Consider the following 144,179-nt stretch of genomic DNA (forward strand, 5'->3'; position numbering starts at 1 on the left):
GAAGGCCTATCGGAAGCTGGCCTTGAAATGGCACCCGGATAAAAATTTGGATAATGCCGCGGAAGCAGCCGAGCAATTCAAATTAATCCAAGCAGCATACGACGTGTTGAGCGACCCCCAAGAAAGAGCGTGGTATGATAATCACAGAGAGGCTCTGCTGAAAGGTGGGCTTGATGGAGAATACCAGGACGACAGTCTGGATTTGCTGCACTTCTTCACTGTGACCTGCTACTCTGGTTATGGTGATGACGAAAAGGGCTTCTACACTGTATATCGCAATGTGTTTGAAATGATTGCAAAGGAGGAGCTGGAATCTATGTTGGAAGAGGACGTGGAGGACTTCCCCCCTTTCGGAGACTCCCAGAGTGACTATGATACGGTCGTCCATCCTTTCTACGCCTACTGGCAGAGTTTCTGCACGCAAAAGAACTTTGCTTGGAAAGAGGAATATGATACGCGACAAGCCTCTAACCGCTGGGAGAAGCGAGCCATGGAGAAAGAGAACAAAAAGATCCGAGACCGGGCCAGGAAGGAGAAGAACGAGCTCGTGCGTCAGCTGGTGGCTTTCATCCGGAAGCGGGATAAGCGCGTGCAGGCTCACCGCAGACTCGTGGAGGAGCAGAACGCAGAGAAGGCCCGCAAGGCGGAGGAGATGCGGCGGCAGCAGAAGCTGAAGCAGGCCAAACTTGCAGAACAGTACAAAGAACAGAGCTGGATGACGGTGGCTGACTTGGAGAAGGAGCTCAGGGAGATGGAGGCCCGATATGAGAAGGAATTCGGAGATGGATCGGAAGAAGAAAATGTGGAGGAACAGGAGCTCAAAGATGGACAGGATGGCAGAGAGAGCGAGGATGCCGAGGATGCTGAGATATATGATGACCTTTACTGCCCGGCGTGTGACAAATCTTTCAGGACAGAAAAGGCAATGAAGAATCATGAGAAATCAAAGAAGCATCGAGAAATGGTTGCCTTGTTAAAACAACAGTTGGAAGAGGAGGAAGAACAATTTTCAGGACTTCTAACAGATGAAAATACACTGAATGTCCATTCTGAGGAAGAAATAGAAGATGCACCACAACAAAAGCTTTCTAAGAAACAGAAGAAAAAGAAACAGAAACCACTAGCACAGGATCTCGGTGGTAATATTAATGAAAACGGAACTGGAGAAGGAGTAAAGAGTGATCCAGAAGACACCAGCTTAAACCAAGACAGTGCCAAAGAATTGGAAGACCATCCCCAAGAAAACATCAGTGCTAAGGAGACTATAGAACTCTGTGATGACCCAAAGAGTGAAGCTAAAAGTTTGTTATGAAAAACCATTGAAAATGCTACAAAAGAGTTTCCTTAGAGGAAAAGTGTGAAGATTGTTGTATTTCACCCAGAGGCCATTAAGCCCTTCTATAAGAGATCACTAGCATGTTGTTAAAAGCTGAGCCTTGTGTTTATATATATATATACATACATATATGTATATATATTTATATCTGTAAAAATTTTTTTCCTTTCTAAAATTGGTTATCTCCTACTTTAGCCCCGGCAAGCTACCGAGAGTATTCGATATGCCAGACACAGTAACAACAAAGTCTCCAATGGAGACGTTACTGGACCCGCTCGAGCAAATCGATGATCAACGGGAGGGCCTTTACCTTTTTACCTTTACCTACTTTAAACACAATCAAATGTGGTGCAATATTCTTGGAGTATGGGTGGTGTGGGTATGAGCTGTCAGTCCAGGAATAGATTCATTCATGAGTGAGGCTCAGCCCGAGCATATGGAGAGCGGTCATGAGCATGGTGGTGGTTGAATTCTGGAGGTTTTTGGCTGCTGGGGCTGGGTCCCTTGGAGCGAGGAGGGGTCTCATCTGGCCCCCTCCGGGATGTCCCGGATTGGAACAGCCGAGTGCCAGGTCCAGTAGCATGGCTTTGGTTTGTGTTGTGTTATCCTTCCTTTGGGGAGAGAAGAACATGTAACTAAATCGTAGCCAATGATGAGATTATCTGACTGAGTCAAACATTTTCATTAGGGTCAAGGGAAGAAAGAACTTTGCTTCAAGTCCAGGCTGTGATTCAACTTGATGTTTCAAGTTTTAACAATAAGGCCTATCTCATGGCACCTGATGATATAATTCTATGTAGAATATGGCAAGATCTACAAGGAGAATGGCTGCACAAAGCTCTAGTATTCTAGAGTAAGGTCAGCCATGCTTTGTAGTTACGAGTATGATAGTGAGTTGTACTAGACACTGAGAATTTGACTATGAAATTCCCAATGATTAAAAGACCAGAGTTTCCCTTCAGGATCTGAGTTTTGCAAGGATGGATATGTATAGCCATGCTCCGCTGAATGGTAGAAAAGGTATACGTGGGATTACATTTCAGCAGGCTCAGCAGTCACAAGTCACGTGAGTAGGTGACCCATACCTCCTTCATTGCACACCTATAGAGTCTTTCCTTAACCATCTGATGATGTTTTAGGAAAATACTCACAAGTGATTATTGGTTCAAGCCTGGTTTTTTGATAGAGCTAAACACAGACTACATTAAAATCCCACTGGTAGGGCCCTTAAAAGGTAATCACAAGAATAATCCCCTAGTGGGCAGAGTTTTAGGGAAAATGGAGAGGGATGTAGTCTGAGAATTGAAGCAGAGTCTTAAACAATTGTGAGTGGTATGGTTGTGATAGGGTCAAAGGCCTGGAAGATAGAGCATTTTATTGAAGTTATCCAGAAAAGAGATTTGTGGAAAATACATTTAGGGGGAAGGCGAGGAGTAACCTAAGACACGCAAAGTGTGTAGATCTTTGTGGCCTATGGGTATACCCACCAGGGAATTTCCACCACAGATAAGGCACTAAACAAACAGGGAGACACATGGCAAGTTGAATTGACAAAGGCTGTTATTCTGAATAATTTGCTTATAATGTGATCTTGTAGTCATCCTGTTCTCTGTTCTCTCTCCTTGAACCCTGAATCAGGACAAACTTTCATCACCTCAACTAACCGAATATAAGGGAAAGGATGTTCTCTGAATTTGGAGGCTAGATTTTATAACCTATGCATTTAAATATTTATCCCTTGGGATGTCTGTTTAGAACTCAGGTTTCAATATATAGAAATCCCGAGATATGCTACCCAGAGATACGACGTGGGAAAGAGAACATCTGTAGGTATTTCAGCTCACAGCTCACAGCTCAGTTGAAGGTGTACTGACAACTCTGGCCTGGCCTGTTAATGAAGATTCCTCTAGATGATTCTAAGCCTCCGTTGTAGCTTCATTCCCATTCATTCCCATCTGTGGCCCAAACACTTTGAAGTAGAGACTGGTGGTCTTCCACGTGTTGTCTGAATTTCTGATCCACAGAAATCATGCTGGGAGTGGTGGGTGGAGAATCCTTGCTTGAGAAACTGCTATTTCTCCTCTGGCCACGAGAGAGCAATCTCGTTCTTTGAGGACTTGCAAATTGCTGAAACCAGATTCACTTCTCTTCTAAGAGGCAGAGGACCCTGTAAGAGGCAGAGGCAGAGGACCCTCAAAATATTTTGTTTTAGTTTTCAGTAAATCAGAAATTTCCAGGACCAAGTATTACAATTTTAATAGTATTGTTATTTCTAGAAATTTGCTCTATGCAATTTTTATGGGTGGGTTGAGGGATTTGGGAAAGCTATATGTATCCACATAAAATTTTTTATTAATAACTATTTTACTATATGGAAGGTATAAAAGATTTGTTCTTTTGTTTGGGGGAAATTCTGTTGTTTCAGTTTCAGTTTGGTATAAAAATACCAAAAGGAAAAGAATACTGGCATAACAGTTGGAGAATGAAAAGGAAATGTTATAGCACAGGAAGTTGGCTTCCTCATTTGATCTTCTGAATGTATAGATAAAGTCTATGTGTCAGTCAGAATGCGTAGAGAAAAGACTTTCCCATGCTTTGCAGTCTTTCCCCGTCACCAGCCTAGGAAAACTCATGATGACAAAGGGTTCTCCTTCCTGCTGTCAGTAAGTGTCCAAACTGACTAAGCACTGAGACCAAATATTTCATCATTGCAGCGGGGCAATGAATTTTCCCTTTTTTTCCTTTACAGGATTTAATGAGATGGGGTGACTGAGTTAAAATTTATCCCTGTTTATCTTTTACATTTCTTTTTTGTTTGTTTGGACTACCCCCTGGTGCTCAGGGCTTATTCGAGACTATTCCTGGGGGGCTGTAAGGACCATACGGGGAGCAGGGACTTGACCAGCGTTGGCTGCCCTGCCCACTATACTGTATTTCTGAGTACACATGAATTTTGTAAAGATTCTTTCATTTCAAGAAAGAAAATTTGATCTTTAATTTCACCTTGGCTGGAGTGATAGCACAGTGAGTAGGGCGTTTGCCTTGCATGGGGCCAACCTGGGTTCGATTCCTCCGTCCCTCTTGGAGAGCCCGGCAAGCTACCGAGACTATCCTGCCTGCACAGCAGAGCCTGTCAAGCTTCCCGTGGTGTATTTGATATGCCAAAACAGTAAAAACAAGTCTCACAATGGAGATGTTACTGGGCCCGCTCGAGCAAATCAATGAACAACAGGAGGACAGTACTACAGTGCAGTGCTACCTAGGAGATTGCATATTGGACTTGAAGAAGAAAGGGAAGTTATCCTGTTTTTTGTTTGCAATCTGGGGTTGCTGAGTGAAGGTGGATATTCGGCTTCTAGCATCCAGGTCTTAAGTTTCTGAGGAGGTTGAAATCCACAGGAGTAGAGGAGGCGTCAGAGATGGGATTTCTTGCTGTGACGCGGTGGTCGCAAAACAGGTCAGGGAGATACTTGGACTGGTGGTTCTGGATCTACACAGAAGGTGCTTCCACCTCCCTCTCCTCTGTCTCTGTCTCTGTCTGTCTCTGTCTCTGTCTCTCTCTTTCTCACCACCCCCTCCTGATGTCCTGAGCCCTCAATAAGTGCTTTTGTTTGTTTCTTATACTGTTAAACATTTTACTCTCCCACCTCGAGGCAATATGGTGTGACCGGCAGAGTATTACAGTATTGTGTAGTTGGGCTACATCTGGTTAAAATGCAGACATCGTCATTTATTAGATCTTAGAAAAGTTCCTATGCTTCCGTTTCTTTAGACGTGAAGCAGAGCTAATGGCTGAGTTACTATGAGTAACTAAATTAATATGTAAAAGAGCTTAAAGGTATTTTCCTGATACATTGTTGGCACTCAGTGAGCAGCAGTGGCTCTTGCACAAGTTCTTGTACCTCATCCCCCTTCCAGTAACTCTAGAAGACAGTCACTATTTGCATGTCCTATTTCACAGGTGTAAAAACCGAACTGAGAGAGAAGTAACTCACTCCAGTTATCGTAGCTAATAAAAGGGAGCTGAGATCGGCTCTCTGGCAGTTTGACCCCAGAGCCCTTTCCAAACATGTTCAGTGCTGGCAACTCTGGCTTGGCCAAGCGAATGACAAGGACAACTTTGTCTTTGTTGAAGAAAGGCGATTCTTATTAGCAGAAGGTGATTGGAGACTTGCAAACATTCCACCAGTTTCCTCACTGTGTCTCTGATCCTGTGAATGAAGAGCAGATGCAAACCTTGCTGCCAGCCACTCACTTGTCAGACAGAGACAGACTTGGCCAAGCTCATTACAAAATTAATTTTTAGGTTTAGTGGTTTTAACAAGGCATGTGAAATGTAGGTTTCCACAGACTTCATAGACTTTAATTTAGAAGTGCTTTTGATTCTAATAAAAAATCTATTTTTACTTACAGTAAGATAGCAAAGAAAAAGAATTTGTGGAAAGATTCTGGATGCCTCAAAGGAAATTTTGATTAGATGGTCCTGTGTTTCAGTAACACACATGAGAAACTTCTGAAAAACTTGTTAAAATGGGATGATAGGTCCCATTTTTTATTTAAATTCCATTACACTTGTATCCAGGAATTGGCATTTTTAAAATACTAAAATGTATTAATAGCTATTTGCTATAGTAATAAGAAATAACTTGTTTGAGGATAAAATTTATCTGGCACAAATACTGATTTTGAGTATTAAGGAAAGCACCAGAAATTTGGATTTAAAGATGTAAAAACTACCTTTTCTTAAAGGATAATCATAAATCTATTCCATGTATATTTTCCGTCCATCGTGTGGAATGAACATTTGCTTTTTTAAAGTCACAGAGACCATTATTCAAATATAATAAAACATGATTGATTAGCGATAGCACAGTGGTAGGGCATTTGTCTTATACGCAGCCAGCCTGGCCAAGCCGGTTCGATTCTTCCGTCCCTCTCTGAGAGCCAGCAAGCTACCAAGAGTATCTCACCCGCACGGCAAAGCCTGGCAAGCTATCCGTGACATATTCAATATGCCAAACACAGTAACAACAAGTCTCAAAATGGAGACATTACTGGGCCCACTCGAGCAAATCCATGAACAACGGGAGGACAGTATGTTTTGTTTTGATTACACTGTTGGCTTGTGTATTTGAAATTTGTTGACCTTCTATGTGTATTGGGATAACGTTTATTTTGCTGTACTTAAAAGTTATTCTAATTGATTTGCATTTATTTTTCATGGAATCACTTTGAATGACAAAGTCATTCATGGTTGAGTTTCAGGTGTACATTCGAGCACCAGTCCCATCACCAGGTCCCCTTCCCTCCAAAGTCCTCAGTTTCTCTCCCGCTCCCCAGCCTGCCTCTGCTAAGGAGGTACTATTTCCTTTATCTTCTTGCCTTTTAGGCACTGTGGATTGCAATACTGGTACTGAAAGGGGATTGTGTGTATCACTTTATTTCCTTTCACTTTCCTCCTGTATACAGTGAGCAATGACAGAGAAGGGCAGATGTCTTATCTTCCTTGTGCTTTTGAGCCCTCCGGGTATATTTTTGTGAATATATTATCTCTCTCATAAGTGGGATATAAAGAAACTTCATAAGGGGCATTCAAATGCCTAAAGACAATAGAAATGAAGAGCAGGAAAACTGGTCTTCAGTAGGAAGTCTGACTCTGGGGGCAGGGGTGGGGTGGGGATAAGTAAAGGAAGGAAATTCGAGGACTAAATAGGGATGGAGAAAAGTGCCTGACACAGACGCAGGCTGGGGTGGGAGGAACTGCGGACATTGGTGGAGGGTAGTGGGCACTGGTGAAGGGATTGGTGTTGGAAACATGTATGCCTGAAACTCAATCATAAATATCATTGTACTTTGGAATTCCTAGTGATTTAATTAAAAAAAAACCTCCTATAAACAAAGGAGTTTTTGTTGTTATTGTTGTTGTTGCTTTTTGTTTTGGGGCCATAGTGCTTAGGGCTGACTCCTCTCTCTGTACTCAGATTTCACTCCTGGAGGACATGGGGTACTACTATATGGGAGATTTTAAAGCAATATAAGGATGTTTTTCTGCAAAAGGTATTAGTAATCAAATCAGTTATTAGCACACTGGTAGGGCGTTTGCCTTGCACGCGGCTGGCCCGGCCGAGCCAGGTTCAATTCCTCCACCTCTTTCGCAGAGCCCAACAAGCTACTGAGAGTATCTCGCCCACATGGCAAAGCCTGGCAAGCTCCCCATGATATATTCGTTATGCCAAACACAGTAACAACAAGTCTCACGATGGAGACGTTACAGGGCCCGCTCGAGCAAATCGATGAACAATGGGAGGACAGTTCAGTGCTAATTATAATAAGCTGTAGGATGACATTGCTTTGTCCTTTCTCCCTTTCTCCACAAGGAGCTTAGGTTTATCAGGTTACACCCATTACAGTGCTCCTGAGGAACTTTCATTCCATAGTGTTTATCTGTAAATTCTTCCCTATGCTCTCCTCCCCAACCAGTTAATCAGCTTTCTCCCTAATCAGACTCTGTTAACTTGTAAGGTTAGATTCCTCAGAAATCTATGATTTTATATGTATGAGTGAAATATTGCCTTTCTCCTCTCCTTATGCCTATGAACAGTTTACTTTAAAGCAATGCCGTTTTTATATAGATACAGGAACACCGTTAACATTATGCTTTGTAACTTAGGATTTAATTGGCTTTGAATATTATTCACTCCCGGGCATCTGCTTTCTCGACTTAAGCCTCAGTGCCCTTGGTTCCTAACACCCCAAAAGCAGGGTCCCGACGAGGGACTGAATGGACCCAGGGCAAGTGGTGAGCTACCCTGGCATTGAAATGGGCCAGGCCAAAGTGCCACGATTCTTATCTATAAGAGTTTGATCATAGACAAATGCTGTCATGATCCAAAAGTAATGACGAGACAAGGACCCTGACAAGACAAGGTAGGAAAGACTATTTGGCCTGAGCACTGTAGTCTGAGATCAAGATGGCCCTAGGAGGGCAATTCTATAAGTTTAAGCTATTTCTTACTGTATCCATACAAAATGATTTATATTATAACTGCTTATATGTTTGTTAGACAAGGAGAGGAGAAACACACCCAGGGGAATCCGATCTAGGGTGGATTGATCTGATAATGAGGATCTGTCCTAGGAGCGGATGTCCCTGAGGGAAAGAATTCTACCCCTATTGATTGTGATCGCACCTATGTGTAATTGTTATCCAGCCCCTCATGCTTTGGGATTTAACTAGACTGTAAGAGTGGGCTGGGAGATCAGAAGTGAGTATCCAGATTCCAGAGCAAGAGGAGAAAGGGAATCAGAATCAGAATCCAGACTCCAGAGAAGGAGGATGAAGGGGGATCAAGAAGGAGAATGAAGTAGCATGTGGGAGGAAGAAGCAGGAGGAGAATCAGAGGAGAGTGGAGATGGGAATGGAATAAACTACAACTAAGACCAACCAGCCTGGCCCTCGTTCTTTCCCTTGCCTGCCCATCGCCATCGACCTCCCCAGGGTGGGGAAAGCGGCATGAGACCACCGAACGCTAGTGGTGGGACAGATAGACCACTGCCATTGCTGTGCTGTCCTTTTTTGAGGTTACACAATAAAACCACCACTCTCTCTTCAGATTCATGGTTCTTTTTATTTTCCTACCAAAGGAAACATCTGGATCACAGGCATCTCCCACCAGAAGGTTAAAGCCCACATGTCTATGAAATACCTGAGTGTCTTCTCTTATGCCTGCCTGGATCACACACAGCAAGTGGACCATCATTTCCATCAGAGAGACCATCTCTGTTTTCCAAATGTCCAATGACAGGAGGCCATGTTGGTATCAAGCTTCCTTCTCCCTCATTCTCTGGGATTGCTCCCAAGCTCAGTTCAATTTTTCTAGATGTCCATTTAGTTTTCTATTGGTCTTTATTCTATTTCCTAGCTCTTGAAATGATCCATTTTATGCAGTCTTTGACTTCTGACACCGGACACCTTCTGATCTTTAGTCCTGAGATTTTCTTAGGATCTACACCATCACCCTCTCTTCCCATTGCTGCAGCAAAGTTGTTCTGAAACGCTCCTCATTGGTTTTACTATTTGTATCTTATTTCTTCCATAGAAACATCAAAATAGCCTCCTTAAATACTTGTTTTTATACTACTTCCTGACTTAAGGGTCTACAATTTAACTAAAACATAAATATCTCACCTGCATCCTTTGATCCTCCTTTGATTATTAGTCCTTGCATAATGTCCTCTGACTCGGTGAGGACATACCCTTATCTTAATCTCAATATCCCCCTTTTCCCAGGGGGAAAACACAGCACACACATGTGCTCACACGCTCACGCACTATACACATGCACATACAACTAGTTTCTTCCTCTTTTAGGAGAGGCAATTCCTCATAGAATATCCATATGCTCCTTCCATCCAGATACTATCAAAATAAAGTTGATTTATTTGAAAATCATAATTTCCAAATCACTCTCTGAAACTTGATTTCATTCTATAGCAGGCTTCTAAATAAATAGCCTTGGGACATGCAATCTTCTGTCTGGTCTTAAAATTCTAGAACTGGATTCTACCAAACTTCACATCAAGTTCAGCACTGGCTCCCATGGCAGTTTTGAGACAATGATTCTGACTCCCCTCCTCCCTCAGCCCACCATGCCCAAACCTGCTATTGGATCATCCCTTAGTGATGCAGACAGAGAAGACATAGCTCACAAGAACCTAATGCTCTCTTTAATAAGGGAGGTAGTCCAGCAGCTAGGTTACAGAGCAGAAAAAGAACAAAGATTATGCTCAGCAGGGTGTGTAGATAGGAGAAAGTGAAGAGACTAAATCTGATCAGCAGGGATAGAGAAGTGATCCTCAGGTTCTGGAGTGATAGTATAGTGGGTAGGATGCTTGCCTTGCACATGTCTGACCAGGATTTGATCTTCACACCATATATGATCCCTGAGCAAAGAACCAGGAGTAACCCCTTAGCAGAGCTGAGTGTGTTCCCCCAACAAAACAAAACAAAAGAAGTGATCCTTGCATAATGCTCTCAGAGATGAAGAGGAATTATGCAACAGATGTGCCAGAGAACACATTCCCAGGGACAGCGAAGAATCAAATGGTCTAATTAAATATATATATAAATATATATTCATGTATATACATAGTCAATGAGAATACTGTACCCAGGTGGCATAATAGTACACTGCACTCAGTGTTCTTTCACCTGAAAATTAATTTTTTGCTTAACAAAAATCTCAATATCCTCCTAACAAGAAGGTACCATTCTGGTTTTTGGTTTTGGTCCTCATAGGGTGTGGGATGATATCTGATCAAACGGGTGATCTGTGCAGTGCTGGGGGCTAAGGATTTGATACTGGTTAGGTCCTGTGATTCTGGAATCCACCAGGGGGAACTTGGAAGGTCATTTGGTGTTGGGGACTGAATTTGTTTGATTACATGCTCTGCATGCACCCTAACTTCTATACTCTATCATTGGTCCTAGCGCTTTGTTCGCTTGTTTGTTTGTATTTTGAGCCACACCTGGTGGTGCTCACGGGTTACTCCTGACAACTACATTCAGAAATTACTCCTAGCGGTACTTGGGAGACAACATGGGATTCTGGGAATCAAACTATGATCTGTCTTGTGCTGTGCCCTGGGAGTCACTCCCGGTGTTTCTCATTGGGACCATATGAGGTGCCAGGGATCAAATCCAGGTCAGCCTTGGGTAAAGAAAAAAGTCTATCCAGGGGCTGGAGCGACAGCACAGTGGGTAGGGCATTTGCCTTGCATGCAGCCAACATGGCCGACACAGGTTCAATTCCCAGCATCCCATATGGTCCCCCAAGCACCACCAGGAGCAATTCCTGAGTGCATGAGCCAGGAGTAACCCCTGAGCATCGCCAGGTGTGACCCAAAAAGCAAAAAAAAAAACAAAACAAAAAGTCTATCCACTGTACAATTGCTCCTCCCCCTTCCCCACCACTGTACTATTTTTTTTTAAGGAGAAAAGCCATATTATCTTTAGCTTTTGTATCTCTTATATTATTTAGTAATATAAGTAGTATAATAATTACTTAGTAGTATCAGATGCAAAGTAAGTACTACTCAGTATTTTGTTTTAACATAAGGGCCACTATTAGACCCATGGTATCACTGTATGACTATCACTGTCATCCCGTTGTTCATCAATTTACAACGGGATGACAGTTGTAACATCTTTATTTTTCCCAACCCTGAGATTTTAGAAGCCTCTCCTTACCCATCTTTTCCAACAATTGGGAGCTCTTTCAGGGTCAGAGGAATGAGACCTGTTATAGTTACTGTTTTTGGCATATTGAATATGCCACATGGAGCTTGCCAGGCTCTGCCCATGCGGGAGACTCATGGTAAGATACATATTTTTAGATTTACTCTGTTCAGCCACAGTAGTTAATGATGGATTTACCCTACTTGTCCACACATTCCTCTCTGCCTTGGTCTTCTGTATCCATCCTTTCATTTTTCTCTCAGTCTCTGTCTCTGTCTCTGTCTCTGTTTCTGTCTCTGTGTGTGTGTGTGTGTGTGTGTGTGTGTGTGTGTGTGTGTGTGTGCGCGCGCACGCGCGCGCATGGCATGCGTATCCAAATAAGAATGCCAGTACCTATTACAGAAGATTTTTTTAGTTGTGGAAAGAAATAGAACTTATTGGGCTACATGAGAAAAAAAATTATGGTCTTTCATTCCAGAGTATCTCACCCACACTGCAAAGCCTGGCAAGCTACCTGTGACATATTTGATATGCCAAAGATAGTAACAAGTGTCACAATGGAGATGTTACTGGGCCCACTCAAGTAAATCGATGAACAATGGGAGGACAGTGACAGTGACAGTGACTTTCCAGATTGAGGATTTAAACAAATGAGCTAACCAGCAACAGTAATTTTTTGAATAGTTTGAATCTCCCTTTGCAATATTCTTGACATGATAAATTAGAATCTTTCTGAGCTTGATAAGTCATCACAATAGAAGTCTTTCCTTATCTGTGATGCTTACTAAGTCCCTGTAATTCTTAAAACAGGTGTGCACATTCTCTGTAACTCTGCTCACTACTTTCCACAAACTCTGTGGCTTTTGTGTGAAAAACAAAATGAAAAAAAAAATCTTTTTTGATCAGAGAGAGAAAAAGCTGTGGAAGTTTTTTTTTTTTATGCTGTTTGTAATTATGCCACATCTAATTGTCCCCTAATATCTGTGCTTTTTTCATAGTAAGAGAAAGCACAATCTCTAGCTGGGAATGTTGTCGCCCCAAATAATATTTATTTCCTCACACTCCCACAGGTTGGCCTATTGTGCAGTGTGACTACAATAAGAACCATTGGCTATGTGGAGAGTGAGCTAAGTAACCTCTGGTTAAATGCTGTAAGAAGTGAACCCACCTCCTCTTCTTGGTTATTTCCTTCTCCTCCACAGCTGAAATGTTGTTGAGATGGTTACCTAGCAGAATCTTGGAGCTGAAGGAAACACTTTTTTGGAGAAAGAGCAGGAAGGTAGAAGAACCTGGTTTCCTGACTGAAGCTTTCATGTTGACCTTAGGCAGCTTATGCTCAGAGTGGTTTTATGTCGAAGAGAAATCAGCAGTTATGTTGAAGTTATGATTCAGCAGTTAGTCAACACCTTGGGATTTAAGAAAGTTATGATTATCTGTGTCAACTGAGAAATAAGAACAAGAGGAGAAACATTCTTTTAAAGATTTTTAATAAGACTTTTTTTCAAATTAGTACAAACATTTAAATACAAAATTGATTTCTTATTGATAAGTCTCAAATCTATCTTGGAAACACAAAAAAGTCTGTTGATCGTTGATGGAATTTTGTAAAATATTTGAGAACAGTCATTTATTACAGACATTCTTTTCCCTTGTGGGATGTCATACTTCATTAAAACTCTGTAATAAATAATAATAATAATAATGCCAGTTTGGTCCATTTTGTATGGAAAAGTTCTAGATGATTTTGAATTACATAGAAATTATAGCACTATTCCTAGATTTTAGGACGTGCGGGTGTCTCATCTGCTTTTAAACTAATGTGTTAACATGATATGCAATACTCCAGAGAGAACCAGACACATAGATAATTATTTAAAACTCTTTTTTAAATTAAATGGGGTAATTCATTTAGCTCTGAGATTAGCACCATTGTAGAATATACAGTATCCGGCATAGAATCTGCTTCTTCTAAAAGTTTGAAGCATATGCCTCATTAATACACACATACACACATACTTATATATATATAGATAATTGATTAACAACCAATAAATAAGTTGGAAGATATTTTGAAATTTGCTCTTAACTGAACAGGAACAAATAAGAACAAACTTTCTTATTTGGTGTAAGGTAATAGGTCCATACATGTACAGATAAATACAGCTACAGTTACTCAGCAGAAAGAACCCAGTGATTCTTGTTGCTCCGTAGTCATCAACCCAAAACCAGCATCTTCAAGAGCAACCTCAAAGGGTATTTGGCCACATAAATGTTGTATGCTTTGAAAATGAAGGTAGAGATAAACATACTTTTGATGGGATCAGTTTTTTGTATAGTTAACTATGAATAAGAGCCCATATGATAATGAACACACTTCTCTTTTTCAGAAATCGAGGAAAAAATTGATGCTCATACACTGTGTAAGAAAAACGCATATTAGGTTGCGTAGAATATACTGAATGGCTGAAATAATTCAGATTTCACATAGACACAGTCACATGTATGGTTAGTTGGACCGTATTTATTTGTTCATTCCTGTCTGTACCAATCCCCTTGATACTCACTCTTAATTTTCAGGATAAAAAACATGAAACTTACAACCATAACCTTGTACTACTTCCCCAGCGGCTTCGAGTGGCAACCACAACTCAACTGAATTGTCCTGTCTGTGTTGGAGACCCAACTTGAATATCTAAGATAGTTGGTATGACACTAGGTGGAAATCTGGAAAAACATTATTTTTTTCTTTTAAGTTTGTTTTGTGCTGAATTGGAGGTGACATATAAAGCATCGAATAACAATTCCTTTAATGTTCCAATTAGATCTTTTACAAATTGCTTCTAAGGAAACAGCTCTTCCTATATAATTTTATTCCTCCCCTAAAAAGTAGAACAGCTATATTAAATTTACTATTTCAAGAGTTAGTTTTTCATCAAAAAGAATTTTCCTATAAAATTCTCATTCTTCTCCTTACAAAAGGAAATATGCAGCTGGAACAATAGTACAGCAGGTAGGGCACTTGCCTTACACGCCACTGACTCGGGTTCCATCCCCAGCACTCTATGTGGTCCCCAAGCCCTTCAGGAGTAAGTCCTGACCTGAGTGCAAAGTCAGGAGTAATTTGAGCACTGCCAGGTGTGACCCCAAAACCGATAAAAGGAAGAAGAAAAATTGAAGGATGATTTGGATTTTAAAAATTGGCCTTGAAAGCTCAGAAATCACTAATTTGCATATGTTCTATGCAAGGACAGTTCTTTGACATTTAATGGCTGACAGAAATATTGCTATTCCTCTCATGGGTAAAAATCTTATTATAGTCATTTGGGTTTAGAGATAAAAGTGGGAAATTTATAGGGAAAGCGTTATTATGACTTTTTCCTAATGATTCCTAAATATACTAGCTGGACATGGTGAGAATTAATTGGAAGAAAAAATATAAGAAGTCACAAACAGGAATGGAGAGATGGCTTAGAGGCCCAAGGACAAGCCAACTCCACTTATAACAACCTCCAGAACTGAGCCAAGTAAAACTCCAGTTCTAGAGTGTGGCCCCCAAAACAAACACATAAACAAGCCACAAAACAAAAGAACCCATGAGGAAAAAAATGATCTAATTATTGTCCATCTCCTAGGTATTCGTTAGGATTGGAGAGACATGTCCTAATTCCCAAACAAGCGGCTCACCCAGGGCTAGGCCCAGATAAGGCACACTTGGCTGATTGATGAGTTTGCTTGTTCAGAGACACTAGGGCAGATTTTGAGTAGAATTTATTTATTTATTTTTTCCCTAAAAGATCCAGCTGCTGACAAGAGAGAAAAATCCCTTTGCCCCAAGCCCTGTCATGGGTCCCTCCCCACTAGGGCAGTAAGAGTTCCTCTCCCATATGCCCATCAACTATCTCCCAGTTGCTACACAAAGAGAGGCAACGATGCAAGGCAATACGGTCTGTACTGGCCATCACTGACATTGTGTGAGGCCATATTCCTAGATACTTTAAAGTAAACAACAGAGTGAGTTATGTTCCTTAACTTACTATCTTTCATGTGGAAGTGGTATGATGGCTCTGAATGAACAGGTTAAGGTGGAAGCTGATCTGATGAGCTGAATGGTACCCACACCGTGGTGAGTAACTTGATGCCTAAACCCCTCCCATCACTTTCAATCACCAGTGGCTGTGCAGAGCCTAACGACTGCATCTCAGTTTTTATTTTTTATTTGTACACGAGGGTTCAAATTTTCAGTTAAATAGAACTTTTCGACTAAATACAAGTTTTAAAGCAGTTAATTACATTTATCCACCCGATTGTGGTGGCGTGTTCTTTTCTTCTATTAAATCTCTGTGTATTTATTTATTTATGGTGTGTGTGTTTTTACATGGGATACAATAAATATCCTGAAAAGGAGGAGTGGACGTACTGGCCGGCGTAGAGGCCGGCAGCCTGTTCCGAGGGCATCTGGAGGAACACGCGGTCCCCGGGCCTGAGCAGCAGCACGGCGCTCCCAGACGCCTGGTCCAGAAAGCCCTTCTTGTACTCGTCGTACGTGTACATCATGGGCTCGTTGTTCTTGAACAGGGCCACCCACACGTTGCCCCCCTTGCAGTGAACGTGGTAGGCGAAGTAGTAGACCCCGGGCACCTCGCACGTGAAGATGCCCGTCTGCGGGTTGTAGTTCTGCCTGCCGTTGTAGAGCAGCTTGTCGAACTTCACGGGCGCCCCGACGGGTGGGAAGGGCGCGGTCAGCTCAGCGGTGAACGCGGGCATCTCATAGGCGGGACCCCCGGCCTTCCCTTTCTTCGCCCCGTAGGCATGCGGGGGCTTCAGCCCGTCGATCCCAGGCCCCACATCTGGCAGATACTCTCCGTGGGCCGGTGGTGTCGGGGGCATCGCGGCTGGGGGGCCTGGAGGCCCCGGAGGGCCCGGGGGTCCCGGGAGGCCAGGCTGACCTTGAGGGCCCAGGGCCCCTGGCTTCCCTGGGGGGCCGTGCAGCCCGGCCACTCCTGGCTTCCCCACCCCCGGGAACCCGGGGGGCCCGGGGAGGCCTGGCTCCCCTTTGGGGCCTGGAATTCCCGGAGGCCCAATAGGACCACTGGGGCCTGTGATCCCTGGGATGCCCGGGGGCCCCTGTAACCCCTGATCTCCCGGGATGCCGGGTTCTCCCTTTGGTCCGAGAAGCCCTGGGGCCCCCGGGAGACCAGGCAAACCTTTGTGGCCCGCTTCTCCCTTGGGCCCCAACGGGCCTGGCAAGCCCCGCATGCCCGGGGCCCCCACTTCTCCTAGGAATCCAGGCTTCCCCGGGAAGCCTTGAAGCCCTGGCTCCCCCTTGGCCCCCGGGGGGCCCTGGGGCCCCGCAATCCCACCCTCTCCTTTGGGGCCCGGAAAGCCAATAGCGCCGGGAGGGCCCATGGGACCTGGGAGTCCCGGCAGTCCTGGTTCTCCAGGGGGACCCCCCGATCCCAGGGGGGCCTGCGGGTCCTTTTTCCCCTCGGGGCCCCAGAGGCCCTGGCAGACCCCCGATGCCCTTGTCACCTTTGGCTCCGGGGAAGCCTGGTTTCCCAATCCCTGGAATGCCTGGGGGGCCCGGCAGCCCGGGCAGCCCTTGCTCCCCTTTGCCCCCCGGGAATCCTGGCTGACCAGGGAGTCCATCCTGGCCTGGTTTTCCGACTCCGGGCATCCCGGGAGGTCCTTGAACCCCTGGCACCCCAATGGGGCCTTGTGGCCCTGGCTGACCCGGAGGACCAGGCTTTCCCAGGGGTCCCTGGGGGCCGGGGAAGCCTATCACCCCGGGTTTGCCCACGCCGGGCAGGCCTACGGGGCCAGGGGGACCGTGCATCCCGGGAGGCCCCTTCAGGCCCGGCAAACCTGGCATCCCAAAGCCCTTTTCTCCTTTAGGCCCCTGGAGGCCGGGAGGGCCTGGGGGTCCTTTGGGTCCTCGCTCGCCCTTTACACCTGGCTGCCCTGGTAACCCTGGGCCTCCTGGCTTCCCAATGCCTGGAAGTCCATGCGGACCCGGAGGGCCCTGTGGCCCCGGGATGCCCATGGGCCCAATCTCCCCTTTGGGTCCGATTTCACCTTTCGCTCCCGGCATTCCCATGGCGCCAGGCTTTCCCGGCATCCCAGGCATTCCCGGCTTCCCGATTCCTGGGTATCCCTGTGGCCCCGGCTTTCCTTTGGTTCCAGGAATCCCGTGGCCTGGTAAACCGGGGGGCCCAGGTGGTCCTCGGGGGCCAGGCTCTCCTCGGGGACCTTGCTCCCCTCGTAAACTGGCAACTGGTACTTCAGCTGGAAAAGAGAAAAGAGGATGGGAGGGAGGAAGGCGATGGAAAGGAGAGGGAGAGATGGATATTGGTCATTGCTCATGTCAAGAAAGTCATGCCGGTTATTATTTTCTTCCCACAAAGTATTGCTTATTAAGAGGAAAGCCCAGGAAGAATGTGCCCGTCTGCCTCTAATATGTTCTCGGTACATAAAAGACAATCTAGGTAAAAATTTCTTTGCCATGTTTGAGAACTGATCCCTACTGTTGATTATTGGCATTGTTTAATATTTTAAAAAAGAACTGAAAAAAAAAAAAAGAAAGTACCAGATAAACAGTTTCTAAAAGTAGCAGAGAAACAGAATTTAAAGATAATATGATATGTTCGGCATAATCAATTTAGAAAATTCAAAGAAGGATAAAGAAAATCCCAAGTTCCTTATAAGGCCACAACACAGAGTAATAGTGATTTGAAAAGCATTTATATCTCCGAGTTGTAGGGACAAAAGGAACAGGTAGGGTGAGATTAGGAATATGACCCTAAGAAAAGGAATTAGTAGTATTAGGCCAAGATGGTGCCTGATAACCTGGATGGCTGAATATTCTAGATACCAGACACCAGAGGATAATCATTTTAATGTCCCCCCCCCCCCCCCACATTTAATGACTTACATGTTTGGAACACAATAAAGAAATGCTCCTACCCTTCTTTGCTAAATAGGTATGAAAGGTGAAAGATTTTTGCTTTTCTCTGGAATTCTTTTTCATGTGACCCCACCTATATAATCTGCATCTGCTATCTTCCTTTCCCTTCCCTTAAATAAAGCTTCCCTGACTTCTACTACCTTCCTTTCCCTTCAAGTTTTTTCTGGATTCAGTCACTCGATCTCTTGCCCTTATTCTCAATCTTGACCGCTTGAGGACAAGAACCTGAGTGCCTGCTTATACTACAATACTGTGTTCTAGGAATGTGTGTGTGTGTGTGTGTGTGTGTGTGTGTGTGTGTGTGTGTTTGCATATACATGTTTTAAATGTTGGTTTTTATTTTTTCAACTTAATGTTATATTGTATTTTTCTATACTTAGATTTTAATATAAGTTTATAGCAATTATTATTTCCTCTTGTGCTAAAATACATGACATAGGTGAGGTGGACTTAGGGGGTAATTGAAGCACTATTTGTTTTGTGTGTGTCTTAATAACACTCTCCAAATCCATCCTCTAGAGTTTTGAATCGCTTACTGTCAAATAAGCAAATAATGTGCTGTAAGATTTCCTCAAATTCAGATACTAATTCTTTAATAATTTATTTCCCAGTCATAAATTTTATTTTTAAACAGGAGTGAATACAAAATTTTTAGGATACCAAACAGTATGGATTAGGAATTAAGTTGGGATTAAAAGCAGAAAGCTCCTAATTTGGTATTAAAAGAAGAAAGCATTTATACTAAGTCACTTAGGTTATTTGCTTCTGTTTGCTGATAAGTATAATGAAGAAATACACCCCACTATAACATTAGTAATGGATAAGATAGGTATTATGTTTTCTGAAAATGTTAAAATATGAAACACATGTTATTATAATGATTATACTATATTTTGCTGTGGAACACAGCTCTGACTCTCCCATGTTTCTAGCAATAATGGCTAATATTGAGAAACGAAGTTCATGACCCCAAAGCCTTATCATCATGTTCATTCACTGAGCAACTAAAGGAACAAAAAAAGAGAACCATGACCATCACTCATTTCAAATTCCTGAATAGATCTCTGGTACCCATCTGACAAGAAGTACCAAAAGCCAGAACGACCATTCAAGAAAGGGGGGGGGGGGGGAAGAAATGGCCAAGATTAAGTGAAGTATCAATTTCTAAAGAGAAGAAAATTGCATGCTAATAGTTGTGATGGTAACACATCAAAGGCATGCTGTTTTTTGACAGTGCCTTGTGTTGTATCGATACTAAGCAAACATTTTGGACTTGGCTCTGTCCTGTCCTATTCATCAGAGAGCCCTGGTGCTGGCCCCAGGCTTAGGGCCTGGAACATATGAAACATATACTGTTCTTTCCTACTTGGTTGGAAAACTGACTATAAGTAACTCAAAACGTCTTGTGGTGCTTTAGCCCTTAGTACTTAACACTTATGCCATTGATACCATCAACAGTTGTACTTTAGAAATGAAGAGAAGTAAGTCCAAAGAGGTTAGCTAACTAAATCTCTCTCCTTTCTGGCATGCAGACTCCCAAGTCCCCATCTAGTAATTCTGCTGTGACCAGTGGGAGAGGTTCTACTTCTTAAAGAGACTAACCACTTTGGTGAAGTTCCTTTCATGCAAATGCTAGCTTTCCAGATAAGCCAGGTGAATTTATAAGCAATCTCTCACATGACAAGCGTTTGCTAGATGTTAAATAACTAATGAACATTCCTAAAAAGACATGGGGGGGAGTTTCAACTCTCATTTCTAGGCAGTCTATACTTTAGTTACTTGTTGGTTTATTGATGGAATATGGGTAGTAACTTAATATCCCCCAGCATCTGGCCTATAGCCTAATACAAAAATAGAGACCCATTAAGGAGTTGCCAAATATTTGAATAAAGAATGAATAAGCGAATAAACCATTTGTGATTAATATGGTTTGTGTCATTTGATGCTATTATAATAACAAGGCATAGCACAAAATGGTCATTTTCCTTGTATCTTTTTATGGGACTGGAACTTTTCAAGCACAGAGTTTTGAGTATTGTAGGCATGTAATGAAAGCTGGTAATGTATTCTAAATAAAAAAATACCCAAAATTTTAACTTTCCCTCCTGCTGTCAGTTTAGGATTTTGGAAAGCTGCTGTTTTATGACGCAAAACAAAAACACATATGTTACCTTTGCCTTTCTTGGGTGCCACTTCCTTGCCCATTCTTGGCAACGGCTGCATTTCCTTCCTGTACGGGGGTAGATGAGGATACTCTTTGCCATACTGCATGTGAGGCAGCTCCTTGCCCATGCTAAGGCCATCTGCACCCAGAGGCAGATGAGGTACTTGCTGGCCCAGGGGCTGGTATTGTGGAATTTGTGGTGGGATCTGAGGTGGTAGTGGCTTGATCCCATAGTAGGCGCCGGCCTGCACAAGCCTGATGGAGCCCAGGGAAAAGGTAAGGAGCACTCCCAGCAGCTTCGGAGGGGCCGGCAGCACAGCCATCACCTGCAGAGGGAAGAAATGCACCAACATGATGGAATTCAGCAGGAGAGTGAAGTCATCTTTTTTTTTTCTCTTTAATTTTTTTTTAAATTGAATCACTGTGTCACTGTGACATAGTTACAAAGCTTTAATGATTGAGTTTTAACCATACAGTGTTCCAACACCCATCCCTACCCCAGTGTACATTTCCCACCACCAATGTCCCCATATCCCTCCTATCCGTCCTACCACTCCCCCCAGGCAGACACTTTCTCTCTCTCTCTCTCTCTCTCTCTCTCTCTCTCTCTCTCCCTCCTCTCTCTCTCTCTGCATTATTATTTGCAATAAAGATACTGAGAGGCCATCATGTTTAGTCATTTGCACACTTTCAGCATACATCTCCAATCTGGAGCAATCCTTCCAATCATTATTGTCATAAGGTCGCTTCTCTGTCCCAACTATCCTCTTCCCCAGCCCTTGAGGCAGGCTTTCAACTGCGGGAACCAATCTTTTTTAGCAACAGAATGTCACAATGGGAGATGTGAGTGGAACGATCTCTTCACTTGTTCATAAGAAAAAGAAAGTCACTTTTTATTGAAAATAACATGACAAATCGAACACAGAGCAGAGAAAGAGTAGAATTTTTTTTAAGTAAAGTCACTGAGTGCCATAAGAGCTTTAGAGGAGAGATTGCTTGCTGTCCCCAAGTTTTGATTCTTTCTTCACTCACAGTGTTGAATGGAACCCCTGCTTTTTACATGGAATCAAGCTGCACAGGATAAAAGGTTGGATTATAGTTCTAAACATTTCAGGTTTAACAACGGTTCATTCTTTCTCCTCTGCCCCTCCCCAAGGAGTTTAGGTTTACTGAGTTACACCCATCACAGTGCTCCTGAGGCATTCCCATTCCTCTGTGTTTAACTTTAACTTCTCTGTGTTCTGCTTCCCCTCTCTGTTAATCAACTATATCCCCAAATCAGATCCTGTGACTTGGAAGGTCAGATCTCTCTAAGGACTCTGGATTTTGTTTTTGTGAGCGAAATATTGTTTTTCTCTTTCCCTTATGTTCTTTGCATAGTTTACTTTAGAGCAGTGTCCTTTTAATATAGATACAGGAAGACTATGCTATGTTTTTGTAACATGGGAGTTAACTGATTCTGAATAATCTTTACTCCTGGGCATCTTCATATTTACTCAACTTCAGCCTCAGTTGCCCTTGGTTTCTAGCACTCCAAAAGTAGGGTCCCAATGAAGGGACTGGATGGACCTAGGGCAATCTGTAAGCTACCCTGATATCAAAATGGGACAGGTCAAGCGTCATAATACTTAACTATAAGTTAAGGGCATGGTCATGGACAAATTCTGTCATGACCCAAAGAGAAGTGACTTGTCAAGGACCATATTGGAGTTAGGAGTCTGTTGTCTGGGATCTATAACGAGATGTCCCCAGGAGAGCCATCCTATAAGCTTAATATATCTCTTATTGTGTCCATACAAATGACTAGAAATTTATTAAGAAGTAAACCTAAGATGATTGTTTATGGACTAAAGAAAGAAGAAATATGTCCTTGGATGAAATTCCACCCTTGAGCAGATCTCCTAGCAGGAGGAGATCTTTGTCTTAGAAGAGCTTCCCCAGAAGGAAGGGCTTTCATATGTTGATTGTGCTTTCTCACCTGGGTGTAGTTGGACTCTTGACAAGGCTATGAGACTTGCTAGGGAGACCAGAATGGAGGAAGGTAGGAGACAGGAATGAGGAGGCTTATGGGAGTGGGTAAGACTGGAAGGTGGCAGAGGGAGACTTTATTGGAATAAACTGCAACTGATCACCAACCAGCCTGGCCCTTGTTTCCCTTCATCCACCCTTTGCCGTTGGCCATCTGGGGTGAGAAAAGTAACTTCATATCACCAAATGCATTTCTAGAGTGCCGCATTCTTTACTTTGTGAACATACAATAAAGAACCTCTCAGCTAGGCTGACCATGTGACAAATTTCTCAACCACTGTATGTAATTTCAAAGGGTGCACTTTCCAGGACGGATCCTACAGGAGAATGTACAAGTTCTTCTTTCTTCCTGCTGGGTTACTGCCCAAAAAGGACCAGATACCTTGAACCACAAGATGTAAAGTAGACCTGAAGATGGCAGAGCAAGACATACAAGAAACCTCATTCTTGATTGAGTTCTGAAGGGTCATAGTAATTCTTGAGTTTGGAATTTCTTTATGTAAAAGAGAACTAAAGATCAAGTTTTCTTTAAATCACTCTATGTGGGTGTCTCACAGTTACACCAAAACCAATGAATAGGTAAGATTCTCCGAAAGGTGGCGTATTTAGTGCTGTGTCAGGCTTCAGCAGTCAGAACTGAAATTCTGTCCTAAGTGAAAGTTAGTAATTTATAAGGCTTATATCAGGAGCTGGATTTGTTTTAAGAGGGGTCAAACTCAGTGGTGCTGGAGGAAGGGGCTGGGAGGATTGGGCTCACTCCTGACAGATGTTCAGTTATGGTGCTGGATGCATACCAGTCCAGAAGTGCTTAGAGGCACTGTTGGGCCAGGGGCTGAGCATGTAGCACTGTAGCACTGTCCTCCCACTGTTTATCGATTTGCTCGAGCGGGCACCAGTAACGTCTCCATTGTGAGATTTGTTGTTACTGTTTTTGGCATGTTGAATACTCCATGGGGAGCTTGCCAGGCTCTGCCATGTGGGCGTGATACTCTCGGTAGCTTGCCGGGTTCTCCGAGAGGGACAGAGGAATTGAACCTGGGTCGGCTGTGTGCAAGGCAAATGTCCTACCTGCTGTGCTACTGCTCAAGCCCGAGCATATAGGGCAAAGGTTTAAATTAAGAGGCCTTACACTTGAGAGATACCCCTGACCCCAGATGCTGGAATTTTGTCTGCCAGATGTTCTTTGACTCCTTTGGTGTGGTTATAAGTAGATAAGAGGCAAACAATAATGAAAATAAAAACTGCGGAAGGTGACTGAGTTTGAAAGAAGGTACTTCACGTGGAATTCCAAAAATGCCTTTTAAAAATCACTATCTGGGAGGTATGGTGCCACCAACAGGTCAACCTATACCTGTGGAGCGAGTGATTCAGCAGCCTGATTGTGCCTTCAGGCTTCCTGACACCTTAAAATTGCTGCTGTGCCTTTGGCCGGACCCTAACAACTTGGGACCAAGTTTACCAAGAAATTCACTGTCACTGTCACAGTCCTCCCGTTGTTCATCGATTTGCTCGAGTGGGCCCAGGAACATCTCCAATGTGAGACTTGTTGTTACTGTGTTTGGCATATCTAATACGTCATGGGTAGCTTGCCAGGCTTTGCTATACGGGCAAGATACTCTCGGTAGCTTGCCGGGCTCTCTGAGAGGGGCAGAAGAATCGAACTTGGGTTGGCCAGGTTGGCCACTTGCAAGGCAAACCCTCTACCCGCTGTGCTATTGTTCCAGCCCAAGAAATTAAAGGGCCAAAAGTTAGGTATGTGGGAGCCATGCCCACAAACCACCTCGGGCTCAGCTATATTAGCTCATTTATTGGCCTTATCTCAAAGATCCATAGAAAAATCTCAAAAGAGACCAAAAGCTACAGTTAACCTCGGACCCATGCATGGCTGAACAGACTAGAGTAAATCAGAGAGGGGCAAGTTGGCGGTGCCTGCCCAAGCAGAGCCCCCAGCAGCTGCTTGCTACCACAGTCCAAAATCACTGCCATACCCCCAGCCTGACCGTCTCAGGACAGACCTCACCAAGATATAATCTGCTGAAAATTTGGTAATGCGGGTTTTGTGACTGAAATCTCCAGGCTTTCACAGAATTGGGGTGGGCTACCTCCACCCACTTCCCCATACACATGGAAGCACTGACAGTTTCCCCCATGAACCAACACCAGCACCACCCTGTAAACTCTATTACTGGCCTTGTTTCAGAGACCCATAAATAAATCTCAAAAAAGATCAAAAGTCAGAGACACAGAAGTGAGTCCCGGAAGACACCACAGAACCAGAGATCTCTCGAGAACCCATACTAAACCAATTTCACTGGGGTAACCCAGATGGAGCAGGTGCAGTCTTCCTGTCTACTCCATATGGAATCCTGGCGACCAAGAGCTTCCACATGCAAGGCCTAGGTATGTGGGTTCCAGTATTAAATCTCCATGCCTTGTGGAGCAGAAGTGCCAGACTCCCTGTCAGTTCATCAGCCTGGTTGTCATGTCCACAATGTGCCTTGGCATGTCATCTTGCCACACAAACAGACCTGGTCTAGAGACACCCAGTTGAATCCCAAAATGAATTAATGCCCTATAGAAATGTCTCTGGAACTCTACCATTTACAATCTAGAATTCCAGAAGCGCGTGGCTGCAGCAAACCAAGATATTAAAAATGAGTGATGGGCAATAAATGATCTAGCATCTGACCCTGGCAGGCAGGCTTGAATGGTGGTAGGAAAATGCAAGCAAAGCATAATGCCCCAAAGTAGAGAGAATATTGGGGAAATAACCTGCCATGGAGGCAGCAGGATGAAGGCTGGGGTGGGGTGTGTGTGTAGATATACTGAGGACACTGGTGGTGGAAAGTGTGCATTGGTGGAGGTATGGGTTTTCTATCATTGTACAACTGAATCTCAAACATGAAAGCTTTGTAACTGCATCTCATGGTCATTCAATTAAAAAAAAAAGTAATGTAGTGTTCATGCCCAATTCAATCAGCTTAATCAATGGCTGAATAAATAGCAGTACTCCGACATTGAAAAAAAAAAGAAAATCACTATCATATTATGCACAGTCGTGGATACAGTTTATTTCTTTTATTTATATAGGCTAATGTGATACATTTGTAATTTGGTTAATTGGACCTGAAATTCATTAAAATTTATGAATTTATACTCATATAAATTCTTTGTACTCTTATAAAGCAAATTAACTGTATAATAAAGATTCTCATAAGAATAAAATGTTTCTAAGAACTTTAGGGGACCTTTTCAAACTAGAAGAAAGAAAAATAGAAATGGTTTTGATTTGTTTAGAAGACTGGTTTGAAACCATGTCTGTTTGGAAATGCCCAGGATTAAAGATGCAGGACTTTCTAGTGCCCACTAGGGGGCAAGTGTGGGACACAGTGAAGTCTGCTCAGTGACTCCACCCTGCAGTACTCAAACATTACAAGGCATTTTTCACAGCTTCATGAAAAACTGAATCCTAGGTGGAGTGTCATCACAGTTGTGGAGAGAAAGAGAGTGAGTGGGAAAGACAGACTGACAGATACAGAGACACAAAGACAGAAAGAGTCTCAAAAACTTATTGCAAATGTCTTTTGGAAACTATAGTAAACTTGTCTATAAATAATTTTATTTCCTCTCTGCTGCATCTCTTTTACTCTGCCTTACTTAATTCTGGATCATAGTTTTCCACTTCCTAGAAAATGTGCTTTGACTTTGCAACATCCTATTTAAAAGTAATGCCAAGAGTGTGAACAGGCTACTGAGGAATTAGCTAATAAAAAGCACCTAAGAAAATATTTAACAAGACTCTCTACCACAAAATTTACCACCATACTTGTTTTCCAAATATCCCAAACAATCATTTTTCTTCCCAAAGGGAAAGATAAAGAAACATCTGTCAGCAAAATGATTTATAAAGTTTCCTCTATTTCATAAAGCAGAATAGTCTCAAGAACTGTTTACTTCAAGTACTTGTAAATGGAAGAAGATAGAAAGCTATTTTTTCCGGCCATCTGAAAATAAGAAAATTTTACACACCATTTGGAAAGAGTCAAAAATTACTATTGACTTATATGTAATACTAGTTTTATTTTAGGCGGAGAAAATCTGCTATATGAAACTCAGTGATTTTTTTTCTTTTTGCTCTTGTTTGTTTTTTTGACCACATGCATGGTGCTTATGGCTTAATCTTAGCTGTGAGCTCAGGGATCATTCCTTGAGAGCTTGAGGACCATCTGAGGTGTCAGGGATCAAACCCAGGTTGGCTCCTTGTAAGGCAAAGTCCCCCTACCTGATATACTATCTTTCCAGCCTGTTGCTGAACTCAGTGGTAGTTTGAATACTTACCAGAAACAGTGATTGACACAGACATTTACTGAAAACAATGTAGTACAGTCAATGGAAGTCTAATTGTTTTTGGTTTTGTTTTTGCATCACACATGGTTATGCTCAGAACTTCTGGTTTTGTGCTCAGGGAGCATTTGTAGTGGATTCTGAGGGACCATATATGATGCCAGGGATCTTACATAGGTTAGCCGTATGCAAGGCAAATTCCCTACCCACAATACTATCTCTCTCACCCAGGTTAATTATTTTAGTAAGAGTGGCAAATTACTAATGAGGCAAAAAAACTTAAAAAGTATATTTACCTCTCATTTTGATTTTCCAATATCTAAAATTTCTTTTCAGTGCAGCAACATTTCCCATTTATTTCTTCTTACATTTTCTGTAGGTATTCTATGACTTTGTACATGCAATAAACATCCATTTAAGACAAAAATAAATAGTATAAACACTACTGTCCCTTTTTTCACTCAAAGGTCAAGATCTGCAGTCCTTATTTCTCATCTTACTTTTGTGGATCTGAACAGATTTCAGCGTTTTCATTTGTCAAGAGTAAGATTTTATTATTCTGCAAAATCCTATCCCCAGGGCAGCCATTAGAGAGAAAAAGTGTTCTCTCATACCAGATATAAAACTGTGATCCCTGATATAGTATAAACTGGAACTGAATTCCCATCCACTTTAGGGAATGAATGAATTCAGTGATTAAACCCTAAACCTGTGGTGATGCCTGTAATATTAGGCTCCCATGCCTGGTCCAACACACCTCCATCAGTTCAGTGGATGTGTTGGATTAAATTTAATAATCTTTAAACCAGGACGATCTAATGAAACACTGGAAAACTGGAAGGAGACAAAATGCCTGGAAGAAGACCAATTGAATACCGAAGGCCCAGTGGGACTCTACTTACTACAATTATTTCCTCTCGTAGGCTTGGCTTTTCTTTCCCCAAAATCACCTCCCTTGTTCTGCCATCTGCCATTTCGCTGACTCTTTATTTAAATAAACTTTGTTCCCTTTTAACTTGAATATTTATTTAGGGGCCCTGGTTAGAATTTACCGCTTGACTTATCCTTCCTAATTTCCCTCTTGTGCCTGAGGATATTTTTGGTGGTCAAAGTGGTATGGTGGTTCTCCCCAAATCACTCAAAAGTACATCAGATTTGTGTAACACTACCCAACCACCTGGCTAGACGAAGGAACCATGGAATCCCCGCTGAAAAGAAATGGTAGCAGGGGGCATTCCTGTTTCTGTGTGTGTGTGTGTGTGTGTGTGTGTGTGTGTGTGTTATTTTTCCTGAACATCCAGAACACAATCATGCTGGAAATTCTATTTTATTTGTTCTGGGATTTCTATTTGAAACTCTGCATAAGTATATGTGAACCTAAACATATTTATTGTTTGTGGACACTGACCTTTGCCAATCAAGTCAGCTTAGTGATGGGTGTTTGTCATAGAGTAAAAACATTGAAGAAGCAGCCAAATGACCTATACTGAAGTTGAACCTCCTGTGATTCTTCATGTCTCTGACGTGGGGTAAGTCCTTTTCCTTACCTGAGTTTTAGTTTCCTTACCTATAAAATAGAAAATTATAATCTCTATCTCTCCCATGAGTTGTTATAGGGCACAAACAGTAATATGAATTCTTTATAACTTGAAAAGGACTATTCAAATTTATGTGATCATGAATGGAGTATGACAAAAATCTCCAAATGAAGTCAGACAAATCAAAACCCACTGAAATGTCAAACACTTTCAAAGAACATGATTCAAAGTGAAGGTGAGGTTAACTGCAATAATGATACACTTATTATTGCTTTATTTGTATTATTACTAACATAAATACAACAATAATATCCATGGAAATGTGCTTGCTAAAAAATGGCCAAAAAAATGTACAGCTGAACTAAGACAATACATTCTGGTTTGAGAGTTGCCAGTCCTAATCATGTTAGACAGCTCCCCATGGTTCTTTATTTGAGCAGAACTGCTGAGAATTTCCATTTCCTTGGTGACCTGTAATGCATGTAGCATAAAAATGTAATATTGATTATTTTAGATGGTCCTCAACACTATTTGTACATTTTCCTCATGAAATTTTGGTTTGTGACCCAAAGGAATGCTTAAATATTTGAAACCTTAACCTTGTCCTTAATTCAAATACCCCAATTTGCCTGGACTAACAGTATGCCTGTGTTAGAATGCATATATGTGTGCAAGAGTGTCCTTACTGTAAGATCTCGTCTCTCCTCTGCTTCTGAGAGGTTTTCCTCTGTGCTTTCTACTTACTCCCTTGCATAAACTTTCTCCTTTCTCAGGGTTTCAGATTTTCACACCTGGAATAAGGGAAAACCTTGCAGAATTATCCTTTCCAACATTCAGCAGAATTGTCTTCTTAGATGTCCAAGATTTTCCAAGAAAATACTCTCTTGATAATATTCCTCAGGGCAATCAATTATTTTGGTAAGGGTATTTCTTCATCAACCTACTGTTTGTCTGCAAAATTACTCTGGCTGCTGGAGATATGGTTGGAAATTTGAGAGATGAGATCCCTAATCTTCTTGAACTTTCTTGTGGTGTGCTGGACAGGTAGCAACCAAGTTTAAAAAGGTTTTAAAAATTTCACTGTTGATTATTAGGAAAAACAGCAAAGTAGGGCAACTGGTGAGAGAGAAAGACAAGGTGGAAGGCAGTGTTTGCCAAGGGAATAGGGTAAAAACTCTTTGAGGCAGTAAATTCTGCAGAGATGTGAAGTACTGGGGTCACACCCACCAACTGGCCCCCTGGCGCAGTGTAATCCCATCAACGGCCAAGACCCAGAGACTATAAAACCCAGCTCCCGGAAACGTGCGGCCGCATTTCATCCTATTATCTCATTCTTACTTTGGACAAACTGGCCGGCTACCTATTGTAACCTGCCCACACGGCAGAGTCTAGCAAACTCCCCGTGGTGTACCCAATATGCCAAATACCAGTAACAATGATGGGTCTCATTCTTCTTACCCTGAAAGAGCCTTGAATGTGGCATTTTTAAAAAAAAAATCTCAGAGCTAGGATGAAGGAGACGTTACTGGGGCCTGCTCGAGGCAATCAAAGAACAACAGGATGGTCGTGATCGTGATTGTGAAGTACTGGAGCTTAGAGTTCAGTCAAAATATCTACTATCAAGAAAAGAGAAACTTACCCTCTGAAGATATCTCCCCCAAAGAGAAACTTTTCTTATAGACTTTTACATTGGAGCGATAGCACAGTGGGTAGGGCGTTTGCCTTGCACGCTGCCAACATGGCTGACCAAAATTCCATTCCTCCGCCCCTCTTGGAGAGCCTGGCAAGCTACCAGAGTATCTCGCCTGCACGGCAGAGCCTGGCAAGCTACCCCTGACATATTCAACATGCCAAACACAGTAGCAACAAGTCTCACATGGAGACGTTACTGGGCCCACTCAAGCAAATCGATGAACAATGGGAGGACTGTGACCGTGATCTATGAGATGTATATTCCTTCCTTCATCACCTTGGTGACAACAGCACCCTAATTCTTTTAAGCGAACTTTCAGAAACCTTTATCCTTTGTAAGAACATATATTGGACTCTGGTAAGCCAGAGGAGTGCTTCAATAATCTTTCAGACCAGGACTGGGAAAAGCCAATAATTGAACATGAAAATAGCATCAGAGGCTGGGTGGGTGGGGGTGGTGGTGAACACTGAATATGAATAATAGTAGCTACATTTTCCAGTACTCACTTTATGTTAGCACAACAAGCATTAATTCAGATATGCCATGTGATTAGGTCTATACTCACCATAAATTTTTTAACTGAAATTTAATTAATTTAATTTAATTAATCTAAAACCCCTTAATTGCTCTTCATTCTCTCGAGATGGTTAGGTGACCCTAGCCTGCTGTCAGTGATGTTTAGCAGTGTAGGCTTGACTGTTTGGTGCTCAGGCCTGGAGGTACTTGGGGGCTAGCAGGCTATCTCTGGTGATACCCAGGCATGCCACATGATGCTAGAGATCAAATTCAGAGTCTAGCACACACTAGGTATGTGCTATACTACCTGTGATCTCTCCCCAGGCCCTTGATTTCTTTCTGGAGTTGTCAATTTATTAGCTAAGTAGTCATTCCATTTGATTTTATAAGGTGCAGATTTAATTGTTCTGTTATTTTCTCCATCTTATTTTTCAAATGGGCTGGAGCAATATCACAGCAGGTAAGGCATTTGCCTTGCACGTGACCAACCTGGGTTTGATTCCTCCATCCTTCTTGGAAAGCCCAACAAGGTACTGAGAGTATCCCACCTGCACGGCTGAGCCTGGCAAGCTACCTGTGGTGTATTTGATATGCCAAAAACGGTAACAAGTCTCACAATGAAGACGTTACTGGTGCCCACTCGAACAAATGGATGAACAATGGGAAGACAGTGCTACAGTGCTATTTTTCAAATATCAAGACCATATTTTTTAGTGAGAATAAAGAATTACTCTGATGCATAGGAGAGATCTTGGATTGTATTATCTAATGGGCTAGGAATAAAAACTTGAATGGTATTAATAAACTCAGTAAGTCATTGAGATGAAACCTAAAGAAATCAGTCTATGAGGGGCTGGAACAACAGTACCGTGGGTAAAATCTTGCGCATGGTCGACCTGGGTTCTATCCCCAGCATCGCATATGGTTTCCTGAGTTTGCTAAGAGTGATTCCTGAGTGCAGATCCAGGAGTAACCCCTGAGCACTGTTGGGTGTGGTCCAGAAAACAAAATACCAGAATATACAGAAAAGAAAAGAAATCATCTAAACAGATGTTTACCTGTCAATCCAGTGGAGGCAATGGACAAGACCACACAGTAGCCACTAGTTTAGTCCACCTGCACATTTGGACCTACTAGAACTTGATGCAAATATAAAACAGAATGTAGACTAAATGCATTTGCAGATGAATCCTAAATTCTGTTATAATTATGAGCAGTCAATCACCTCAATTTCAGCTCTGTTCATCTCTGACCTTATGAGATGAACAGAGCTTAACTAGATTGTGGCTCATCCCTAGAAAGGGGCCACTCACATAACAACTGCAGCAGGGTGGCCAGATGTCACATTCCAAAAGTTCCCTGGAAGAGATTTTATATCATTTCTCAGTGACCAGGATTTGATAGACCTATTTTCCTAGTGTCTAATTTGGATCTTCTTTTACTGCATTTTAAACTCATGTTTTCTTTTTCATACTCTAAAGAGGTGAGAAACATCTGGGGGACATTTTTATGATAATGATAGCTCACATGTATCCTACAATTTTCTTCTTTTGTTTTTCTAAAGGGAGTCATGTCTGCTGCCAGGTAGTTTATAAATTATTTGAGGGAAACCTCTAAAGGAAAGTTTGTAAATTGGAATTCTTTGTTTTCTTTCCACAATATGAAAATATTATTATTCTTAGAGTACAGTGTGCCTGAGTTCTAGTCCTTATTTTGCAGGGGAGCTCCCAAGCAGTGATGAGAAGGCAGGGGACCACTCCCTGGGAAACCTGATTTCCTAGGGCATGTGGTTCAGTGCCAGGTCTCAGTGATGTGACACTGATTGGATCCTTTGGTGCTGAGGGCCATCAAGGCTATCTTGACAGTGTTCAGAGGTCTCCAGGCCTATACCCAGAGATGCTGAGGGCCAGAGTGTGTCAGGGACCAAAGTTGAGAACATATGCATGCAAGAATATGGTCCTGGTCCTTAGCTTATGGCTCCAGCCCTTAAATTCTAGTTCTGATGTAAGCAAGTTACCTATCCTGTCTGGGCATCAGTTCCCCATTTGCCTATGGTTTCAAGATCTTTCTGGTTCTATAATTTTATAGTTCTGGCAAATATGAACAGAATTTCCACAACCTCACTGAAGGGTCCTTTCATGAATGAAAACCATAAAGTTATACCAGTATCACATTCTTAGTTACTCTTTAAATGCAAATCTTTCCCTTCCTATAGTTGAAGATGAAAGAAGTTAAGTTTCAGCAGAGTTTCTGTAAGTGTTCCTTTAATGAAACATGGTGTACCTAAATTTTAAGTCAGGGATATAAGAAATAGATTAGAAATAGAAATAAATTAGAAATAAGATTTAACGAGGAATAGGAGGGTAATTTTTAACTTAAAAAACAACATGCAGGGGCTGGAACAATAGAACAGCGGGTAGGGCTTTTGCCTTGCATGCGGCCAACCCGGGTTCGATTCCCAGCATGCCATATGGTCCCCTGAGCACCGCCAGGGGTAATTCCTGAATGTAGAGCCAGGAGTGACCCCTGTGCATAGCCGGGTGTGACCCAAAAAGAACCCCCCCCCAAAAAAATACCCTCAACCACCTCAAAAGGAAAAGGAAAAAAAATAATAACATGCAGGGGCCAGAGTGATAGTATTGCAGGTAGGGTGTTTGTCTTGAGTGGTTGACCTGGATTCAATCCCTGGCATCCCATAATGTCCCCAAGAACTGCGAGGAAAAATTCCTGAGTGGAGAGACAGGAGTAACTCCTGAGCATCGCTGGGTGACACCAAAACAAACAATAAAATGGAAAGTCATTGAGAAATATTTTATTTTTTTAAAAATTTTTTGGTCACACCCGGCTGTGCACAGGGGTTACTCCTGGCTTTGCACTCAGGAATTACTCCTAGCAGTACTCAGAGGACCATATGGGATGCTGGGAATCAAACTGGGTCTGCCATGTGCAAGGCAAATGCCTTATCTGCTGCCTTACCTGCTGTACTATCAAACTATCACTCCAGCCCCTGAGAAATATTTTAAAAGTAAAGTGCTACAATGATGCCCATACTAGAAACCAAACACAAATCTCTTCTAACTCAAATCAGTTTATCACTGTAATATATATGATTAATCCAAAAGCCTGAAGTTTTTGAAGAATTGGTGAAATGAAATAAAGGAGGTGAGACTTCTTGCACTCCTAGGAAAAATAAAGAACTTTGGAGTTGCTGATACAGTAGTTGCAGACCTAGTAGCAGAAGGTTGAGGACTTGGAGACACTAAATTTTCTATGACTTTAGTGACATCTTCCCCTACGGAGGTCAAGACCCATTTGACTGCCAGGAGCTGTGTGACAGGATTCTAAATTCCAGACATTTTAGCAGATGGAGCATAGAAGGCAGAGAGTCCTCTGCAGCTACCAGAGCATTAGCTTCTAAAATTGGCCTAGACACACAGGCAGAGGGACAATTGGCAGAGTTTCCTCCTCCCATCCAGGCAAAACTGTCTAAATTATGAACTAAAGAAAATGCCTGCAAGTGAGCCTGAAATACAGATCTGAGGAACACAATTATAAAGATTAGACAGAGAATGGATCACAGGAGGAAAAGGGCAGTAAAGGATTAATACTTAGGCTGGTCCTCCCCACCCAGGACAGAAATGGAAGGAAAACTGATATATTCTCCCCTGCCTCTCACATAAACATATCAACAACCTGAAAAATATATCAATAACCACATTAACTCCTACTGAGAAAACAAAACAAATGCCAGAAAGGTTAAATTTGTTTCTAAAATAGAATGAATGAGAAAAAAATTCTTAAACAATCCCTTATAATGGCATAACAACAGAAAGTCGAACAGACAAAAAATTTAGAGTGACTTATTAAGAAGTCAATGTATATTAAATGAGTTAAGAAAAGGAATTTATGAATAGAGGAAATTCTTCACTAAAAAATAAAACTAGAGAAACCTTTCAGAGCTGCTTCCCATGAAATATGCAGAAAATGAAATAATAGCCTGCTTAGAAAGCATAACAAACACTCTCAATTCTGAAGAGAAAAGAGTACGTTAAACTGAAGATAAAATTCTGGTAGTGAATCAAGTGGAAGAGGGTAGAGAAGTAAGATTTGTAACAAATGAAGAAATCCTTTGAGACCCATCTGTCTCCATTAGAAAATATAAAGGTGATGGGTATACTAGGGATGAAGACAGAGGCTATTCAAAGAAATTAGATTGAAAAATCCCCCAAATCTAAAAATAATTAATCAAAGAAATACAGCAAGCGGACAGAACACTCACATTCAAGTTTAAAAAGATATACACCAATACACATTATTGTTAATAAATCAAGTCAGCAATAAAAGAGCAAATCTCAAATGCTGCTACGAAGAATACAAAACACGAAAAATCATTCCTATCAGATCACAATCGGATTTCTCAGCAGACACTTTGAAAACTAGGATTGACACTCACCAAATATAAAAGTTAAAAACTTCCTTCTATGAATGCTTTATTCTGAAAAATTGTTATTTCATGTATGTTGGAGACATAAAATCTTTTGCAGATGAAGAAAATAAAACGGGGTTTACCTCCAACAAATTGACCTAACAGCAATGTTGAAAAAGTTTTTTTACAAGGGCAAGAGAAAAAAAGCAAAAGAATATAAAACCTTGAGTATAGTGATAAATTGTAATACAGAATCAGAATATAAACAAGGATTAAAGTAAGACAAAAACATAGAAGGAGATGAAGAATAGGACAGAATCTATTTAGACTAAAGATTATAAGTTTGAAATGGCACAAAAAAGACTATATTGGGTATAGAATGACCAATTCAAATCTCAGGATTCTCACAAAGCAAAAATTTGGATCAGAGACACTAAAAAAAAGGAAGAAATTGAGAGAATGAGTAGGGAAAATAACAATTAAAAGAAAATCAGATTTATGTGGACGGGAAGTGTGTCTGTCACAGAAGCAGGCGGGGGGGGGGGGGTGGGGAGGTGGTGAGAAGGAAACTGGGGCATTGGTGGAGAGTAGTGGGCACTGTTGAAGGGATTAATGTTGGATCGTTGTACACCTGAAACTCAATCATAAATATCTTTGTAAGCTTGTGATTCACAGTGACCAAATTAAAAAGAATCTTTAAAAGAAAAATAAATCGGATTCTTATAAAAAATGCAAAGCAATTAGAAAACAAAAACTTACAATGGCAAAAATTAAATCCAATATATATACAGTTAATGTTAAAGGTAAAAAAGGTAAAGGCCCTCCCGTTGATCGTCGATTTGGTCGAGCGGGCCCAGTAACGTCTCCATTGGAGACTTTGTTGTTACTGTGTTTGGCATATCGAATACGTCACGGGGAGCTTGCCAGGCCCTGCCGTGCGGGCAAGATACTCTCGGTAGCTTGCCGGGCTCTCCGAGAGGGGCAGAGGAATCAAACTCAGGTCGGCCATGTTGGCCGCTTGTAAGGCGAACGCCCTACCGCTGTGCTATTGCTCCAGCCCTCTCGGAGAGCCCGGCAAGCTACCGAGAGTATTCGATATGCCAGACACAGTAACAGTTAATGTTAAATGTGAAAAATCAAATTCATCAATGAAAAGAGTGCAGTTGTATGGATAAAATGGCAGGCCAAGCAGGTTATTTGACTTATCTATGGAATAGAGAGAGATGCAAAACAAAGGAATAAACATTAATTTTGGGGGGTGGGCATACAGTGCGCAGGGATGACTCCTGGCTCTGCAGTCAGAGATCACTCCTGATTGTGCTCAGGGAAACTTATGAGGTGTTGGGGATTAAACCTGGGTGACCTGTGTGCTAGGCAAGCACTCCACTCGCTGTACTATCACTCTCGGCTCTGGGAATAGACAGTGAACAGTGACAAACACTTGGTCTTAATCACAAAAACTGAAAGCAAAACAAAACAAAAAAACCTACCAAAAATAGCAGGCTACATCTATACTATGCCCACAAAAAAACTACTGATCTTAAGAAAATCATAGTTTCATAGTGAAAAGCTAAAGATAGCCTGGGACTTCTATCCTGAAAGAGGACTTGTGGTATTTATATCCAAAATAATAGCACTCAATTACCAACATAGATGTGTCTTGCTTTCTGAGACAACATGGCTGGAACTTGGGGTGATTAGGCTAAAAAAATGCCAGGAAAGATAAATTATCTTTTTTACTCGCAAGTGAAATACAAACAAGAACAAATGAACTGGCAAACACAACAAAAATAATTTTTAGATTTTGAAAAATCTGGTGATGGGGCTGGAGTCATAGTGTAGCCAGTAGGGCACTTGCCTTGCACACGGCCGACCCGGGTTTGATTCCCAGTATCCCACATAGTCTCCCCGGCACTGCCAGGAGTAACTCCTGAGTGCATGAGCCAGGTGTGCTTTGCCCGGTGTGACTCAAAAAGGAAAAGAAATCTGGTGATTTCTAAAGGGAAATGCTGAGGGACTTGGAGAAATGGATGGATGGTACTGGGACTTGGTGGCAGCTGCAGTAAGATTTATTTAGGCAAATGGTTGTGATGCTGTACTCCTGAAACATTATAGCTTTGTAAAAAATGGGAGAAAAATAAAATTTAGTGAAATATATATGTACACATGCATATATATGTATATATATATATATATATATATATATATATATAATTAGTGAATTGGTGAGGTAGTACAGAGGCTAAGTTTCTTTTCCTGCATGAATTTGGCCTTGGATTTTCAGCTCCACATAGGGTCTTCTGAAAACTTTCTAGAGTGTCTCATAAGTACAGAGCGAGGAATTACCCCTTGAACACCACCTAAAATGGCCTCCAAATAAAAAAGATAATTAAAAACACTTGTAATTAGGACAAGAAAATAAGCAACAGTCTTCATTTACAAATATTTATAAAGGGTTACAGAGAAATCTCATTTTCAGCAAATTCAGATTATAATTATGGTTTATTTGCTTACGTAAGCAGAAATGAGTAATTATTCCTTAAAAATTGCAAGTACATGCATTGTTTTTAAAAGTATGAAATATTTAAGCTCTCAAGAAGATAAATTAATAGTGCTGAAAAAGTTCTAGTGATTCATCATGAATGTCAGAAAATGTCTGAAGAGTTTTTAATTCTTATCTTAGAATACATGCAGAGATGGAACTCATTATCCAAGTAAAATGAAGCCAAGTTGGAAAAATTAGAAATATTCTTCCTATAGTCTCTTAATATTTAATATAGAAAGAATGGCTGAAATTTAAGCCTTTTAATACCTATTAAGGCAAAAGATTGGAGAAAGAAGCACTGTAAGGCAGTAGGGCAGAGGCTGGAATTAATAGGAGGAAAATTATTTTTCTCAGAAATGTTGATTTGATTTGAAATTAGATGAGTGAAAATAATATGTTGAATTATGAGTGTAAATAAATTGGAACAGAATGACTAAAAGGGTTAAAAAATTCTATAATGTGCAAGTTCAAAAATTCTTCCAAATCATCCAGTAAGCACTTATGCAGAAATGATAAATGAATAAAACATGCAACTTGGGAAGGAGAGGTAGGTAGTGAATTATCGCATCATAACCATATTTTTATGTTCTGTAATGTTTACTTTGTAAGAAAAATTGAAGAGCTAAAATTCAGAGGCAGCTCTAAAGTAAAACACGTGACATGAAGCCGTCCTTAGAATCATATCCTCCTGGGCAAGAGAGATAGTACAGAGAATAGGACTCCATCTACTTGGGCTAGATCCCTGGTACTTCATACAGCCCCCTGAGACTTGAAGGGAGTTATCCTTGAACTCAGAGCCAGCAGTGGTCCCTGAATACCTCTGGGTCTGGCTCCAAATTCAACAAAAACAACAAATAATTTGATCCTCCTCACTCCATTGGGCTTGTGATATAAATCATGTACAATTCCTTTCTGGTATCACCCAAGAAAAGCTGGAGAACTGCTGATCAACTATCATTTTGCCTTTTCTGAATTAGTTCATTTTTGTAAGGAACACAATATAAAAAATGTTTTCAGGCCTTCTCGAGTAATAGGGAAATAGGGAAATTTTATATAATGCAATACATTGAGCAAGGCCAAAAATATTGATCTAGAGCAAACAGTTATAATGTATTATATGAAACATAAATTTCTTAGAACACTTCTTTACCAGTGTTTTTTCTGTTTGCTTGTTTGTTTGTTTGTTTTAGATTTCATTCTGAACTCATGTTTGTACAAAGGGGATGACATGTTAATTTAACCAAACATGACTTAACTATGCCCTTGTCATGTATGCAGATAAAACTTGGCAGTTGTGGAACCAGTCCTTTATAAATGTGAATGAATTTTAAAAAAAGTAAAGTGATAAGATTATATTCATTCCCAGAACACACAAGGTATAGAGACTAAACCAAATTGGGCAAAATGGCAAAGGTACTTATTTCCCCAGTGACCCTTAGACTAGGTCCTGAGACTTAGGAGTGTTTGGTTCTGGGCAATTTCTAGGTATGGGCGGGAAGGGCTGGAGGATTTAGGGCTGCTTTTATATCTTCCAGTTTTCCCTGAGGAAGTAAGTTGTCTTAGAACAACTTGTCTTTTTTCCTTTATTCTATTTCTATGCAACTTTTAGAGATTAAGTGAAACTCAAATGAATTGGTGTTTTTTCTGCTAAAAAAATTGGTGTTTAACTTTTCTGTTAAAGTTCTGATGAAGTTCTTAGTATTGAGAAAAGCTGGTAAGGTAAAGGTAAAGGTAAAGGCCCTCCCGTTGATCGTCGATTTGCTCGAGCGGGCCCAGTAACGTCTCCATTGGAGACTTTGTTGTTACTGTGTCTGGCATATCGAATACTCTCAGTAGCTTGCCGGGCTCTCCGAGAGGGGCGGAGGAATCGAACTCGGGTCGGCCATGTTGGCCGCTTGTAAGGCGAACGCCCTACCCGCTGTGCTATCGCTCCAGCTGAATGATGACATATTTGGACATCATTGCTTAGCCAGTTTGGACACTTACAGACAACAGGAAGGAGAACCCTTTGTCATCGTGAGTTTTCCTAGGTTGGTGATGTGGAAAGACTGAAAAGCATGAGAAAGTCCTTTTCTCTACACATTCTGACTGACACAAAGTACGTTATGTGTATGTTTAGAAGATCAAATGAGGAAGCCAGCTTCCTGTGCTAGCGTTTTCTTTTCATTCTCCGACTGTTATGGCAGTATTCTTTTCCTTTTGGTACTTTTATACCAAACTGAAACTGAAACAACAGAATTTACCCAAACAAAAGAACAAGTCTTTTATATTTTCCATATAGTAAAATAGTTATTAATAAAAATTTTTATGTGGATACATATGGCTTTCCCAAATCCCTCAACCCATCCATAAAAATTGCACAGAGCAAATTTCTAGAAAGAACAATGCTATTAAAGTTGTAATACCTAGTCCTGGAAATTTCTGATTTATTGAAAATTAAAACAAAATATTTTGATTTATAAAGTGTGAATTTGTGCTTCCTTTGTTTCATATTTCAAGAATAATGGAAATTATCATTTCACAGAATTTTGCTCACAAGTGAATAAGTGAACTTAAATTAAAAAATGTAGTTCTATAGCTGGGACTAAGCCTAAAACACCAAGTTGTGATGAATTGTTAGCCACAGAGAGGACAGTCTTTAAAATTCACCACTTGTCAATTACAGCTCCATTTAAATAATTAGCCTGTGTGGTAACATCCTGTTTTCAAGGAGCAAAGCACTTCAAGGAACACAGCTCTCTTAGTATTGGAAATCCTGGCTCTTTAAGGTGTGGAATTTATTTTGAGGGAGCAAGAGATGGATGTTCTGTCTGGGAGGAAAAAAAATAAGATTTTCACAGTTAATCCACTGAACATTTTTCAGAGAACATGGAAGTAGAGAAGGAAATGACAAAGGATGATGTAATAAAATGCCAGCTTGTAGCGCTATAAGGAAGCTAGGAATGTGTAACAGAATTCGGTTTTTATGAGCAAATCTTGTTTCAAGGCACAAGAATTCACAAAAACACAAAATAACTCCTGATGAATGAATATGCATCACAGATAATCTTGGGATCTAATAGGAAAAAGAATTGTAGATGAAAGACTTGGGTATAGTCACATCTCAGTCAGGGCTGCTTGTGTACTTTTCAGGGATTGTCTTCCCTAAACGTTAAAATGATGGAGGTGAATAATTGAGCTTGAGGAGAGACCAAATACCAGGAGGAAGCAGAAAGGCAGGAAATGAGTGGATCTTATAGACTAGGGTTTTTGGCAAACTGGCAGTATTTGGCCCTTCAGGGGGACTGTTGAATAGTTGATGCACTGCTCATTTGAGTACCTGGTTTGAGCATATCTCCCAATATTTCAAAAGAATTGCAAGCTGGGATATTTCGTGAAAACTCTTCATTTTGTTGCTTCAGTCCTTTGAACTATCTTAATAGCTATTGATCATCATCATCATCATCTTCTTCTTCTTCTTTTTTTTTATCACTCTCTAGTTGGAAAAAAAAGTATCTTGTAGAAAGGTTCCAGCATTTAAGCTTTGCCAGATGGATTTTTAACATCTCCTTCTAAAATACTGCCTGGGAGATTTCCATGCTCCTATTTGCTTACATTTTTAAATCTGGGTATTGCTCATGTTCTGTTGTGGTACTAATTTAATTTAATCACTCAATTTAACAATCTTTTACAGAAAGTTTTAGGTACTACAATGTTTGTTGATGGAATTAAATTAAAAACAACTGCAAATTTTAGAAATCTTGAGAAGTTTCCTGTCACTATTGAAAATGGTCTTAATCTAGTGGAAGGACTTCAATGAAGATACAATAAACTAACCTGGATAGGTGGGCAGGGGGATTTAGTTAGACAGACACAGGGTTCGGGAGGGACAGCATTAGAACTAAAGAACAATGAGTAAGGGGGAATTGTTCAGTAGAGGAATAAGGAGTGGAGTATATTTATTACCCTTTGTTAAAATGATCTAAAAGACAATTGTAGCAAATAAACTCCTGAGGCTGGAAAAATAGTACAGCAGACATATAGTATCTGTACACTTGTTTTGTATGAAGCTACTTTGGGTTTGATCACTGGTATCTAGTATGGTCCCCCAAGCATTCTTTGGAGTAATTTCTGAGTGCAGAGCAGGAGTAATCCCTGAGCATTTCTGGGCTTGGCCCAAAAACAAAAACAGAAAAGAAACCCCCAAAACAACAATTCTCCCGCTCCCCCCTCCCCTGCCCCAAATTTCAAGACATTGTCAGATAAAAGAGTTAAAGAGAAACTAAGATGATAAAGTAGTAATAATTCTGAGCTAACCTGCCTGAATTAAATTCTGACTCTATCACTGACTAGCCTTGTGGTCTTAGGTATGTTATCGAATGCCTCTGTGCCTTGGTGTCCTTACAATTAAATGTTAGTAGTAAAATTACCTATCCTATATAGTTGTTGAGATTAAGAAGGTTGGTCAAGTAAGAAAGAACAGACGGGGTTTTGATGCCACCAGCAGGTCAATCTGTACCTGATGGCGCCTTCAGACTTCCAGATACCCCAAAATTGCTGCTGTGCCTTTGGCCAGACCCCAAAAACTTGGGGCAAAGTTTACCAAGAAAGTAAAAGGCCAAAAGTTAGGTATGTGGGAAACACACCCATAAACCACCTCCGTCTCAGCTATATAATTAGAGGCATGCCTCTCTGGTTTTTAATTGAACTGCTTAATGGCCATGATCCCAGAGACTCAAAAACAAATCTCAAAACCCAACGACTTTTGGCAGAAATGCATCTGGTCCCTGTAGTAGGTTACCGGTGCTGGGCCAACCCAGATGGGAATAGGTTTCGTGCCTTGCCCTGTTCCTCTGGGCGGCCTGGTGGCTGCCATTCTTCAGAAGCCACTGGATAGTCAGGTTTGGGCCCCCAGTGAAGAGACACGCAGGGCCTCACGGGATGGGGGTGGAGCTGGTCCTGTCCTCCCCACCCCAACGAGACCCCAAGTCATTGCCCATGAACAACCTCTCTGGCTCCTGATCAAGCTGCTTAACGGCCATGATCCCAGAGACTCAGGAGCAAATCTCGAAACCCAGTGGCTTTTGGCAGAAATCCCTCCAGATTTAAGTGTTAAAATTTTGGAATTTCAAAATCACATGGTCCTACTGCAGCCACGCGACATCATAAATTATTCATAACCAGAAATAGAACAAAAATTGTCTACTGTTGCCTTTTCAGCAGATCTGAGTGTTGGGGTAAAATCTCAAATAATAATGGTGGGTGTCGTGACGAAATATTGAATGTGATCAAAGTAGAGAGAGAATAATGTGGATATCATCTGCCCCACAGGTAGGGGGAGGGTGTGGGATGGGGGTATACTGGGGTTTTTGGTGGTGGAGAATGGGGACTGGTGAAGGTACGGGTGTTTCATTGTATGACTGAGAGTTAGATCCGAAAGCTTTGTAACTGCTCTCACGGTGATTCAATAAATAAAATTATAAAAAATGAAAAAAAAAGTAAGGTGGAGTTCATGCACAATTCAATCAGCTAATCAGTGGCTGAATAAATAGCAGTACTACCACATTAAAAAAAGAAAAAAGAAAAAGAACAGAGAAGTACCTTTATATAGAAGTTCCTACATATATAGTAAACTATATCCTAAATATAGTTCCTATATATACTAGAGCCATACTTTATTTTTTTTTCATTTTATTTATTTATTTATTTTTTTACAGTTGTAGATTTACAATTTTTTGTGCTTGGGTTTCAATTATACAATGATCAGATACCCATCCCTCCACCAGTGCCCGTTTTTCACCACCATGGATAATATCCCTCCCACCCCCATCCCCCCATCCCCCCGTCTCTGTGGCAGGGCAATCCCCTGTGTTCTCTCTCTCCGTTTGGGTGTTGTGGTCTGCAAAAGAGGCATTGAGTGGCAAACATGTTCAGTCCATAGTCTACTTTCGACATGCATCTCCCCTCCTGGGAGGATCCTCCAAACATCCTTTATTTGGTGCTCCCTTCTCTATCTGAACTGCCCTTTCCTCTAGGATACCCAGCTGGCCTCTAAGTTATGGAGTAATCATCCTGGTGCTGATCTCAGCTATTCTTGGGTATTAATCTCATATTTTGTTACTTTATATCCCCAGATGAATGCAATCTTTCTATGTCTATCCCTCTCTTTCTGACTCATTTCGCTTAGCATGATACTTTCCATATTGTACCACTTGTATGTAAATTTCATGACTTCATCTTTTCTAACAGCTACATAGTACTCCATTGTGTAGATGTACCAAAGTTTCTTTAACCAGTCATCTGTTCTTGGGCATTCAGGTTTCTTCCAGATTCTGGCTATTGTAAAGAGTGCTGCAATGAACAAACAAGTGCAGATGTCACTTCGACTATACATTTTTGCCTCTCTGGGATATATTCCCAGGAGTGGTATTGCTGGGTCAAATGGGAGCTCAATTTCTAATTTTTTGAGAATCGTCCATACTGTTGTCCAGAAGGGCTGAACCAGTGGACATTCCCACCAACAGTGAAGGAGTGTCCCTTTCTTGCCACATCCATGCCAGCATTGGTTGCTTTTGTTCTTTTGAATGTGGGCCAGTCTCTGAGGTGTGAGATGGTATCTCATTGTGGTTTTGATCTGCATCAAAGAAGTTTGAAAGACATTGAGAAAAGAAGAGCTGAGGAGGAATAGAAATATGTAAATGAGAGGAGGGTATAGTATTAGAGGAGATCATTAACACATTCCAAAGACCTGGCACTTGATTATATTGCAGTCTTATTTTTGAAGAATTCAATTTTTGTCCCCACTGTACTCCAGAGATATTAAGAAAATGCCTGATAGGGCCCGAGAGATAGTTCAGCTGGTAAGGTGCTTGCTTTGCACGCGATTGACCTTGGTTTGATCCCAACATCCCATATGGTCCCCAGAGCACTGTCACATGTGAGTCCTTAGTACGGAGTCAGTAGTATCCTCTGAGCATCACCAGATGTGACACAAAACAAAAACAAAACAAAACAAAAAGTCTGGATGGTGGAAGGAAGTGGACACAGAAGATAGAAGAAATGGTGTTGGAACACAGAATGAATGAGACCTTTTCATCACTAGCACTACAGAAAATCATTATGCTTAAAAAAAATAGAAAGTAATCGATAAAATAAAATAGGTTCCAAAGACAGATGAGGTACAGATAGTTACCTCTTCTCAGGGCAGCCTATATTCCTGTACTAGTCATATGCAAGAACTAATTTAAAAGTTGAATCTCATTCACTCTCTTTGCCTCCCTTCTCTTGGCTTCAACATTCTGTCACTTAGCAGTCTTGTAATGCATTGAGGATGTAGGAGTTAGCTACTTCTTACTGTTTGAAATAAGTAAAATTAGCAAGTATTAAGTATAAAATTTTACATCAGAAAAATAACCAGCTTGCAATCACTTCTTGAGAAACTTGATTTTTTTCATGGAGTTCAAGTAATAGTGTTGTTATTATAGCTCTTGTTTTATTTATACTTGCTAGTGTTAACAAGTATAAAAGTAGTGTTTACTATATCATAAGACTTGCATATAAAAGACTTAGGTCCCATACTCTACCATGGATTCTTTTTTAATTCATAACTCTATCATGTCTTGTAACCCAAAACACAGACTCACACTATTTTGTAGTTCGTGCAGAAAAGTAGTTACTAACCTCAAATCAAAATTCCAAATAAATCCCAAACTGGATTAAGCCACAATCATGTATTTCAATGGAAAATGTTAATTTCCAAAAGAATAAAGAAAATCTGTTCTCTGTTTTATTTGGAACAGGGTGTTTTTGGTCATTAATTCTGGGAACTGATTATAGGAAAAGGGCAGCAAGGCACAAGAGCTCACCCAAGTGCTTGGAGGACCATGATCAGAACTCCAGTTTTCATTTTATTTCATTTGAGAGGGCCTCTCAAGTGATGCTCAAGCAGCTCTGAGGCCCCTTTTGTGATTCTCTGCCTCAGATGCTCGTTCAGTGCAAAGGCCTGAGGGCCTGGTGCTGCTTAGGCCCTTTCAGGGCCACATCAAGCAGTGTTTGGTACCCCCAGAGCTGTGATTCCAGGAATCACACCTGGGGCAGGAGCATGCTTGCCATTCACTGTATCTCCTGACCCCATCTTTATATTATTATTATTATTAATTGTTTATTAGGTTCATACCTGGTGGAATTCGGGGCTTATTCCTGGCTCTATGATCATGGATCACTTTTGGATAGCTCAAGGGACCACGTGGGGTGTTGGGGATCAAACTCAGGTCAGCCATTTGCAAGACAAGTGCTTTTCCCACTGTATTATCTTTCTGGCCTTCTGGCCCCACCTTTAAGTAGTATTTGCACCTAATTTTTAGCTGTGCATAAAGATCTCTTTATAAATCCTCGTTGAGTAAATATATAAATCAATACAAATCTCACCATACTTACTTTCCACTCCCTTTTAGTTATAAATTTGAACATTACTGTGTGAGTATAAAAATCTGTATGTTTTAGGGGCACAATTTTACCTGTGCTCTTTTCTTTTTCTAAATGTTAAATAAAATCTTGGGTAGTGGGAAGACTGACACACCATCATGGACACTGACTCAAGGTCACTCTTCGCTCTACTTCCTGTTTTTATTCTCACTCTTGATTTTGTATCCTGCTGTCTGTGGCCAGCTTACAAGGATAGAAAAATTCTAATAGATTGTCATTCTTCTTTAGAAATGAATTAAGATTGTTAGTACTAATTAAAAGTGCTTGTAGAAAAAAGGGAAAAGATTATTTAGGCTGAAATAATATGTAGATGAGTGAGCATTTTCATTCAATGCAGGAAAAGTTTGGATCATCTATGACTTCTTTCAAGGTCTTAAACTGAATAACAGGATCATGGATGTTTTACAAAAACATCTTCAGTCATAATAACCAACTAAAGCTTAGTCAAACTTTAGAAAAAATTGGACTTCAAGTAACAATCTCTCAAGTTCTCTTTCTGCATAAAAGTAATCTCTGAGATTCCATATCTTTGTTCATAAAATCAAGAATGCTAGACTAGGGCAGGAGAGTAAACAGGTAAGACATTTGCCTTGTACACAATTGACCCAGGGTCAATATCCCTCACCACACATGATCTCTTGAGCACTGCCAGTGACAGCCCCTGAGCATCACCAGTGTGGCCCCATAAAACAAAATAAAATGAACAAAACTGAAAGAGTGTTAGTCTAAATAATCCCTCTAGTGACGTTCAGGTCTAGAATGTCTGTCTTTGCATCTACTTAATCTAGTGGGTATTTTACTGTGTTAATCATGCTAAACTCTAGAAAGTACCCAGCAAGAATAGTAACATGACTTTTTTTTTTTTGGTGATAAGGAGAAGGAGGAGAGATGAGTTTGATTTTATTTTATGTAGTTTTCATAGAATATTCTGCAAAGTTCTATGATAGCTTCTCCCAGCAACTGTCTGTTCCATGGATCATCACATCATGGCCATGAATTTTCTGTCTCCTTGCTGTGAAATACAGCCAAAGACACATTATTGACCACCTGTTCACTTTTATACACAAGATGACTCCCAAGACTTATTTCCTTTGCTTTCTCCTCTTGCTGGTTTATGGCTTTCCCTTATGTAGCAATAAAATTCTTGGAGCGTTCTCTTAGGGATGAATTAATGCCACTTAAGTATATTTCCGTCAGCTGCCCTTTGATGGTTATGTCTAAAAATAAAGGGGGAGTTAGGGCATCTTGGTTCTTATTGAAATTTTCCTTCCCTTTGCTTTAAAGTTACCACTCCTTAGAAACGCTTAGTTATACTCCAAGAGGTTTTGTTAACAATAAAAAATGTCTGGGAAATATTGTCAGAAGACAGACCCACCATCTTTCAATAATATTTTCCCCCTTGGAAAGGTATTTACATTATAAAGAAGCCCAGCTCAATGTATGTGAACTTTGCTTGTCTTCTTTTAAATATTTAAATGTATAAATAATAAATAGTGTGTCTGAATTCCAAAGAATAAAACATGATCTTGTTCTCCTCCCTAATAGCAAACAGATTAAGGATCAGTTGTCATGATCCCATTTCAACTTTGTGTAGTCTGCAATTTATTTTTACTTTCCCCACATTTCACATTTTATTAATTCATTTGAATATATTTAATCTGTATCTATTATGGAACAGAACATCCTATGATATTCAGTTTCCTTTCTCACAGGATTAGCCCTGAGCTTTGGAAAATGTGAGTCTGAATTGAGTTCGGCACTTGCCTCTTTCTAGTTTTGAGTAAGTCATTTAGCTTCTCTAGCTTTTTTGTTCTCTGTTGTAAGAGTAACAGAATCTGGAGCTGAAAAGATAGTATAGGGAGTGAGGGGCTTGTCTTGCATGTGACCAACCTGGCTTAAATCCCCAGTACCAGATTTGGTCCTCTGAGCCCTACCAGGTGTGATCCTAAAACCAAAAAAAAAAACCCAAAGCCCCCCAAAAACAACAATAACAAAAAACCAAACCGAAACCCAGAAAGTGAATATTTGAGGATGAAAGCCCCCCCGAGAAAAAGTGCACTTCATTTACTGTCACAAAAATTAAGTAGATAACATGCAATGAGAACTAGGGTACGTCACTGAGGCTTCACTGAACTCTCTGCTCCATACCATTTCTGCATTCTTGTTATTCTCATTGCACAAATACACTCAAAACTATGATGGATACAAATACAATTAAGATAACCACTCTGCCTCCATGACAATTCAGGCAAAGATAAACATGTCTCAAAGGGGGAAAGAAGGGGACAGGGAGATAGTATAGGAGTAGAGCATTTGCCTTGCCTGTAGCGACCAGGTTCAAATACCACATATGGTCGATCTCCCAAGTATTACTACCAAGACTGATCCCTGAGCACAGAGTCAGGAGTAAGCCCTGAGTATTGAGTACCACCAGATACGCAGCCCTCCCCCACCCCCTCAGTGAAATACACTGATCTTGTTTCTTTTTTAAAATCTAATTTTCTTCTTTCCTCCTTTTTTCTTATTTTTGTGCTTCCTTTCATTTGTCATTTCCCACCCCTCTCTCTATAATTCTTTTTCTCTTTTATTCAGAGCTTCTGATTTTCACCTGATTTTTACGATCTCATCAGTTTATTTGAACTTGAGTCCAAGTAAAATACTAATATGCTTCAAGGTCACAGCAGGATACTTGAATCAAAATAGTCTCCTTCCTTATTGTATTGAAAGACAGACTTCTTACAAGCAAAGGAGAAATTTTGTCAGTGGGATATGACAAGAGGGCATTAAAAACCACTCAGTCTTGACCTAGAACCCAAACCATTTTTTAAAATTGAGTCATCCTGAATTGCAAATTTATTCATGATTGTGTTTCAGGCATAGGGTGTTTCAACACCAATCCCTACACAGTGTCCACTTCTCTCCACCAATCAATCCTTTTTCTGCAGACTCCACACTCCCCCTCCCACCGGGTCACACCATTTACCTCCCCCCTTCCCCATCATCTTTGTGAGAGGCACTTTTTGTTTGTTTGTTTGTTTGTTTGTTTGTATTTGGGCCACACCCAGCTCAGGATTACTCGTGGCTCTACATTCAGAAATTGTTCCTGGTGGTGCACTGGGAACCATATGTGATACTGGGGATGGAATCAGGTCAGCTATATCAAGGCAAATGACTTACCTGCTGTACTATCTCTCAGGCCCCTGTGAGAGGCACTTTTTTTTTTTAGTGAAATACCATGAGGTACAGTTATAGACTTATAAATTTTTGTGCTTGGGTTTCAGTTATACAATGATCAAGTACCCATCCTCCACCACCACGGGTCCCAGCATCCCTCCCATCCCCCGGCCCCCCCCCGCCCCCCCCCCCCCCCCCCGTCCCACCCTGCCTCTGTGGCAGGGCATTCCTCTTTGTTCTCTCTCTCTTCTTTTGGGTCCTGTGTTTTGCAAGAGAGGCATTGAGTGGCAATCATGTTTGGTCTATAGTCTACTTTCAGCATGCTTCTCCCACCCTGGGAGGATCCTCACAACATCCTTTATTTGGTGCTCTCTTCTCTATCTGAGCTTCCTTTTCCCCTAGCACGTGTGGTTGGCCTCCAAGTCATGGAGCAAAATTCCTGGTACTAATTTCAGCCACTCCTGGGTGTTAGCCTCCCATTTTGTTGCTTTATGTTCCCCAGACGAATGCAATCTTTCTGTGTCTATCCCGTTCTTTTCGACTCATTTCGCTTAACATGATACTTTCCATGTAGTACCACTTGTATGTAAATTTCAAGACTTCATCTTTTCTAACAGCTACATAGTACTTTTAAAATAACTTTTGGCACAATGGTTTATAGTATTGTTGCTAAAATTGTCATAACAATTATATCTTTTAGTTCCCCCTCTTCCTCCCAATTGAACACCTCCACCATTGTTGTAGTATTCCTTTCACAACATCTTTCTTGGCTATAAGAGACTAAAATTTCAGTTAAAGCTCCAGAATCTGGGAACTGTAATATATCCTAGAGGTTATTATTTATTTTCAAATTTTTATTTTAGGCAGTCTGCTTTATGTATTATAAAGTATTTGTTAATGATAAGGTTTCATATTTAACACATTCAAGCTTCACACCCTTCACCAGTGTCCCTCCACTGTTGTCTTAATGTTCCCCCAGCCCTAATTGGCCCAAACGATTATGCTCACTCCTTGAAACATGCTAGTGCGTGCATGCATACACACACACACACACACACACACACACACACACACACACACACACTTTCCTCCTTGGTGGTAAGCTTCCAACTGGAGACAAGGTCTCAGTTTTTGTTGCTTTTGGGCATTTTTTTCTACCATTACCTTGTTCCTTTATAACCCACATACGAGGGAGATCATTCTGTGTCCGTCTCTTCTTATGACTAACTTTAATAGACATGATATTCTCCAGGTGCATACATACATGTAACAGCAAATTGTATGATTTCACCTTTTCTTAGGGTCTAGAGAGGTTTTTTGTTTTTTGTTTTTGTTTTTTTTTTGGCTTTTTGGTCACACCCGACATTGCACAGCGGTTACTTATGCACTCAGGAATTACTCCTGGTGGTGCTCAGGGGACCATATGGGATGCTGGGAATCGAACCTGGGTCGGCTGAATGCAAGTGCAAACACCCTACCCGCTGTGCTATCACTCCAGCTTCAGAACTAGAGAGTTTAAAACAGATCGTTAGTTCATAATGCTCAATAGGGAAGTCTCAGGGACTGAGAAGGTTGGGAATACGTAGAGACTATGGATACCTTTGGGAAGTCAAAGCAAGAGATGGAAGTATGTGGAACACAGCCTGCTCAGTAAGCTTCTCTGGCTTCTAGGAAGATGTGGTCTTGATCGCATAATTAATTTGTTTCTACCACATTGCCACAAAAAGGCAAGAGTGTTTAAGAGATATCCATATTAAGTAAGATTATTAGGTTACTCTTCAGTAATGCCTATAAAAATTGGCTACATTTTAGTCCCAATTTTGTGTTCAAGACCTTTTGCAAGATTTTTATATCATCTTCCACTTGGTTTTGTTAAGTCCTGGCTGATGATTGTAGGCTAGGAGAGGGTTGGAGTCAAAGTTTTACCATGTTATTATGCTATTTTATCTTAGAATATGATTACACCACGGAAAGGACTAGTATTCTCCAAGTTACACTGTTTAAATGCCTCAAAGGCCCAGAGGTCGTTAAACTATTTAAATACCTCCTAGTTAAGAAAAATCCTTTTCTTGGAATCTGACTTCCAGGACTGCTGGATATTTGTGTATGACAGTAGCATAAAATATGCCAAGAACAAAGGAGGCTTCTTACACCACCTACTCCCTTTCTCTTTGTAAAATTATCTAGTAAAATGGTTTGACCACTCACCATCGCACTCCAAAATCTAGATTCTACCTCACGGGTAGTGGAGTGCTAGGGTATAAGAATGCAAAGAAATGCTGGCCCACTTGTTATTGAATATTTTATCAATTCATTCTTTTACAATTTTTAAGTATTTGTTTTACTCTTGTGATAATGTTTGTTTTGAGGTTATACCTGGGGGTGCAGGGAGAACAGCTCCTGGTTCTGTGCTTAGAGTCGCTTATTAAAGTCTTGGTGAACTGTAAGAAACGCTGGGTATTGAACAGGTCTTAGCTGCATGCAACGTGAACACCTTAACCTTGTACTCTCTCTTTGGTCCCTCATTATTTAGCAAACACCAGGTGCTGTAGATAGAACAATGAGTGGAGAATAAATAAGGTTTCTGTCCTGGAATGATTCGGTTTAGAAGGGTTGGCTAGTTGAAGGATTGACTGCTTAGACTCCATCTCTTTGTCAATTTCCATTTCTGTGAATTTAGTCACAGGGAAAAATTCAACTCCTGTTCATTTGTGTTGGGCTGACCTACTCACTTGGATGATAATTGTCAGCAGTTTTACAATCTCAGGCTGGCTTTCCGCCATCATTCAGCATGTGATTAGGCTTCTTCTGTAGTCAAGTCCTTGATGTGTATCCACAAAAAACAAACTTATTTTAATATCAGTCTCAACAAGACTTGCAAAGAATGCAAATAAAAGACTTTGCATAGTAAACACAAATACCTTCTGAATGACCTCTATGAGCATCTGGTCCTAGAGAGAGGCACATTTGAAAAAATAAGGAGTTATCATAAGAAGTCTAAGATCAGCATATCACTACTAAACCTGCACATTATTTCACACATAATTATATTCAGTAAATATTTTGAGGAGCCATGTTACATTCAATTTTATATTGCTTTTTTGCAGGGCTTACTCACTGTAGCTGGGAGTCACCAGAGTTGTACCTAACAGTACTGAGGGAAGCATCTGGTTTTGAGGTCAAACCCAGGACCCAGTGCATGCCAGGTTCCATAATCAATTTTTACTGCTAAACTTTACTTTGCCCCTACCCAAATCAAACAATAGTATAACTACTTAGTCATCTTTCAGTCTATTCTCTGCTCATCTCTGTGTAGTAATCAACGTGGGCATAGTGGTATAATTCACACAAGAGTTTTCCTTCAGAGCTCAGATACCTACAAACTTGTTTCAATATAAATGTCCTCAAAATAAAAGTTTCTGTAATTGAAAATGATAATAGCTTGTTATAATTTATTTTGTGTCCTGCTACATTTGGTTCATGGAACATAAGATGACAGCCAACGCAGAAACATCATATTAAAATATGGTGGCATCTCATTAAAGAACAATTTGGCTCACTTCTGGCTGCCGATAACTGCATGTAGCATATAGAATAGCTTGCTCACGGTGAAATGAAATCCAGCCATTATCCCTTGTCCTAGATAAAGGCAATATCATGGGTTAACTGAAATCCTGTTAATATTAATTAACTGACTACATATTTCCTAAAGGCTTAGAATGTTTTGAGTACTGCTGGACTCTGTTAGTAATAACAGTATTAAGAGTACCAAACTTTGAATAAGCAACTGACCAAGTGCCAGACATGACGGTAGTTGTTTTAAATAAATTATCTCATTTAATACAACACCAACAATTCTGGAAGGCAGATGATTTCATATTTCAGACAAGGAATGAGGGCCCAAAAGTTTGTTATATTGTTTTAAAAAAGATTACCTATTCAACCGAGACAAAATCTGACAGTTTTTATCTAAATCTGTTAGAAACTCATGAAACTCAGAAATAGCAGACTTATGAAAATCATCACAAGCCAAAAATATTTTTCTCCATGTGGTAAAAGTTCTATAAATAGAATTAAGGGACACAGCAAAGGTGTTTCAAATTGGTGGTGGTGAGAAATCTAGGCAGGTAGTACAGTGGATAGGGTGCTTGCCTTGCATGCAGCCAAATGGGGTCTGATTCTCTGCCACCATATATGGTTCTCTGAGTCCCCCAGTAGTGAGTCCTAAGTGCAGAGCAAGGAGTAAGTCCTGAGCACCACCAGGTGGCCTCCAAACCAATACCTTATACAAAGTGTGACAAACTGAATCAGTGGCACTGAATTACCCCCCTGAGGTAGTAATCATGAACCTAGAATACAGAAGTGAGTTGGAGAGTTGGGGAGCATGTAACCAGCTACTCTTTTGTTTTGGTGTGGGTTTGGGGCTATACCTTGCAGTGCTCAGGGCTTATTACTGGCTCTGTGCTCAAGAGTCACTCTTGGCAGGCTCGGGAGACCATATATGGTGCCAGGGATCAAACCCAGTTCAGCTGCACGCAAAGCAAACTCTTTACCTGCATTTTTATGTCTTTGCCGGCCGCACCTCCTCCCCCAGGCCCAGCAACACTTTTAAGAAAAGAAAGAAAAAGTCCCAAATTCTGAGTAGAGTAGATTTTGCATTTCTGTAAACATGGGCCTACATGAACTGGGTTGGAGAATTTTCGAAAACCTTCTTGAGGTGATGATATAGTTCAAAGGTTTCCAAGGAGGATTTAAAACTCATGATCAATTCTCAGAGATTTCTCAGGACTGTTCTGGAATTAAACCACTAATAATCCATGGCACCAATGCCTTGGGAATGCAGTTCAATTAAGTTAAAAAGTATCCCAAGGATCAGTGCTGTGTTTGGTTTCCTTGCTTCCATCAGTGCAGGTATTACTAGGAAGACTAGTAACAGTTCTCTTCATCTCCAAGTCCTGCTCATCACAGAGAAAACAACTAGAAGAAATAATGTTGAGAGGATCGAATTAATAGTATGGTAGGTAGGACATTTATCTTGCATGTGGCTGACTTGGGTTCAATCCCGGTATCTCATATGATCTCTTGCAAACCGCCAGGAGTAGTTCCTGAGTTTCTGAGTTCAGAGCCAGGAATAACCCCTGAGCATCCTTGGTGTGACCCAAAAAGCAAGCAGAAAAAAAGAAAGAAAGAAAGAAAAGAAAGAAAAACAAAATGAAACAAAAAAAGAAATCATGGTAAGAATGCTCAATGATTCCTATTACATCTTAACAATCTTACCTCATTGCCGATGATTGCTCATCGAGACTTCTACATCAAACTTCCTATCTACTTTTAACAAAAGTGGCATAATTCCACTTGATTCTGCCTTGTATTACTTACTATTTTTAAGAGAAAAGATCTTTAGTTTAAGAGCATTTTTGGGTTTAACACATCATTGAGCAGAAAGGCCAGGGAATTCCACTACGTCTTTCCCATTATACATGTATAGACTTCCCCACTAAATACATTTTTCAGGGGAGTGGCATGTTTATTATAATCCATAAGCCAATGCTGGCACATAACCATTACCCAAAAACCATAGTATTTATAGTAATTCCTCTGCCATGCCATGGATTTTGACACATGCCATGGATTTTGACAAATGAAAGATGACATATATTTACCATTATAGAATTATACAAAATAGTTTTGCTGTTGTAAAAATCTTCTGTGTCCTGCCTATTTATCATTTCCTTCTTTTCTTTTATGAAAGCTTTTTTTTAAAAAAATTGAATCACTGTAAGATAGACCCTTACAAAGCTGTTCATGATTAGGTTTCAGTCATAGTGTTTCAAGACCCATCTCTCCACCAGTGTACATTTATCCCCCCCCTCCTCTCTTTCTCTCTCTTATTCCCCCCCCCACTCTGTCTCCCTCTCTGGACATTGTGGTTTGCATACAGATACTGAAAGATTATTGTGTACACCCTGCTACGTACTTTTAACCCTCAGTTCTTGTCCAGCATGATCATTTTCAACTGTTATTGTCATACTAGTCCTTTCTTTATCTTACCTAACCCTTCACCCTGCACAAACTTGGGGTAGATTCCAACCATTGACCAGTCCTCCTAGCCCCTGTTTTCCACTTTGGATATTGGGAAACAATAATTGGATATTAGTCTTCAACTATGTAATTTTTTATATACCACAAATGAATACAGTCATCCTATATCTGTCCCTCTCCTTCTGACTCATTTCACTCAGCATGATACTCTCCATGTCCATCCATTTATAAGCAAATTTCAAGTTTTCATTTTCCCTAACAGTTGCATAGTACTCCACTGTGTAGATGTGCCATAGTTTCTTTTTCCATTTATCTGTTCTCAGGCACCACTCTCTTATTTTCTAATGTATAGCTACTACTCATCTGTTTAGTATTTCCTTAGTTTTGCCTTATCTGGAATACCATGCATATAATTGGAAGCATAATTTATGGTATCTTTAGATTGACTTCTTTCACTTACTCCTTTAAGTGTCTTCTATGTTTTTTTATGGATTGCTAGCAAATTTCTTTTTAGGACTGAGTAGCATTCTATTGTTTGGATGCACTATCGTTTATACATCAACCTAATCATTTAAAAGTCACATTTTAGGTACCATAAGTGAAGAGGAAATGGGGCTGGTACATAGTGTAAAAGAAGTCAATTTTATGGTGAAAATGGGAATTGGACTTTTAGCAGTAAACTTAAGTACATATAGATATACAATCTCTACAGGTTTTATTAAAATGATACACACCATGATCTTTCATAATGTTCCTTTGATAAAGTACTTAAAGAAAAAAATCACAAGTAGTGACTTTTTAGTCACTATTTGTATTTCCAAAATTTCTATTTAAGAAAATAACATGGAGAATATTCATGATAGACAACTCATGTATCAATGGTTTTCTCCTGCAGGAGAAAATAAATGTCTTTTAATAGTATTTGCATCACCAAGGAAGAAGTTATGCAAGAAAACCCAGGGATGTGTAGATCTTTAGGAGGATCTGATGCCAAGGAGGCATTTTGATGCCTCTCACATCACACCAGGTGGACACCTTATCCTGAATAAAGGTGCAAACTTAGATTCTTGAGCACCTTCCAAACATCATGCTTTGGAGCCACTGAGTTTTTCAGGAATGGAAACTACAAAAGAATCCCTTGCTTACTTTGACTGTGTAGAATTAACCTAAATAACCAACCCATCTGGATGAGCTAGAAAGATTCCAGCTCAATGATGCTTATTTTGTGGAAAGCACAAAAGGCGTGAGGAGTAGTAATCTCAAATTAAGTTTACTTGGAATATTTTTCATCAGAGGTGAAAAAATTATTTTGGTCACTATGGTTTATAAAGGCCCTCCCGTTGATCATCGAGTTGCTCGAGCGGGCCCAGTAACGTCTCCATTGGAGACTTTGTTGTTACTGTGTTTGGCATATCGAATACGTAACGGGTAGCTTGCCAGGCTCTGCCGTGCGGGCGAGATACTCTCGGTAGCTTGCCGGGAAACTGTTATTGGTAGGATTTCTTATGTGAACTATTCCAGCACTGCACCCTTCACCCATTTCTGAGAGCTGTCAGAGGCTGAAAGATAACTCAAAGGGCTGCCATAAGTGCTTTATTAGGTGAGTTGGATCCCTGCCACCACATGACCCCAGGGCACCCCCAGCATAGCCCTGGTGGCCGGCCCCCAGCACCACTAAGCCCAAGCAACATTGCATTACCAGCCTGAGCACTGAACTGTCCTGTCCAGTGAAATTGTCCTGTGAAGTGAAGGACAGACAGAAAGCATGAGACAGAGATATTTAAGATCTAAAGGAAGTTGACACTTCATCTAATGAATAATACGAAGTCATTAAAGGGTATTGATACACGCACTGCTGTCTGATTCGCATCTTTTTAAGCGTAAGTACTTAACCTCTTTACATCTTACATCATTTACCTATAAAAATGATGACAACTGGTGAAATATATTACAAGAGATACTGTTAAGGATGATTAGATTATTTTCTACCTATATCACTGAGTGGACTCATGGGTGTCAACCCTTGATTCAACTGCCCACACCACTTCAAAAGCCCATACCAGCAGTTATAAACTGTGTGTTTCATGTCATTGTCTCAGTTGCTCAAGATTGTGCTTATTTGTGGGGACAATATTAGGGAGAAAAAGAATCCCTTTGGAAATTGTTTAGCTTTCTAGAATTTGGACTTGAGGGATCTCTATTTCTAGAAATATAGATAAATCTTTTGGCTAAAAGTGACTTGGTTTGCCCTAACAGTTCTGCTATTAGTTTATTTTGTCATCAAAAATTACTTTTTTCTTTTTTTTTTTTGCTTTTTGGGTCACACCTGGCGATGCTCAGGGGTCACTCCTGGCTCTGCACTCAGGAATCATTCCTGGCGGTGCTCAGGGAACCATATGGAATGTTGGGAATTGAAACCGGGTTGGTCACGTGCAAGGCAAATGCCCTGCCTGCTGTGCTATCGTTCCAGTCCCACAAATTACTTTTAAAGTTGAAAAGTATCAACTTTTTTCAAATGTTTGATATTGTTAGTAGTCAATGACTTGCAATGAAATCATCTATGAGACAATTTCAATCAAATTTTAGTTATGTGTAGATGAGTTCCATTGTCCTATTCAACTTCTAACAACTTTCTTATAACACAATCCAAAGGTAAAAAGGACAAAATTCCTTTCAGAGACTTTGGTATTTGAAAAAATCCTTATAATATTCATTTCTCATGTCAGTACATTTAGGGAAGTACATTTCATTATTAAATTAAATAACATTATCTTTAATTTAAAAAGGCCCTCCCGTTGATCGTCGATTTGCTCGAGCGGGCCCAGTAACGTCTCCATTGGAGACTTTGTTGTTACTGTGTCTGGCATATCGAATACTCTCGGTAGCTTGCCGGGCTCTCCGAGAGGGGCGGAGGAATCGAACTCGGGTCGGCCATGTTGGCCGCTTGTAAGGCAAACGCCCTACCGCAGTGCTATCACTCCAGCCCTGTGCTATTTCCTTTGCCTTTTGCATTATCATGTATTTATATACTTTACATGGCTTAGTCATTGTGGTTCAGTCCTAGTGGCAGGATGTAATGTATGTAGATAGGCTTTTTGATAATCAAATGAAACAGTGATGATGGGCTGTATTATATTTAAGTTGGAGCAAAATATTCATGCTAGTGAGATGTGACTTCATGAAAGAAACAGTCCTAATCTTAATGACTGAGCCAGATTATCACGATCACAGTCACGGTCACGGTCACAGTCACAGTCCTCCCGTTGTTCATCGATTTGCTCGAGCGGGCCCAGTAACGTCTCCTTCGTGAGACTTGTTGTTACTGTGTTTGGCATATTGAGTCCGTCATAGAGAGCTTGCCAGGCTCTGCCGTGCAGTCAAGATACTCTCGATAGCTTGCCGGGCTCTTCGAGAGGGGCGGAGGAATCAACTCGGGTCGGCCATGTTGGCTGCATGCAAGGCAAACGCCCTACCCACTGTGCTATCGCTCCAGACCCCTATCATGGGTAAAGAAAATTCAAAGTTTCTTTCCTTCTTTGCTCTCTACTGCAAAATTATGTTGGGTCCACCAGGTGTTACCAAGTGCATTATTAAAACTCTAGTCAGCTCATAATTATTCTTGTTGCTGAAGAAAAGATAAGTGTACATATTTTGAAATATGGACATATGAAGGTTTAAAAAATATTGTTGTAGAGTTCTTCTGGCTACTTTACCTTAGCTCTTTTCCAAGTTTTAAGTTGGAGAAGTTTAAAAATATCTCTGTGCCAAAGTTAAATGCTAAATGAAAACCTTGTGTCTGAGGAGCTCCAGGATTAATAAAATGTGGTAAAATCAGTGAGATCCCAAATCTTCAGAGAAAAAAAAAACCCATAAAGGTAAGGAGGTTGTATTTTAAAAGATGCTCCTTATAAGCCGTCGTATATAACTTGGAGGAAAAGATGGACTATGAGAATATGCCTCGCTCAAATCTGAGTCACTCAGATTTCGACAAGGCATACTCTTTCTAAAGGTATCATGGTTCTACACTTATTTTAATTGAATGAATATAAACAAAAATTTTGTGGTACCAAAAAAGTTAACGTTGTATGAAAATGTGCAATGTGATGACTTAATAGAGTTTTCCTTCCTTTTTAGAGGACCTTACCTTTAACTTTCAGTAGCAATGACTTTCCAAAGTCAAGTCTAAATATAATGGTGAATTTTAATTTTAGTAGCACTATATTTTTCCCTTCGAGATTTATTGTCTTTTTTTGCAAAAATTATTAAAGAATGATGAAGTATATAAAATATTAGTTTTTCATTTCTTAGTTAATTCTAATGATAATTTGGTTCCCAAGTGTAAATGAATGGGTTGGCTGGCCGTGTGAGATTCAGTATTTTCTTCCCAAGTGTGCTGTGGAGATTGAGGACCAGATGCTAAGAAGTGATCTGCGAAGTGAAGACATCTGTGGGCCTGAGTCTGAGCCACCAAGATTTAGATCCTGATTTTATTACTTACAAATATTATAATCTGTATCTTTTTAAAAACTTCCATTTTTTTTCTTTTTTGGGACATATTTGGCAATCTCAGGGGTTACACTGGCTCTGGACTCAATAATCAGTCCTGGCAGTGCTCAGGGGACCATATGGGATGCTGGGGATTGAACCCATGTTGGCCGTGTGCAAGGCAAATGCCCTACCTGCTGTACTATTACTCCAGTCCAGAAACTTCCATTTCTAAGCCTACAAAACAGGAAAGATAACCTACATTGGTGTGATATTTGATACCTAACATCTGATAATTACAGGGCCACTAGTAAAATTTCAATAAAGTTCATCTTTTAAGATAAGCATTCTATCCTATGAGCCAGAGAAATAGTACAGAGGGCACAAAGTCTGTCTTGCATGCAGCAGACCAGGATTGACTCCTGGTACCACATACGTTCCCTTGTTCCCCACTGGGAATGAGGAGTAATCCCTGAGTAAAGATCCAGGAGCAAGCCCTAGGCACCTCCAGTGTGGCCCCCAAACCAAAAAAAAAGGGGGGAGGGAAGAATTATATAGCTTTGCATTTTTGCTTCCTAACTGTAAATGAATGGGTTGGCTGGTGGTGTGAGTTTTAGTTTTTCCTTCCCAAGTGTGTTGTAGTGATTGAGGACTACAGTAATTACAGGATCCAATGTTATATTAAATATGCCTGAAAGCAGACAGTTCTGGTACTCCATAAATAAAACTATATTTAAATAATAGTACTATATCTTGGATTTGTTGAGTTATATCTGACATACAAACATTATTCTGAAACAAAAATATGTTTTGATGCTTTTGAGTAGAAATATGAAGAGAAGTTTATTGTGTGGGAGAAGAAAAAGGTATTCAGTTTATTTAATAGAAATAAAACCAGAGATTAATAAATGTAGGAATACTATAACATGAATAAAACCATAAGGAGAAATCTATAATAGAAAGAGAAGGAAACTATGAAATGTTTGCAGTCTTATATTGTAAGCCAAGAACATGAATATGACCAAACTGAGTTAAAGGACTAATTGACCATTACCCTGGTTAACTTGCCAGCTGGCCCCTGCCTTATGTTAATGACAGAACTTCATGTAAATGAAGTAAACAGTAACTTGGCCTGGAATAATAAGAACATGAAGCCTCACACTGAACAACAACTTGGGGAAACCTGGTGGTCCTTGGCACTGTGGGGTCAGGCCACACTGCATCCTCCAACTCTAGCACAGAACCACTGGTCAGGATGACTGAGAGAATTTCTTTTTGTGTGTATGCATGGTGGAGGCTGTTTCCTAAGTAAGAATCAGGGATCTCGGGGGTCACTCCCTGAAATATTCAGCCAACAGGACAGGGCAGTTCAATGCTCAGACTGGTAATGCAATGTTGCTCAGGCTTAGCTGTTCTGGGGGCTGGCCACCGAGGCTATGCCTGGGGTGCCCTGAGATCATGTGGTGGCAGGGATCAAACTCACCTAACAAGGCCTGTATGGCAGCCCTTTGAGCTATCTTTCAGATCTCTGGAATGGGTTTCACCTGTCATGTGTGGTTTGAATATTTGGAATATTTGAGTTCTGTTGTAATTTTCTATGATTTTGTTCTGGAGAAGGAAAACAACAACAAAATAATGAGCTTGTGGATTCCTACTGATTTACTGGTCCCACTCGAAAACTGTAGGGGAAACTCTGACAACGGCATTTTACATAAGTTGAGGTTGCCAGGTTTAATTTTTGCTGCTGAGGACTCTCTAAGGTGTCTAATTTAAGTAAACACATTGCCTGCGTGCTATTTGATAAAGAGACAGGAAGTCTTCCACCTCTCCAGCACCTATTGGACCAGTTCTGGTTCTTGTTGATTTAGAAAACTAGTCAACTAGATAACTAACCACTTGCATCTCCCCCTACCCTGCCCCCTGCCCCCTTTCCATGCCTTTAAATGACCTATCTCATGCAGAGAAATAGTGCAGAGGTTAAAGTGCTTGCTTTGCTGTGGCTGACTTCACAATTGGTTCCCTGAACATCTCTAGGAGTGATCCCTGAGCTCAGAGCCAGGAATAAGCCCTGAGCATCACTGAGTATGGTTCAAATCTTTCCCTCACAAAGGAGCAAGCAAGCAAGCAAAGAAGCAAACAAATGGCCACTCTTATGTTTTAAATTCATCAATGAAAAAGTCTGTAAGAACCTAGGCCCTCTCTCAGCCTGACTACAGTGGAACCCTAGGCCTGAATTCCTCTTTTTTTTTTTTCCACCCGTGACCTCACTGTGTGGTCCAGATGTACAGTTTAATTTCTAAGTCTTAGTTGTATACCTCCATTTTTTCATAGATTGTAATAATGTTGGCTTAAAAAAAAGATAAAAGTGTCTATGGGAAACTCAATGGGTCCTAGTGGGTGTCCCCCAGACATTTTTAGCCAACAGCATTCAACTGTCACTTGTTGGTATGATTTTAAGCCATCATAGCTGACTACAGCTAAGGTAATATTCTCAGAAGACTGAAACCTGTTCAGCAGAGAGGAAGATAGTCAGGTGATTAATTTTGTTCTGTCCAGGATAATGTCTCTTGTGCCATATATTTGCAACGTACTTTAGCACCTTGCCTATATTGAATTGCCAATTCAGTATGTATTATATTTGGTAATTCTTGGTTGTATCTTGTCAACAATTATTAATATGAGTCATTTTCTTAATAAGTCTACAGAGAAATAGGACTAACTACTCTCTCAATTAAAAAACACTGTATTTTTAATGCAAGGATATTCTGAGACTTGCTGACAGATAGATGTGCAGACATCCCCTTTGCAATGACTACGGAAACCAAGATATGACATGAAAAGTGGCAATTCTGTTATTAGCCCCTTTGCCAGCCTAAAAGCATGTTTTTATTTTGGCTATACCCAGCGGTGCTCAGGGTTCACTCTTGGCATTGCACAGACAGCAACAGGTGGTGATAAGAATTTGAAACAGAGTAGGCTAAATGTAAGCCAAACACCTTAAATTATCTTCACAATAGCATGAAATCTGGGCCGATATGAAACAATTTCATAAAAACCAAGGACCCTGAATGGTTCTTTGTGACAGAGAAGTCTGAATTCCCTCAAGAGAAGAGAAACTGCAGCAGGAGCAAATGGCCTGATAAGACCAAATAAATGACCCCCCAAAATTCAAAGTCCCTTTTATAGATGATGCCCTAGCTACAGGGGAAAATTTGGGGATAAAAGCTTATGAAAACAGTTTTGCAGAAGCAAGTGGCACAAATTCCTTCTTGGTCGTCGCCCACACCCTTCTACTCAGGGTGTGTAACTTTCTTTGACTTATGGGGAGGACTACATTTTGGAGTTACCCACACCCCAACTTGAGATGTGTAGTTTTGGGGTCCAGAGAGATAGTACAGCAGGAAGGGCATCTGCCTTGCATGTGATCAACCCAGGGATTGAACCTGGGTTCAATCCCTGCCATCCCATATGGTCCCCCAAGCACCACCAGGAGTCATTCCTGAGTGCAGAGCCAGGATTAATCCCTGAGCATTGCTGGGTGTGACCAAAAAGAAAAAAAAAGATGTCATTTTTTTTTCTACTTTATAGGTTTCTCTCCTCTCTCTCTTTGTCATAGTTCTTAAATAAAACCATTTTCCTTGTAACTTGTCTTCTCTTGAAATTCTTTGCTGTGAGAACAGGCAATGAACCTGGAACCTGGTAAAACTAGTCGAGGTCAGGCATGTCCATGCATGGAGGAGTTTTTTTTACCTATCCTGGTCTCCCCAAGTGAGGTAACGTTATGTGGGTCAAGCAGAAGGGCAGTAGTAATATCTCTTGTGGCTATATCCCCACTCGCTGGCCATCCCACATTCCCTGACGGCAACAATACCTTACTTATATTTATATTACGAGATGGTTTGGCATGTCAGCTAGCATTCATGAGGATTTTCCAGGTAGTGTTAAAAGTAGTTTATACTGATAAATTCATTAACTAAATTAATCTGTTGTTCAGTTAATTTAATCCTCAGAAAAATCACCTTGAGATAGAATAAAAAATATTCTTTACATATGAGAAAAGTAAGACCCAGAGTAATGAAATAACATATCACAAATCTCATAATCAGTAAGTAGCTGGGTTGGAGTTTGAGCTCTGAGAAACCGATTCAAGGTCTAGATATTTAGGTTCTAAAACAATCCAACTTCTGAGAGCTGAAACTTTAAATATAGACTTGAATTTATCATATATATACCATATATTGTAGGTAAACAGTAATATGTATATTTTATTTTTATTTAATATTTAATAATGATCGTCTATACTTTTTGAGTTGGGCATTTTATACAAAGACGGTTTTGTTTTTTATATTAATTGAATTTTAAATTAAAACTCAGGGTTAGGGGGTATGGGTGCCGTTAGCAGGTCAATCTGTACCTGTGAGGTGAGTGCATCAGCAGCCTGATGGCACCATCAGACTTTCAGATATCCCAAAATTGCTGCTGTGCCTTTGGCCAGAGCCCAAAAACTTGGGGTAAAGTTTACCAAGAAAGCAAATGGCCAAAAGTTAGGTATGTGGGAGACACACCCACAAACCACCTCAGGCTCAGCTATATAATTGGAGGCATGGCCTCTCTGTTCCTGATTGAACTGCTTAATGGTCATGATCCCAGAGACTCAGAAACAAATCTTGGAACCCAAAGGCTTTTGGCAGAAATACGTCCTGTTTCTGCAGTAGGTTACTGGTACTGGGCCACTCCAAGTGGGAATAGGTTTTGTGCCTTGGCCTGTTCTTCTTGGCGGCCTGGTGACCACCATCCTCCAAAGGCCACTGGACAGTCAGGTCTGGGCCTATAGTGACGAGACATGCAGGGCCTCGCCAGATGGGGGTGGAACCGGCCCTTTCCTCCCCATCCCAGTGAGACTTCGAGTTGCTGCCTACAAAGAGCCTCTCTGGCTCCTGATCAAACTAAATAACGGCCATGATCCCAGAGACTCAGAAACAAATCTCGAAACCCAGCGAGATTTGGCAGAAATAAGCCAAGAAAAAAGTACTGGTGATGGGAGAGGTGTTTGATCATTGTATGACCGAGACGTAAGCCTGAAAATTTAGTAACTTTTCCCACAGTAATTCAATTATTTATTTATTTATTTATTAATTCAATAAATAAATATAAGAAGAAAAAAAATAAAATTATGGAAAAAAAAGTAAGGTGGAGTTCATGTCCAATTCAATTAGCTAATCAGTGGCTGAATAAATGCAGTACTCCTACATAAAAAAAAAAATAAAACTCAGGGTTACTGAAAAAAACTTCAATTATTTGCTCAATTACTTACAAACCCTGTTGGATTTCTTGTATGCAAAGAACTCCAATAGGACTTGTAAATATAGAAAAGCAAGACAAAATCCATAAAATTTGTTGAAAATTAAGACGAGAACATATAAATGATCATAAGCAATGGTCCTCTTAGAAAGAGTCCAGTTTGGTGTTGAGAAACTTGGGATTTCTTATTGTTGTTTTGATCTCTGGTAGATGATGTTTCCTGCTCTTGAGATGGGGGTGACTATTCTCATCCCGCAGGACACATAAAGTCCAGTCACATAAAGATCACTCAAAGAGGCAACTACTAATCCATGTAAAACTTTCCACTATAATGATGAAGGCATACCGGGAAGCAGGGCATAGTAGAGGGTGACCAAGATCTGGACTGGTGGTCACTGGGTGATAGAACATCTCAGAAGTTCTCCATTCTATTGCCAATTCCGCACAACCTAGAGCCACACACTTGAAGTGTGAATTCTGGCTTTGAATTCTTAACCTACAAAAATGGAGGCAAGTTTAATTTATTTTGGTCCTTTCATGTCTCACTTTGCTTCTATAGAAAATGAGGATAACCAGACAAGAACTGAGTGTTAAAAATAGGTAAAGGGATATACGAGACAACCTTTCAGTATCTGTATTGAAGAAGAAAGAGAGAGAGAGAGAGAGAGAGAGAGAGAGAGAGAGAGAGAGAGAGAGAGAGAGAGAGAGGGCACCTGTCATAGAGGCAAGTAGGGTGGGGATGGGAGGAAAACTGGAGACTCTGGCGCTGGGAAATGTACACTGGTGGAGGGATGGGTGTTGGAAAACACTGTATGACTGATACCCAATCATGAACAGCTTTGTAAGGGTCTATCTCACAATGATCCAATTTTAAAAAATAAATTAAAAAATAGAACAAGAAGGAAAAAGAAATTAAATCAGTGTACAGTTTCAAAATCCCAATTTCAGTTTGTACCCCAGGGGTGCTCTATAACAAAATTATATTTCAGAGTTTAGTTCAACTGGAAAAAAATAAAGGAAGCCAGTGGGGGGGGCAGTTAAAAAATAAAATGAGGATAATAATCATGTTTCACAGGGATTCGATGCAGATGTAAATAAATCAAAGTGCTCAGAAGATGTCTGTCATGGACTAAGTATGATATATTAGCCACTTTTATTTTGCTATCATTATAGAAGTAGGAATGATAAGACAAGCAGGAGTGCAAAACCTACTTCTTTTGGAACTAGTGTAAATCCAAGAAACCCATCACTCCTCCCTCCCCCCACAGCTCTTAGACTATGTTTCTTTGTTTGTTTCATCTTCTAGGGAAATTTATGAGGATGAAATATGTGCACATACTCCCCTTCTTAATTGCATTTTCATGATAGATAATAAATCACTGCTAATGGTATCTCCTTTTGAATATTTAACAGATTCTGTTTCTTCACTAACTTTAGTCCACAGAAACTGGAGCGGGAAGTCCACTGACTGACCTAGCGATCTGAAGAGCAAGTTTCCCTCGCAACAGCTACCAGGACCTTCAGAACTGACCAGGACATAGATGATGAATTACCCTCTTGTCTTATAGTGATATTGAGGTATGGGTTATGTGAAATGATAGCCCTTCAGCCTCCAGTACTAAATCTTCCTCTGAGATACCTTTTACTTTTACTCAGAAGTTATAGTCAGAAAGTGTCTAGAGCGTAAGAGTAAGCCCCTCTCAGACTTCACAGCAAAGGCCGTGTGCACGCAGAAGGGGTCAAGAAGTTCTCTCTCACTGGCCCACATCAAAAAGAACAAAAGCAACCGATGCTGGCGTGGATGTGGCGAGAAAGGGACACTCCTTCACTGTTGGTGGGAATGTCCACTGGTTCAGCCCTTCTGGAAAACAGTATGGACGATTCTCAAAAAATTAGAAATTGAGCTCCCATTTGACCCAGCAATACCACTCCTGGGAATATATCCCAGAGAGGCAAAAATGTATAGTCGAAGTGACATCTGCACTTGTTTGTTCATTGCAGCCCTCTTTACAATAGCCAGAAACTGGAAGAAACCTGAATGCCCAAGAACAGATGACTGGTTAAAGAAACTTTGGTACATCTACACAATGGAGTACTATGTAGCTCTTAGAAAAGATGAAGTCATGAAATTTACATACAAGTGGTACAATATGGAAAGTATCATGCTAAGCGAAATGAGTCAGAAAGAGAGGGATAGACATAGAAAGATTGCATTCATCTGGGGGATATAAAGTAACAAAGTATGAGATTAATACCCAAGAATAGCTGAGATCAGCACCAGGAGGATTACTCCATAACTTAGAGGCCAGCCGGGTATCCTAGAGGAAAGGGCTATTCAGATAGAGAAGGGAGCACCAAATAAAGGATGTTTGGAGGATCCTCCCAGGAGGGGAGATGCATGTCGAAAGTAGACTATGGACTGAACATGTTTGCCACTCAATGCCTCTTTTGCAGACCAAAACACCCAAAAGGAGAGAGAGAACACAGGGGATTGCCCTGCCACAGAGACGGGGGGATGGGGGGATGGGGGTGGGAGGGATATTATCCATGGTGGTGGAAAATGGGCACTGGTGGAGGGATGGGTATCTGATCATTGTATAATTGAAACCAAAGCACAAAAAATTGTAAATCTACAACTTTAAAAAAAATAAAATAAAATAAAGGGAAAAAAAAAAAAGAAGTTCTCTCTCTCTTCCAGCAGCCGTGGTATAGTGGTATAAAGAATCAAGGGATTTTCCTTCCGAAGCTCACAGCCATCTAGATAATACATTGGATATTCAAGCCCCTAAGATTCTCTATTCAGAGTCCTGTCTAGTGACTTCATAGGCATCTTACTACAGTTCCATGAGATGGCCCAGCAATCTGGCCTGTGCACCTCTAGGTTCAACTTAGGGAACAACTTTGTTTGTTTTGGGGTCACACCCAATTGCGTTCAGGGTACATTCCTGGCTCTGTGTTCAGGGATCACTCCTGGAAGGTTCGGGGGACCATGTGGAGTGTTGGGGATTCAATCTGGGTCTTCCACAGGCAAGGTAAGTACCTGACCTGCTGTTCTCTCACTTTGACCTTAGGAAGCAACTTTTGACCAGGGATTGTTGATGGAGTGTTCACAGATAAGAGTATGAAACCTCTTGTGGTCCATGGCAAAGCTGGAGGGAGGAGCAAATGAACCAGGAGAAGGCTGCTTTCCCTGTGCCTCTCCGTTGTGTTCATCTCTTCAAGGAGTTTAGAATTCTTAATTCAGACATGGTTTTCTAGGTTCTTATGAAGACTTAGTTAACAATTCAGAAGACTAAAATATATTAAAAATTAATGGTGAGCTAGATGTATAACTTAATTTTTTTTTGTTTTTGGGTCATAATTGTAGTGATCTGTGGGTTCAGGGGTTACTCCTACCTACCCTCAGGAATCACTCCTGGTGGTGATTAGGGAGCTATTTGGGATGTCGGGGATCTAACCTGGGCCCATCGCATGCTAGGCAAATGCCTTACCATTGTACTATCACTCTTATAATTATTTAAATGTATGGACTGTGCACCTCCATTTGTACTTTAGCTGAAAGCATCATAAACATTAGGGGTGGGTCTAATTAACACAGATAAACATAAAAAAAAGCATGCGTAATCCATGATTTTCTTTGCCATCATAGATGTGCTCAAGAAACAGGGCAGATAGTTTAAAAGCAAAATCTGAGAAGAAATAACAAAATTCTAAGGACCACTATTATCGTCACTTGTGTTATTTTTTTGTCATGCAAATGAGATTTCTGTAAAGGAAACTATGATCATTCCTAATAAATCAAAACTAATAATGGGACAGTTTCATGGAAAAGAAAAGCAGAAAAAAAGCAAAGGGAACATCTCCAGATGGCAGCTGTACCAAACATGGTATGTATCTGTTCTCTGTTAGCTAGAGCTTGGTGTCTGAAAATTATTATGGAGTATCTGGAATTCTTAATAAAAACTTCAGGGAACTTGGGAGCTTCTGGGAAGCATATGTAAAAAGGAAAGAAATATTTCATCTTCTGTGAAAGTCTCAAGAACAAAGAACAAGTTGTGAACAAGGTTGCAGGGAGGTGTGGCAGGGCGCGTCTGTTTTTTTCTCCATTTTTCTTATATTTTCTCTAAAGCCCTGAAGTCAAAGCATATTGGAGAGTTGGGAGAACTTTGTACTGCCCTTAGAATTCTTGGGAAAAATGCATATAAATTGTGTCTGCCTGGTAAACTGGTGTCCTTGGCAGCATTCAACCACCAACTACTTCTGACCTGGGAATTCAACTTTCAAACAGGCTGCCAACTTACCCCTGTTGATATATGAGCAGATGAGAACTAATTCTAACTAGTGTAAAAGAAATAAGATTTAAAAATAATATATATATATTTTTTTTTAAAAAAAAAAGAGTTCCGAATGGTTCTCTGAGGCTCAAGGGTGATTCAGGGTAATCTTTGGCTGGTTTCTTGGTATTTGGGCCTGGTGATACAGTGCTGCTCAAGCTGGCAATGCTGAGAATCACTAAAGTCACACTTGGTGATGTTTTGACAACACCACAACACCAGGACCATTCCCTGTAGTTCTTGGAGGGGGGCATAAAGTGCTAGAGAGAAAAGTCAGAGCCTGGTACATGCAAGGCATATGCTCTATTCCTGTGAGCTCTCTTCCTGGGTTGCAAGTCAGATTCTTTACATTTGGATTTCAACCCCAAAGTTCAACTGGAGACAACTTTGAAAAATCATTATTGGCTTCTTCATTTATAATCTTTATGATCCTTGGCAAATCATGAAATTTCAATGAGCCCCAGTAACTTTAAGTGTATTGCAAGAAGAATAACAAGGATCACTGTGAAAATTATTATCACAGCAATTAGTTTACAATTGATGCTCCTTAAAATATTTAGGAACATTGTCCAAATAATGTGTCATTGAAAACCTGGCTTGCATTGATAAAAAATATGCATTGCTTTTAAAAGTTTGAAAAACTTCTACCTATCTCCCTCCCCAAGTCCATTCAATCTTTTTCTCTGCATGTATGCCATAGGAAAGAGTTCTGGAGAGAAAGTCTAGAAGGAATTACAAAATTATATGCTTTATCACTTTTTGCCTGTCTTCCCAGGAACTCCCGAGTTAAAAGTGCATCTGGCTCCCATTTCCTGCAAGAGTTTGCTTATTTGAAATGTTCAAGAACTCAATTGATTCAACTTCAAACAACCTAGGTTTTGTGGGCCGTGTAAAAACTCAAAACCCTGTATGTGTCACTCCCAAGTTTGGACTTCACAGCAGTTCTTTTCATACCTTCGAAAAGGACTTCTTTTTGGCTGTTTATGCCCTATGTCGAGCCAAGTGTCAGACTGGGAAATGAGGCAATAAATCTCTGTGGTTCTTCATACTTGGAATTTCTCCTGTTGCTTCTGATAAGGAAATGACAGAGTATCTCAGTTCTATGTATGAACTTCAGGCAAATTTGTAATCCAAATCATGTTTTGACCACAAAATGAAGAAAAAAAAAAAGCTTACTAAAACTTGCTTTGAGTTATCCCAGATGGATTGAGAGCTTGGGTAGTGGACATAGAAACCATCTTTATTCTTCTCAGGTTGCCCTTGGAAATTTGTACCATGAAAACAAAATCCTCTCAATTAAAAAAAACATTGTCATGAAATCATTTTCAATGAGGTAGGGTAGGGTACCACAGCAGAATTCTTCCTAGAATTTTCTGCCAATTTCCTTCACCTTCCTGTGATAAGATTGGACCTTGTTATTTGTTGCATTCCTCTCTCTGCCTTCTTTCTACTTTTACACAGGTATGTCCAGGTTTCTTACTAAGCCTCAGTGAGTGAAGTGAACATAATTAGGGTTTAGCAGTTACTTAAAGAGAAATATTTCTTCCCCATGATTTCTCCACACGCTCCGAATTGACTAAGACACCAACCCCAGTGGGGCTTACTCTGTGTGACCTTTGCAGAAAAGAGTTTTCAAAATAAAGTGAGGAAAACATTTAAAAGGTTTCTAGTTGATTGTGAGTGTATACAAGCACGTAACTCACAACATCCACTATCTGGTATCTTAGTGGAGGTGGTAAAAATTCCTTAGAACAAAATCTTTCTTCAATAGTAGCTCCTTGGCCCTAGTTTTTAAGTTCCTAAGATTTACAGCCATAAATGACGAAACGGAAAACTGTAGGTGTCCATTAGAATTGATGCTATCTTGGGGAATGGAGCAATAATACGGAGGGTAGGCTGTTTGCCTTGCATGTGGCTGACCTGGGTTCGATCCCTGGCATGGGGTATGGTCCCCTGAGTCTGCCAGGATCAATTCCTGAATACAGACCAAGGAGAAAGCCCTGAGCACCACTGGGTATGATCCAAAAATAAAATAAATCAACTACCTCCCCCCCGCCCCCAAATACAATAAAACAACAAAACCCAAACAATTGCCATGATTCTAACTAGCAAGTATCACCTTTCAAAGGATCCATATGTTTGAACAATGGTGTTTAAAATACGTTTCTTTCTTCCTTCTGAGCTTATAATTTTTATTTTTATTTTCTTGGTAGAGAATAAAAGGATCAATAATTCTGACACTTTCACCATTTTGAATGAATTGGTCAATCCATTCTTTTTGCTATGGAAACAATTGGCTTAAGTTTCATTGACGTAACTAGTTCTTTTGGTGTCATGTAGATAACATCTTCCTAAACTAATAAAGTAGTCATTGAATGGATACTATGAGCATAGGTTAATCTAAAAATCATGCACAATTTGTTCTTGGAATGTGATTTTTACTTAAATTTGAAAATGATTGTTTCTGATATCTAAGAGTTCATTTCAAACAAATTATTGAAGCCATAGAATGAAAAATATATTTATACTTTCCATTTTAACTTTTTTCTGCTCTATCCTTTTTTCAATGTCATGCTATGAATGCTGTGATTGGGACAGGGGTAAATTAGAAAATTATTTTGAAGGCATTTAGAGGTGAGAAGTATTTATTTTTCTTATTTTGCAATTTCAATCCATCAAAAAATCTCTGAGGGAACTAAGAAGCTATACAGCAAAAGGACTATTTTACTTTGCATTTATTTTGTATTTAAGAATTCATTTAACAACTATTTCCTTGGGGTATATTATGAGTCAAAAATTAGATATAAATCACAAACAAAATCTTCAAGGTACTGGTCATTAGTAATATTATATTTAAGTGGTGGCAATCAGATGATTTAGATAGAGAAAAATGCTATAAAGAAAAGGAACTTCACTCTTTGATGTAATAGTAGCAGGATTGATGCTACTTTAATGGAAGTAAAAGTTGGGGAAGGTCTTCTTGAAGAAGTGGCAGCTGAAGGCATGTGACAATCTGGACAGAGTATGGGCAGAATGCCCAGCAAGTATCAAAATGATTAGCCGTTATTTATTATAAAAACTAGATCAGTAGAATTGTGCAGAATGCATAAAACAGTACGTAAAAGCATACTGGCATCAATATATACTCACTGCTTTTCATTTAAATATTCACTGGGCACCTACCAGATTCTAGTTTCAGTGCCAGGTATGAGTTACTTGGAAAGAGTCTTGACTTCAGATAGCTCATTCTAGAACAGTGATTCTTAGTGCATGGTGTCAGATTATCTGCATCTTACTCTCTCATATTCCTCTTTTCTAATCTTTCCTCCCATGGATTCTGACTAGATAGGTTGAGGGAGGGGCCCCAAAGTGTGTATTTTCTCTAAGCTTGCTCCATTGATTTCACTAATGATAGAGACCTGCAGTTCTATTAGGTAGGAAATAACATGCAGTCTTCCTCAATACAGTAAGTTCTAGAACATGAAGTATAAGTAATTGCCCAATGGCAAGAATACTTTATAATACTCAAGAGTAATAGCTCTGCTCAATTTATGAAACCATATATATGATTGATTTCCTTCCCAAGTAACACCTTATAATCCTGAGGCCGAGATTTTTAATTTTTTTTTTTTTAGCTTGCTGGGGATTTTGTGTGTTTGCTTTTGGGTATGGTTAGAGAATTTCGCCTGACACTCTTAAGTATCATTTAAACCTGCCCCACACTGAAACAAACTTTTACTTTTTGTTTTTGGGCCATAGCCAGTGGTGTTCAGGGCTTTCTTCTGGCTCTGTATTGAGGAATTACTCCTGGTAGGGTTCAGGGGACCATATGTGGTGATGGTTTCAAACTTGGGTTAATTGTTTGCAAGGCAAGAGCTGTACCCACTATCACTCTGTCCCTGAATTTTTGCCTTTTAGAAACGATGTGCCAACTAAGGTTTTCCAAAGGCTCTTGAATCCTAGAAGAAATTCTACTTATAAGTAGATTAACCTAATTAAAATTACTCCCCAGGACTCCTTTGTAGATCTATTTTTAAAGTATAATGCCACCGAAAAGTGAGATGGGACAACTTAATTTAACTCCCTCTTTAGATTTTTATTATATGGTTAATTTTCCTCACTTCAGAATAACTGCTATACACTTCTAAGAAATCTTAAATGGAAGCAATCTTAGAGCTTTAGGTGCAAGTACAGATGTATGCTGATCTAAACGAAGCTGAGGATTTACAACATCTAAATTTCAGGACAGATATTAGAATCCAGCCAATAAGGTCAAAGCCTATAAGGAGGCTTCTGTTTTCCTGTCAAATACTTCCTTAAATATCTCATACAATCACCATTTCATTATTATTTTTATCTTTACAAGTTTCTGTCCATAAGTAATCAATAAGAATTGGTGGATTCTAAATGAGTAGATAATGGGCAAAAGATCACCTGAGGTTAGAATTGGTTAAGGAGGAATGAATTGATGTAAATTTTGGGCAAATGGGAACTTCAGACATTGAGAAGATGATAAGAAACCCAATTTTTTTTTTATTTGGCTTTTTGGGTTACACCCAGTGATGTTCAGGGATTACAACTGGCTCTGCACTCAGGAATTACTCCTGGTGGTGCTCGGGGGACCATATGGGATGCTGGGAATCGAACCCAGGTCGGCTGCGTGCAAGGCAAATGCCCTACCCACTGTGCTATTGCTCCAGCCCCAGAAACCAAAGTTTTGAGGCAGCCAATCAACTGATTATTTATTTTTCAGTTATTTATTTTCTGTTTAGTTCTTCAGAATGGTAATATCACTTCTACAAAGAGTATGTTGACTAGCTGAGAAACTCAGATCACATAAAAATTTATGGAGTCCAAAATAAAGATTTAAGTTTCCAGTAAATGTCAGTGAATGACATAAATATGTAGAGTAAAGAGAACCCGTCAGTGACACCAGACAAATAGAGTGCATTAGACAAGAGCTGCTTCCCCAGAGAGCAAGGCTGTGTAAAAGCAAATAGAGAAATGTTCCTTTCAATTTTTTATCTTGTTTCTTTTGACTGAGCAATTCATCCGGATCTTTCTTCATTCATTCTACAAGGATTTGCTAATAGCTAATTGTGGCATTGTGCAGTGTTAATTTCTGTAGAGAGAGCAATAAAGAAGACAGAAAGTCCTTGTCTATACTGTGTTCCTATGCCATTACAGTTTCATTTCATTGTCATCTATTAAAACGAACACAGCTCATTAGTTTCTATCAGACATACTAAAATGTTGAAAAGGAGACAATCCCTGTAAAAAGCAAGGTATGGCAAAAGAAGGACCTTTCCTTTCCTTTTCTTGGAATTTGCTGTTCCTCTGGTTTCCTCTGCTCATGAGTCATGAGTCTAACAATTCTTGGGTCTGTTATAAAACTATTTAGTTAGTTTGGTTTGCTGGTAATTTGGAGTACCTCAAAATGCTTTCTTGATTTTATCAATCATGCCTGAGTGCTATGACGCCACTATTCCCAAACAGTGGCATTGGCCTTTGAGACCAATTTTGGTACAACGTAGTTGCTTGGAAGTTCAAAAACTTCTTTCCCATTAAAGAACAGCAGCTGACTCACAATCCAAGCACATTCCCCCTCCCCTCCCATGTTTTTCTTAACAGTATAAATCTCAGCTAATAGTTAACATTTCTTTGAACTGAATCATGGACTTTCACCTTGTATTTCTTGAGAGTGTGGAGAGCTAGGCTCTAATATTAGTATTTATAAACATGTCTAAAATAGGGACACAATTTTATGATTCTCTACTGATGGGCCTTTGAGAATATGCCCCTTGCCACCCATCCCATTAAAAATACATTCAGAAATATCACACCTGATCAAATTGATAGGTTCAGGATTTCATTGCAAAGTGAGATTCATGCAGTAAAATCGTCATTATGACTGTATATGTCCTAAATACGGCTGTATGTGGCTCTTCACACACTACCTGTCTGAATGCAAGGTTCCCTCCCAATGGAAAACCAGCAGGACCGTACTACTGTACAAGAAGGGAGACATTCATGACATTGGCAACTATCGCCCGATCTGCCTATTGTCTGTCATCTACAAGTTGTTCACTTGAGTCATCCTAAATAGGATTGGCAGAACACTAGATGAAGGACAACCATGCGAGCAAGCCGGGTTCCGCAAAGGATTCAGCACCATCGACCATATCCACACAATAACCAAGCTCATTGAGGTTTCTCGGGAATTCAAGATGCTGCTCTGTTTAATGTTCATTCATTTAAAGAAGGCCTTTAATTCTGTTGAGACGGAAGCGGTCATTGAAACACTAGCCAATCAGGGCATACAAGCCCAATACATCAAGATCCTTCGTGAGCTGTATTACGGATTCACTACCAGGATCTCACCATTCTACAAAGAAGTAATCATTGATGTCAAGAGAGGGGTTCGGCAGGGTGATACCATTTCATGAAACTCTTCAGTGCCACCCTCGAGAACATCATGCGATGACTGGAATGGGAAGGAATGGGAGTGAAGATAGATGGTCGGCAACTACACCGCCTCTGCTTTACTGATGACATGGTTTTAATAACACCAAACATTAGCCAAGCGGCACAAATGCTGGCTGACTTCGACCGTGAGTGTGGAAAGGTCAACTACAGCTGAATCTTACGAAGACAATGTTTATGAGAAACAGCCTGACGTCGTTCCTGACGCCACATTTGCTCTCAACGGAATGACCATCTCTGAATGCAACAGCTATGTGTACCTAGGTCGAGAAGTCAACATGACAAATGACCTGTCACCGAGCTGCGCAGGTGGAAGACAGCAGCTTGGAATGCCTTCAAGAGCGTCCAAGAAATAGCTAAAAGGACGAAGAACCTCCGGCTCCAGGCACATCTCTTTGATTCCACTGTTCTTCCTGCATTAACATATGCCTCAGAGACCTGGGCCCTACGTAAACAGGATGAAAATGCTACCCGGGTCTCCCAAAGAGGAATTGAAGGAGCTATGCTTGGAATATCACGTTTCACTCAAATGAGAGAAAGAATCCAGAGTTCCGACATCCATCGACAATCAAGAATCAGGGAAGCTGTCTCATTTGCCAAGGTGTCAAAAATCAGATGGGCTGGTCACATAATGAGATTTAAAGATGACCGCTGGACTAGAGCTGTTACTGACTGGATTCCACGGGATGACAAAAGACCACGTGGCCACCCACCTACCAGATGGTCAGACTTTTTCATCAAGATCATGAATGATCGGTTTGAGGCCCTTTGTGTTCCTAGAGCGAACAGACGTCATTGGGCTACACTAGCATGCGACAGGGACAAATGGAGACGCTACTGGCGCCTGCTCGAGCAAATCGATGATTAATGGGAAGTCAAGTGATCAAGTGATGTCCTAAAGACACTTTCAATCTCTTTCATTTTTTATCATCCCCCTGAGCCCCTCTAGGAGTGACCCATGAGAACAGAGTCAGGAGTAAGCCCTGAGCATAGCTGAGTGTGATCGCAAAGCCAAAAATACAAATTATTTTATTTCCAAAAATTGATTCTGAAATCAAAGTAACCAGTTCAATTAGAGTATTATACTTTCGGAACACTAATTCTCCCCCCGGCTTCCCTACTTTGGAAATGGTTTTACAATATACCCAGTTGCTCAGGCTCAATGCTCAGATGTTCTTTTTTGTATGAAAGTATATTTTGTTTTTGGAAGATATAAAACAAACATACTGCTTCCTCTGGGAGCGAAGACCAGTCAGGAGGTAACAGGGTAGGTGTAGCAGGGCTGGGGGGCACTTTGGTGTTGGTGCATTTTTGTCCAGAAACTTTGTACATCAATATCATAAACTTTAACATTATTTAACTTTCTATGCTGTATCACTGTCACTGTCATCCTGTTGTTCATTGATTTACTCGAGCGGGAGCCAATAATGTCTCTTCATCCCAGCCCTGAGATTTCAGTAGCCTCTCCTTACTCATCTTTCCCAACGATTGGAGGCTCTTTCAGAGTCAGGGGAATACGAGTTTTGGCATATTGAATACACCATGGGGAGCTTGCCAAGCCCTGCCTGTGTGGCGGGATACTCTTGGTAACTTGCTAGGCTCATATATATATAATATATATATATTATTTATAATATATATAATAATATATATAGATAATATATATATTCCTCTATGATTTGTTGCCTACTGTCTGAACTCCACCAAACGTGGTGTGTTAATTATGGAAAATGGGTAGGAAGTATTTTATGATGTGATGTGCCGCTCGTGGCCTGGAGTGTGGCAGCAGTTGGGTAGTTGCCTACTAGGGATGGGTCCTTTGGTGTGGGGAGGGCTCTCACTAGCCCCCTCTCGGACACCCTGAGTGAGAACAGCCTGGCACAGAGTCCCAACTTTTTATACTATAATAAGAAAGAAATGAATGTATTTATATAGTGCTTTAAAATTTAACAGCTATTCTGATAAAATCCACAATAGCATTTCATTTTTAAGTTTTTTTTTTTTGTGGGGGAGGGTCGGGGCCCTCCTATCAAGTGTGTTCTGAAGGCCCAGGAATCCTCCATCCCCCAAGAGTTTCTCTGCCAACCAGGAGAGCGGGTTAATGCGAGGAACTGAGAACACCATGCTGCTCATTCCCATTGGTGTCAGGAATTACCCAGGGCCATTCCATGATGCTTTGTGCTCTCTAAGGCCACATCTGAGGGGAGCATGTGCTTTCAGTGATCATACTGGGGCTAGCCACAGGCTTTTATCTTTGTACAACCTCCCCATTTCCTCAAATGTAAGTTTTGAGGCAAGTCTTGTGTATATGACATTGTATGGTTTATAAAAAATTTTTTTTGTGAAAATTATATGTTCTTAGAAATAGTTTCTCAAAGGTCCATTTAAAAAGGTTTACCGTTTCTTGCTGCAATAGTCCATCCTTTCTTTCCTTTTTTTTTTTAGGCCAGACCCAGCTCTTCTCAGGGCTTACTCCAGGTTCTGTGCTGTGGCATCTCTCTGGTCACTACTAGTGGTGTTTGGGACCCAGAGATTGTGGGGAGGATAGACGGTGCTGAGTATTGAACCTGGGTTAGCTTTGTGCAAGCAAGCACCTTACCAACAGTACGATCTCTCAGGCCATTCTGCTAACATTCAATCTTTCTGTCACTTCTCTTTTTCCTCTGTCTATCCTACCTCTTCCTTCCCTTATCCTTATCCTATAGCTTATTCATCTCACACTACTGAATTTTATGCCCATTGAAGAACAACTACTTATTTCCCTCCTTCCTCCTGTTCTTGGCAACTATCACTCTATTTTCTTCTTCCACGAGTCTGATTATTCTGAGAGCTTGTTTGGAGGTTCTAACTGGGCAGTGCAGTGACTTGTAAACCCTTGACTGAAGAACAGCCTGTCTCTGTTCTGTGAAGGACATTCTCTCTCTTTTTTTTTTTTTTTTTGAGCCACACTCTTGATGCTTAGTGTTTACTCCTGGCTTTGCACTCAGGAATCACTCCTGGGCGGTGCTAGGGATTACCATATGGGATGCCAAGGATCAAACCTGGGCTGACCTTGAGCAAGGCAAGTGCCCTTCCCGCTCTACTATCTCCCTGGCCCTGTCCTTGAAGAGCAGACCAAGCACGTAGCTTTGGGAGGGTTGTTCACAGAGCATTGAGGGAGGAAGACGACACCAGCCTAGTCAGCCCGGTGAGCTGAATCAACCCTGGCATTTGGTGGGTGACAGATGTTGCAGCCAGAGCACCCTCACATCAGAGTTTGACTATTTTGTATTCCTAGAAGATGTTCCTTATATCTTTTCCTTTCACATTCAAGTCATCATCAAATTTACCTGTAAAAATTTTCTAAATTAATTTTACTAAATCACTATCATTATCTAGATTATTGTTAAGAGCCACATAATTGGAGTCCCCTTTTCTATTCATCCCTGAATCTAATCCACATAGGGAAGCAAGAATGATGGTCCAAAACTGCTGGCTAGATCTGATCACTCCTCATTTCCTCCACTATTTGAAACAGTCAACTATTTCCTCCACTACATGTAAGAAAATCATGCTATTTGGTATGATTTCTTAGGTTATGATTTTGGGGGGAGGGGTATGGGAATGCTTATTTTTCCCATAAATTAATAGTAATGGCATTCCAGACCTCTAAACTAAGCTACCAAATCATACCAAATAATTCTGTTCTACTTTTTGTTTGTTTGTTTGTTTGTTTTGCTTTTGGGCCACATCTGGCAATGCTCAGGGATGACTCCTGGCTCTGCACTCAGGAATTACTCCTGATGATGCACAGGGGACCATAAGGGATGCAGGGGATCAAATCCTGGTCATTGGCATCAAGTCCCCATGTTCCACTTCCTGATAGTGGGAAAGTAGAACTGACAGGAGGAATACCTGTAAAACAGGACTTCAGTTCTGCTTGCATAGTTTGCACGGTCTTTCTTTCCTGTTTCATAACACTGAACTAGTGAATGGTCTCATTGATATCCTGGAACAGATCCAGTTCTCTGCCACCCCGTAACACCCCACTTACTGCTCCTCTGCCTGAACCACCTTCTAGGTTTTTACACCACCCTGCCTCCCTCAGATCTCTCCTAATGTGACCTCTCACAAAAGGCTGCCACTATCATTCAGTTTAAAGAAGTGACCTCATCCCCCCATCATTATTTCCCTTTAGTGCAGTCTCCTGCCCCTGTGCCTGGCTGTTCCTCGCCGGGGTCCCTTGGAGGGGAGCGGGTTGAGCATTCCTCCCCGCCCCGACCAGGGCTCCGGCAGCCGAAGACCTCCAGGACCAGCCACCACCATGCTGAGAGCTGAGACCACTCTCCGCACACATGAAGGTACTGGCAGAAGGACAAAGCCACGCGGGTTCCGGGGCCGAGATCTCCAAGCCTACTCGGATTGGAGTCAAGCATCCTCCACCCAGATCCTCCAAATTCCAGTAGGCGGGGGTCACAACCACCTCCTGGCCCCCTGGCGCCGTGTAATCCCATCAATGGCCAAGACTCAGAGACTATAAAATCCAGCTCCCGGAACCACTTGGCCGCATTCGTGGCCACGGTACATCTTATCAGAACATCATTTTATGACATCTTATTATCTCATTCCTACTTTGGACAAACTTGCAGGCTATCGAATGTAGCCTGCCCACAGGGCAGAGTCTGGCAAACCCCCCGTGGCGTACCAAATATGCCAAATACCAGTAACAATGATGGGTCTCATTCTCCTAAAGAGCCTTGAATATAATCTCAGGGCTAGGATGAAAGAGACGTTACTGGGGCCTGCTTGAGGCAATCGACGAATAACAGGATGATGAATGAATGAATGAATCTTATTTCAGTTTTTTTCATTACCAGGCACTATACTGTGTTTGTCTTCTTGTTTGTTATTTCCTCTCCAACTAGGTGGAATGTAAGCTCCGAAGGCAGAATGTCGTTTTTGGCTTCATTCACCGCTAAATCCTCTAAACACGAAGTGTTCCAGGAACATCATAGATTTTAAATACGTATTTGAGTGAGTTAGTACAGATGCTTTGCAATCTTGAAAGCCTAATTCATTTTTTATTTCTACCATATTTGTACAAGGACACTTTTTACCTGTGTATCATAGGTCAATCATCTTAGATTAGGATTTTATAGTTAAAGTTAAAATCAAATTGTGGTAAAAGAATAGTCTGTTAATGGCAATATGTAGATTTTGAAAAATTCACTTCATTTTTTCAGGCTCTTAGAAATTCCTGTGCTGCAATTTCTTTCATATTTCAAAGGAGATTAATAGTGGAGCATACCTAGCTTAATTCTAGGTTTTATATAACAATTAAATATATGAAAGTACTTGAAATTATATAAAGAACTCTATTCAAATAAGATATTAATTACTTATTGTATTTAAGTTACTATTTTTTTCTAGTTCTATGTGCTTATTTTTTTACAAATCTTCATATCAGATCTTTTTGCTTTAGATTACTTATGATGGCAGGGCAGTTTAATATACTTGGTATCTGCTAAAGAGAAGGAGGAGTGCCAATATAATCAGTACTATATTGATTATATTGACCTGAATTTATCACAGTGCCATTTGTTTTCTCCCAATAGAACTTTTGCTCTGACACTTTGGTACTATTTTAAGTACGTATTTGAGTGAGTTAGTACAGATGCTTTGAGTTAGTACCACTGCCTCTCTGCTCTTTGACATCACCAGTCTGTTCTTCAATGTCATGTTCCTTAGCATGGTGGATTATGCTGTCTTTGAAAGAGCAAACTTACCATGAGAAATGGCTGTCTTTGTGTGCCTCTTCAGTAAATGTGGGCTGGAGCAATAGCACAGCGGTAGGGCTTTTGCCTTGTGTGTGGCAAACTTGGCTGACCTGAGTTCGATTCCTCCGCCCCTCTCCGAGAGCCCAGCAAGTTACCGAGAGTATCTCTTCTGATAGCAAAGCCTGGCAAGCTACCCTTGATGTATTCAATATACCAAACACAGTAACAACAAGTCTCACAACAGAGACGTTACTGGGCCTGCTTGAGCAAATCGATGAACAACGGTAGGACATATTAGCAGATTTTAGCATGCTATAGTATACAAATACCAAGATATTGCTATCACACTAGCATTTTAGTTTGATCGTCATCCTGTAGTGTTTGGGCTTACTGAGATAAGAATTGGTTGATAACTGAGAAGACTTAGACAAGAATATAAAGATATTCGATTTCTCCATCTCTCTCGAAGAGCCCAGCAAGCTACCGAGCGTAACTTGCCCGCACGGCAAAGCCTGGCAAGCTACCCATGACATATTTGATATGCCAAACACAGTAACAACAAGTCTCACAATGGAGACGTTACTGGGCCTGCTTGAGCAAATCTATGAACAACGGGAGGACAGACTGACAGACAGTATTAGCAGGGACCAGTTTTTTTAAAATCCAAGGAAATTAGTAATGAAGAGTCTGTAGTGATGGAGCGTGTGGTGGGGACCTCAGTCCACTGACAAATATGTAGGAGCCCTTTGATGAGGACTCCTGGGAGGCAACATAGGTAAAGTGAACAGAGTTCAGGTGCAAAGGCCAAGTGCTACATCGGTGAAGAGAAATGAATTATAGAGCTTCCTGGTTAGCTCTTTACTACTCTGTAAAGGACACAAGCACCCTTCCTGATAGTTAACTTTTTGAGAAATATACCAGGAGATCAAATCTGCTATTTTGGATTCTTTCTCACATATAGGACAATGAGAGAGAGAGAGAGAGAGAGAGAGAGAGAGAGAGAGAGAGAGAGAGAGAGAGAAACAACAGTATGGTTACTGCTATCCTTTTTATGTCTACTCTTATAACCATTATTGAATAATGTGAGGCACTATTCTAAATTTTAATTCGACCTTAAGAATCTCTTAAATAATATAAATTAAATATATTTCCTCCCTATTTTAAAAAGAGATAAAATGGTGCCTGGAGAGTTTGAACTATTTATTCAAAGTTATGGAAATTGATTACAACTTCATGCTGTTTTGTTTTTTGGACCACACATGGAAATATTCAGGAGTTTTTCCTGGCTATGGACTCAGGAATCACTTGTGGCAATGCCTGAGGTTGTTCAGGCAAGAGCTGGAGAAGAATCTGCATAAAATCGGGAGACTTTTAAAATAGTAACCAGCACAATTGACTATCAGTTATGAGATTAGGTTCTGCACAATTTTATGAAATGCACTGAAATAATGATTGTTTTTTTGATTCATAAAATGAAGTCAGCTCATGAACAACCTCAGGCAAGTCTCTTAGCTTCTTTGTAAATTCATAATTATACTTTCTGTCTGAAAAATGGGGATAACGCATATAATCCATTAAGTTGCTGTGGATAATTAAATATATGGAGCATGAGAATAATATCCTGTAGATAGCAAACATTTTTGTGTTTATTTTTATATTTACATACAAAAGTAGATGAGACAAAACTAAACGAATTTTTATAATGCCCAAGAAAAACTACAGATGAGGGAAGAATAAATCAGAAATTTTCTCCTCTTCAGCATGGTTTATATATATAAATCTTATTTGTATGTATATATTCACTTATATATAAAAATATATATATACAAATAAACTATTATGTAGATGCATTAGTAGAGTGTTTTGCAGTCTTCAACTGTAGTAATTTCAAGTTCTCACTAGATGGCGATTGTGAGACGCTATAGCTTCAGTAGCAACAGGTTTAAACCGATGGGTCCGTCAAACCTGTATTTTGTTCCCTGCAGCGATGTGACCTCAGGGTGTCCCCTCCTCACAAAGTGGTCTTTTAGTGAAATACTGTTTAGTCAGCATGGTTTGCCTTCTGTGGCTACTCTTGGGACTCAGACAAACGTGACCGATTTTCCTGATGGCAACTTTCCAGAAGACTGCATTTATTTTGCCTCTATCCTATTGCAAATCCCTCTCAGGAGTACTCTGGCCTGGTGTCAAGACATCATGACTGAGGTCATCATTGATCCTGTATTAAGAAGATTAATCAATGTTTCTCAAAATGTGCTTCTTTTGCTCCCACACCCTCCCCCTCAGCAGCCTCAGTTTTTAGTACCCAGGAACTTGCTGAAAAATGAAAATAATCCTGGGTTCCATCTTGGGTGTGCTGGCCAGGACTCAGTGTAAGAAGGCCCCCTGATGATTATGATGCTTGGGGAGCCTCTGAGCATCATAGAATTGTCTGTATTGGGGAGATTGTCTGCGATTATTTTGTTTGACTCTCTCATTCTGTTGAGAAGGACACAGAGGGCCTCCCTGAATGAAGACCACAGGGTTAAGCCTGTGGCAAAGTCAAGTCCTGAGGCTGACAAATTTGCAACTTTTTTTTCTGATAAACTCTTTTCCGAACCTCCCTTCAAAACCAAGATCACTAATTAAATATTAAATCTTAACATTGACTCATGAAGGAAAAGACTCATTTATTTATATGAAGTGATTCATTCATTTTAATAGAACTTTCTATAGGCATTAAAACATGTGAACACATACCTATCTCGCTTGCTTGTTTGAATGTTTCTTTGCATGTCTAGTTCCACTCTGGAGATAACTGTTCTCTCTCTTGACCACACACTTCTCCTTTTTTCTCCTCTCACAACTTTCTGAAAAAGTGTCAATAAAAACTTTCTTGCTTCGCTCCTCCCCTGAACCCACACACATACTCAAAGTGTTTGATGCATTTCTATCTGGTGTGTTAGAAGTGAGGGAGAATCAAGTTCATGTCCTTCTTATGCTCACTGCAGCACTAGTTGTGAGACCCCAAATCTGCAAACAATACAAAATGTCTCAGAACAGATGAGTGAATAAAGAAACCATGCTACATGTATAAAACCTAATACTCCTCGGCTATATAAAAGATGCAATCATGCCATTTGTTACTATGTGGGTGGATCTCGAGGGCATGATGTTGAGTGAAATCAGTCAGAAAGAAAGGGACAGATACCTAATGATCTCTCGTATGTGGCACATAAAGAAACACTGTCAGGGAATAAAAAATAACCAAAAGCAACAAAACCCGACAACTTGTTTATAGAACTGAGCTTACTAAAGCTGTGAGATGCAGGGAGTGGGGTATAGATTTGGGTGGGTGGCTGGGGACCCTGATATGATGAGGAAACAGACCTTCTGGCAGCAGCCCTGTGGTGTTGAATATTGTATGCATGAAGCCCTTCTATTAACAGCATTGCACAATTGCAAATCACAGGGGCTTATATCAGATTTTTAAAATGTCCTTCTTGGGAGCTGGAGACAGATTACAATGGGTAAAGCACTTTTCTTGCATGCGACTGACTTAGTTTTAATCCCCAGCATACCACATGGTCCTCCAAGCCTGGCAGGAGTGATCCCTGAGTGCAGAGCTAGGATTAAGTCCTTGAGCACTTTTGGATGTGGCATCAAATCTTCCCAAAAGTTTTTTTTGCGTGCTATTTAGTGCAACAATTACACATATAGACAAACATGAAGTTAAAACTCTGAAATTACATATTATAAACCAATGGTAAATAGAAATGAAAATTAAAATATCATGTTCTTACTTGCTAGAAGAGGTACATGTTCTAGACATCTTGGAAATGGATGAATAGAGCAAAGTTAGGCATTATAGGGATCAGGCTAAATAAGACAGGCAAGAACAGGAAGACTTAACATTAAACTTTGAATAATGGTAGGAGTGATCTGGAGCAAAAGTAGGGAAAATACAATTGTAAAGAGGGAGAGGCATAAGGCCATGAAAAAAAGTGGGAATCACAAGGATTTGTTCAGTTGAAAGAAAGATGTATGTGGAGGACTTGTCATATTATAAAAAATCATAATATTTTACTATAATAACAAATAACAAAATGAATGGCAACTACGTGCCAAGTACTATAATGAAGCATTTTATATCTATTAGTCTAAGTCCACTTATCCTTAAAGAGACACTTAATAGACACTTCCCAGAGTCTATTCTCATCTTATTTAGGTGTCAATAGAAATGCAAACACTGTTGTATTTTTTTAAATGAAATACTCTATTTTCATTTCTTAGAGAGACATTGAATTTAGAAAAGGAGTCTTAATACTTAACTGTTTCGGTACAAACTGCAATGCTTAGTAAGTATGTCATTTGGAAAGATAAGAATATGTTCTTAATACAATTGACCTTATATCCACAAATTTTTCTTAAATGCATAAAATCAAAAGAATTTTTACATCTTTGGTTGAGAAACAAATGTTCTATTATTCTTCATTTTATCAGCTGTAAATGCGGGCAATATCTTATGATACTGGATTTGTTTTAATATAGTGGCAAAGAAAACTCATTTCAATTATGTGAGTCACTAAAGAAAGGAAGCTGAGTAACAAGTGAGTGATCTGTTCTCAGTGATTATTGGCTTTATTATATTTGTTATTTTAAAAGTAAAATAAACTCCACTGTAAACGTGCTTTTCATATAATTTATGACTATTAGTCTACATTATCATTTTTTGTTTCTTTGCACAGGGTACCCACAACCAAACAAAATATTCAAGTTATAAAGTTTGGATAGGATTTGAAACAACCCTTAGGTAAACTTCTAGAAATACCTGGGTTCTTTGGTAATTTTTAGTGATTACCCTTTTCCCTAAGAAAACTTTTTTTTTTAACTGCTTAATTGTCTCACCAGCAAAATTTTTACTTTGGGAGAGATCATTCATTTTGCCTCTGTCAATTCAAATCAATTATAGTTTATTATTTAATGAATAAATGGCAGAAAGAACTCTTTTCTGAATTTTCTTGGTAAAAATTTGGTGTTCTCATAAAAGGAGAAACCATATCAATTATTTCTGCAGAAATTTTTAAAGGGAAGCCTGAATTAATTACCCATTTAACTTTTTAGTACTTTTAAGTTTAAAGATATGGTTCACTTTTTAATAATTTTAAGTTTAAAGATAGATTCTCACGTGGCATTTTAAACATCTTAGGGGCAAAGGCAAGCCAGTTTTCAGCAGACATCATTAGCACTGATTGATGGTAAGTTTGCTTTAAGGTGCAAGAGGTACTCTTAAAAGATACCCAGATTTTTTCATTATTATAATAACAATTTTGTGCATTAAAAGCTCATATTACAGGCTCTCTTGCACGGTCATGGCCCCAGAGGCACATGGACCTAATTCGGAGCTCAGCAGCTTTCGGCAGAAATATGAATGAATTATGCATTGAACTCTGTCGCCATGCCCCCCGGCCCCCCGCCCGGGAGGGAGCGGTTGTTTGTCTCTTCCGCCATTTCCCCCCCTGGCAGCATGGTGGCAGCCACCTCAGAGTTTATTGGACAGTCAGGTATGAGCCTACAGTGACGGGGCAACTGTGGCCTCATGGGATGGGGGGGAGGGCAGAACTGGCACATCCTTACCGCCCCGCCGAGGCTGAGAGTTGCCCCCCACGAGCGGCTCTCCGGCATGGCCATGGCCCCAAGGTACACGGACCCAATTCGGAGCCCAGCAGCTTTCGGCAGAAATGTGAATGGATTATATATTGAACTATGGCGCCATGCACCCCCAACCCCGGGAGGGAAAGGGTGTCTGTCTCTTCTGCTCCCCCCCGCCCCCCCCCCCCCCGGCAGCATGGTGGCCGCTGCCTCAGAGCTTATTAGACAGCCAGGTATGAGCTGGTGGTGACGGGCTTAATTAGTAAAATACTAGAAATCCAAAATTGTGTGGCCGCTACTGTGGCTGCGCTACATCATATGGTCTTCATAACCAGCAATAGAAAATAAGTTATTTCACAATGCCTTTTCAGCAGGTCTGATTGTTGGGGGAAAATTCCAAATAATAATGATGCATCTTTTGTCAAAATAATGAATGTAATCAAAGTAGAGAGAGAGTTAAGTGGAAATAATCTGCCTCACAGGCATCAGGAGAGGTGGGATAGGGGGTATATTGGTGTTCTTGGTGGTGGAAAATGTGCAGTGGTGAGGGGATGGGTGTTTGATCATTATATGACTGACACTTAAACCTGAAAGCTTTGTAACTGTTCTCACGGTGATTCAATAATTCAATTAATTTAAAAAATACTCCAGTGCCAAAAAAAAAATAAAAGCTCATATTACAACTCTGATCTTTATACTCATATCACCACTGAGAATAAACTTTCTTAAGAAAATCTAGAAATCTTAATATAATTTTCACTTTCCTTGTTTAGAGAATTCTAATGGTTCAAAACTTGCTTTATCTTTATTTTAACTGCTTATATATGTTTAATTTACTTGAGATCTTTGATTTATAAATAATAACTCTTTAACATGCTATGGAATGGTGCTATAAAGATATCTATTGCAACATAAACTCTTTAGAAGGGTAGAATAACTTGTAAGATCTTGTTTAAAAGTAAGTATTTTACAAAAATTTGTTCACAAATTTACCAATTTGTGTACTCTTTAAGGAAAAAGTTCTGGTCTGATTATTCAATATCCCCTCAACACATAGAACTGTTCCTTGGTCTAGTCATTGTATTTGCTATCCAAACACTTGTGGGCTTGAAATGAATAAAATAGAATTAATAAAAGATATTCTAATAATTGTTATGATTGGTTGAATTTTAATTTCAAATAGTTCTAAAATGAAAATTGGTAATTCTTAAGAGCTTTGCTTCTGTTCCCTTTTGCTAATTTTCATTTTCTTAAATGAGATAATTATGATCTAACTGAGTACAGTGCTTGAGCCTATATAATAAATGCCCAAAAGACAGAAACTTTTAATTACTTGAGCTGTTTTTTTATTATATGCATTTTTCCTCTGAAATAAGATCTAATTTCACCTGAGAAATTTCAGTTTGATTTCTTCTTTTTAGGGATTCTTTGTAAAATATCTTAATGAACTGCTAGGAAGAATAAAATGTACTGTATTTCATAGTAAGTTTATATGCATTTTATATTGCATCTGTCATCTAATAGTCCATTGTCTCATTGGCTCATTATGCTTAATGGGAGCATATTTTGAAATGAGGTGTGATGCAAAGTCATAAATGTAATTTATAGTTCTTTCCATGGCACTTTTGCTCTAAGCCTTTCAAACATTTAGCAAGTGTAAAATGAGCCCTCTTAATGAATGAGCAATTTGAGGCATCAACAAAAGAAGTGTAATTTTTCCCCTGGTGTGAGAATAACTAAACAACTGATACCAATCTATAATTGCTCCACTTCTGACAACTTTGTCTCAGTCATGTCAAGACAGGTGTATAAACAAGTCAAATACTATGTATCTGTATTTGGGGACTCTGAACAATGGAATCCTCTAGTCCAATCTTGTCTATGAGATAGTGTAAGTCACATATGTGGCCAAATTGTCGAATAGCCACATTGAAGAAGTCAAAAGAAATAGGTGAGATTAATTTAAATGTCATTTAAACCCAAGGTATCCAAAGTATCATGTTTTTAATGTGCAATAAATATAAAAAATTGAGAAATTTTCACTTCATTTTTTTCCACTCAAAATCTCAAAAATATAGCATCTAATTTACACAGTGCATATCTCAGTCAAGTGCTCAATTCTTACATATGTCCATGGCCTATGACTACCATACTGGAAAACACAGCTCTGATTTGGAAGACATACAGAGGATAATACAGAGGGCAACTGTGTGGTATAGGGAAAAAATTGTAAAAACAAGAGCAGTAGTATAATACATTTCTGTTCTTAGATATGACACATAATATTGTGTGTCTATGAACAATGATTAAGTTCTCTGGTTATCAAATTTCCACTCTGTAAAACTGTCAGGAGGCTATGGAGGTAAATAAGAGACTGTATGTAAAAGTGCTCTCTTCTATCATATATCATCATATACATGTAAAACTTTATTAGCCTCCCTGTTGTAGATTTAGCCTTATGACTCCCTAAAGGTCATATTCTAAGTTGGTAGGCATCTGACTTCCAGTTCTCTGCTGAAACTAGTTGTTCATTTTAAGCTAGCCTAACCCCCTCGGCCCTTTCCCCAATCTTTATCCTTAAAAAATGTAAGGCAGAGTGGGAGTAAGAAGTAAAGGAGTAAATTCAATATTGAGTAGACAGGGTCATCTTGTCCACTGCTATAATGTTTGGCAAGAAAATGAAACATACAGGTTATTTATATACCTATATATCATGATGGCATCCATTAAGGATTGGACTTTATTACTGTCATATAATATAAAACCTCATATTTTTCAAAGTTTCAGACAACTTCCAAATTGAACTGTGGTTTCTCCTCTCTATTTATCTCCAAAATATAGTGCAACCACAAGAAAGTCCTTCCCCAGTGGGCTTGATTAATAAAACAGATAGGGATCAATTTAGTAGATTTTTTCATAGATATTTTTGGTTCCAGATGTAGTTCATTAATTTCAATGTATTACACACCACCTCTTTAGTGTGAATCCAACCTATATATTAATATCCAAACATAAAATGAGAATGATAGCACAGCGGTAGGGCGTTTGCCTTGCACGCAGCCAACATGGCCGACCCGAGTTCGATTCCTCCGCCCCTTTCGGAGAGCCTGGCAAGCTACCTGTGATGTATTCGATATGCAAAACGCAGTAACAACAAAGTCTCCAATGGAGACATTACTGGGCCCGCTCGAGCAAATTGATGAACAACGGGAGGACCTTTAATCTATACTACTTATGCTTACTATGTTTGAGGCACTTAAAAAATTTTAATAAGCAAAACAACTCTTTCTGTGACAAATGTCACTCAGAGAAAGGTTATTAAATCTAAAATATTTAATTAATTTAATATTTACCATGGACTGGAGTGATAGCACAGCGGGTAGAGCGTATACCTTGCATGCAGCCAACCCGGGTTCAATTCCTCCATCCCTCTCAGAGAGCCTGGCAAGCTATGAGAGTATCCCGCCCACAAGGCAGAGCCTGGCAAGCTCCCCATGGCATATTTGATATGCCAAAAACAATAACAACAAGTTTCACAATGGAGATGTTACTGGTACCCGCTTGAGCAAATCCATGAACAACGGGAGGACAGTGCTACAGTGCTAATATTTACCAAAATGTCTATGCACATGATTCAGAAATGTATATTTCAAGAGATAAAAAGAGGATCAGAAAGAACAATCAAGATAACTAAGATACATATAGCTATTATACTTATTTTTTCAGGGGACATACAGAATCCTACTTATGATCATCTAGTTCCATATTATAAGCTGTTTATGGTCTTTATATTTAATATTTTGTCATTTTCTACATAATTTCAAGTAAATTTCTCTTGTTATGTGAAATTTAGCATAAATCAGATTTATTTTCACTAAGCATACATATATTGAAAGCTTTCTTTATTTTTTTCTGTCAAGATTTTTTCTTAATATGAATTCCATCCTTATTATTAGAAAACTATCATATTAGAAAACTATTATAGAAAACCATCCCAAACTTTGGTCCTGCCTCTGGCTGAATTACTGACCATGTTGGATAAGTGTGATTTTTATTTTCACTTGCCAAATCATTGCTGTTGATCACTGAATGAAATCGTTTATTGAGTAATCTTTATGTCTTACTTAGTTAAAAAACTTTTGCACCTTAGTTTATAAACAAAGTTCACTTTGTAAAAGTCCAATAAATATATTTTTGATATTTCCACCACAGCTTTACAAGCAATTCCTTTTCTCTGCCCTATAATAACCACCTTCTGTACTTTTATGATTTATTTTAATATTGCTATTGCAACTTTTTACTGGGCGGACCCTTCAATGCCCTTGGCAGCAAGACTTTGTTGCAAAAAATCCAGAACTAAGCCTGTGCTTGGTGGCAACAATTATGAAGTTTCTCTGGATGAAGTTCAGGCCTTACTTGCCCTGACATTATGAATGTAACCTGAGTTAGTCCAGCTTCATCAGCGTTTCCAAAATAAGTAATCAGCATGAGTCCTATAACTTGTTGCTTAAATGAGTATATATTTTTTTTTAATTCAATGGTTTTGGATTATAAATATTTCATTTGATTAACATCTGGCCCAAATGGATTTTAGCCAAAACAATTAGTGGTACCTGTAATAAAAATGTGATACTGTAGGAAAATTATTTTTCTATTTGCATTTCTCCAATAACTCTGAATGAATTCATTTTAGACAGGATGTAAGCACGTGGGCTTCCTTAGCTAAAAGGCTAGATCTTTGGTTGTCTTTTTGTGAACTGCATCTACAGCAAGCAAGCAAAAATCTGAGGATTCTTAATTATTACTTCTTTATGAAGTAAAATTAAATAGATCATTAAAAACCATTGTACTATTACATGCTAGGAAATATTGAGCTGTGTGTCCAAGATTCACACTTAAGGCCAGGTTATTTTAATAAGTATAGGATAACTCTGGGTACTGTGAGATAATCCCTACTCGTCAGAAATGAACAGTGTCTTTTTTTCATTAAAGTTAAAAAGTCAATTATGTTTTAATTGTTTGTACTGAGAGATAAGTTAAGTAATAAAAATGAATTTGGTATGCTGTTGTGATATATTCATTATTGCATATTAATAAATCATATGTATTAAAACACACTATTGAATATTAGATTGTATTTAGAAATATTTAGTTCATATCACTTCAGTCATTTTAAAGGGGCTGGAACGATAGCACAGCGGGTAGGGCGTTCGCCTTACAAGCGGCCAACATGGCCAACCCGAGTTCGATTCCTCCGCCCCTCTCGGAGAGCCCGGCAAGCTACTGAGAGTATTGGATATGCCAGACACAGTAACAACAAAGTCTCCAATGGAGCCGTTACTGGGCCCGCTGGAGCAAATCGACGATCAACGGGAGTGCCTTTACCTTTACCTTTACCATCTTAAAGGATTATATTTTCATTACAACTTATATAACAGAAAACTATTAAAATATCAACCATAAAAGAATCTGGCCCAATTAAGAGAAATCTGATGATAGAAAAGCACAAAAAAGACATAACCAGAAGATGATAAGATTATTTTAATTTTCTTATTTGCACAGGAATTGTTTATTTTGCAAATCTCCGAATCTTTACGTAAAAACCCTCAGCGAATCATGGAAAGAAACTTAAGTTAGCAATTTTCCTTTGCAAAAATCTAGTTGCTAGCATCTGGTGAACACTTGAATACCTTCTTAGGTTCTGCGGAAATGATTATTTTAAGACTTTATACAACATGAGCTTGGACTTAAAAATCAGTTAGAATCACACTCTGCACGTGCGTTTACTACTGGGGATTTTAAAAGCTCACATTAGAGGCGGGGGTCTTATCAAGGCTGAACGGCCGTGGAGGTGTGGGGGAAGGTAGGAATTGCGGCACAGCCCCTATTCACAGCGACACGGCCACAGCTAAGCGGAGGGTCACCCCCACAGCTGGGTTGCTGGGTCGCTGGGCCATGGAACTAGTTTGTTTCTCACACTTACATTTAGACTTGGCCAGCTTGGGAATCTGGACAACGGCTTTGCTCGAGTAGTCCTCTGGACCGCCTGCGACCCGCAGAAGTTGCTTCACCAGTTGCCTCTCGGCTTCCAGAACAGCTTCTGAAGTGGGGGAGGTTCAGAAAGGAGACTGTTACTCAATTGGAAGAACGCTAAGAAACAGAATTGCTATTAAGGCTTTTTGATTTTGAATCCTGGGAGAAGTGACCTAATGAGGATGTATTAAAAAAAAAGGCACACTTCAATACATATGCTTATATTTACTGAAATGTAAGCGTATGTTTAGGGGATATTATAGATTATGCTATATGCTAATGAGAAATATATATATTTATATATGTATATATTTAAAATATACATATATTTATATATGTATAAATATATATATACATATATATATATATGCCTCTCAGAGAGCCCAGCAAGCTACAGAGTATCCTGCCCACAGGGGCAGAGCCTGGCAAGCCTGGCAAGCTCCCCGTGGCATATTCGATATGCCAAAACCAGTAACTATAACAGGTCTCATTCCACTGACCCTGAAAGAGCCTCCAATCATTGGGAAAGACAAGTAAGGAGAGGTGGCTAAAATCTCAGGGCTGGGATGAATAGATATGTTACTGGTGCCTGTTCTACAAACAACAGGATGACTGTGATACAGTGATGCTAATGAGAGAATGATTGTTGTGTCTTTGCCTGCACCTATGCACTTACTGGTGTTTAAACATATACCAGATAGTTTTGGCCCAAATAAACAATGAATTATATATTCGTATTGCTTTCTATAATGTTTTGCGTGCTGCATACTCATGAATTTAATTACTCTGAATAGAGATTTAAGATCTATTAGAAAGCATTTGGGCATCTGCTATAGAGGAAGCAAATTTATGAGCAAGTAATTCATCAGGAAGAAAACTTAGGTTTATGTAAGGAAAGTGGACTCTTGTAGTAACACATTCCTACCTAACTTAAAACAATAATCACTAAGTTAATTGTTCCTAGATAAGATCTGATAAGATTTTAATTTGCAACACTTTTATGTTTTTGCTTAAACTTCTGTTGTTGTTTAATTAGTGGACTATATGTGATAAATCATTTATAATTTAGACTTCTTACAAATCATGGACTTCTGCATTCATTAGCTTGATATCAGGAAATTAACTTTGTGTTGTGTTTTTTGTGATAGACCATCTGTACTTTGCCTTGGTATATTTCCGTTGTTTAGAAAATATTACCTATATTTGTTCTTCAAGAAAGATTTAACCAGGAATAATTTTAGACATTCAGATAAATAAAAAGATTCAAAAGTGAGAATTGGTTGATTAAGAAACAAGTGTAGCAGCTTAATCAGTGGCTGAATAAATTGCAGTACTCCTACATTAAAAAAAAAAAGAAACAAGTGTAGGACAATATGGCATTTGTCCTGCACGAGTCTGACCTGGGTTCAATCCCAGTATCCCATATGGTTCAATGAGCCTCACCAAAAGTGATCCCACAGCACAGAGTCAGGAGTAAGCCCTGAGCACTGTCATGTGTGCTCCCTGCTCACCCCACAAAAGAAAAAGAAACGGGTACAGAATTGAGTGTCCAATGTAGGATTTCTGTAATGCGATGCAAATAATTATTCTAGAGTAGTACTATTCAGAAAAGCAATATTTTCTGTGATAATGGAAATGTCTGTTATTTGAGTGATATGGCAAATGCTAGCCACATTTGACTAATGGGCTTAAAATGTGGTTAGTGTTACTGAAAGATTAAGTTTATATTTGAAGTTTTATTTCAAATATTAAATTGAATTTATTTTAAGGGCTGGATCGTTAGCACAGCGGGTAAGGCGTTTGCCTTACACGTGGCCAACCCAGTCGGCCCAGGTTCTATTCCTCTGCCCCTCTCGGAGAGCCCAGCAAGTTACCGAGAGTATCTCGCCCAAAAGGCAAAGCCTGGCAATCTCCCTGTGATGTATTAGATATGCCAAATGCAGAAACAACAAGTCTCACAATGGAGATGTTACTGGGCCTGTTTGAGAAAATCGATGGACAATGGGAGGACAGTGCTACAGTGCTTTATATTTTAATAAAATTTAAAATATATAATTTAAATTTTAATATCTACTTTTGTAGGAGCTAGAGATGGGATTCAAAGCTAGAGCATATTTGCCTCACATACAAAGGACTCTGGATTCCACCTCCAGCACATATACACAAAAGATTATGTGCATAAGTAGCTACATGTGGATAGTGACTACTATAAAGGGAGGACTAACTATAAAGTTTATCTCTGGTTTTAATATATATGCGAGTCCCTTTCTTTTACACACGGATAGTCTACAGAAACCTAGTGTGCCCAAAGCACAAGGGCTTGTCTCTGACATAGTCTTTCCTAGGAAGACTTTCTAATGTAAGTTTAGGTCTAGAATGTGGATATAATATCATTCAGGATATTGGTTCAACTTGTGGATATGCAGACATAAATAAAGTGTGGATTAGTCACAGTGATTTAAGAACTCTTTGTCTCTCGAAAGTCAGGGATCTCAAGTGATCCCTAGTAATGAAGATCAATGATGATAAATGAACCCAAGGGCTTGACTTTTTCAGTTCATTGCTTAAGTGGTATGATGGGCAGGTAATAAAAACAGATATTATGGAGATATTACACAAACATAGATACCTACATGAAATTCTCAAAATTCAGTATGGATAATAGGAACAAAGTTATATAATACTTTCTTGCTTTTCCCCCAACCATTCTTAAATACATATTTATTGGACACTATATTATTCAAGACTCAATATTTAGTATTGGAGTTAAAAAAAAAAACAAAGCAAAAACCCCCAAAGATTTTATCACTAATATCTTCTTCCAAAATCATTTCCCGCTGAATATCATGAAAATAAAGCAGGTGAGAGAGGGTAAATATAAAAGGTGGAAATTATCCTTCTGTGTATCATATATCTTACTCAACTTCTTTTTTGCATAGCTTTCAGAGTTCAATACCCAAGTAGATGACAAAACTGCTTTTTGAAATGCAGCATTTGGAAGCAGCACATAAAATTGGAAAAAAAAACCTCAATTGTAAATTTTAGCGCATGGATAAACACAGTCATTTAGAATTTGAGTACAATATGTTTAAAAGTTCTTTTCTCTCATGAATCAGATGAATCTTTTTTGTGGTTTATAGAAAAACATGAAAGGAGAATGTAAGGTATTGAAGGCAGGAAAGCTCTTGGCCCTAGACTATAGAGATGGAAAGGTTAGGAAGATAGAAAAATGTGGGGAGTGGGGAAATAAAGAGGTTTCCTGGAACTAGTACAGGCACAAGAATCAGGGATGTTGGATATATTGGTGATGTAGAAACAAGATGCTTCCATTGATCTAAACTACTAGAGCCAATGCAACTGTAAGAATGGGGGCCAAACTACAACAGTTAAACTTTAAAATGTGCCTAGCAAGTAGTTAGGGGATAACAAGAAGGGGAGGCGACCTGGAAACTTTGGTGGAGGGATAGGACACTGGTAGCAGGTTAGGAGTTGGAACACTATCTCTGTCACTGTCCTCTCATTGTTCATCAATTTGCTCGAGCAGGCCCAGTAATGTCTCCATTTTGAGACTTGTTGTTACTGTGTTTGGCATATTGAATACGTCATGTGTAGCTTGCCAGGCTTTGCCATGCGGGTGAGATACTCTCAGTAGCTTACCAGGCTCTCCGAGAGGGGCGGAGGAATCGAACTCGGGTGGGCCATGTCAGCCGCGTGCAAGGCAAATGCCCTACCGCTGTGCTATTGCTCCAGACCCTGGAACACTATATGTCTGAAATTCTTTTGTTGACAGTTTTGTAAATCATAGTGACTAAACAAAAACAAAACACAAAAAAACCATAAAACAAACAAAATTACTAAGAGACTTTTGTTGCTGTTATGTGATGGTGTGTTACTGTTTTTCTGACTGGAATGAAAAGTCTGCTATCACATCCTCGGAGAGTTTTTTTGTGACTATCCAGTCTGAAGTCATCTACATCTTGTAGTATTTTTATAAATTAACTCTTTCACTTCATCGAAGTGTTTACCTTATCCTTACTTAGCATTTGTTCATTTGTATTCTGCTCAACATCGAACCTTCCTTTCTCCTTTATTCTCTCCTAGGTAGAAGGGAACTTTGTTTTGTTTAATGTCCCTTGCAACCAGAAAATTAGGTCTGGTGCACAGCGGTTGTATTGTAAATATTTGCTGGATGTCTTGCAAATACTTTTTGTGTGTCTGTAACATAGAACTTAGTAGAACAAAAGAAACACTGTTTGACATCATTATAAGAAAGCAAAAATTGTAAATTATGTGGACATTTTGAAAAGCTTTGATGGTTCTGATTAGAGTCAAGTACATTGCTTGAATTTTGATATAAAGAAAACCCACAAACAAAATCACAACAGCATAAATTTATTTCTGGAGTGAGTATGATGAGAACTTTTATGTCTAATCAAATATTTTAAAAAAGGAACTACCACTCAACAGGCTCCTTACTTTGAAATGAAAAATGTGTACCTCCCATCAATATTTTCTTTTGCTGTTAAACATGCTGTTTATTTACTGGATTATGAACAAGTCTTAGTAAAGTATTCTTCTTTCATCACTAAAGTGTTGAAGACAGAATTTTTTCCTCCTTTTTTAAAATACTGGATTATACAAGCCTCAAGAATGAAGAAATATCTTAATTACTGCATTGGATGAATGGAATTATAAGGGAATTTCTACTGTTTATTATATACTGTTTATCATTCATTTTAGGATGTTATAACCATAGAGGTAAGGCCTCAGTAGCCAGGTATCACTAGAGCCTATAGGAATGGAATCTATTTCTAAGAGAAAATCCATGAGAAAAAATATATTGATAATTAAATGTCCTACTATGTTAGTAATTATGCAGGATGCACACACATACACACACACACATACACTCACACACACATTTAACTGAGGTTGCGTTAAGGTACCACTAAACATCTGCATTATTGGATCACTATTTTTAGTATTATATTGTTAGAGAAATATTAATCTTCATTGATTTATGAAACTCATAATGTGATGACAGTATTTTATGGTTACATTTTAAAAAGTTAAGTTTAAATTATAAAGGTAGTAGATTATAAGGTGGTAGTAGATTTAAAAGATCTAAATAAAGTATAACAGATATTTAAATTCTATTAATTTGAAGAAGGTGGAGTGAGAAATTAACTCTTCATTAAATGAGTAGATTTGAGAACTACTGTCTTTGAGACGTGGAGAACAAATGTTTAGCTGGTTGGAACATAGAATTAAACCCTCACAATACAACTGAAGTGACAATATTTGATGAGAAATAATCTAATGATACATTTCAGATTCATTCTTCTGATATTTTATCAATAGATGGAAATATTTTTCAGAATTTGCTCAAGCTTACTGAAAAATTATATTAAGTGAAGCATATGAAACTATCAGATGAACCGTGAGATAGGGTAAAATATTAAGAATATAATGATTGGTCAAAACATGGTCGGGGTGTTATATATAACAGTTTATGAAAAATGACAAAGGCTGTATCTCATAGGATAAGTATTAAAGGTAAGCCTGGTATGAATTGTCCTTTCACTTATTCTTGGCATTATTTGGCATTACAGAATCATGCTTAAAGTGACTCAAAGAAGTGCAAAGCAGATAACTTCTTTTATTGGGCTACTTCTATTCTGACATCCTTGCATTCAGTCATCTTGTCATTGACACTATGATTCATTCATATATTAATCCATATCATTAATTTGGGCTGGAGCGATAGCACAGCGGTAGGGCCTTTGCCTTGCAAGCTGCCGGCCTGTCCCAGCCGGGTTTGCTTCCTCCACCTTTCTCTGAGAGCCCGGCAAGCTACCAAGAGTATTTATCCCACACGGCAAAGCCTGGCAAGCTACTGCGATGTATTAGATGTGCCAAACACAGTAACAATGAGTCTCACAATGGAGACATTACTGGGCCTGCAAGAGCAAAACGATGAACAACAGGAGGACAGTGCTACAGTGCTATCATTAATTTACTGAGCAATTGTTTGACATATTACACCTTACTCTAGATGTCCCCCTAAAGCTATATTTTTTTGGACATAGCAGAAAAATACTTCGGCTGAATAAAATGTGAGCTATTTTTATCTCTGGCTAAAATTTGATTATTCCTGTTTAATACTAATTAATGATAGAGATTTAGTAACACTAATTAAAATGGTGCTCTGAAATAATAATTTTTGTATTTTTTATATAAATGTGAAAAAAATTTGTGTAATTTGTGTTTCTTTGTAGTCACTTGTTTTATGGAATAACTAAGATACAGACCACAGTAGCAAGAATCAGGAGAGAGAAAATACATGCTTGGTGTATTTGGACGGGACCAAGGTTCTGAAACCTACAGAATCCTGGTAGGAGAAACAGGAAGTAAACTGGGCCCTCTTGGAGCATTAGAATAATGTAAAGCTGTTTTTCTTAGAGGCGGGGAGGAAGTGACATTTGTTCTCTGGATAATAATTTTTCATGCTTCAATAAAATGATTTACCTATCCCAATAACAATCCATATCAATCAAAATGTAAGATTGGATTTGACTCCCAGAGACCCTTATAAAATTGATCTAAATTATGCCATAATTCAGCAGCAGTAATGAGACTACTTATGAGTATGTCTTCTGTGGCAGGCTCTCTGGAAAGCACACTTCATATATGTGTTTTCTATCATTTCAGTCTCACCACAGTCTTGCAATAAAACAACTTTCTTATATATAAGAATGTTTAATAAAACTTTAAGTTAATCACACATATTATGAAGCACAGTTGATATTTTACTTCATCCTCCTTCTCCAGCTAACAGTGAGTGGTCCACAATTTGGTGCCTAGGAAATACTTGCTGAATTAAGAAGAATGTAATTTCCTGTATTTTCCTTGAAGGGATGGTTCTTAGCAATCACTTTTTTGCCTTTGAAGATGTAACTTTGAAGAACTCTGAGGAATGAAGACATTGAAAATTCTAACCCAGCTAAGAAAGATTATGCCTCACTTTTCTTCTGACGAGCAAGAAAGACTTAAAGAAAGGTCGGATAGGAGTTCTGTGCGGATTGGTAAAAAGAAGAAATAACTCATTGTGGTGACAAGAAATCTTGTTTTCTTCACTGTATACATAAAAAATAAGAAAGCTAAGGTGCAGTGAACTTGGTGTTCTAAAGTATAACGACTCCCATGAAATGCCTAAAATATAACGACTCCTGTGGAAATGAGTGTTTACACACAATGCTCTGAACTGAGAACCCTAGCAAGATTGGGTTTATATACAAGAGAAAGGAGGTCAGGAGAGAGGGCATCCTCTCAAATAAACATAGCCTTGCTTTCTTACTATTTCAGGATTTGGTTTGTTAGTTTGTTCCAGTTGTTGATTGGACCCTTGTCCACACTGCTCAATTCCCTGACACCCATTATGGCTTTAGAGTGCTTGCCTGGAGAAGGAACATGAGGTGACACGAGTTATATGAACCGAGTCCTCCCTCTCCAGCTTTGATAAATGCATAGAGATATTCTTTTCCTTTGTTTCTTTTTCTTTGTGTTCAGTTGTGCCAGGAGCCGTCACGAACAATCACAGTCACACAACTGCTTACCTGCCTGTGCCCGCACAACAACTTTTCTTCTGCAGAAAAGCAAATGGTCTCTATCCCTAGCCTCCAGGAGCTCACAATAAAACACAGACAAGAGATGCGATGAACACAATGGGGAAAGCAGGCACACAGCTGTATAAACAATGAAGTACAACAAATCAGAGAATTTTGTTATGAACTGTGAATGTGTGTGTTGTTTCTAATCTGGAAATGAGGTGAAATTCTGCAGTTTTCAGAAAACTTATTAGAGATTTTTTGCGGGTAAGGAAGAAGGAAGGAGAGAGAGTGGTTGAGGATCATCCTACTCCTTTTGGTTAGGAAGGAGCAGTTTCCCTTGAGTTTTTTTTTTTTCCCTTCTCAGGTACCTACTCTAAGGTAACTATTCTATGCATCATTACATAGGTCTAGGCTCTAAAACACTTTGTTGCAAGCTTTTCTGAAAGGAAAAAAAAATTGAAAGTTATTAATCGGGGCATAACAACGCAGACAGATTTCCTAAATCTTCTTTCCACTAGAAATCCAGCTAAAAAAGAAAATAAAAACCAGAATGTATTATAATTGTACATTCCACTTACAACCAACTAGCATATGCCAATTGATTTTCCAAGGAAATGATTACTTTGGGTGAATCGTTCTTTTTTTTTTTCATTTTTCTTTTCTTCTTGCCATTGTCTAGTATTTACTGTCTTTGACATCTTGAACATTGTCAGGAATTTCTCTGGACTCACAGAATTCAGCTGAAAGCAAATTCCAGGCGGGTCTCTACCTCGAGCACCCTGGGCTGATAGGTATCTTTGTCTCTTAAATATATCCAGATAGGGAATTCAAAAACCTCCCCAGGAATCTTTTCCAGGGTTTAGAAAAATTTCACTGCCAATAAGATATTTCCATCTAACTTAAATTCCTTTGGTTGTAATTTAAGTTCATTTCCTTTTCTTTTTTCCTCATTAGAGCTAAAGAGTAACCCCCAATAGCCATTCTAAATTCAGTTGTTAAATACACACCTCATGCCTCTGTTCTGCATACAAAGGACTTCTATTGTAGATGTCAGATATTTATAATTCCACTTTTTTCCTGTGGTCTCTGGCTTTTACTCAAGATAAAATAATCTAAAATCCCTTAAATTTATGTGTCTGCAATTGATTTCATGAGTTTCATTCAATAATCTCAACATACCAATGTGGGCCATTTTTCTAGTTCCAATCAGATCATATTTATTAGGTCATAAAAATGTAAACTAATATTGAAATTTGTATTTTATATTTTCTTGGAATGAATAAGAGAAGATGGTAATCTCAATATATTAGTGATCACTTCCTAGACCTTAGCACCGTGGACAAGCAATTTATGTCTAGATAACATAATTGGATGGAATAACTTATGTTTTGCAATTTTTAAAAATGGGAAAGTGAGCAAAATGATTTTAATGCTCCACCTTTAATGCTCCAATAACTTGATTTTTTTTTTGTTTTTTGGGGGAGCCACACTCAGCAGTGCTCAGGGCTTAGTTACTCCAGGCTTTGGAATGTGCTCAAGAATGACTCCTGGCAGACTTAGAATAATGTCCCAATATTTCATGAATATAGTTTAATACTTCTTTTGTCAAAATACTTGTTTTCTCCTACCATTATTATTCTTTGTTTTATTTCCTATAGATTCTACATAAAAATTAGATTATACAGTATGTTTTCCTCTCTATGATACTTATTTTATTGAACTTGATGCCTTCAAGTTTCCACTATGTTGTGAAAATGAGATGATTTACTTCTTTTTAGTGAATATATAATAATTTTCTGTAAGTTTATATGTACATATGTATATGCATGTATGTGTGTATATATATATTGCATTTTATATATTCATTTTGGCTGGAGTGATAGCACAGCGGGTAGGGCGTTTGCCTTGCACGCAGCCAACATGGCCGACCCAAGTTCGATTCCTCAGCTCCTCTCGGAGACCCCGGCAAGCTACCGAGAGTATCTCGCCCCCACGGCAAAGCCTGGCAAGCTACCTGTGACGTATCCGATATGCCAAACACAGTAACAACAAAGTCTCACAATGGAGATGTTAGTGGGCCCACTCGAGCAAATCGATGAACAACGGGAGGACAGTGACAGTGACAGTGATATTCATTTATTCATGAGGTTGCCCTTAAGTTCTGTTTTTCAGAGGGTGGAGGGATTGGTAGTGCTCAGGGTTTACTCCTGGCTATGAGCTCAGGAAGTCACTTCTGGGGATCATATGAACTGCCGGGGTTTGAATCTGGGTTGACCATGTGCAATGCAAGTGCCCTCCAGCCCCTTAAGTTCCATTACTTTTACCCATAACAGCTAATGTATAACATCCTATCACTATTTTTCACACGCAAGGTCCTCTAAACTCTGCTTTTAAATTTTTTATTAAAAAATTTTTTTTGAAAATTTTTTATTTTTTATTTAATTTTGGAGCCACACCCTGTCCAATACTGGGGAATTAAAGCCAAGACTTTTATATACAAAGCATATGATCCATCCTTTGAGCTGTATCCCCACCTTTAATTTGTTTAAAATTGTAATACAGATTAATGTACTTTTATATATGTCCTCCTGGATATCTGCCCCTACTTATATGATGATACTTTGTCAACAAGTATACTTTTTGTATATGTTAATATCTGTTTTTATCATAACCTCACTATTTTTTCAAGACCATTCCTATATATGACTGATTTTATTAAATAACCTGTTGCCCATCAGAAAAGATATTCTAATTCTCCAGTTCTTATATCTTTCCTGCCTTGGGATCTTTTGAAAAACACATGCTAATAAAATGTGCATCTTGAGAATATGATGACACATAGAGTTTCCTTCAAATATTAGTTTTATTTAAAAAACTTAAGTAGTATGGAATCTAAAACATTTATAGTATTGAAAGAATTCTCAAAAGTAGGGCATTGAAAAAAAGTACATGGAAGGAACATTTTTTGGGTGGATCTCTTTTCCTGGTGATTATATGTTGAACCATCAGTTTTCATTTGATTTCCTCTTAAACTTTTACTGAACTTTGAATTAGCATTGAATGGCGCAGCAGTGTTAGTCACATTACCTCCCTGACTTAAAAACTCCAGTGTCTGCTGAAATATTCTCAGTGGGGAGGTTGCAATAAAGGTAGGTCTCTTCTTCTGCTTTTTTTCTTTTTCATGCACCAGCCTGGCCTTCCTTTGTCCTCTACTTGTAGACACACCTTCCTTTTAAACCATTTTCTACTTGACCTGAGAAACATTCTTCATCAAACCTAATTAAACAAGGGAAGACTGAATTCCATCACAGTCTAGAATCTAGGTATCAAAATGGGATGAATAATTATATAAATTGGAGCCACATTTTCTTCTATTAGAATCGTTGCTGAAGCAACAATTGGTTTTGTGTCTGAGACCTAAGCCATTTCTTTTGCCCTCTTCTGGGTATCTCCAAAGCCCCTTTTTTCCTCTCCCTGTTCTGGAACTCAGCTTTCAGTAGGGACTTTTGTACCAAACATCACTGTATCACTGTCATCCCGTTATACGTCAATTTACTCAAGCGGGCACGAGTAACATTTCTATTCATCCCAGTTCTGAGATTTTAGCAGCTTCTCCTTACTCATTTTTCCCAATGATTGGAGGCTTTTTCAGGGTTAGGGGAATGATACCCATTATAGTTACTGGTTTTGGCATATTGAATATGACACAGGTAGCTTGCCAGGCATTCTGAGAGGCATATATATATGTATATATGTATATATTTCTCTCTATGATCTGTTGCCTACTGTCTGAACTCCATCAAACATGGTGTGGCACGGAGTCCCTAATTGTACCAAATAAACAAGTGTTATCTGGACTCACTGACTGGCTGACTGTTCTACTTAGTAATTGATGCACATTCTAGGCGATGTTCAATGTTTTTGTCCTTTCTTGGCACCATCTAACTCATAACAGAAATCCTTTGGTAATATGTGTATTTTGGGCATGCTTTCTGCCTTGATGTTGAAGTTGGTGGTGAACAAGAAAGATGCATGCTTGAGTTTCCCTATATGTAGTGCTACTACCTAAATTCTGGATGACTTGAAGAATCTTCTCTGCCACTTTTTCCAAATTTTCATCTCTCTGGTCCTTTCAGCTCACTACTCCTGTTCTGTTCCTGTGTGCCTGACTTTTTCTCACCTAATTCCTCTCCCCATATCAAACCCACAAAACAAAACTATGGGGGAAATTTGGGGAAAGTGAAAGGAGAATTATTAAGAGGGTATTTCCTTCTATTTTCTTTGATTCTTACAAATTCCTCACTGTCCTCCTAATGTCTAGATTTAAATTATTTTTCTTCTACTTTCAAATCTAAAAATTAAATAATGCTTTTCTGAGCTTATAGTTCAGTACTAAGTTCCAGTTTTAAAAATGATGCCTGAACTTTATTTTCCTGATAAACTAATTATTAAGCTTCTCATTCTACAATGATAATTTAATTCATACACAACTCAGAGTGATAGAAAAATTGTTTTAATTTTGGTTGTCTCAGGTATTTATGCCAATTTCCATGAAAGATATACTTTGGTGAGAATAATGTCCCAAATATATATATATCTATATATTGCTGTCATCTAGCATTCTGAAAAAAAAAATTCAAATTAAATGGGAGACTCTCTAGCGTTCTATGATCCCCTGAGCACCAGGCCACCAGGCACTCGTGGAAACAACCTCAAGTACAGAGCTAGGTGTAGCCCCTGAGCACCATAGGGTGTGGCTTATAAAAACAAAAAAGGAAGGTAATTTTAGGGTTGTACTCTTAGAAGTTATTCATATTAACTCAGCACTTTAAAAATTGGCATCAACAAATCAAAAACAACAATGAACAACATCTTATGCCACAGAGATTAGCACACATCCAAAAGAACAAGAGTAACCAGTGCTGGTGCAGATGTGGGGGAAAAGGGACTCTCCTTCATTGTTGGTGGGAATGCTGACTGATCCAGCATTTTTGGAAAACATTATGGACATTTATCAAGGAACTAGAAATTGAGCTCCCATTTGATCCATCAATACCATTTCTGGGAGTATACCCTGGGTGCCCAAAAACACATAGCAAAAACGTCATCTAAACTTATTTTGTTCATTGAAGCACTATTCATAATAGCCAGAATCTGGGAACAACCCAAGTGCCCAAGAACAGATGACTGGATAAAGAAACTGGTATGACTACGCAATGGAATACTATGCAGCCATTAGGAAGAATGAAATAATGAAATTTGCTTAAAAATGGATGGACATGGAGAGTACCATGCTGAGTGAAATGACTCAGAAGGAGAGGGACAGATATAGAATGACTGCATTCATTTGTGGGATATAAAGTATATATAATATATAAGTATATACACATATACGCATATGTATATATTCACACACATATACTATAGCACAGCGGGTAGGGCGTCTGCCTTCCAAGCGGCCAACATGGCCGACCCGAGTTCGATTCCTCCGCCCCTCTCGGAGAGCCCGACAAGCTACCAAGAGTATTCGATATGCCAGACACAGTAACAACAAAGTCTCCAATGGAGACGTTACTGGGCCCGCTCGAGCAAATCGATGATCAACGGGAGGGCCTTTACTTACTTTACTTATACATATTTATATATATACATACATATATGTAAACAATGAGACTAATACCCAAGGCCAGGGAAAACAGGAGGCAGGAGGACTGGTCAATGGTTGGAAACTTGCCACAAGAGTTGTGTGGGGTGAAGGGCAGTTAGGATACAGAAAGGACCAATATAACAACAATAATTGGAAATGATCATTTTGGAAAAGAACTGAATGCTGAAAGTAGGGAAATGGATATACTTGATAATCTTTCATTATCTATTGCCTACCATAAGGCCTAAAAGGAAACAGAGAGGGAGAGAAGAGAGAGAGAGAGAGAGAGACAGAGACAGAGACAGAGACACAGAGAGAGACAGAGACAGAGAGACTGAGAGAGACAGAGAGACAGAGAAGAGTGCCTACCATAGAGGTGGGGTGGGGGCTGGAGTGATAGTACACTGGGTAGGGCGTTTGCCTTGCACATTGCTGACCCAGGTTCGATCCCCAGCATCCCATATGGCCCCTGAGCACTGAGTGCATAGACAGGTGTGATGCAAAGATGCAAAAATTAATAATTAAAAAAAAGGTGGGGTGGTGAGAAAAAAAACTGGGGACATTGGTGGTGGGAAATGTACACTGGTGCCAGTGAAGGAAATGTATACTGTTGCTGTGAAGGGACAGGTGTTGGAACATTATATAACCGAAGCCCAATCATGAACAACTTTGTAACTATATATCACTATTATTTAATAAAAAAAAAAAGAATTGACATTGACATCAGGTATAAGTTAAATTGATGTGGGCAGGTAGAAGCACTGTCCTCTGATAAGCACTGTCCTCCCGTTGTTCATCGATTTGCTCGAGCGGGCCCAGTAATGTCTCCATTTTGAGACTTGTTGTTACTGTGTTTGGCATATTAAATCGTCATGGGTAGCTTGCCAGGCTTTTGTCGTGTGGGGCAGGTAGAAATGACAATAAAATTCCTTGGGAAGTAATAAAACCAATAGGCCAAGGCTGTAAAAAGTCCACGTTGCAGACACAAGGACTAAGGCCTGATGTGACCCTAACTTGGTGCAGCAGACCCAAAGAAGGCTTTAGCAGGAACAAAGCCCAAGAAAAGGAATTTCAAAGACCATCAACCAATCCCAGCTAGCAACCACCCTAGCAATGGACTATTACCCATCTAGAATCCCTATGAGGGGCAACTTGGGAAAACCCCTCTAAAGGCCAACGTGAACAAAGGATACACAGGCATGTTTTGCCTGAGCCAGTGTGCTGCTTGTGTCCAAAATGGCAAGCTCATGCAGTGCCCAAGCACATGTGTCATTTGCGTCTTCCCTCTTGAGATGTGTATTGGGGCTCTCTTCATCTTTGGAGAAGCCAATGTTCTCTCTCTAGCAAGTTTCTCTCTCTCTGTCTCTCTCTCTCTCTCTCAATTTCTCTCTCTCTCTCTCCCCCTCCCTCTCCCAAAAACCTCCCAAAAATCTGTTTTTACTTCTCTGCTTGTCTCCTCCTGAAATTTATTTTTGTGAGAAGCACAAGGACCTGTGAAGCCTGGATAAGGCCCTTAGGACTTTTTTCTTTTCCTGCAAAGAGCAATTCCTCTCTCCAGCCCGAGTCCATGGCTCCCTGAGAAATAAGGTGGTGGGGGTCAACTCCCGTGTCATGAAAGTCAAGTGGGCGTCAGGTATGGCTTGAAGGCACCTAATGGGGCTGTCAGGGCTCTGGCCCAGACTGTGCAGGGGCTCATTGCAGACTTTATCAGTCCTTGCCTTCCTAGCCCATCCTGGGATGGCAGAGGTGGATCAGGAGAAAGTAGCCATCTCTGCTTCACATAAACCATCCTTGAGGGCCCACTGACTTCGAAAATGAAAGGTTTACTAGAGGGTCTGGAGAGCTAGGACAGTGAGTAACATACTTGCCTCGCATGCAGTTGGTCTGGGTTTGATCCCCGCATCACATACAGTCCAGGGGGCCCTGCCAGGAGTGAATCTTGAGTATAGCCGGATATGGCCCCAAACCAAAATAAATAAATAAATCAAGCTACTGTGACTTGAATACTATAAAAACAAAGTTGGAGATAGCTTTGATCATAGAAGCGAATGTGGTAAAAATGATCAAAGTTAGGTTGAGATCCAAAATCACATAATGATAATCTAATTCTATCAGTGTGAAATGATAAATCAGTATGCAAGTGGATGTCAAAGTTAACCTAACTTAAAGCAATGTTAGAACTCTAAGAATCTGGTGAGATGAAGTATACCAACTAGCAATCGTTGTGAAGTCCACTGGAGTAGAATAAATCCATATAACTGGGACTCACTCAGAAACTTACTGTCCTCTTCAGCTTCCTTCCTCCTCTACTAGACTCTCACTTTATTAGTACAAATTAGAAACAGTTAAAGGAAGTAACAATATTCTCTAAACTTCTGGATTTGCCCTGTGTTGTTACTTCTTTTTCAGCAGGTTAACTTCTGCTAACTCTTCACCTCTTACTCTACTGGTCATTTCCTTCTGAAAGCCCAGTGTGTTTCCTTGAATTTGCATTTAGATGCTCAGCATATCTTCTCTTAACTGTCCTGAATGAACCTTATCTGAGCAATCTCCTTGTATAACAATAGACTATTGGTATGTCTGCTCTTCCTGCCTGCCCTTCCTGTGCTTCCTCCACACCAGTCCTGAAAGTTACAGCTCCATCTCCCTTACTTACATTCTGAGTATCTGCCACATTGTAATACATTGTTGTGAGGAACAAATAAAATCATTTATTCATTCAGCATTTATAAACTCAGTCCCCCTCTGTGGTCTAGGAATCTTAAACTTCATATTTATATTGTTTCTATGAGCAGGCAAATTTTAAAAAAGTATCTGCAATTCTAAATTTCTCAATGAAATAGCTGCTGACCACTATAACAACTTTGTAATATAATAATAGCAATAATGAGTAGCAAATATTTGCTCAGAGTTTACTATATCCTACATAAGTTTCTTATGTCCTATCTCACTTAATGTTTAATATTTTACTATCACGTTTAATATTTAATATTTTACAAATGCATTGCCATTATCATCATTATTGTTATGGGTCTCTCAGTAAAAATAGATCCAATGTAAAGAAGATGGAATAAAAATTATCACGTAAGATCTGTTCAATTCCACTATGTCTTTACATAATAAGATTTTGGCATTCAGAGTAAATATATGAGTTATTTTTCAAGCTGATTTTGACTCAAAGGGATCAATGATAATTGTGATAGTCATTTTTTTGTCACATTAGTTCAGTAAAATTTTAGTACTCGAGAAAGAAGTTAACCTCTAAGGATAAAACTTATTTTCATAAATTAATGTTGCACAAGTAGAAATAGTTAAGAAAGTTACCTGGAATGGCTCAAGTTGATTTCATTTCAAAGAAAGAGTTGAAAAAGAGTCATAGGATATAATTACAGATAGCCTATTTGCTTTCCTTACCTGGTCTCCCTATTTCCTTCAGAGGTGTATGCTAACTTGTCACTTAAATATTGATATTAGCTTTTGCCCTTCCCGTTGATATTCGATTTGCTCTAGCGGGCCCAGTAACATCTCCATTGGAGACTTTGTTGTTACTGTGTTTGGCATATTGAATACTCTCGGTAGCTTGCCAGGCTCTCCGAGAGGGGCGGAGGAGTCGAACTCGGGTTGGCCATGTTGGGCGCTTGGAAGGCGAACACCCTACCCACTGTGCTATCACTCCGTTTGCCTTCCAAGTGGCCAACATGGCCGACCTGAGTTCGATTCCTTCGCCCCTCTCGGAGAGCCTGGCAAGCTACCGAGAGTATTCGATATGCTAAACACAGGTAACAACAAAGTCTCCAATGGAGACGTTACTGGGCCCGCTCGAGCAAATCGACGATCAACGGGAGGGCCTTTACCTTTACCTTTAGCTTTTGCAGATCTCTGCACACTAGAGAATGAAGGAAGTGATTCCTTTCTTCTCTGCTTTCCTGCCCCATCAACTGAGTATTAATTGAATAACTACTGTGAGCTCATTTATCACAATGTTCTGTTCCACTACAATGGGATAAGCCCAAATCATGGCATTTATCTTCAAGGGTACCATCATCAATCTATTTGGAAAGCTAAGTTCTACACAGGAAACACCAGGAAGAACATCTGGTAGCAGATAGTTGTGTTCTCAGCTGCCTGGAATGGCTTTGGGGACTGCAGTTCAGAGGGAAGGGAAATTCTTGAGTGAGAATTCGGGGAATGAGTAAAGATATTATGGAAGGCAGAGGAAAAGGGATCAAGTTGAATGTGTAGACGTTAGATAAAGTGGGGGAACTCTTCTTGTGCATCATTTGATCACTTGACTTCCCATTAATTGTCGATTTGCTCGAGTGGGCGCCAGTAACATATCCATTTGACCCTGTTGCGTGCTAGTGTAGCCCAATGACGTCTGTTCGCTCTAGGAACATGAAGAGCCTCAAACCGATCGTTCATGATCTTGATGAAGAAGTCTGACCATCTGGTAGGTGGGCGGCCATGTGGTCTTTTGACATTCCGTGTAATACAGTCGGTAACAGCTCTAGTCCAGCAGTCATCTTTAAATCTCATTACATGACCAGCCCATCTGATTTTTGACACCTTGGCAAAAGAGACAGTGTTCCTGATTCTTGATCGTCGACGGAGGTTGGAACTCCGGATTCTTTCTCTCATTTGAGTGAAACGTGATATTCCAAGCATAGCTCTTTCAATTCCTCTTTGGGAGACCAGAATAGGGTTCTCATCCTGTTTGTGCAGGGCCCAGGTCTCTGAGGCATATGTTAATGCAGGAAGAACAGTGGAATCAAAGAGATGTGCCCGGAGCTGGAGGTTCTTCGTCCTCTTAGCTATTTCTTGGACAGTCTTGAAGGCATTCCAAGCTGCTCTCTTCCTCCTGCACAGCTCAGGTGCCAGGTCATTTGTCATGTTGACTTCTTGACCTAGGTACACATAGCTGTTGCATTCAGAGATGGTCATTCCATTGAGAGCAAATGCGGCGTCAGGAACGAGGCTGTTTCTCATAAACATTGTCTTCGTAAGATTCAGCTGTAGTTTGACCTTTCCACACTCACGGTCGAAGTCTGCCTGCATTTGTGCTGCTTGGCTAATGTTTGGTGTTATTAAAACAATGTCATCAGCAAAGCAGAGGGAGTGTAGTTGCCGACCATCTATCTTCACTCCCATTCCTTCCCATTCCAGTCGTCGCATGATGTTCTTGAGGGTGGCACTGAAGAGTTTCGGTGAAATGGTATCACCCTGCCGGATCCCTCTCTTGACATCAATGATTACTTCTTTGTAGAATGGTGAAATCCTGGTAGTGAATCCGCAATACAGCTCATGGAGGATCTTGATGTATTGAGCTTGAATGCCCTGATTGGCTATTGCGTCAATGACCGCTTCCGTCTCAACAGAATCAAAGGCCTTCTTTAAATCAATGAACGTTAGACAGAGCGGCATCTAGAACTCCCGAGAAACCTCACTGAGCTTGGTTATTGTGTGGATATGGTTGATGTTGCTGAATCCTTTGCGGAACCTGGCTTGCTCGCATGGTTGTCCTTCATCTAGTGTTCTGCCAATCCTATTTAGGATGACTCGAGTGAACAACTTGTAGATGACAGACAATAGGCAGATTGGGCGATAGTTGCCAATGTCATGGATGTCTCCCTTCTTGTACAGTAGTACAGTCCTGCTGGTTTTCCACTGGGACGGAATCTTGCATTCAGACAGGTAGCGTGTGAAGAGCCAAGCCAGCGTATTGATGAGTACTGATGGCAGGTTCTTCAGGTGTTCATGTCTGACCTCGTCTGGGCCGGGTTCTGTTTGTTTCTTTACTGATGAAATGGCATGTCGGATTTCGGAAGGGAGAACATTGGGAACGACATATCCATTCTGTGGAATTTGATATGTCAGCAAAAGGACATGGCTATTGAAGAGATTTGAGTAGAAGTCATGGATAATCTTCTCCATTGCCCTTCTGAAAGATGTGATAGATCCATCAGGACATCGGAGGGCAGTCATCTTGGTCTTGTAGTTGGCAAAAGACAGGCGGGCATTACGAATACTTTTCCCGGCTTCTGCTGCATCTACCAGCACTTCTGCTCTTCTCTCTTTGAGGTCTTCCTTGATCGAATCTCTGCACTGCTTTGCAAGCTCGGACGTTCGCTTGCGGTTGCCTGAGGCATGTGCCAAACCACATTGGCGAATAAGCTCAAGAGTTTTTGAAGACAGGCGTTTTTTTGTGGCTATGTCTCTTTTGGCATTCCTTGCACAATCATGGAGGTGCTGAACCAGTCGATCATACTCCTCATCTATGTTGTCAACAATGGCATCTTCCCATGTTGCCGCAATAATGACAAAGAGCTCCCAGTTGGTGGTCGTTCTGGGAGTTCTCTTTCTAAAGTTTGCAACCCTTTCTCTCTGCTCTCTGAAGTAGAATTTTGCACGAAGGAGATGGTGGTCCGATCCCGTTTGGAATTTTGGGACAACAGCGACATCGGTCAGGCAAAACTGTTGATTGAATATGATGTGGCCTATTTTGTTGTGGAATCATCCACCAGGAGACTCCCATGTCCAACGTTTAGATTCGGCTTTCTGGAACTGTGAGTTACCATGGATGGTCACAAGACCATTCTTGTGCATAAGGGGGAATATTTGGTAATGGGAGAAATGTTTATGGGATAGTAGTAAAGTCAGTGATCTGGGTACAGGAGAAGGAACATATTAGAGACTGGTAAACAGTATGTGTCCATGGAGAGAAAGTTTTCCTTGAATAGAAAGCAGAACTATACAAAAATATTGAAGACTGAGGTAAGTCCTTAGGATCTGAATTGCAAAATTCTATCCACTAAAAGTGATCTATCACTAAATTTGCCATTGGTTTGTAATATTGGGTCAAACTCTCTGAATGATCACTATCAGTTGAAGAAAATGTAAGAAGTATTACTCCAGTGTTTTAATTTATAAAGCTAACTTGGTCTTCTGGTGTATGCTTATCACTGAACTGTGTGACCTTGTAAAAATTACTTATGTTAGTTGGACCTTACTTTCTACATCTATAAAAAAAAAAAGGAACCTAAATACTTCTTTTCTTTTTTCTTTTTTTGACTTTTTGGGTCACACCTGGCAATGCACAGGGGTTACTCCTGGCTCTGCACTCAGGAATTACCCCTGGCAGTGCTCAGGAGACCATATGGGATGCTGGGAATCGAACCCGGGATGGCCACCTGCAAGGCAAACTCCATACCGGCTGTGCTATTGCTCCAGCCCCCTGAATACTTAATTTTAAATGATACTTTGAACTCCAGCATTTTTTACTTTATAATTCCTTTTATGTTTTTGCATTCATGTGCTTTTTCATGATCACTAGGATGGATTTAATAGAATAAAATAGAATAAACCTAATGGTCTGGCACAACAGTTCAAAATTTCTTAGAGCTGTTAGCCCAGAAGGATAATAGCAAGTCTGATGGGAAAGTTGCATAGAAGCCCACCAAGCTCAGTGAGTCTAAATAACCCAGAAGGCTCAATTAGCACTCACCAGCACAGGAAATTCTCAAACATTGACTTTTGCAGCATCATTGTGAGATACAACATTATCACATATTAACTACTATTGTTCTAAGTTTTGATGATTCCATTTGCCTTTATGTTTTAACAAACAATATGAAGTAAATCTGTTTGTGCCTCCAAGGGGGCAGGCCTGGTGGTGGGTGGGAAACTGGGGACATTGGTGCCTTGAGGCAAGTCCATACTGGTGGTGGCATAATGTTGGAACATTTAAAGCTTGAAACACCTATATTATCAACAATTTGGTAAATCAGGGTGTGATAATAGAAAATTTAAAAAAAAAAGCAACTTAGTGGCCTGGGTTTAATAGTGGAATAGTGGGGGGCGAAAAAAAACCATTTTGTTTTTCAGGCCAGAGAGAATACAGAGGATAGGGAGCTGGCCTTGTATACGGCTGATCTGGGAACTACTGGCTGAGACTCCAAATAACGTTTTTAATAGTTATTTTAAATTGATTATTTAAGGTGATGTTAGGTGTCCTTCGTGTGTCCTTGAATATCAAATCATGAGACCAAAATTTAAAGGCTAAGTAAGTTTTGCCAGGTATAGGTTAAATGAAAACTAGTGCTCAATTAGTCTTACCTTAACATAAATGGAGTAATATGGTTAATTATTATGATAACAATTAACATGGAATATTTACTTAACATACTTATTTTATGCTAGGAATTTTGCCTGTAATATTTTTTCCTTCATATTATTTTCATTTATTTCACAAAAACACAGACTCCATGGTTTGCACAAATCACTTAATTTACCAGCAGCAATGCAGAGATTGTTTGAGTGTTCTTTACATAAAGACCTCTCCTCTCAATGAAAGTCTCTGGGACGTACATTGCTAAAAGTTAAGATATGATGCTAGCTCCATTTGAAGCTAGTGAAATTTCAAGTATATAGGAAAGATGAAAGAATAAGATCCCTTAAACATAATTAAGATTCAAAACTCTCTGTTGTATTTTGGCCAGAGAGTCAAATATCATGTTTGGAATTTAAAAGGGACTAAGCAAATCTTATGACTAATAATAGCATTTGTAGTCATGAGGACTGAGACCAAAAGTGGGGGAGGGGAGAAAACAGTAAGCTTTAAGGTCAAACATTCAGATTCAAGGGGTTAGAAAAATACAATTCCCCCCTAAGTTCAAATGTCATGGAAAGGATTAACTGCAATTGTGGCTTATGACACTAAAAGTTCCTTTGAGGAAGGAGGTCATGAGTCATTTGATAGAACAGGAAAGACCACTTGCTATGCTTTCTGTCTGGGTTTCTCCTTTCCCCCAGCATTGTTGGTAAGACATGTTGATTAGAAGTTCTTATTTAATGAGCTTTTCTGTGGCATCTTTTGAGCATGCATAGAAAAATTCCACTGTCAGTATTATTAAAGTAGATCTATGTATTATCTTTAGGGCGTCAATGAATTTGCATTTTGGTTCTAATCATTCTGATGGAATGTTTGGATTAGATGTGATTTTTTCCAGTGCAACTCCCTGAGTGCTTATTCAAGACACTAATCTGACGGCTGAACTTTTTACAGACTGAAAGAATTCTAAAGAACAGGATGCTTCCCAACAAACATGAAAATTAGAATTTTTAGAGAAGCCTTTGACATATGTTAATGTACCAATTAGTTGCATATGTTAATGTACCAATTAGTTGCTGGTTATACATTTACTCAGAGGACTTTTATACCCTATACCCTGCAACCTAACCCACAGGTTACTTTCTAGCTCTGTATTTACCAATGTATATGGGCCAGAGTACAATAAACCGAGATGGGGCACTGCAGGGTTCAGTTTAGATTCACGTGTCTACAACACAGTAGACAGTTTGCTAATTATAAATTCTGCCAAAATTATACTAAAGAAATTATATTGGTTAAAAGTTACCTATTTTAAAAATGGCACCTGAGAAATGACCCAGAATAAATGCATATGACATATAAATTTCTCTTAAAAGCTTTATGAAATAAGTAGAGTTGAGACTAAACATTCTAGGTCCTTGCTGTTACGCTTCTTTATAGTATTCCCATTTATTATGCCAATCCTCTTACTCCTTTCAAGGAGCAAAGCAACACAGTAAAATTAGAGTAATACTTTTATTTACTCTCTAATTTTCTCAGGTCTTAAGGAGAATTGTTTTTTGTTTTTTTGCTGACAATTCGTGTATATTTCCCCCCCCCCCCCAATTTTTTTTTTCTTGTTCTGAGATACAATCAGCAAAGGATTGCCTTGGGAACCTGTCATTAGAGACACAAAAATTCTGGAAGCATAACTAGTCATCACTAGTCATCTGAACAAAACAAAATAAAGTAAAACAGAACAAAGCAAAATATCCTGACAAATCCATGGAATTTACTGGAGAATAGTTAATAGGGATCATTCTCTTTAGCTGAAGATTAAATTAGGTGAACTGAAGGGAACCAGTCTGAAAATATTACCACTTACCTAATGCCATCAACTGAATACTTCAGCATTAAATGTATGTTGAATAAATAAATGAATGAATGAACAAATAGATGAATGATATGTAGATGGATGGAAACAGATTCCTAGGACCCTTGCCAATGAAAAGAAAGTTTGCTGCTCACAGGTGGCCAGTATGATGCAGAATTGTATTTAAGTTGCAATAGCTCCAGAACAAAGGTCAATTCCTTGGATTCCATTTCATCACAATGTCTGTTGAAATTTAGGAAAAAGCATTAGATACCTACAACAAGAGCTTCATGAGTCATTTGTTTCCTTGAGCTGGAAACTTTATGATATTGGCTTTAAAAACTGTTCCCAGCTGGTCCTAATGCTTATGTTTTACTTTCATAGTGGAGCGTGCCCTTGGGGGAAATATAATGTCATGACTTTGAGGTGGGTCAAATTTTAGGAAGTCCAGTAGAGCACTAAGCCAAAAACAGATGGTATAAATAATAAAAATGGAGAGATATTTGCACCATAGCCACAATGTGTGGTGGTGGTCCCTGGCCCACTAGTCATAAATACATGTGTTTTTAGATATGTCCAGGGAGAAATATGTCAGAAGTTTTTGTTTAAAATGTGCAAGTCTGAATTTGTCATTCAAAGGTATCTACGGTTAAGCTCCCATTGAATGTGTTTTCCATTTGCCTGATTTAAGTGCTAACCTGGAGAAACTACCAGGATGACTTTTTAATTTTTCTCCCCACTCAGAAGAACCGCAAACTCCCAGCATTCTGTTTTCATACAGGAAACAGGAATAAGTGAAATAGCCTCTTTCTGTAGGACACAGTTGCTAGTAACCAGTCTCCTTTTTGTGCAACTGTACATTTTGTGCATATTTGGGGCATACATTTTGTGTAGAACACTGTTAAAATTTATTTTAATTGTGTTTTTATCACAAGTCTCTTTTTCTGATCCCAGAGACTATAAGACTCTTAAACAATTTCACTGGTAGGATACTTAGTTTACAAGAGTTTGTTTGCCCAATGTCCAGGATCAGTTACTGAAAGAATGCTTTAGTGACAAGGCTCTAAGAATTCTATCTGATGCAGGATTCATGTAATCTTCCTTTAAGAGTTTATAACTTTATTTCATCAAAGCTTGTGGATTCTGTTTTAGGAGGTGCTAAACCATTTGATATTTAACAAGGGCTAGCTTTACTCATTTCTCTCTTTCCTAGTATACTTCTTAAGGGAGAATATGGCATCAGGCAAATTCCTGGGATAGCGGGGAAAAAAAGGATAAGTTGGTGAAAGGGGAAGAAGAAGAAGGAAGAAGAAAAAGGAAGAAGAAGGAAGAAGAAGGAGAAGGAGAAGGAGAAGAAGAAGAGGAGGAAGAGAAGAAGAAGAAGAAGAAGAAGAAGAAGAAGAAGAAGAAGAAGAAGAAGAAGAAGAAGAAGAAGAAGAAGAAGAAGAAGAAGAAGAAGGAGGAGGAGGAGGAGGAGTTAGAGGAGGAGGAGAAGGAGGAGGAGGAGAAGGAGGAGGAGGAGAAGGATGAGGAGGAGGAGGAGGAGAAGGAGGAGGAAGAGGAGGAGGAGGAGAAGGAGGAGGAGGAGGAGAAGGATGAGGAGGAGGAGGAGAAGGAGGAGGAGGAGAAGGAGGAGGAGGAGGAGGAGGAGGAGGAGGAGGAAGAGGAGGAGGAGGAGGAGGAGGAGGAGAAGGAGGAGGAGGAGGAGAAGGAGGAGGAGAAGGAGGAGGAAGAGGAGGAGGAGGAGGAGGAGGAGGAGAAGGAGGAGGAGGAGGAGGAGGAGAAGGAGGAGGAGAAGGAGGAGGAAGAGGAGGAGGAGGAGGAGGAGGAGGAGGAGAAGGAGGAGGAGGAGGAGGAGGAGAAGGAGGAGGAGAAGGAGGAGGAAGAGGAGGAGGAGAAGGAGGAGGAGGAGGAGAAGGAGGAGGAGGAGGAGGAGAAGGAGGAGGAGGAGAAGGAGGAGGAGGAGGAGGAGGAGAAGGAGGAGGAGGAGGAGGAGGAGAAGGAGGAGGAGGAGGAGAAGGAGGAGGAGGAGGAGGAGGAGGAGAAGGAGGAGGAGGAGGAGGAGGAGAAGGAGGAGGAGGAGAAAGAGGAGGAGGAGGAGGAGGAGGAGGAGGAGGAGGAGGAGAAGAAGTAGTAGAAGAAGTAGTAGCACTTCCATTTTAAAGCTTAAATGGAGAAAAGTATAACAGAGACTAAGTGGTAGGAAGTGAAAAGTTCACTCGTATTAAACTCAAGGCACTTCATAATATTCATTCTGGCATGACCCTTACTGTTTGTGTGAACTGCACCAAGTAATCTGAATTTCTCTATTTTTAATGTCTGTATCTGTGAGATGGAAACAACAATCACCATTCTCTCTCAAAGTTGAGGCATGGGAATTAGAACATTGCATGACTGAAACCTGATCATGAACAACTTTGTATCTGTGTATCTCACAATGACTCAACAAGAAAGTAAATAGCACTGTAGCATTGTCCTCCTGTTGTTCATTGATTTGCTGAGTAGGCAACAGTAATGTCTCCATTGTGAGACTCGTTATTTTTTTTAGCATATTGAATACATCATGGGTAACTTGCCAGGCTTTGCCGTGGGGTGGTGGGGGATACTCTCAGTAGCTTTCCAGGCTCTCCGAAAGTAAATAAATAAATTTAAAAAATGAAAATAAAAAATTAGCTTTTAAAACATATTTAAAAAAGAAACTAAGGAAATGGTCTCTGCAAAGGACATAGCAGAGGTCTGACACAAAACAAGAATGTTTGTGTGTATATGTGTGTGTGTGTGTGTGTGTGTGTGTGTGTGTGTTTTAGCTCTCAATATCAGTTTTCATTACTCTTTTTTTCTTGCTGATGTTAGGTAAAAATTTTCTTTTTCAACATTTGAGCCAGAAGTTTTCGTTACTCTTTTTTTCTTGCTGATGTTAGGTAAAAATTTTCTTTTTCAACATTTGAGCCAGCATCTAGTATTTTTAATTGGGGTGATCCATTGTCACAGTTTGCTTCAGACTGAGGAAAACTCTGGGATGGTACATCTACACTGCTTAAATCAGGAAAAATGTGGGCTATCTGGGCCAGGAGTCACTACTATCAATAGGAAAGGTATATCACACCTGATGGTCATTATTTAAGGTCTTCCTTAGATTAGGCAACCTTACAAAACCCACTCTTTTCTGATGCTCTCTGAAATCTACCTTGTTTCTGGAAAATCTTTAGATCTTTTCCCTTACGTCATCTCTGCAGACCTGGGGCAAAAACACATGCCAAGAGAAACCAAGATTCTCTGGGCATCTTCAGCTGCTTGGTTTTCAATTCAGGACTTACAAATCATAGGCCCGGATGTCCGGCAGGCTGGGAGGTGGACCATGGAAAGGAATCAGGATAAACTGAAATGACTTTTGCCATTGGCTTGGCCAGTGTACCTTGCCAAGTGGTTTTCCCCTAAATTTTAAACAGATCAGTGTTATAAGGGGAAATTTACTCCATATGTCGCTCAGGCCTTTACACTTAATTGACAAAAATGCCATCTTCTTAGAGAGGTAAAGTTTCCAGGAATTGTGTGGGATCTTTTTCCTAAAAGAAAGTATCTCTAGAATAGTCATAAATAGCTCAGTTTTTCTTCAAGGTTCTTGGTGGGAAAAAAACAAGACCTGATTTTGGTTTCAGCCTCGAAGATCCCTTAAGCATGTTCTCTCCTACCTGTTAATATCTGTAACTTCAGAAATAGATGAACTTATTTATCCCTTTCCAAAGAGTAGGTTTTTCTGTTTTGCTCATTTCCAAATTTACCTGAATTTAATAGAGGTCAACAAAAGCCCGAGGAGCTCAAATATTTTTATTAGTGGAAAAAGAAATCACAACCTGAGAGAGGCTTCTTCTATTTATTGATAGCATCAAAAGGCTTTCCTCTTCTCACTTAACCAGACACAGTAGGAGATAAACACGCATTCGTTAGTTAAGTCTGAAATATTAGCCCTACTTTACTGCATTTTTTCCCCTTAAAAAATAAAGCGACTCTGCTGGAAAAGAACCATATTACTCAGTTTAATTGTATAATGCCCTCCATCCTCTCGCTCTAATATAACAGTAAAATTCACCTGGTTTCCATGACCCCATCAATTTACCTCTCAACTGTGGTGGTTAAGCATGGCAGTAGACTGAAGACCAGACAAGTTTGAAATCTTTGGCAATTTATGCGTCAGAGCCCCACGCCCACCTCCCCCAGGTATTAGGTCACCTCCATTTGTTTGTCTGGTGAGGACTGGCTTCCTTTTCTGAGACTGGAAGCCAGATTTGGGTTAGCACCAGAACAGGATCCTGGAACTGACAGTGATTTTGCAGATGTGCTAAGAATCCCAGGAGCTTTTGCGGGGGGTGCGGGGGGAGGGACTGAAAAAAGAAAAAGAAAAAAAAAAGGAGAAAGGATTTTTGAGAAGAGAAAGCATTTTCAGAGGCTGAAAACAAAACAATTAATCATATGGTGACAATCCCACTTATTTCTAGAAAAGTGACTCACTTTCCTTGCCTTTCAGACTATAATTCAATCCCATTTAAAAATAACTACCGGAGAACTATTAAAAATTTTCTTGCTCTCTTTTTCTTTGTGTGAATGTCTCCCTCTCTGTGCCATTTCTCAAAGTTAGAGGCTTTCAGATTGCTTCCTTATTCCTCAACAAGAAAAGGAAGTGATTCATCTGTGAGATAACGGAGGTGAAAAAAGCAGAGATTTGAAATAGAAAACATAGGGTCAAGGAACGTCCTAGAATTGTCATAATAAATTGCTCAGGGAAGCCAAACCTTCTTGGTCTCTCCCCTCTACCATGTTGAATTTGAGGACAGATTTGCATTTTGGTACCGAAATGAGGTTCCACTGTGGTAAGTATATTCTCTTCTAGGTTAAAACCCCAAATTGCGGTCAGAAATTGCACAAAAGAGAGTGTGTGTTTCTCCCCCTCCCCCCATTCACATTTCCCCAGTTTATTCAGAAATTATTTTTGAACAGGAGAAATTTCCAAATTCTTAACAATATAGACATGAATCTGAGATTCATTTAAGCTGATTTTGTGTCTTGTTAACTACTTGACTTTTGTGTGACTGTGGGGAAGTTAGTTAAAGACTAACATTTTCAACTCACCGAGGGATGTGAATCATCATCAGAGCAGTAAATAATAATGCGTCTGACTTGCATAAGCATTTTCAGTAAAACAAAAGACGGAGTTCTCTTACCAACAGTAGCTAATTAAGTGACTGAGACTTTTGGAAGTTTGGTGACAACTTCTTGCTTTCTGCTCATATATTTCTCAGCTTTATTTCATTCTGTTTCTTTTAAACTTTATTTCTGGAACACTAGTAATTTAGTTTAAGGCTGTCTTTTATTTATAACTGGAACTCCTTAAAATAAATATGATTTTATTATTTTCCTCTCTTACACCCTCCTATTAGTCCTTTGAGGAAAATACATGAAGAAAATGAACCTGATTTCTTCTATATGCACTGAGAAAACTTGTCCCTCTTCTATGCCACTTCTTTTTTTTTTAATGGGGTGAAGAGAGCAAATACTTGGGCAGTTGCCCAGGCAAAATCTGGGAAATATTCCAGTACCACTGATGACAGCGCTTTGCACTGAGATTCCTAGGTCATCTTTTTCTAGTTTAACATATAATCCAGAAGTTTGTTTCTGGGACATAACTCTTATAGTAAGTTATACAGCTGGATTCACCTCATACATGAGGATGGAATAGAGAGGGGAATTAAATATGATTTCCTTGTATATCATGATCTTTCTCTGATGAAATTTTGATATGAAAATTCTTTGTGCACTTGAAAAAAATTCAAAAACATTAAACCAGGAAGCTTATTTTCTGGACAAAATTATTACATTATTTTTGGTGAGGAGAGAATTCCTGACAGCGCTCACAGCTTAATTCTTGGCTCTGTCTGCAGGGAGCACTGCTGGTGATATGAAGAGCTAGGGATATAATAGGGGGTCTAGTCATGTGCAAGGTAAGCACTTTAATATAGGTTTTATCTTTCCAACTACACAAATTAACCTTTAATGACTAACAAATGCCTCTGTTAGGGATCAGAACATGGAGGATGTCACTTGAGTTAAACAGCATGGGTCTAGAGTCAGATTCAATATGAAAGGATACATGAACAATTGTAGAGTATTTAAAAAAAACTACATTCTTTATAGTTCTATTTATTTATTTGATTATTTGTTTGGGGACAAAATCCATTGGTGCTCAGGGTTAACCCCTGGTTCTGTGCTCAGGGGTTACTTGGGGACCACGAGTTGTACCAGATATCAAACTCAAGTTGCAGCCAATGTGGCTGAAAGCAAAGCAATTGTTTTACATATATCCTTGGTTGCTATCTTTAAAAGTGGAGCTATATAAAAGGTAAAGGTAAAGGCCCTCCCGTTGATCGTCGATTTGCTCGAGCGGGCCCAGTAACGTCTCCATTGGAGACTTTGTTGTTACTGTGTCTGGCATATCGAATACTCTCGGTAGCTTGCCGGGCTCTCCGAGAGGGGTGGAGGAATCGAACTCGGGTCAGCCATGTTGGCCGCGTATAAGGCGAACGCCCTACCGCTGTGCTATCGCTCCAGCCCTATTCGTTATTACTTTAGAAAAAGTCCTGAAAGCTTGATTCGTATCAAGTTAGTACAAAAACCACTCACTAAGCAATTATTCCAAGCTAGAAAGTGGCGACATCTGAAAACTCAGTTATGTCCTTGTTCTGATAATTATTATGATCTTGATGTGGAGTATAAATGTTGAATGAGTCACTTGATGAGTTTGATGAGGGTGGGCAGTAGGGTAAAGCATGGAATTTAGCTTAGTAGAGACAGCGTCTTAGAACTCCTTGGTCATATGCATCTCCTGAGAGCTTGTTAAAATTCACTTTTCTGAGTCCTACTTATGTATCCTGATGCAGGTAGTCTGTAGGCTACACTTCGGGACACTGGTTTAGAATCAGAAAAAGCTGCCAATTGAAAATTGAAGCTCCATTAACATATCAAGGAAGAGGAGTTTTTTCCCTCCAGTAGTAGTTGTATGAAGAGGTGACTATAGAGAGAGAGAAGAACAGAAACAAATATGCCAGGGATGGACAGAAGGAGCACAGAATGATGACGATTCCCTGGAGATAACAGTTGGTCCAAAAAGAGAGATCTATTTCCACTGTATCACTGTCATCCCATTGTTTGTTGATTTACTTGAGCGGGGTGCCGGTAATGTCTCTATTCCTCCTAGCCCTGAGGTTTTAGCAGCCTCTCCTTACTCATCTTTCCCAATGATTGGGGGCTCTTTCCGGATCAAGGGAATGGGACCTGTTATCGTTACTGTTTTTGGCATATCGAATATGCCACAGGGAGCTTGCCAAGCTCTGCCTATGCCGGTGGGATACTTTCAGTAGCTTGCCAGGCTCTCCGAGAGGTATATATATATTTCTCTCTATGATTTGTTGCCTAATGTCTGAACCCCAAGAAATACGGTGTGGTAATTATGGAAAATGGGTAGGAAGTGTCTTATGACAGTGCAAAGAGGCTGTGCGGGCCTGGAGTGTGGCGGCATTTGGGCAGTGGAGGCTGGCTGCTGGGGCTGGGTTCCTTGGGGTGGGGAGGGCTCTCACTCACCCCACTCTGGGGCAACCCGAGTGAAAACAGTCTGGTGCAGAGTTTGGACTATTTCCACTACTTTCTGGGGGGGGGGGAACCCATTTCTTAAGGGCTGCATTCTCAGGTGACTCTTTGGAAAGCAAGGTCTAGTTTTCCAGGCAATACTTCCTTCCTAATACCAAAAAGGGAGGGGGGGGGGGGAAGTAGACAGAAAGAAAAGGAAAGTATGCAGCCCAGGTCTAATTTCACCCTCAGACTATTCCCACCACTGGAAATAAAGTGGTTGGAAAATGCCTTCATAAGAAGTATTTGGTGGTATAATTAGAAAATTATCTCTTCCTAGAACATTTTGTGAAATTGTGCCGTGAGGTGTCAACAGGTCTTTGTGGGACTCTCTCCAGCAGAGATCGGCTGACATGTAAAACGGAGCTGAGTTCCAAAAAGCCACTGTAAAATCTCAAGTATGTGGAAGGAGTTTGGTATGCTTGCCAGTATGGTTTTTCCAAAAAAGAAAATTTTGCAGAGATCAAAGAGGAGAGAAGGAAGTGGGCTCTAGCCTCAGGAGGAAGGTTTTATCATCAGAATAATTCAAGCTGGTGATTTTCTGGCAAGGCAAATCTATGAGCCAAATGAGAGGAGTGAAGATGTATGCTTTTGTTGCAGGGTAAAGAGAGATGGAGAACAGGAGATGAAAGGGGAATGAGAAGCCGCCACTAACGACTCTTCAGTTAGAACCATCGCCACAGACTGTCCTGAGGCTTCTGGCATCTTCTTTCATTTCCAGTTCTGGAACAGAATTTGCTAAGTGTAAGTCCAGTGACTTGTCATTTTGTCAACAGTAGCCATGTCTTTGGGAAAAAGTTTGGGGACGATCTACAGGCATTGTAGACTTTTTGTTTCCTGTTTTTTTATTTGTTTCTTTGCCATAACTGGTGGTGTGTAGCGCTTACTCCTGCCTCTGTGCTTGGGGATCGGTCCTGGAGGAGCTCATGGGAGTATATAGTGGTGCCAGAGATTAAACCCAGATTGGCTATCTGCAAGGCAAGAAGCTCATCTGCTATATTTCATTATTATTATTATTATTATTATTATATGTTCTAGCCCCTGTGTGAGCATTATAAATAACACTCTGGAGTTCTTCCTTTTTGCGTGTGGTGGAAATATAAGGCTAATGAAGGAGAAAATAAGCCTGAAATTTTAGTAACACAGGAAAGTGTGTTAAGAGGTAATGGGTGAGGATATCAGAATTTAGCCAGGAGAACAGCTCTCATATGCAGTGACAAGAATCAAACCCAGGTTGGCCACACCTTACCTGCTATACTACATCTCTGCTCCCAATATTTTCTTTTTGCTACTGATGACACTTTATCCAATTTTTCCCCCCTGGGAATAATCTCCCAAGATAGGTCCAATCATGTAGATCCTCTGCCTTATACTCATTCCTAACACTTCAGGGCCAAAATAAAACATAAGTAAGACATACTCCTTTGATCTCTTTCTATACATATTTGCCCTACTCATCAGGTCTGTAGTTGGTGCTCCAAGAGGAATTATGGGTAGTTATAGGCAGAAGGAAGGAGGAACATGTTCATTCAGTTCAATGAGGTTTTGAAACTCTTTGATTCCCCACTGATAAAAAGTAGGCAACTCTCTCCAGTTGGATATGAAATTGAATTCACACAGATACCATTTGATGGTTAAAGGGCTTAGTAATTCTATATGAACTACAACACTGAAGCCTTTCTTCCAAACCTGCACATAACTCTAGTCATCATTGTGGGCAGCAGATTAACTGTATGTGTGTAGGAATTTTTATGGTTGTCCCTTTCATATTATCTGCTAGAAAGTTCTGGGAACCATCTGTGACCCATCCTTCAAAATCACACAGCAATCATGATGCATGCTCAATATACCTCCTTTGTTCAGCTCCATTTTGCTCATCTATCCTTAGTTTTTCTATTTTTTTCACTTATTAGTTGTAATATTATTACTGTACTTTTCAGCACTGGAGTTTGAACACATGCACAGAATGTCTGCTACCACTGAATCACACTCATAACTCTTTATTTTTAATTGGGTTTATCTTGCTGCATTGGACTGCATCATTACAAGCTGCTTTAAATCTTTTTGGAACAAGAGAAGTTAAACATAAAAAAAATCCACATATTTTGTAAACCAATCCAAGGTATTGATCATTCAACAAGATTAGTGTGGCTCCTGGCAGCCCCTTTACGTAGATTTAGCTGTCTTTCTTGGTACTTATATTCTCTTTATAAGAGAATGCCTCTTCTGCAGTGATCCAAGAAAACCTGATATACTCAAGAGCAGCAACCATTCTTAAGTAGTTACTAAATCTACCATTGCAGAAGTGTAAAGGTCAGGACTGACATTACTTAAATGACATGAAAATATGTACATTAAGGTAACTGAATTGATGGCACTTGTGCTCTATAGAGAAGGCAGTTAACACACCCCAGACTTACCAGCCCTACCCAGCCAAGGAATTGTTTATCTTGATCACATAGAGTGGACATTTAGTAAGAATACAAGACCATCAGTACAAAATGTGTTTAGCAATTGGGAATTCTAACCCTGAAGTTATAATATAAGAATTATGTCCAGGGTTAGGCAATTTCCTCCCATTTTTCCCTTAGGAGAATGGAGGTATCAGCTATGGTTGAGCAATCTTCAGAACTTAGGTAAGAAACCCCAAACCCAAAACCTCCCAAACCCCAAGAAAGAGAAGGGGGGAGAGGAGAGAGAGAAAGAGAGAGATACAGAAGAGAGAGACAGAGACAGAGAGACACAGACAGACAGACACAGAGACAGAGACAAAGACAGAGACAGAAACAGAGAGACAGAGGCAGAGACAGAGAGACAGAGAGAGACAGAAACAGAGAGACAGAGACAGAAAGAAAGAGAGACAGAGAACAAATCATCATACTAGAAACAAAGCTGGTTTTCATTGAGAAAATTTTCCTTGATCTTTCAAATAAGATTACTATTGGAAAATGGAAAACTTGTAATGGAGATTAACATCCTTTCTGACTGTCAAGAGTGCACACCGTCATTGCTTTTCCAGTACTGAGAAAGGCAAGTGTAAACAGAAACCTTTGTGGGATTTTGGGGGTGAAATGGGGTTGTGGGGAGGACAAGACTATTATACCCTTTGCTTTATCTCAAGTGTGCCATAAGTGACTTAACAGGAATTTATTTACTTATCATTTGTTTCATGGTAGATATGATTAAGGACTATATAATTTAGACTTTTCCTAACACAGTTTTGTTTATGAAAACACTGAAACGAAAGTTACAAAAAATTATGTGCAGATAGAAAGTATATGACATTAGAAAACATTACTAATTATGTATAATAACATTTGTCTTATTTTGGTATATTGCCAATGCCTATTTTGAGGTGATGTTAAGGTGAGGTAAATTAAAGAAAGAAAATAATCATTCATCTTTTTATTTGGTCAAATACATACCCACCATGGATTGTACCTGGGGGTTGGAGTTTATTCATCCTCCAAAATGAATGGGTTGCTCTTTTTTCTTAAAAGCCAAAAGTGAGCTTTTGAATTCTTCTAATTTTTGAAACATAAACCATACGATTTATGTGAAAACTTTTATGTAAATGAAGTGATTTGCCTTGTAGTATAGTTCTTTCAACCACTACTGTGATAAATGTCTCTTTTGGAATCTTAATAAAAATGCTGTGACGTGAGCTGTTGCAGCTTTTGCTGCAAGTAATTCAAGGACAAAGAAAGGCAGAGAAATAAATAAAATCAAGCAGCCTGTAATCCGTTTATCTGGATTTTCATGATGTTCTTAAATTAGGACGAGGCAGCATACAAATTCTACTAGAGAGAAAAACCAAGACTATTTATTACCAACAAGAGTTCCTGATATTGTAAATCAGTTTTCAGGAACTGAGAACATGTAGATTGTCTATAAAAATATCAGAGTTGGGCTCCAGGTTAGCTCTGAGTCCTAAATGATTCACAGCAATATCTTCATAAATCCATTAAATGAACAGTCTCTCACATTGAGTTGGTACATTAGAACTAACTGGAAATTCAAATGAGAAGCAAATGTGAGAATCTAACCCTACTATTAGCTTGTTTGGAATGGATCAGAAAAAGTATCGAGGCAAGGTAAGGAGTTGGCAAATTTGTCATCGTAATTTACTAGACAAAATCTTGTCTGTCAAATCTAAAATCTTGCTGGGCAAATCTTCTACCTTTTATTACCTTCTTTCCTCATGATTATTTTCTTCCTTTAATTTACCTCTTTTCTGATATCTCAGATGTTTAATACTTTTTTATGCTCTTCTAAGCTGCTTCTTCATTCTTTGCCTTGGACTGTCACTTGGACTACTGATGTGATCCACTTCACCAAATCAATCAAAACTCCTGTCTATCAAGGCTGGACCCCTCTAACTAGATGAGAAAAAAGTAAACACTTCAGATACTTCACAGCCTAGAATTGATTATGCCTAAAAAATTCAAGTGTGGAAGGAAACTAATATAAAGTAAAATAACTCACTTAATTCAGGGGTTAGGGTGCTAGGAGAGAAATGGAAGAAATCTGGTAGGAGAGCACAAATATTGGGGCGAGTGGGTGCCTCCAGGAAGCAGAACCCAAGAACTCCAGTGACTGGGGCAATTTCCTTATGCATTCAACGCATTTATTAGTGATTATCTCTTCTTTTTCCTTTCCAATATAGATGTGGCAGAGTTGCAGAAAGAACCTGTGAAAAGTGAGGGACTTCATACAGATAAAAAGCCAACAAAAATCCGACTGCACCAGAAAAGAAACACAGAAATAAACAAGAAAAGCTGTCATTTTTATTAGTCATTAAGGCAGGTTCTGGGATCAGGTGCACTCAGGTTAACCTGGGTTTACATCTGGGTCTCTTTCCCTGCCCTCTCAGCTCCATAAATGTGAAAGCCAAAGTCCTGATGATGGTTTGCAAGGACATGCATGAATTTCTCTCGCGTTAGCTCTTATGATTCTTACTCTTCCTTACTAAGTTCTAATTTTATTGGTTTTCTTGCTATTCTTCAAGCACATTGTGGATGATATCTGTTCAGAAAGGACATTTGCACCAGCTATTCTTTCTGATTATAATGTTCTTCCCTAAAAATCTTTGTAACTCATGCTTTAATTTCCTTTAGGAATTTGTTCAAGTGTGACCTTTACAATGGAGTTCTTCTTTGATCATATCTATAAAAAAAGGAGCTCCACTCCACTCCACTTGACAGCACGTGTTTTCTTTGCTTTCTTTAGCTTTATTTCTATAGCACTTCACATCTGATTTATTAGGTGGTGCCTCTACTTGTTTGCTTCTTATCTACCTTTTTGTTTTCGTGCTTCATAAAGGAGAGATCTTTTTTTTTCCCTCTTTGACTCCTAAATCTCCAGCATTTGCAAGCAGTGTCTTACACATTGAATAGAGATTTTCCTAATGAAAGAATGCACTTAGAACAGTAACTGTTACACCTGATATTGTCATCATTATCATCATAATCATATTTATTTTCTTATATGAATTTAAATATTCTTTATAACATCAATGTTAGTGGCTGGAGCAATAGCACAGCGGTAGTGCATTTGCCTTGCACGCAGCCAGCCCAGCCGAGCTGGGTTCGATTCCTCTGCTCCTCTCTGAGCGCCCGGCAAGCTACCGAGAGTATCTCGCCCACACAGCAAAGCCTGGCATGCTAACTGTGCTGTATTCAATATGCCAAACACAGTAACAACCAGTCTCAAAATGGAGACGTTACTGAGCCCACTGGAGCAAATTGATTAACAACGGGAGCACAGTGACAGTGACAGTGAACAATTTTAGTAGCCAAAACCCTCTTGATTCAATCAGAAATGAAAATTGATGTTTATATCATCTTTGGGTGCAATCATTCCTTACTTACGAGAGGCAAGTAGGCTCCACATGATTTTTCCCTTGCAAATTATGTCATGTCAATGATGTTTATAACTTGGTGAAGGCCTTGCTTGACGAAAACTGTGAAGTAGATTAAGTTTGTCATACATCATCTCTGCCTTCTCTCTACATATTTTATTTCTTGTAAGCTTTGTTTAATAGAACAAGGGCTTATTTCTCACATCATGGAAAATTGCATTATAAGAAAATTCAGGTTTACCTATCAGAGATTTAAAGTATCATCAATATGAGAATGTTCAAATTTTAGGAGACAATAGTAGAGGTTGAATAATGCATCATCTACAGCTTAGAATTCCTTATAGTAAAAACTCTCGGTGCATATTAAGGTCACAGAAGCAGAAAAGGAATGTATTTCTGTTGCTCTTTAGAAACATTGTGAAGAGGGCATGCATCTTCTTTGACCTATGCATATTTAGTAGCTCTGATCACTCCATTCAGGCTTACTCCTGAATCGCCAGAGAGAAGGCAGAGGCCACTAATGAGCGTCAAGAGAGAGGGCAGAGGCCACTAATGAGCGTGGATAACATAAAAACTTTTCATATGAATGTTTTTATTATTTCATGAAAAATTAGTACAGTGAAAATAGCATGACATTGTGAGTTAGATTCCTGTTCCTGCTTCAAATTAAAAAAAATTTAATGTCTCACCACAAGGTGCCTCAGTTATACATACACGCAATTGGATCTTTTAGGAATTTCCATATCAGTAACAAACAAAGATAGAAATAGCTAGTGCCATAATTAAGTGGAAGTTGTTAAGAGTCTTATTTTGCTGTTATGGAGGAATATAGGCAGACGTGCTCACAAATTCTGCAGACTTCAGTGCCATCGGACTCTAAAATGTCTCAAGTGCCTAATTTTCTCTTCTATACCACAGAGAATAGGATACTAAAAATTAAGGAGACTGAAGATTCTTTCAGATATGTGTTGTATCCTATTTTCAGCAAGATGCTCTATTGCCAAAAGACATGCTTTTCTTCTTCTATTAAGGAAACAAAAAGTCTAGAGGTAAAACTCGAGGCATGTGTCCACCCATATTATGTTTGGCTCTGGTAAGAACCATTATTTTTCCTCCTTTTAAGTTTTAAATGGGGTGAAATTTTGCAAGCACAAAGGAAAACACAGCATAAGATATTTTGCTATATATGTGTTTTGTAAAAGGTAAATTGAAACCAAATGAATTGAAGGCTGATATTTTGATTAATAGGCTACACTGACAGTGAGCGTCCAGTTTCTTGGTTAACTTTGCCAGGTCTTGTTATGGTTTTCAATGCTTTCTAGTGAGCTGTGTCCACTGGCCCTTCCCAGAGGGAAAAAAATTATACTGTCCGAATATTCTTCTCATTTTGCCTTTCTTTTCTAGAATAAGACTCTTCTGAATGTTGGAACCTAATGTGAAGAAATGGTAATTATATAGCAAAGTAGGGGTGAAACCTAAATGTGGTAAGAACTTTCTAAGCATAAGTCAGCTAACTCACCCATATGTAAGCATGGAACCAAACAAATGTGGTTCAGATGCCCAGTTCCCAAGCTGCAGGGGGTAGGTTGGGTGTACATACATATTTAATACAACTCAAAACCTCAGCAATTTGACTTGGAAGTCAGTGTGTCTGCTTGAGTCTCCTCGATTTCATCATTGGGTAGCTTGAGAATATCAGAAAATAGTAATTTCCTCTTAAAGTTTTGGCTAAGTTATGATAAGATGGAAAAATAAGCAATTTTTCTTTTCTTTTTTGCAGAATATTCCTTTGGATTCTGCTTGGTGAGTTGGAGGTTAAGGCTTGTAAGGGACAAAAACAAGTGTGGAAGGAAGGGGTGAGAAACCACGCTCCCCAAAATATGACCTTGCACATCCCTATACGTGTCATGGCTGGGTTGTAGGGGCAAAATGACATTGGAGAGCCTCTGATATGGGGGCTGCGAGGTGAGGTAGGTGTATCTGTGCTCCTTCTATGTACTTGCAATGGGACTAGTAATGTGGTATTTCTTTTCCATTGTAAAAGATTTTACTGGAGTTCCTCTATTTGCACTACTCTTCTTTCTTTAGGAAATTCCTCTACGTGTTATTCTGTCTGCATGAGAAACAGTCATGTCCTTTACACACAGTCCTTGGAGACAGCCAGAGCTCACTACATTACTTTACCTGCTCACTAGCTAGAAGTCTTCTCTCACCAATTCATAACAGTCGATTTCTACTTGGCTCTTAGCTTATTTTTCACATGGCCCTCAATTTCCCTCCTGGGTGAAATGAGGAAGTTTGATACAATAATCTCTATGGTTCCCTTGTGTCCTCCCAACTGTGGTCTGCACCTTTGTTTTTGGACCAGCAGAATCATCTACCTCACTTAGAAAGTGGTAAAAATGTGATCTCTTAGGGCTGGAGAGGCATTCTAGTGGGTGAGGCATTTGTTTTGCAGATGACACAGGTTTGCTCCTAGCACCACATATAGTTAGTCCCTCAAATCTGGCCAGGAGAGATCTCTGAATTCAGAGGCAGGAATAAGCCCTGAACACAGCTGGACGTGATCCCAAAACCAAACTAAATAAATACAAAATAGAAATGCAATCTCTGGGTTCATCCCAGAGTATGTGTATCAAAGTCTGTTTTTTTCATGACTCTTGACAGATGATTTATGAACACATTAAGGCTCAGAAGGCACCACTTGAACATTCTTTGTGACTTATCTAATGATCCCATCAGCAACCGTTGATTTCAACACACAAGACTTTGTGCCACGAACTCGATTGATCATGTACTGTAAACAAGACACTATTGATGTTGATTAGATTGCTTAATCTATATCTGTAGATTGTGGAAGAGAGATTTGCTTAAAATGGAAAATCAAATAGGCTTTGCAGCTTTTTAAACAACACTTTTTTCTTGAACTGAAGAAAATTCAGTTATCAGATACAAAATGCATTTGAGGAAGTAAATAGAGCCTAAAAAAAGCTATACCTTTAAAGGGTCTTTGATTTGAAACTCTTGGCTGATTTTTCAGTAGTATCATTTGGAAAGCACCACTCAGATTAAAATAAAATAAACTTTGTGCATTCTTTTTTGTTAGAAGCACAATGCTAGGTTATGCAATGAACAGAGAGCTATCACAGCACTCTGTGATATGGAAGAAGGAGATGTGGAGATGATTCAGTTTATCCTAGCTCCTTTCTGTAGAGATGAAGGAATACGACATACATATATTTATGCTCCCTATTCCATGTCACACTCAGGAAGAGCTTTGGCAAGTTATCACACCTTAAATGGTAGATCAGCTGTTTTGAAAATGAGTTCAGAGACACTTTTAACAGTTCAAGTAAATGCTCATGAAGTTTTTGTTAAGATTGTTGTGGTGTACGTTATAGAAATGATATAGATGACAGAGAAATGGCTGTAGTATTAGAACTTGGGCACTCCTTGAGTATAGCACATCAATAAAAGAGATAAGAAGTTTTGGGAGGCTGTACAATTCCGAGCAAGAGGGACATTTCAATATTTTATTATTTATTTTTGGTTTCAGGGTCACACCTGGCAACTCCCAGAACTTACTCTTAGCTCTGCACTGAGGGATCACTCCTGGCGGGCCTCAGAGAACTGTATGAGGCTCTTTCCTCAAGTTGGCTGCGTGCAAGGTAACTGCCTTATCTGCTATACAACCACTCCAGCCAGTCCAAGAATGACAATTTTAATGGAGAGGGGGGATATATTGAGGGGAATTATTAAATACTACCTCATGGAGAAACTCAGGAACTAGCCTGTAATTTTTATATCAGTGGTGCTTATCTTTATTTTCCTTTCTCTTTTTGGTGGGGGAGGGGGCACCCCTGGAAGTGCTCAGAGATCACTCCTCGCAGTGCATAGGGACCATATGTGATGTAAGGAATCTCAATCTTTAAAATTTTTATTTTCTATTTTTTGGCTGGAGTGATAGCACAGCGGGTAGGGCGTTTGCCTTGCATGCTGTTGACATGGCTGACCTGAGTTTGATTCCTCTGCCCCTCTCCGAGAGCCCGGCAAGCTACTGAGAGTATCTCGCCTGCACAGCAAAGCCTGGCAAGCTACCCGTGACGTATTCGATATGCCAAATCGAATGTGAGACAGTAACAAGTTTCACAATGTCACTGGGCCCACTCGAGCAAATCGGTGAACAACGGGAGGATAGTGACAGTGATTTTCTATTTTTAGGGAGGTCACACCTGGTGGTGTTACTCTTAGCTCTATGCTCAGAGATCACTCCTGGCAGTGCTTGGGGAACCAAATGTAGTGGTGGGATTGAATTTGAGTTGGTGGCAGGCAAGACAAGTGCCCCACTGGGTTTACTGTCTCTTGAGCCCGAATTTGATTTATTTTTAATTGCTTTTATCTCTTCTATCCGTGGTATCTTCCTTGACAAGGAAACTCTCACTAAGATTTTCCTCCAAATGCTAGAGCACTTGTCATCTGTATAACTTATCGATTATACCAGAAGATGCAACTGCATTTTATTTAGTGTTAGTGTTTTATCCAACTGGTCATGAATATGACAGAAAGATATATGCTTGTATAATTTATCTTTAAAGCACTGAGAACAGAGATTATTGCTTCCCAGATGGCATGAGATAGGAGAAGTCTCATCATAAACGTAAATAAGAATACATTAGAGAAACAACACAAAGCTGGGGTCAGGGAGATAGATAGCAGGTAAGATGCTTGCCCGGCACTGCTGCCCACCTGGGTTTGATTCCTGGCATCCCATATGGCTCTCAAGCCCTGCTAGGAGTGATGCGTAAATGCAAAGACAGAACTAAACCCTGAGCACTGCTTGGGTGTGGCCCCCCAAAAGAAAATTTAAAACAAAATAAATAGTACAAAGCAATTTTAGGCTGTGATAACTCTAATAGAGTAAATAAAACACTGTCAGGACAGAATCTGGGAGTTGCCGTTGTATTTTGTGTTAATGAGTGCTTTAGTTTCTAATGGTTGTTTTCTCTCTTCAATTAGATTAGAAATTCCTTAAGGACATTGTTCCTATCTTTTTTTTTTTTTGGCTCATTTTTGTGCCACACCCAGAGGTGCTCATAGTTTACTCCTGATGGGTTGGGGGACCATATATGATGCCTGAAAGGAACTGGTTTGGATGCATGCAAGACTTAGCCCCTGCTGTACTATCTCATAGTAGCCCCATAGTTATTATTTTATTTATATTATTTTTTATTGAATCACCATGGGATATATCATTGTTACTATTTCAAATTGCTTTGTATCTTTATAATAGAGTGAGTTATCAATGACAGAGTAAGACTAGAAAAATTTTCTTTTTCAATAAATGAATGTTGGAGCAGGGAGGCTGAATGCTGCCTGAAAGTATAGTCCTGTAACTGCTCTCTCTCTCTCTCTCTCTCTCTCCCCCCCCCACTTCCTCTCCCAGAAGAATCTCCCCTTGAGAAAGTCCATTACAGAGATGTTTGTTCTGTTTATACTTAAGGTCCTTGCATGTAAAAGTGTAGCCTGGATAGATGAGGCAGGTATTTGACCAAAGAATGTTTTTGTTCTCCTTCTGATGATGGCTGCTGAGACTCTCAGCCTGTGAGGCTGTTGGCCCTTGATCCTGTGTTTTTTCTCTCTTATTTTCCTTTTCTTGTTGAGTCTTATTTTGCTGTTATGGAGGAATTTAGGCAGACGTGCTCACAAATTCTGCAGACTTCAGTGCCACCGGACTCTAAAATGTCTTAAGTGCCTAATTTTCTTTTCTATACCAGAGAATAGGATTCTAAAAATTAAGGAGACTGAAGATTCTTTCAGATATGTGTTGTATCCTATTTTCAGCAAGATGCTCTATTGCCAAAAGACATACTTTTCTTCTTCTATTAAGGAAACAAAAAGTCTAGAGGTAAAACTCGAGGCACGTGTCCACCCATATTATGTTTGGCTCTGGTAGGAACCATTATGCCTGCTTCAGACCTGCTCATCCTGGGTGCAGGTGTGGGGCCCCCGGTAGCCTGGTAGACATAATCTGGTGTGACCAAGGCTGGTTTAGTTTCTATTAGGCTGATGTAGTAGTCTCTTGGCCTGGCTCTAAAGAAAGGCTGTTTTCCATGTAAGCAGAGAAGACCAGGCGTGACCGCTAGCTAGTGAGTCACTGGCCGGGAACAGACAGGCCTTGGCCGCTCAGGCATTGTGCCTCAGGCTTTTCCCTTTGGTTGGATGTGTGGCTATTGAGAAATTCACCGAGTTCTGCTCTTCCCTTGGTGATTTTCCCTCGCCTTGTTGACCTTGTTTCGTGATCTGTCCCGGCCTGAGCAACTGTTGGCGGCCCTGGGTGAAAATATTCCAACTCTCAAAATCACATTCCTGCTTCAGACTTCCTGGTGGGTGTCCCTGGCAGTCTCGAGATGGGACTTCGGCAGCCTTTTAATCCTCACACTTGGAGGAAGAAGTTACTTTGAAATGACTTAGGTATGCGCTACAGAAGCCGAAACTTTGGAGTCATCTACTCTGTTTTGTTCAATTCATATGTTAGGGGAAATATTATTTAATATTCTAACATACATTAGTAATGGAAAACAGAAAATGATTCTGCCTTTTTACAAAACCTAGCTAATGTTCTTCAATTTGTTTCTAAAATCTATTAATAAAGTGATTCTCATGTGCCAGAGAGGATGGCATATACTGTGGATAAAATAGTATTCATGATACATATACATGGTTCCTACCCTAATGGGACACATGTGAAAAAGAAGGAAATCAACCCAATCAATAAAATGATTTTGGATTCTGTGCTGCACTTTGATGAAACAAATAAAACTGTGAGAGGGAGGAAGGACAGTTGCATCAGGTCTAATGATTTTACACATTATTTAAAAAAAATGTTTAATGGAGAAACTTTACAAATCTTGCTCACAGAATAATTAACGGTAAGAAGAAAACTAATTTTCTTTCGAGATTTATTGAAATATAAACCAAAATCTATTCCAATTTAATTATCTTGGATTTTATTACTGAAAATAGCTTTTTTACTTTATAAAAACCACCGATGCTTTTAGTCTTAATTACTTTCCTCTCGTAATCTTTATAGATAAACATTATTTGTGAGGACTACTGTAACTAATGTAAAAATATCTTGCTCTTCATTTCTAATTTTGGTTATATATGAAAATAATATTTTACACATATTAGGTTATAACATATTATAAGCAATTGTATCTGTTTAGTGTGGCTTCTAGAAAAGATGTAATTATATATGTGACTTTTACATATTTATTTATTAGAGTAGAATCTTGAAAGTGAAAATGCTTTTATTATTTAGGTGGATTTGATCTAAGATGCATGACTTTAATGATTATTTTTAAAAACAAAATTAACTGGATTAGCAAATATGTTAGTGATATTCCCTAAAATCTATTTTTTATAAGGATTCATTACAGTTTTTTACTCCTAAGAGTCCAACATTTCTTGAGAAGAAGCATTATGTATCCTTATATATACTATATTTTCTCTCTAAAAATGCGACTAAACTTTGTATATCACCTTATCTCATTACTGTTGGTGAAGCTGTTGGTGGATCAAAACACCTTATGAGAACTGGAGAGATATTACATGGGTTAGAGTGCTTGCCTTGCACCCTGGTTTTATCCCCAGAATCCCATATCATCCCTTAAGCACTGTCAGGACTAATTCCTGAATGCAGAGCCAGAAGTAGCCCTTGAGCATAGTCAGATGCGGCCCAGCTGTTCCTCTTCTCCCCCCATCAAGAAAAAAAAAGAAACACCCAAAGACAAAACCCAAAGCATTTTAAAATTTCAGTATAAGAATAAAAGGTTAAGAACAAGACTCCCCACAGTTTACAAAGGTCATACATAGAAAGGAACTGAAGTGAGAATGGTAGTTGGGCCCTAGTAAGGACAAAAGAAACACTGAAATTAAATTTTGTTCTAATTAAATTCAATTTAATTTTTGAATTTAGCTTATCAATTCTCAGTTGGTAATGCTAAGATGCAGAGAGAAAAAAAATTAGTTTTCAAAGGTAAACAGAACCACACAATTATTTTTTTTCCTTTGTTTTAAGTACCCTAGCTGAGACTTATGTATCAGGCACAACTCAGAATTGTCTCCAAGCAAATCAAAGAAAGTATCTGATTTATTAAAGTCAAATACGTTATGCTCAGTTGTTCAGACAAATAGATTTGCTACTCTTCCTAATTCTATTAATATCAATCTCCTTTATTTCTTGGTTACTGTTCACTGAGAACTGTCAAAGAGAAGTAGAAACAAGATGAAAAAATATATACATAACATTGGTCTTTAACATTAGAGGTGTATTTGGTTTTTGGTCTCCAAGCTACATAAGGTTCTAGTTAATTTAGAAAATGTGACTGCAGGTTGCTGAAGGATTTACTGATCAAAATATCACTATGAGCATCTCGGATCAGAGGTTCACATGGGTTTGCCATTATTTATAACTGAATACAAATAGCAGTGATGGTGGTGTGTGTGCGTGTGTTTGTGCGCACGTGTTCATTTTTTGCCCACGGGTGTGCATGCTTGTGTGTGTGTGTGTGTGTGTGTGTGTGTGTGTGTGTGGAGGGTTGATGGGGAGAGGGAGGAAAGGAGTGAATAAGCATCTGGCCTGAGTACAGAGGAGCTGCTACCGCCTGGAAGAGGAATGAGACACCCTGTAACTCCCCTGTAACTCGATTCTTCTCTAAGTACCTCCAGGAAAAACATAATTTCATTAAAAAGCAGTCATTTTTAAACTTAAAAGGCTTTTCCATGAGAATTAAAGCATTTCTATTCATTTGTTGTAACATTAACACTTGGCAATTTAATCTCACCATTTTGGTAACATTCTCATGAAATAGTACAATCAGCTGCACTTAGAGAACTAATAATAAAATCTGGATTCTGTTACTAATTAGCTGTGTGGTTTTGGGAAATCTGCTTTACTTCTCTGGATCTCACTTTCTTTATCCATCAAAGAACATGGATTTGATTCAAAGAGCTTTGAAAAAACAATTCTTTTTTGTGTGTGTGTCACACCCGGCAATACTCAGGGGTTGTTACTCCTGGCTCTGCACTCAGGAATTATTCCTCGTGGTGGATGCTGTGGATCAAACCTGGGTCAGCCATGTTGAAGGCAATCCTCCTACCCATTGAACTATCCTTCTACCCCCTGGAAAAAATTATAAAAATTAAAAAAATTCTTATTATTACTCTTTCTTCTAGTTCCCTGAGGGTAAGTAAGAAAGTGCTCTGAGGTACTAGGAACAGTTAGGAAGCCAGCATATTCGTTCATCAGTCAGTAAATTAATTCATTAAATTTGTTTAAACATAGGTTACTGCATTATTACCTTAGTTAAACATTATTAAAAAATTTTAATACTGGTTTGATGTAGCAGTTCAGGGCTGAGACCTGTGTTTCTACATTTCCCACCAAATCTAGGGGATGCTGATGTTGTTGGTTCATGCACTCCCCTTTATGAACATATAAAGTAATGTGCTAGATGAGTTTTTCCCAACCTTTAATTTAACAGATGAAAATAGCAAAGTGATTTGCTCATTCCCACACAACTATCAAGTAGCGTAACCCATACAAGAATTCCTAGTAATATGACTCAACTAGATAGCACTGCCACCTTTGACATCTCTCATATCTCTTCCAATGCCCAAAGTGTTGGATAATATTTCATGGCTTCACATTTCTTACGAGTCATTCTAGGCACGCTGCTTTGGTCACACTATCTCATTTACTTTCACACTTCCATGTCATGCCACGTAATGTGTAGAAAAATTAAATTTGAAAATTAGCTAATTTTTAACTCATAATCAATCCTCATTCAGAATCATTATTTCATAGTTATGTGCTATGTATGGAGAGGTAGTAAAAATCTACAAAGGAAAAATTCTGTTTAGCAATTTCACAGATTTTGACAGCCATCTATCAAGGTTCTTCATCTGACACAAACTTTGACAAAAATTATTTTGAACCATCAGGGTGTACATTCTATGGAATTATATAATTTAAGACAAAAAAGAAGTTAATTACTTCCCAAAGCAAAGAAGTAGCCAATGCAAATCATGTTGTAAAAGTAAGAGAATTCCCACAGTATTTTTTATGTTAAGAATTCATTAGAATTCAGAGGTTTTTTTTTAAATGCCTGGGGTGCAAGGTAGGGAATAACAAAGTTAAACCAGAGAAGATAATCTGCACTTTGAGGTACTTAAAAAAATCTGAGAGGATGCATTTTAAAATATAATTACACTAGAGGCTCTTACTTAGTTGAAGGAAAATAAATTTTTCTCTAATCTCAGTTGATCAGCATTTTTCAAATATAGTCCCTCAATGCACAAGTACCATGCGATGTTCTAAAAGATATTTTTTTTCAATAAGTAAAGTCAGAGGAGAGACGGGAATGTGTGCAAATGTTGTGGTTAATGCATGACAACCCTTTACAGTAAGCCTGTATCACAGAGACAAGTCCCTCGAGTTTTTCAGCAGGAAAGGAGTACAGAAAAGTGAGGAAAACTGTAGTAACTGCCTCACAATCTGAAGACCGAACCTAAAGCACTTGCACTGACTTGAACAGCATCATCTGACCCTTAGGTGAAGCTGTATCAGATACTGCCCTTATAGTGCTGGCCTGGAACATAAGAAACTTTATGGAATAAACCAGAGTTAGAGACACTAGCAAGCACAATTTTTGTGACCTCCTGGAACATTACTGATTGAAGGGCAGTGTAAATCAGGTTGGAACATGCCCACCATTAGCCCGGGACCTGAGGTGATATTCCTGATGTGAGTGTTTGCTGCTTTCCCCTGATTGGAGTTGAGTGCTGAGCTTTCTGGGAGCCTAGTTTCAAGAATAAAGAATGTTCTTCTCTGTGAGGTAGACCCCTACCACCACCTGCCTGATGCAGTAATGACCAAATGTACTTTGCTTAGGATTAAGGCCAACCTCAACCGATGTTAGACCTGTTTGACAATCCCTGATAGTACTACACTGACACAGCAGGAATGTGGGTATAGCCCACAAAGTGGGCATATCTTTACTAATCCAGGAAGCCAGAGAATGGTGGTGTTCTCGGACTCCATGGGACATCCTTGGAGGCTTTTCCTTACATGTGACATGCTGCTTTCTTAAGCCAGAAGAAAGTTTGTATTATTACAATTTATTTTTCTTCATGTAATGCCTATTCATTAAGTTCTTATAAATCACATGTTCTATGAAACGTGATTTAGAATGTCATAGTATGGATTAATTCCCCCAATTCTTTTAGTTTGTTTTCTCTGTCTGTAGTTATTTGGTTTGTATTTATACATTAAACTTATTAATACAAACTTCCTGATAAGGAATTGCATTTTAACTCACATAGTTTTTAAGTGAAATTAGAATTTTTAGAAAAGAGTTTTTAAATAGTCACGGTCACGGTCCTCCCATTTTTCATCAATTTGCTCGAGTGGGCCCAGTAACGTCTCCTTCGTGAGACTTGTTGTTACTGTGTTTGGCATATTGAATACGTCACAAGTAGGTTGCCAGGTTCTGCCGTGCGGGCATGATACTCTCAGTAGCTTGCCGGGCTCTCCGAGAGGGGCCGAGGAATCCAACTAGGGTCGGCCATGTTGGCTGCGTGCAAGGCAAACGCCCTACCGCTGTGCTCTCGCTCCAGCCCTAGTACCCTGGAGTTTTCTCTCTGGTTGTGAGAGCATTTATTGTTTCTTTGTGAGCAGTTTGGTTTGCTGTTATTTTGATTTTTTTCATCTGTGAACAACTTGAATTAATGGAAAAATCATTTTTAAAATTAAAAATAAAACTCATGCTCTAGCTATTATTGGTTGCCTCCAGGATGTGTATACACATCCAATGATGACACGATTTTCAATAAGCATGGGCAAACATGAAACATTTTTATAGTTATGCATTTAATTTAGTATATTAAAATATAATAATTTATAAGACATAATTTCAAAAATATTATTGCTAAATCTACTTAAATTGGAAAAATATGCTAATTTAATGACAGGAAGTAAACTATGAAAAAAAAAATTGTGAAATAGGTGTAAAATCAGTTAGGAATCAAGACCTGAAGAATTTGCAGGAAGGTAAATCCTAGGGCATGGCAATCCTAGGGCATTCCTTTTAGAAAATCTATCAGTTTCTATGAGAACCATCACACTCTAAAGGAAGGGTTGTTGGAAGCAGTTGAGTGACAGTGATCACAGAACTGACAAAGTGCTGGTGGCTTTGTTTACTGTTCTTATTATTTAAAATAAGCTAAATTTCTCTAGGTTGCCTTCTTTTGAGAAAAATTTATGAGGGAAACAATTTATTGATTAAGCTGGAAAATGCCAAAATAAGTAAACTATTATGACAGCATTTCCAAAATTACAGTCATGTTATTAGGGTCTATCATAAAATAACTAATGTGTTTTTCAGTGAAAGACTGCTTTTCAGTTTGAACTCTGAATAAAGACTGGTATGGGTTTTTCTGTTCTCTATCAGGTATGTTTGTAAGCAGTTTTGTGGTACCCAGAATTCAGCATGGAATCTCGCAGCTGTCAGTCTGACTCTGTGAATGAGAATGCCTGTGTCAAGCAACCTCCCTCCCAGCACTGCTCCCTGGAGCCAACCTGTTAGATAAGTTCTCTCATCTTTCCTTCTGCTTTTGTGGAATGTAAAGGTATCAAAGTTACTAAGTGCACAACAATAGTACATGCACACTTAGTGAATAATAAGCATGACTAATATTTACATAATAGAGAACAGTGTTCAAGGTATTTAAAAATTTATTGTCCTATAATCCTTAGCACAGTCATTATAGTTACCGCTGATTTCTGATTAGGAAATTGGTGGCTGAAAAAAATTTATGGGTATATCTAATGTCTATATATATGTCCACATATATATATGGAAAGCAATTAGGACTTGAATTTTATTTCTGACTTAGCAGCAGTTACTGGTCCATATGCTGCTATGGGGTTCCATTGCCATTGAATTTTTAATTATAGAGCTTTGTCATACTCACCATGGAAGTTACACCGTGCACTTCCAGCAGGAGTGCATCACTATATGATGATGTGGCCTATGTAGCTGGTCTTTAAGGTTCTATTGCCTTTATGATCCTATCTACTATTCTCTGGGCTTGCAGAGATCTGCTCTGAATCTTCACTGTTTACCATAAAGTGGGGAGGAAGAAAGCATTTCTCTGGTTTCTAGTTCTAGTGCAGCTCTATCTAGATTTACAGTTTCTTACTTTTTGTGACCTCTTCTCTGAGTTTATATTCTCTGAAATCATTTAAGTAAAACAACAAGAAGTGTAATCATAATTGGTTAGTTCAGGTTTTATTCTTCATATTCAATTATACTACATTCATTGAATAAGATGTCTCAATAATAACTTATGTTTTTTTCTTTGTTTTTGGGCCACACATAACAATGCTCAGGGGTTGTTGCTCCTGTCTCTGCACTCAGAAATTACTCCTAGTGGTGCCCAGGGGGATCATATGGGATGCCAGGGATCCAATCCGCATTGGCTACTTGCAAGGCAAATGCCATATCTTTTATTCTATTGCTCCAGTCAATGGTTTTGTTGAACATTCAGTTAGAAACTTAACACAGGTGTTTTTACTCAAAATGTATCCCTTAATCCCATTGTTATTTTGAGAATAAAATGTTTAAATTTACGTTGCCTCATTTAAGAAATTTCAAGATAAAGTCAATTAACATGTTCTAATGAAAAGAGGTGATTTTAAAAAGTGGTAATGTTTTAGAGGTTTGTGTTACATTTGATGAGAAAAGATAATATTAAGATATTTATTACATGAAATTATTTTCTGAATGCTAAATACAAAATAGACAGAAGTGAAAACACTCATATGGTTGAAAAAGCTGCCAGATTTCCAGCTGAGTACCTTACACAGATGAGA

The 144,179-nt window shown here is 39.5% G+C and overlaps 2 protein-coding genes and 1 long non-coding RNA gene across 3 annotated transcripts in view; 2 read left to right on the forward strand and 1 right to left on the reverse strand.

Annotated features, from left to right (window-relative positions):
- Positions 1–1,312, forward strand: part of LOC130045703 (dnaJ homolog subfamily C member 21-like) — a 1,515-nt gene extending 203 nt beyond the window's left edge. Inside the window, exon 1 of the mRNA XM_056138547.1 lies at positions 1–1,312. This exon is cut by the window's left edge and continues 203 nt beyond it. Within this exon, the coding sequence (XP_055994522.1) occupies positions 1–1,312 (1,312 nt within the window).
- Positions 1,313–15,765: 14,453 nt separating this feature from the next.
- Positions 15,766–93,534, reverse strand: COL8A1 (collagen type VIII alpha 1 chain). Its single transcript, XM_056138692.1, is given in 4 exon segments — positions 15,766–17,024; positions 17,026–17,855; positions 20,706–21,024; positions 93,441–93,534. Coding segments are annotated over 3 exon segments (2,226 nt in total). The 5' UTR covers positions 21,022–21,024; positions 93,441–93,534; the 3' UTR covers positions 15,766–15,944.
- A 31,332-nt stretch (positions 93,535–124,866) lies between these two features.
- On the forward strand, positions 124,867–133,909 carry LOC130045835 (uncharacterized). The gene is made up of 4 exons (XR_008795618.1): positions 124,867–125,127; positions 131,648–131,689; positions 132,024–132,046; positions 133,800–133,909. It is a non-coding gene; the product is annotated as an uncharacterized LOC130045835 (long non-coding RNA).
- The last annotated feature ends 10,270 nt before the right edge of the window (positions 133,910–144,179 follow it).

The sequence above is a fragment of the Sorex fumeus genome, unplaced genomic scaffold (assembly GCF_029834395.1).
Source record: "Sorex fumeus unplaced genomic scaffold, SorFum_2.1 ptg000129l, whole genome shotgun sequence".
In the NCBI taxonomy this organism is placed as follows: Eukaryota; Metazoa; Chordata; class Mammalia; order Eulipotyphla; family Soricidae; genus Sorex; species Sorex fumeus.